General features: G+C 44.4%; 2 protein-coding genes and 1 long non-coding RNA gene across 13 annotated transcripts; 2 read left to right on the top strand and 1 right to left on the bottom strand.

Moving 5' to 3' along the window:
* Window positions 1-14,313: 14,313 nt before the first annotated feature.
* On the bottom strand, window positions 14,314-17,597 carry LOC118879911. The gene is made up of 3 exons (XR_005016177.1): window positions 17,466-17,597; window positions 15,125-15,604; window positions 14,314-14,627 (listed from the first exon to the last, which is right to left on the bottom strand). It is a non-coding gene; the product is annotated as an uncharacterized LOC118879911 (long non-coding RNA).
* A 15,941-nt stretch (window positions 17,598-33,538) lies between these two features.
* On the top strand, window positions 33,539-53,428 carry DDX59 (DEAD-box helicase 59). Of its 5 annotated transcripts, none has more exons than XM_036835390.1 (8): window positions 33,539-33,708; window positions 34,865-35,682; window positions 36,765-36,932; window positions 39,826-39,915; window positions 46,949-47,200; window positions 48,436-48,588; window positions 49,104-49,232; window positions 52,924-53,423. In XM_036835390.1, exons 2-8 carry the CDS (start codon window positions 34,876-34,878, stop codon window positions 53,185-53,187), a joined length of 1,863 nt encoding a protein of 620 aa, XP_036691285.1. In that variant the 5' UTR covers window positions 33,539-33,708; window positions 34,865-34,875; the 3' UTR covers window positions 53,188-53,423. The 5 variants fall into 5 exon arrangements, with proteins under 5 accessions (XP_036691285.1, XP_036691294.1, XP_036691275.1 ...); XM_036835399.1 differs by lacking the exon at window positions 33,539-33,708 and adding an exon at window positions 34,021-34,139; XM_036835380.1 differs by lacking the exon at window positions 33,539-33,708 and adding an exon at window positions 34,114-34,658 and having other exon boundaries at window positions 52,924-53,428.
* A 15,307-nt stretch (window positions 53,429-68,735) lies between these two features.
* KIF14 (kinesin family member 14) lies at window positions 68,736-120,601 on the top strand. Of its 7 annotated transcripts, none has more exons than XR_005017498.1 (34): window positions 68,767-68,815; window positions 69,345-69,517; window positions 70,210-70,340; window positions 71,700-71,793; window positions 71,992-73,189; window positions 74,796-75,050; window positions 75,552-75,639; window positions 79,284-79,382; window positions 80,394-80,446; window positions 81,730-81,760; window positions 82,182-82,289; window positions 83,746-83,862; window positions 84,559-84,674; window positions 85,911-86,083; window positions 87,057-87,204; window positions 87,499-87,562; window positions 88,151-88,335; window positions 91,322-91,424; window positions 92,356-92,516; window positions 94,854-95,001; window positions 95,764-95,916; window positions 97,202-97,328; window positions 99,311-99,404; window positions 99,932-100,064; window positions 102,808-102,908; window positions 106,640-106,734; window positions 109,327-109,551; window positions 109,726-109,907; window positions 112,385-112,543; window positions 113,150-113,272; window positions 117,268-117,342; window positions 118,157-118,295; window positions 118,658-119,146; window positions 120,275-120,601. XR_005017498.1 is itself a non-coding variant. In XM_036834193.1 (34 exons), exons 5-34 carry the CDS (start codon window positions 72,105-72,107, stop codon window positions 119,038-119,040), a joined length of 4,824 nt encoding a protein of 1,607 aa, XP_036690088.1. In that variant the 5' UTR covers window positions 68,767-68,815; window positions 69,345-69,517; window positions 70,210-70,340; window positions 71,700-71,793; window positions 71,992-72,104; the 3' UTR covers window positions 119,041-120,601. The 7 variants fall into 7 exon arrangements, 6 of the variants coding, with proteins under 6 accessions (XP_036690075.1, XP_036690088.1, XP_036690041.1 ...); XM_036834193.1 differs by having other exon boundaries at window positions 71,992-72,522; window positions 72,622-73,189; window positions 118,658-120,601; XM_036834146.1 differs by having other exon boundaries at window positions 118,658-120,601.
* The last annotated feature ends 22,624 nt before the right edge of the window (window positions 120,602-143,225 follow it).

Here is a 143,225-nt window from a genome sequence, read left to right as displayed (position 1 = left end):
GTTGGGAAATGCCTTCATTAGAAATACAGTTTAGTCATTCTGGCCTTTTGGAAGTGGTTGTAAAATGACTGATCCTCGTGTTTTGGTTTGTGTTGGGATGTTTCAGAGCTGGGCGGTCCAGAAGATAATTTAGGGGCAATAAGGGCTAGCAGAAAGCTCCCAGGAGGTGGGAAAGCACTGAATTATCAGCACCGTTAACACGACCAACGAACACTCCCGAGAATCTACTGCAGGCTAAGTCTGGAGGCATAAGACCAAAACAGACAAACAAATAATCATGACGTAAACACTGCCCTCATGGAGTTTCTAATGAGGTGTGGGGCATAAATATAAACGTAGATGACAACGTATAAAGTAATAAGGCTACGTGTACGGTGAGCACAGTTTTCAAATGAAATTTGGGTGGTGTGGACTAAGGGTACTTATGGGGGTGGAACCTCTTATTTTACTGCCAATCAGCAGATGGAGCTCAGAAGAAGGGGTGATTCTTAAGCACCTGGGCTGATTGGTTAGACCTTGTGGAGGAGGCGTGGCTTGAAGGGAAGCCTTCAAAGAACATTGGAGCATAGACAGGCAGAAAGGAGGTAAGGAAGGCATAACAACAAAACAGGAGATGGCATGGGTGTGGGACTTCTGCGTAATGTTAGTTGGAATAGAGGGAATAAGTCATTAAGAAATAAACTTGGGGGCTTCCCTGGTGGTGCAGTGGTTAAGAATCCACCTGCCAAGGCATGGGACACGGGTTCGAGCCCCGGTCCGGGAAGATTCCACATGCCGCGGGGCAACTAAGCCCGTGAGCCACAACTACTGAGCCCATGCGCCACAACTACTGAAGCCCATGTGCCTAGAGCCCGTGCTCTGCAATGAGAAGCCCACACACCACAACGAAGAGTAGTCCCCGCTCACTGCAACTAGAGAAAGCCTGCGTGCAGCAAGGAAGACCCAATGCAGCCAAAAATAAACAAATAAAACAACTAAATTTAAAAGTAAGAAACTTGAAGAGCATGTAAGGGCCAGGTGGTAGAGGGCTTTGAATGCCAGCTAAGGACATACGAGTTTACAGGTAGCGAATGGGCTGAACTTGGGTGGATGCAATTAGGAAGTGATTTTACTTACCACCACTTGCTGAAAACATACTCCAAATAGGATTTCTCTTCTTCACCCCTTGAGTGACTATTTGAGCAAGGTCCAGAGTTTTCAGGGCAAACTTAGGGCTTTGACTAAATATAAACAAACATGCCAGTCCCTCATCCGGTCAGAGCTCCTCTCTTGCCCTCCGCTCAGGCCAGACCTCTGGTTTGGGAGCCAGCAATGGGTGGGCGTCTGGTCTGTCCGTGCTCTATATCCCCCCCCCACCACGGCTCTTGGCTTCTTTAGGGTTGGAGACAGTGGCAGGTAAGGGATTAGAGGGAAAGTGGCAAAGTCTATTTCTCACATCTGGTGATGTTTGTAATTCTCGTTTGGCCACCTAATGTGTGGCGGGCATCCAAATGCTGGCTCTTTCACACAGCATGTAGCGAGGTCTTTGGAAGTCCCATCGGATGTCCTGTTACACACTGTTCCTGGCCTTTATCACCTCCATCCCCTTGTGGATCACCCACAGTATCCCTCTGTAGGGATCTAGGCAGATGGTTCTCTTGGATGGGGTTCTTCCAAGATCATCCTTTCCCAGCTACTCTCTGTGGTACTCACTTTGTCCACTGGAAACATTGCACATCCTTGCTCCAGAATTGGATGATGCTCCCCGGAACAGCAGACTATTCCCACTGCTGCCTTTTCTTCCTGCCCTGACACCATGGGCAACTCCAGCTCAGCTCCCCATCCGATGAATTTTCCAGGGGAGAGTTAGGCACTAGTCCCTACCTTAATCCTGTATGACCCAATTTCCTGGGGGCATTTTCTCCCCCAAATGTTATGTTTCCACATTAGTAGCAAAACATCCGGCTGGAAAGTGAGATTCCAATCTCCCCTCTTGTAGATAGCGCCAATCTCTATAAATGGGTCAATTGGGATCCCTTCTTTTGGTTTGGAGGTGGGAGGGGAAGCAAAACTACAAGACTTTCTACTCACATTTGAGTTCCCTTACTACCAAGAATCTCACTGATGAATCTCTTCTGTTATAAAGGTTGGAAATGGGGGATGGTATTGATTATTGATGGATCCGTTTGGTCACCTCTTAGTTAGTCCTGCAGGGATGTGTCTAGTCTCTTTCTTAAATATGGGTGCATTGTCACCCGTTGTCCAAGCCTTGCGGCTTTCACTGAAGTATTGAGACAAAATCTCCTCCCACATCCTGTGACATGGGAAGTGGGAGTCCAAGGAGGAGGAAGACATGAGGAAAGGGAACACATTTAAATTTTCTTCATTATGATTTGCCTAGGACTCTAGTGGTCTGTCTGTGAGCTTCTGCAAACCGTCCTAAATGATACCATTGGCTTGTTGGCTTGTTGCGCTGTGGCTGCCTGAACTGAACCTGAGTGAGCTCTCACAGGCCCTAAAGATTGCAGTTTTGTCTCTTTGCCTCATTGGTATCATATGTCCAGCCACGCGAGTCCATCTACCTCTTTCCTGCTTCCCATTAAGAATCGTTCTGATGCTTTATTTTCGAGCAGTTGCTATCTAATATTCTTTCAAGCTGAGCTTAAATGAATATTTATGCACCTAAATGTGGGTATTATTTTCTCTCCCAAGTTATGTTCCTTAAAGTAAATCCGTTTTCAGCCACGAATGCCTGTATCCCATCTCCAAAATGAGTTTTCAGTACATTCCTCTTTGATGTGTGCTCTCCACGCAAATTATGGCATGCATTTGAGGTGTCATGTGGGAAAACTTGGGGTTTATGATTTTTTAATTTTTAAAAATGTTTTGAACATTATAGCAGTAGCCCATGCTTCTAATAACAAGTGCAATAACATGGAACGAACATATATAAAAGACAGCTAATTGTCTCCTCTTTTTCTACCTCTGTCCCAATGCCATCCATTCACTGCTGCTACCCTGAGATAACCAACGTCAGTATTTTGTTAACACATATACAAATATATATTTAGATATGCTGGGGGTTTATCTGTTATCATACTTTATACAGTTCCAGATTTTCCAAGATTCAGTACTGAATCCCAACTTTCTTTTAAGTACCCTCAGCCCATGCAGCCCAACTTACTTTTTTTTAATCTGACAGTTTATCATAGATTTCTCTGCAAGTTAGTAGATCTATGTCTATAACAATGTTTTCTAATTTCTTCATACATAATATCCCTCACACACATTATTTTACATAGAAGAGTTTATTCCGTGTATACTAGAGTACGTTCACTTTGCTTAGTCTTTCCATATTATTTATTTATCTGCATCCTCTCCTTCTCTCCTCTCCTGCTCCCCTATCCCTCTGACCACCCCTTTCTCCTCCAGGGAATTTGTGCAAACAAGATGATGCATATTTTTCTGTGTTTTTCTCCAGACATATAACTATACATAGATATGTAGATTTTAAACCATTATTTGCTTTGCAAAAATGAGATTATATTATATACTCTGCTTTCATACCTTAGTTTTCTCTTGCAATAATGTCTCATCCAAATCCCTTTATGTCAACTGGCAGAATGCTAAGGCATTCTTCTTCATGGCTGAATAATATTTCACAGTGTGAATGAATGTAACATATTCAGCCATTCCTCTCTCAGTGGACATGCACTTTGTTTCAAATCTTTTTCACTATGAATGACCACATGCAGGATCTTCATTGAGGCATGCAGGAGCTTTTGTTGCGGCACACGGGCTTCTCTCTAATTTTGGCATGCAGGTTTTCTCTTCTCTAGTTGTGGTGTGCCGGTTCCAGAGCGGGTGGGCTCTGTAGTTTGCGACACACGGGCTCTAGTTGGGGTGCACGAGCTCAGTAGTTGTGGCACGTGGGCTTAGCTGCCCCATGGCATGTGGGATCTTAGTTCCCTGACCAGGGATTGAACCCACGTCCCCTGCATTGTAAGGTGGATTCTTTACCACTGGACCACTAGGGAAGTCCCCTATTTCTGAGTTCTTTATTCTAAACCATTGAACTACGTGTCTTTCCCTCTTCCAAATCCACACTCTCTTAGTCACTGTAGCTAGATTACAAGCCTTACTATCAGGTAGAGTGATTCGTCCCCTTTTATTCTTATTTGTCAAGATAGTTTAGCTATTCTAGGACCTGTTCCATGTAAATTTTAGCATAAGCTTGCCTATGTCTTAAAAAATCTTTGCTGGGAAATGCAAATCAAAACTGCAATGAGGTATCACCTCACTCCTGTTAGAATGGGCATCATCAGAAAATCTACAAACAACAAATGCTGGAGAGGGTGTGGAGAAAAGGGAACCCTCTTGCACTGTTGGTGGGAATGTAAATTGATACAGCCACTATGGAGAACAATATGGAGGTTCCTTAAAAAACTAAAAATAGAATTACCATATGACCCAGCAATCCCACTACTGGGCATATACCCAGAGAAAACCGTAATTCAAAAAGACACATGCACTCGAATGTTCATTGCAGCACTATTTACAATAGCCAGGTCATGGAAGCAACCTAAATGCCCATCAACAGACGAATGGATAAAGAAGTTGTGGTACATATATACAATGGAATATTACTCAGCCATAAAAAGGAACGAAATTGAGTCATTTGTTGAGACATGGATGGATCTAGAGACTGTCATACAGAGTGAAGTAAGTCAGAAAGAGAAAAACAAATATCGTATATTAATGCATGTATGCGGAACCTAGAAAAATGGTACAGATGAGCCAGTTTGCAGGGCAGAAGTTGAGACACAAATGTAGAGAATGGTCATATGGACACCAAGGGGGGAAAACTGCGGTGAGGTGGGGATGGTGGTGTGCTGAATTGGGCAATTGGGATTGACATGTATACACTGATGTGTATAAAACTGATGCCTAATAAGAACCTGCAGTATAAAAAAAACAAACAAAACAACTAATACTAAACTTTCATTGGGTTATTTGTATGGAAATATGTTAATATAAATGTTTCAGACATTACATGAAATTTCTAAAAATCTTATATTTGTATTTGTATGGAAATATGTATGGAAATATGTTAATATAAATGTTTCAGACATTACATGAAATTTCTAAAAATCTTATATTTGTATTTGTATGGAAATATGTATGGAAATATGTTAATATAAATATTTCAGACATTACATGAAATTTCTAAAAATCTTATATGTTCTGGTATAATGTTATAAGTAATAATCCTAGTTATTACCTTAAAATGTATATCTCAGAAATAACTAATTTTCTTGTCAACTGCATTATTATGAACTTTCATCAAATCTTTAACTGTGGTCATTTTTAAGTCTTTTGTCATTTACAGACAGTTCTGGGTGTACTCTGATGATTTTGCAAATATGTTCCTATAAAAGGGTTTCATCTTCAAGAAATTCATGGAAAAGACTCTGACAAGTACAGGTTTCTGGTAACTGACTGTACTGCTGAACTGAATGAATAAGCATTTTCAGAACTCTAATGAAAAACTGATGAACTCATAAAAGTGCTAACAAAAGATCAAGATGAAAAAAAAAATTAATTACATGGGACTGAGTGAACTGATGAGGATGAGTATAATTTTTGTGACTTTCTGTCTGAATTTAAAAAAAAAAAAAAAAAATCCCACAAGGACTCAGAGGCAAAGAATATACAAATCAATTTTCACTGCAAAGTAAAGGAGCTGTTACAGTGGAAAAAAAAAAAAAAAAAATCTTTGCTGGGATTTTGATAGGAACTGCATTGAAGCTACAGGTTGATTTGGGGAGAATTGACATCTTTACTCTTTGGTCTCCTAGTCCATGAACACAGAATGTCACTTTATTTATTTAGGTCTTCTTTTATTTCATCAACATTTTACAATTTTCAGTGTACAGATCATCTACATGTTTTGTTAAATATATACCTAACTATTTCATTTTCTTTGGGGTGATTGTAAATGGTATTGTGTTTTAAATTTCTTTTCCACATGTTCATTGTTAGTATGTGGAGATACCCTGGGTTTTGTGCGTTGATCTCTTATCCTATGATCCTGCTGAACTCAGTTCTAGGGTTTGTTTGTTTGTTGCAGATTCCTTGGGATTTTCTATGTACACAATCGTGTTATCTGCAAATAGGGATAATTTTATTTCTTCCATTCCAGATGATATGCTTTTTATTTTATTCTTGCCCTAGAGCAGCGACTAGACTTTCCAGTACTACGTTGAATAATAAAATAGTAATAAAAGGGGACATCCTTGTCTTGTTCCCAATATTAAGGAGAAAGCATTTGGTCTTTCACCATTAAGTGACATTTTAGCCATAGGATTTTGTAGATTCTTTGTGAAGATGAGGTAATTCCTCTCTATTCCTATCTTGTTGTTGTTGTTGTTTTTTAATCATGAACGGGTGTTGGATTTTTTCAAATGCCTTTTCTTTGTTAATTGATATGATCATTATGATCCTATGATTTTTCTTCTTTAGTCTGTTGATATAGTGGTTACATTGATGGATTTTCAAATGTTGAAACAGGCTTACATACCCAGAGTAAATCCCACTTGGTCATGGTGGATATTTTTTTTTAAATACTATGTTGGAATCAATTTGCTAATATTTTGTCAGAATTTTTGTATCTAAGTTCAAGAGAGATACTTGTCTGCAGTTTTCTTTTGTTTTACTGTCTTTGTCTGATTTTATATCAAAGTAATACTGGCTTCCTAACACATGAGTCAGGAAATATTCCTTCTGTTTCTATTTTCTCGAAAAGACTAGGTAAAACTGGTATTAATTCTTCTTTAAATGTTTGATGATCTCTCCAGTGAAGACATCTGCGACTGGATTTCTTTTAGGGAATTTTAAATTACAAAATCAGTTTTTTAATGGCTGTAGAATGATTTAGTTTCTCTATTTCATCTTGATTGAATTTTGGTAGTTGGTGGTTTTTAAGAAATTTGTCCATTTCTTTTAAGTTGTCAAACTTATGAACATAAAGCTGTTCATGGGATTCCTTGAAGGATTTACAGTAGCATCCCTGATATTCTGTTTTGTGTCAGCTCTCTTTACTTTTGTCAGTCTTGCTAGAGATGATCAATTTTAGTGATTTTTTTTTAAGAACCAGCTTTTTTTCATTGATTTTCTATGTTTTTCTATTTCCAATTTCATTAATTTTTGTTCTTTTTTTCTAAAGTCTCCTTCTACTTGCTGGGGCCTTATTTTGTTTCTCTCTTTTTAGTTTCTTGAGGTAGGCACTTAGATGACTGGTTTAAGACCTTTGCTTGCTTCTAATGTGAGTGTTTGATGCTATAAATTTCCCTCTCAGCACTGCTTTAGCTGCATCACACATATTTTGATATGTTTTATTTTTACTTTCCATTATTTATATTTTTTAAAAATTTCCATTGAGATTTTCTCTTTGACCCATGGGTTCTTTAGAATCATGTTGCTTGATTTCCCCATGTGCAGAGGAACGAAGACCTCTGGCCAACAGCCATCCAACTTGCTGGTCGTATGAGTGACCCATCTTGGGTGCAGATTCTGCAGCCCCAGGTAAGTCTTTAAGTGACTGTAGCCCTGGCCCACACCGTGAGTTCATCTTTGTAGCCTCCTAGCTAAGCCACTCTTGATCCACAAAAACTGTGGGAGATGATTAGTATTGCTTCAAGCCCCTAAGTTCTGGGGTAATTTGTTATCTATCATGGATAATTAATACAATATAAGCTCTGTTCAGATTAATTTGTTATTTTAGCTCACTTTCTCAAGTTTTTTCCTCAACTGGTGGTTTGTCTACGATATATTCTCTGAATCCTTGTATATTTACAAGTATCTTTCATTCAAACTGATGGGTAAGTGATAATTCATCTGGGTATAGAATTCTTGGATTTCAATCCTTTTCTCTTAGTACTTTGCAAAGTTTGCTCCACTGTCTTTTAACCTCCAGAACTGAAGATAAATCACACGCCTGTCTGATTCTCTTTCTTTATAGTTTGCTCATTTATTTTTCTGGAAACTCATAAGATTTTATCTTTATGTTGAAGTTCAAAAATTTTACTCATATATGCCTAGATATGGTTCTCGTTAATTATGCCTGGAACTTAGCCGTTTGAAGTTGCAGACTCTGGTCTTTCTTCAACGCAAGAATATTTTCTTCTGTTTTTATCTCTTCTCCACCTGCTCCTTGCCCTTCTTCTAGAATCTATCTTCCAAGGTCTATCTTCCAAATCTCTTATCTTTATGTTTTTGTTTCTTTATGCAGTTTCTATCTCTTTGTACTTTTGCTCTGTCATTTGAGATTTTATTCCATTGAATTTTCCAGGCCTCTAATTTGAGTCTCAGCAATGGCCCTCATTTTATTAAAATTTTAGTCAGAAAATAAAGGTTTGATTTATCTAGAGAGCCTCTTTTATGCTGCACATAGATCTCCTTCGTGTTCTTATTAGTTTTTTCTTACTGTTTTTCTTACAAGTTGTTGTCTGTCTCTTCCAGTGGCTCTATTTCCTAAAGGACTTAATCTGATAGTTTGATTTGCTCCTTCTCTTTCTGGTTGTGGAATTCCTGGGAGAAGCTTAAGTATCAATAGTCCAGGGAGGATGGAAGGACAATGGTCTCTGATTGTCTGATGGCATAGCAGCAGACAGGTCCTCAGGAAGGAAACCCTTTTGCTCCCTGATCTCCTTTAATTCTCCTGGCCTCGGTTTGGTTCTTCTCCAGCTCTTTGGGGTCAACAAGAATATGCCCATGTACAAGGGGCAGAAATCAACCTGCTGGCAGGCCAACTATCATGGCACAATCAGGGGGTCTGTCTATTAGACATCACTGTTTTTAGTTCTTCACATCAGTTCTATCCTACCCTGCCCCCCAACCCCCGCCCTGCCCAGAGTGAAGAAGGCATCACACAGGTCTGTGATTCCCACCCCTCTTGCCTACTGAGTGGCCCCAGCAGAAGGAGTTGGAATGCAGTTGGAGTTGGAAGCAGAGGGAATGTGAGAGACAGTAAGCTGCCATCTTCCCCTTGCGTAAATTTGAAATTAATTATTTTTTCACATTCATTCAGATCATCTTTCATGCTAAGTGGATAGTGCACTTTTGTGAGTCATCTAAATATAAAAACATACTTGGAACTAAAATTCCAAGAACATTTTATAGACTCCTTACAGAACTCCAGCCAACCAAATGATTTTTGTTCAGACTCTCCAATGTGAATGTTTATATGTAGACATCAAGCATGAGAAATGTCAGACCTGGCATAAAAACGGAACAAACGGCAGAATCTATGGTTTTAGAAAGGAACAGTTATTTGATCTCTGTGCAAACCTCAGCATATTTCTTCTCTCTCTTTTTTTTATCCTCTGGAAAGCTATAATTTGAATTTAAGAGCAGTAGTTAGGAGCAAAATGCTAATCAAAATCAGAAAACCATACATTAAGCCCTCTCATGAGTGAGGCACTATGTAAAGCAGAACCCAGCACCCGTTTCTGAAGACTCGAAGCACTTTTTCCGACCCCAGCATCAGCCCCTCATTGTCCCAAATTTCTTCTTGCTGATCCCAGGATTTCCCCAGATGGCTCCCTTTCTTGGCTACCAACAGTCTGATTTCTCTTCCAGAAATCCCTTTCTCCAAGGTTAGCCTCAAAGGGGGCTACTCCTGCCATTTTTGAAGCCAGACACGAGCCTTTTCATTTGAAGGGTTTTCACTGCTCCACATTATTGAGAAACAGGGAATTAAAAGTAAACAAATGTTGGAAAAGTTACAGAAGTTTAAGAACTTACCAAAAGTTATCTTAAATACGTGTCCTTAGGCCGCAGTAAAATGTAGCTGAGGCTGGGATGCCTCATCCAGCGTCTTTCTTTGGTTGCTCACATAGAGAGTTGTAAGTGCCAGCCTTGCGGGGCTTCCCCCTTCTGTTTCTATCACTCTTATTCCTCTGGCTACAGCTCAGGGAGACTTCCTTTCCCAGGCCCCCACCCTGAGCCCCTCTCCTTTTCTATCAGGATCGGATATTCTGATGATCTTATTGGAGTAGAACTTTGGGTGCCCTAGTAATTCAACCAAATGCCTACAGGCATTTGAAGTGGGTCATTTATATCTCCAGAGCAGTTCTGTGTCTATAACCTTCATACAGGACATGTCACTAAATTATTCTTTAACAAGTATCACAGATGGAGGGAATTATAAAGCAATTATGAAGTCAGTGTTCTTAGTTTTCAGTAACAATCAGGCTCACGTGTAATTCACAGCTCCAAATCTAAGTGGGGTAATGTAAGTTGGAGAAGAGGTTCAAAGCAAATTCAAATGATTAAGGACTTCCCTGGTGGTGCAGTGGTTAAGAATCCATCTGCCAAGGTAGGGGGCACGGGTTCGAGCCCTGGTCCAGGAAGATCCCACATGCCGCGGAGCAACTAAGCCCATGTGCCACAACTACTGAGCCTGCGCTCTAGAGCCCGTGAGCCACAACTACTGAGCCTGCGTGCCACAACTACTGAAGCCCACACGCCACAACTACTGAAGCCCACATGCCACAACTACTGAAGTCCACGCGCCTAGAGCCTGTGCTCCGCAACAAGAGAAGCCACCACAATGAGAAGCCCGCGCACCACAACAAAGAGTAGCCCGTGCTTGCCACAACTAGAGAAAGCCCAGGCGCAGCAACGAAGACCCAATGCAGCCAAAAATAAATAAATATATTTTTAAAAATTAGAAAGAAAATTCAAATGATTACTAAAGGTCTGGAAAATAAGAATATACTAAGAAGATATATAGTTTATCAACCTTGGTACTATTAACACTGGAGGATAATTCTTTGGAGGGCTGTGTGCATGTGTGTTTGTGTGTGTCCATGTGTGTCTCTGTGTGTGTGTGTGTGTGTGTGTGTAGAACCATCCTGTGCACTGTAGGGTGTTTAGGGCATCCCTGCCCTCTACCCACTAGAGGCCAGTAGCATTTGCCCTCCAGTTGTGACAAACAAAAAAGTCTGCAGACATTGCCAAATGTCCCCTGGGGATAAAATCACCCCGGTTGAGAATGACTGGGTTAAAGGAGTTAAGATATTCAGCACAGGGGGAGAGATAAATTAGGAGTTTGGGATTAACATGTATATATAGAATAGATAAACAACAAGGACCTACTGTATAGCACAGGGAACTATATTCAATATCTTATAATAACCTATAACGGAAAAGAATCTGAAAAAGACTATATATGTATATATACAATTGAATATATATACAATTGGCAATATATATATATACATCTATATATAAAACGGAATCACTTTGCTGCATACCTGAAACCAACATAACATTGTAAATTAACTCTACTTCCATTTAAAAATGGTTTTTAAAAAATAAATCATAAAAAAAGATATTCAGCACAAAGCAGAGCTTTTAATACAGGGTTCAAATACATGAAGGGGCCTCACACTGATGACAGTCAGTAGCTTTCTAATTCCACTGAGGACAGGAATTTCAACCCAACGGATTTGGATAAAACATAGTTGATTAACTTCTTGTGAGGCTTGTTACATAACTACATGGGTTACTAAAAAGGACTGGAATTCCCTCCTCTGCCCATCTTTTTAAAAAAATTTATTTATTTATTTATTTATTTAGGCTGCGTTGGGTCTTAGTTGCTGCCCGCGGGCTTTCTCTAGTTGCGGTGACCGGGGCCACTCTTCGTTGCAGTACAAGGGCTTCTCTTTGCAGTGGCTTCTCTTGTTGGGGAGCACAGGCTCTAGGCGTGAGGGATTCAGTAGTTGTGGCACGTGGGCTCAGTAGTTGTGGCTCGCGGGCTGTAGAGCACAGGCTCAGTAGTTGTGGCGCCCGGGCTTAGTTGCTCCGCGGCATGTGGGACCTTCCTGGACCAGGGATCGAACCCGTGTCCCCTGCACTGGCAGGTGGATTCTTAACCACTGTGCCACCAGGGAAGTCCCTGCCCATCTTTAAGATGAGATAAGCCCTTTGTTTCTAAGGTAACTCTGATGCGGTAGTTTGTTAGCGGAGAAGATGTGATAGAACACCTTTCCATTCCCCTCTGCCGGCATCCCTTGATCTGCCACAAGGCAGGAGCCTTGCAGGGTTGGCGTACCTGCTACCAGCACCACCCTGTCGATCAAACGGGCCTTTGCCAAACAGACAATGTGAAGTATGAGTGTTGTTATTATTTTGACCTTATTAGGAAGAATAGAGGAATCCATAAAAGTGTCCTTCAGTGTTTTCTTTTGAAGATACATCTTAAAGGACTTGGAAGAAGTCTATCAGTTTGAAGTTCCATTGGGTATTATCTTACCCTGAATTATTTATTCACTGTAAATGGTAAGAAGTATTGTTGGCGTCTTTTAAGAACCACAGGGTGAGAACAAGAGGTCTGTGTAAAAGGAGAGTTTGACTTCCTAGAAAAGAAGCTGTTAGAAAGAGGAAGGAATGGCTTGATGCCTTTTAAACTTATTTATATTCCCACCTCGTTCCAGAAAGATTTAAGGCTGAATTCTTAATAATGAATGAATTTTTAAGCTCTTAAATCTACAGTAATATTCATTACTGAGCAATGTGTGACAAAGAATTCTTGCAGCCTGTGATCAGACTAGGGCTTCAGATTCTGGCAGGACAGTGCAGAACAACGACGCTTTGTATATCTCTGCTATATAATAGCTCATTCATGCAAATAGATGAACTAGTCAGATATTTTACTTGGTTTTTAATTATCTTATTTAATTAATTATTTTAATTGTTTATTATGTAATTTTCCATTTAGGAGAGTTAGGAATAATCTCAAATGTATCAGTTAGGATTTTTTTCTATTGCAAGTTACAGAAAACCCACTACAAACTGGTGTAAGGAGGAAACCAAAACAGGGATGGAGAAGAGGATTTCCTGGATCTCGTGGCTAAGAAGCCCCAGCGGAGAGCAGACGCGAAACGTGGCTGGATCCTGGGCTAAAAAAAAAAGTTCTTTTATTGTCATGCTCAACATGGCGAGATGGCAGCAGAATGAAAGGAACCTGCTTTTCTAGTAGCTGGAATGAGCCACGTGCCAATCCCGACCCAGTCACGCTTGTCTAGGGACTGTGGGGTTCTGAGAGGTTTGGCTAGCTCACAAGTCACCCCCAGACTCCCCCTCAACCAGACGGGCCGAGAGGAAGACTAGACTCCCAAACAAAACCCGGAATTGTGACTGGAGTTGGACTGAACAGGTGTTAGTCAGCCAAGAACAAATGTCTTTCACACACGTTCCTTGTATTTGAATATTTCAGTGAAACTCTCAGTTTAGGACGGTTACGCTGCAGTTTGTGATTCCTGCTCATCTGGTGTGAAACTCCTCGGATTCAAGCTTTGTTCAGCAGTCAAAGTGGAGTCACAGTGGCCAGTGTCAACTGCCAGGCTCGTTGTCCTAAAGCGTCGGGTGCAGGACTGAGTGCATCCATATGGTGAGTTAAGACCATTCCTCTAGATGAGGACTTTGTTTTTTGTTTGTTTAATTTTTATTTTTATTGTATATTGAAGCATAGGTGATTAACAATGTTGTGTTAGTAAGACAAATATATGATATCGATATGCGGAATCTAAAAAGAAAAATGCTACAAATGAACTTATTTACAACACAGGAACAGACTTAGAGAATGAATTTAAGGACTTGCCTGGTAACGTCATGGAAACCTTCGCTGGCACAGAGTAACTGCTGGAGACGAGAGGCCCTGGGGCAGCACCTGCCCACCTCCAGGCAGACCCCCCGGAGTCAGACACCGAAGGCTCTCGGCTGGAGGACCCGACCTGACACCGCTGAACGTCCAGGCGCTGCCCGAGGCCCTGTCCCAGCCGAGGGCGAGTCCCGCTCACAGGTGGCCTGAAACCATCACCAACCAGGGACCCTGCTGGTGCTGAGCCGCCTCCTGCCGGACTTCTCCTTGGCGAGGTCGGTACCCCTTCTCTGTTTTCCCTCCTCTTGCTAAGCTGTGCTGTGTGCTCATCATGTGCACTAAATCCTGTGACTCCTGAACTGAATACTGGCTCCGTTCTGTGTGTCTCCACTCCCGTGATCCTTACGCAGCCTCACCGCTGCGCCTGGTGACAAAACCAGGACACGCTGTCATTATGCTATGTGGTCGCATAGCTTCTATTTAATATTTATTTATTTATTTTTGGCTGTGTTGGGTCTTCGTCTCTGTGCAAAGGCTTTCTCCAGTTGCGGCGAGCGGGAGCCACTCTTCGTCGTGGTGCGCGGGCCTCTCACTATCGCGGCCTCTCTTGTTGCGGAGCACAGGCTCCAGACGCGCAGGCTCAGTAGTTGTGGCTCATGGGCCCAGCTGCTCTGCGGCATGTGGGATCTTCCCAGACCAGGGCTCGAACCCGTGTCCCCTACATTGGCAGGCAGATTCTCAACCACTGCGCCACCAGGGAAGCCCCATAGCTTCTATTTAGAGTTATCATGGCAGAGATGCCAAGAGCCCCCCACGCTGCCTTCTTCCCTCCTTCCAGAGTAGGGAAAGTTTTACCCCGGCACCTGGGTCCCCAGACACACACTACCTCTCCCAGCTCCCTGACAGCAGGTGCAGCCACGTGGCAACGCTCCAGCCAATGAGATGTGAGTACAAGTGATGTGTACAGTTGCTAGGTCTTGTCCTAAAAGTGAGTGTGGGTTAGGCTACTCTTTTCTAATAATATACATACATATTTTAATATAATATACATGTAATTTATTATATATAATTTATACTTCATTATTTATTATATTTTAAAAAATATGTAAACCTGTATTACCAACATTTCAAAGAGCAAGCAATGTTTACCCTGGGGAAGAGAAAACTTAAGAGAGTGGTTTTAAAACCATTTTTAGGGACTTCCCTGGTGGTCCAGTGGTTAAGACTTCGCCTTCCAACGCAGGGGCTGTGGGTTCGATCCCACACCCCCTGCACTGGGGGAGCTAAGCTCCCGCATGCCTTGTGGCCAAAAACCCAAAACATAAAACAGAAGCAATATTGTAACAAATTCAATAAAGACTTTAAAAATGGTCCACGTCAAAACCAAAAACTCTTAAAAAAAATAAAAATAAAATAAAACCGTTTTTAAAGATTTTAGCATATGTTCTTGCTTTCTAACCACTGAAATAAATTTTTCACCTCAACAGAGCATCACGGCATCTCAGGAAGAGCCCCCAGCTGCTAGCCTTGGCTGCTCCAAGAAGCTGATATTGTCCAACAGGATGGCTGTCGCCTCACATTCCCTAGACTCCAGGTAGGAATCACTGACTCGGGGTGGGGAGGAGAACACCGTCTCTAAGACTCGAAGTGCTGTCCTGGGAAATGGGGCAGACTGGTTCCTGGTGAGACGACAGTGAAGCTTCATAAAATGTGGCTGAGATTTCCTGCCATTGGAGGTGTTTATAGAGAGTGAATGGTTACCTACCAGGGATGCCGTCGAAGGACCTCACACCTTGCCTTTCCACCTCCACTTGGACTTCACCTTAATTTGAAAAGTGACCCCGTGGCGTATGGCCCTGGGAGACCAGGAGACGGTCTGGCTGCTTTGGGGTCAAAACCGCACCAAAGGGCTTCACTGGTTGATTTGAAATATTTGGTCTTCTAAACTCTCGTTCATTCCTATTAAGACATACAGAAAAAAAAAAATTCCAAAGACAAAACAAACAAGAAATCAGAAGATCACCATCTTCGCCAGGCCTGTTCCATCCCCCTTGACCAGCATATCACTTGCAATCGACTCTGAAGAATCAAATGTGTAAGGACCAGGGAGCTCAGTACACTCATGAAGTCGGTGATATTTGATTTCTGAGTTTTCCCTTTTTTTTTTTTTTTTGTACAATCGCCCCATTTCCAGGGACTTTTAGAAAAATCATCACCTTCAAGCTGTAGATGTTTCGCTGACTCCCGCCCTTGCGAAACAAGCTCATGAACTCAGCAAAGCCTGAGAATCTGTGACTGATGAGGTTTAATGTGCTGACTTGTAAAGGGTGTGAGCTCTGGACAAGACAGTTGAACTAAAAGGTACACCTCTTTAATTACAGGATTTACGCCAAAAAATGTCAAAGACAGTGGGTGGGGTTCGTGATCCTGTCTTTGCCTTTAGTAGAGAAAGCCTTCCTGGCAGCTCTTGAATTTTTTTTTTTTTTAACGACCAGTTTGTTTAAGTTAAGAGCCAAATAAGGGTCACGCGTTACATTCAGTTTGTATGTCTCTTCTAAGCCGTGGGTTCCTCCTCTGTTTCAGTCAGGCTCACTTTCTTTCTTTTCCTTGAAATGTATTTGTTATTTTTTCCTGTAAGTTTTTCCACAGTCTGGATCTTGCTAATTGCATGCCACTGATGTTGTTTAAAAGTCTCCTCTGTCTCTTATATTTTCTGTAAATTCATACATCTAGAGGCTCAATCAGATTTAGGTTCAATTTTTTTGGCGTGAATACTGTGTAAGTGGTTTTGCGTACTTCCATCGGGAAGCACGGAATATCTGTCTGTTTCCGTGAGGCTGGGATTGTTCAGAGGCCTCAGGCCCTGCCAGGCTGACTCATAACACTATAAAGTTCTGTCCATTTTTCACCTAATGCTTTTAGCAGCCGTTGGTGATCTTTGCTTACACCCGCTGTTTCATTGGAGGCTGCAGCCCTGTGATATTCTGGATCTATGAGGCTTGCTTTGCTTCTTAGCTGGAATCTCTCTACAAAGGGAAACCATTTCATCAACTAATGGTTACCCTCAGGTACAGTTTGTACAGGAAGGCCAGACAAGCGTTTGATTCTTTCTTTTTATTTATAAGTTGTTAGAATGATAGGTTGGTTCCTAAAAGAAAAATATGACTATTTCTTCTACTCACAAAACTTCTGAGGCCAGATGTGTGGGATTTTCTGTCCCATTAAGCAATTCTGACACTAACTACCCAAAGTTAGTGCAGACGGGTTAGGGGCACAGTCCCACAAGACCATCCCCAACTTGAGATGCTAGTTGCAAATCCCGGGCACCTGTACTTCTGACCAACCAGCTATAAATCGGAGATCCCCACAACCCTCTCCTCAGCTTGATCATTTGTTCACAGAAGTTAGGAAAGCACTTACCATCACCCATTTATTATAAAGGATACAACTCAGGAACAGCCAAAGGGACAAGATGCACAGGTGTGGGGGGAGGGGTGGAGTATCCACGCCCACCACTCCCAGCACTTTGACGTGTTCACCAACCCAGATGCTCTCCAAAACCTGTTGTTTAGGGTTTTTACGGAGGCTTCACTTCTTAGGCGCAACCGATTAAATCATTGGCCATTGGTGATTAAGCCCATCTCCAGCCACTCGCCCCTCCCTCGAGGTCAGTGGGTGGGGCTGAAAGGTCTGACCCTCTAATCACCCCAGTCTCCCCTCAGTCCCATCCTTAGGGTCTTTTCTAAGTCACCTCATTAACATAAACTCAGGTGTGGTTGAAAGAGGCTAGATATAAATAAGCCAAGAGGCCTCATTTTACCCGATCACTCAAGAAATTCCAAGTGTTTGAGGAGCTCTGTGCCAGGAAGCCAGTGTAGACACCAAAGACATATTTCTTATTATTTCACAGTTCCCTGGCATCCTCCGTGGGTGACTCATGATTCCTTCTTTTCTTCTTTTTTTTTTGTCATTATGAAATCTATCTACATAAAAGATAAACATAAGAAAGGCTAAGTAAAATGATTTATTACATTCATTTTCCAATTTTTTACATTGTGAAAGGAAATCAATTCCACATCCTACTGTGTAACATATTTAAGCTACTACGGTGTCTTAATCTGTTCCAGATGCTCTAACAAAATACCATAGACGGTTGTTCTGTAAACAAAAGAAATTTATTTCTCATAATTCTGGAGGCTGGGAAGTCCAAGATCAACACCGTGCCAGCAATTCGGTGTCTGGCGCGGGTCCAGTTCCTCATTCATAGACGGTGCCTTCTCACCGTGTCCTCACACGATGGAAGGGGAGAGGAAGCTCTGTGGGGTCCCTTTTATGAGAACACTAATCCCATTCACGAGGGCTCCACCTTTATGACCTAAGCATCTCCCCAAAGTCTCACCTCCTAAGACTATCATGTTGGGAGTTAAGATTTCAACAGATGAATTTTGGGAGGACACAAACATTCAGATTATAGCATATGGTTTTTTTTAAAGTAATTGAAAGGTAAACTAAATACTGATTTTTTTACTCACAAGGTGAAAATTATAATTATACACATACAAATTGATACTTGGCTACTTATAGAAAGCAAGTGAGGTAAAGTTGCAGCAGCCATATTCATAGTGAAATTTTATTTGACTTAGGAAAGGTAGCATCTTCACGTTTCTCAAAGTTGAATCCTAATCCAGACACATTTGTAATGCTTTTTAGGAATAATCCAAGTGGCACACTTATCTAAATCTATTACCTTTCAGAGAAACAAGCTAACCAAGCTCGTGGTGCAAGCTTTTGTACGACCCACTCTTATAAAAAGGAGATACTGGGACTTCCCTAGTGGTGCAGTGGATAAGAATCCACCTGCCAATGCAGGGGACACGGGTTCAATCTCTGCTCCGGGAAGATCCCACATGCCGTGGAGCAACTAAGCCCGTGTGCCACAACTACTGAGCCTGCGCTCTAGAGCCCACAAGCCACAACTACTGAGCCCGCGCTCTAGAGCCTGCGAGCCGCAACTACTGAGCCCTCGTGCCACAACTACTGAAGCCCACATGCCTAGAGCCCGTGCTCCGCAACAAGAGAAGCCACCACAGTGAGAAGCCCCAATGAGGCAACGAAGAGTAGCCCCCGCTCGCCGCAACTAGAGAAAGCCCGTACGCAGCAACGAAGACCCAACGCAGCCAAAAATAAATAAATAAATAAAAAGGAGATACTCTAGGTGTAGGAACAAGAATGTTTAAGGTGGAGAATATTAGGGGCCAGGAACTCCCTTTGGTTGTTATTTTACCCAATGAGAATCTGCAAACAGCTCCTGTTAGCAGCTCTCTCTACTCTGAGAGCCACCAATTACCTTAAACTGGAAAACAAATTCTTATCGTTTAGTTGGTAACTTGGTAGATTATTACATCCTTGTAAATCATTCAAATATTTTTGATGTGCCAAGGCCTACAAAGGTGTTGGTGACAAAAAGGGGACAATTCAGGGTCTCTACCCTCAAGGAATTACAGCAGGTGAGGCAGACAGGAGACAGGCAGGCAATCTTAGCAAAGGGCTCTGATAAAGCCTCAGTGTGATTCTTTTTCCTCCAAAATAAGTATTACATAATAATCCTGAGTGGAAACGTGTTATCTTGTATTTGACAGCATTTCTCCGACGCCCCACCCGCTGGTCTTTTGCTTAAGCAAAGTCTCCAAGGGGTACACACACAACTGCATCCTCGGCTCTTGACACAAATCTGGGCTGTTATGTAGCAAACACTTCTGACAGCGGGTTCTAGCCCAGCTGTGGGTCTGCCTGCATCACCATATAAGGGCTTTCCCTTTTCCACCTTAGAATTCAGGGGCAGGTCACAACTGCAAAGATGTAAACGTTTACGTAAGTGGTCACTGAAAACCAGCGTTGGTTTCCAAGCTTTTTTCCATTTTTCTTTTTAAGCTCCAGACCCAGTATTTAAATGAAATCACCCCTTGGTAGAAAACTGAAGGCTGCTACCCACATTCCCATTTTCCAGGCGTGTCTGCAGAACTCCGGCTGTTTTTCAGAACACTGACTTCAAGGATAAAAATTCAAACATAAGCAAAAACCTTAAACTTGAAATTTCTTGCAAAGGCTTATGTTCATGCTCTTTAAGAACATATATCTTCTTGCTTCACATAATAATAATAATAATAATAATTTCTATTTTATAGTGCTTTTAACTTTCGGAAGTGTTTTTCTATGAATTATAGCAGATTTTGTGGTCTGGTCCCCCCCCCCTTTTAATGTAGTTATTTCTAATTTCATGGCCTATGTCTAAGAAGAAAATTTGATATTATTACCTATTCATGGATTTTTCTCACTGTTTAAGCAATGTAGCCTTTTGACTAAGTAGATCTCTTTTAAGCAAGTATGACTTGAAAGTTATTTTCCTTAAGCCCAGATATCACCTGATACTGATTGATCCACCCACCTGCAAAAAAGAATTAATCAACATATTAACATATGCTATAATAAAGAGAAAATCTCCAATTCTTTAAAATACTTTTATATAATCTTTCAGACTATTTATAATCTATTTTAACACAGTCATTTTAATTCCCACAGTATATTATTATACTGTCAAATTGAAATTTAAGATTTTTCTTTTTTTTCTTTTTTTTTGCAAAACACTGTTGCTTGTATTTATCACTGTGAAGGGATTACCACCAAATGCTAACTGGTCATGGGGTAAGGGAAAGATGTGCTAAAGTGGATTAAAGTATTAAACCCAATTTGTGAAACCACACTGAATGTATTACCATCACAAATTAAGATTTTTAAAGGGCAGAGGTTCTTGGGATGTAGCAAACAATGAAAAGTCAAAAATGGAAAGGCATTCAGCCTGGAATGAATCACCACACAAGATGAGAAAAGTAGAAACACCCACCAGATTTCATTATTTGATGGAAAAAAAAAAAAAAAACACGTTCCTCTATTTTACAATAGAGGACAATTAGAAGATGTAGGAATGGCTTGGGAGAATGGAGCAGTTTTCTTCTGAAGACAGTTATTTAACTTAAGAATGGTCTTAAACCCAAGAACTTCTATACTTAATTCTAAGAAGTTACCTCGCTGAGACAAACCATTTAAACGAATAACTTTCTTTTTTCAACTTTCTTTTTTCTTGACTAGAAATGCTTGTTCACTGCAGGGGATACAGATGAACAAAAAGATAAAAACCAACATAAGCTCACCCTCCAGGAAGAGCTACTATTAACACTTTAGAAAGCTTTCTTGAGATTCACATACCGTACAATTCACCCATTTTAAGTGTATAATTAAATATTTTAAAATATATGTACTGGGTTGTACAACCATCACCACAATATAATTTTAGAACATTCCATTACCCCAAAAAGAAACCCATTAGCCATCACTTCCCATTTTTCCCTACCACACAGCACCCCCTACTCAGCCTTAGACAACCACTGATCTGCTTCCTGTCTCTGTAAATTTGCTTATTCTGGACCTTTCATATAAGTGGAATCACAATATGTGGTCTTTTGTGACTGACCTCTTTCACTTAGCTTAATGTTTCCAAGATTCATCCAAATTGTAGCATGTATCAGTACTTAATTTTTTATTGCTGAATAATATTTCAATGTATGGATATGCCACTTTTTAAAAATCCATTTATGATGCACATTGGATTGTTTCCACGTTCTGATTGTCGGGAATAATGCTGCTATGAATATTCCCGTACAAGTTTTTGTTTGAACACCTGTTTTTGAGTCTCTTGGAGTGTAGGAGTAGAATTTCTGGGTTACATGGTGACCCTATGCTTAACATTTTGAGCAACTGCTAGACTGTTTTCCAGAATGGCTGTGTACCACTTTACACTCCCATCAACAATGTAAGAAGGTTCCAGTTTCTCCATATAACACTTTTTATTGTCTGTCATTTTTCTCTTTTAAATAGCAATCCTAGTTGGTGTGAAGTGGTATCTCCTCGTGGTTTTGATTTGTATTTCCCGAATAAATAATGGTATTGAGCATTTTTTTCTTACGTTTATTGGTCATTTGTATATCTTCTATGGAGAAATGTCTATTCAAACTGTTTGCCCTTTTAAAAATTGGGTTACTTTCCTTTTTATTGTTGGGAGTCAGACTTCTTTATATACTCTGGATATAAGGCTCTTATCAGATACATGAATTACAAATCATTTCTCCCAATCTGTGAGCTGTCTTTTCACTTTCTTGACATCATTTCTAGCACAAAAGTTTTAAACTGATCTATTTTTTTCTTTTGTCCCTTGTGCTTTTGGTGTCATATCTAAGAAGGTTTTGCCTAACCCAAGGTCATGAAGATGACTCCTGTTTTCTTCTAGGAGTTTTAAAATCTTAGCTCTTACATTTGAGTCTATCCATTTTGAGTGAATTTTTGTGTATGGTGTGAGGCAGGGACCCACTTTCATTTTTTGCATGTGGATATCTGGTCCCACAACCATTTGCTGAAAAGACTATTCTTTCCCCTATTGAATTTTCTTGGCACCCTTATTGAAAAACAGTTGACCATAAATGTAAGGATTTATTTCTGGACTTTCAATTTTATTCCACTGATCTAAATGTCTACTATTAATATTTGCCATGACTCCTCCCTCTTTTTTTCTGGGTATTTATTAATATTTTTCAAAATAATTGGACCATACTAAATACAGTTTTTAATCTTTTTTTTTTTTTACAGAAATCACTAACATCCTCTCATGTCATTAAATATTCAACATAACTTTTAATGGCTGCCTTTTATTCCATTGTACAGATATATACAATATTAATTTAATTCCCTTTTGGTGAATATTTAGGCTGCTCCCACAACAACATTATCATCAAATGAGGTAATAAAAAAATACGCCCAAAATATACCTTATGTGTATCAGTAATTAGTTTATAAGGAAAAAACCTAGAGTGGGAATTGCTATGTAAGAATATTTTTAAGTCCTTGATACATACAAGAGCTTAAGCGTCCCTCAGTATAGACAGAGGTTACTGTTGTGAAATCTTGACTAATTCTGAATTCACATTTTATCATAGACTTACACAAAGAGGGACATCTCAAAACTAATAGTTTTTGATAGCTTGACTTAAAGTCAAGTAACCAACTCTTCCCCATGTCTTAAAAATCTCAGTTTAATGTTATTTTCTTCTCCTATATGAAGTACTGATTTGTTTTGCTGCACTAGGTAAACTGTCACTGAAAGTGAATATTTCAAATGAAGCAGTTGAACGAAACCACCAAGGTTTGTGGCAGGTGTGCTGAAGTTAACCCCACAGTACAAAATCGAAGTTGGATACGATGGGAAAGGAAGACAGAAGATGGCACACATGTTGGGAGAAAATAGAGAAATTAATAGACTAGTGGTCCCAGTGTGGTTGAAAAATGATCACGGCAGGGAAAGCTGGGAGGAAGGAAGATTATTGCCAGATAAAAGAATACCTGAATTGCTGCTCTCAATTTGTCCACTGCTGAGAAATTTAGAGTTGCCTTGGAAAAACTTAAGATCTCTTGAGGGGACTTAGCTGGTGGTCCAGTGGTTAAGAACCTGCCTGCCAATGCAGGGGACGCAGGTTCGATCTCTGGTCCGGGAAGATCCGACATGCCGCAGAGCCACTAAGCCTGTGCGCCACAACTACTGAGCCCACATGCCGCAAGTACTTAAGTCCGTGCGCCCTGGAGCCCGTGTGCCACAACTACTGAGCCTGCATGCTGCAACTACTGAAGCTTGCGCACCTAGAGCCCATGCTCTGCAACAAGAGAAGCCACAATGAGAAGCCCGCGCACTGTGACGAAGAGTAGCTCCTGCTCGCTGCAACTAGAGAAAGCCCGCGCGCAGCAATGAAGACTCAACACAGGCAAAAAATAAATAAATATTTAAAAAAGCAAAAAAAAAGATCTCTTGAGAATATAATGTCCCAGAAACAGGCCTAATCTTGAAAGGGACAGTCCACGCAGCATCTTTCCCTCTGGAAAATGGACCCACACTGGCAGCGGTTTCTAAGTGTTCCAACAGGCATGGCTCTTGTATGACGTCTTCAGAGTATACCAGCTTTGCAGTGTTTAATCTAATGAAAACTGTATGTACCTCCCTTCGCTAAGGTCTACATATGCAGACTTTATAGTGTAGGGGAGCAAAATTTCCACCCCAAAATGTCTCTTTGGGATATGGATTATTTTGAGCTGAAAACAATCAAGGCCAAAAGACGCAGGGAGAAACTCTGACCTTCCCCCAGCTGCCTAAAAGAATTTCGATAGAGGGCCTGTTCCCAAATTAGAGCTATCGCCAGAGATCTCTGCAAAGAACACGGGCCGGGTGTGGTGGGGAAGTCGGCAGGGGCTGGAGGCCAGAGTCCACTCTGTCCCATTGTGTCTGCCGGGCTCAGCAAACACTTGCTCACCAAGCATTTGCTTTTCCATCTCCATGTAAATTGCCTTCCACCCCTTTGAGGTCCCAAACAACTACCCCCAACTTCCTCTTTTGTCTTTAGTTGAAGACGGTATTTAAGGTGAGGGTTTTGGCCGTTTGGGGGAGTTACTCAGTTTTTGTGGGTCTCTCCCATGAAGACATGTTATGAAATTTTGCGTGATTTTCTCCTGTTAATGTTTCATGTCAATTTAATTCTTAGACCAGCCAGAAGAACCTAGAAGGGTAGAGGGAAATTTCTTTCTCCCTGACAATCGCTCAGTACCAGTCTATTTTTTCTAACCATCCAATGACTTTGTAAGTTCAAGTTTGTTTTTTTTAAGATTTTTTTTTTTTTGATGTGGACCATTTTTAAAGTCTTTATTGAATTTGTCACAATACTGCTTCTGTTTTATGTTTTGGTTTTTTTGGCTGCTGGGCATGTGGGATCTTAGCTCCCTGACCAGGGATCGAACCTGCACCCCCTGCATTGGAAGGCAAAGTCTTAACCAAAGGACCAGCAGGGAAGTCCCATAAGTTCAAGTTTTAGGATGAAGTTTTAGATTTGTAACACACACCTAGTTTCAACTAGACACCTCCTAATTTGGCATCCCAGAAGCCTCACCGCCAAGAATTATGTAGTTCTGTGAATACATCTGTGCCAGGAGTTTGGGCAGAAGGAATAATATGATTACCAAGATCATTAACTCTATGATGTGTTCAAGATTAGTAGGAAGACGTTTCTAAAATTATTAACAATAAAATATTTATCATGCTATTGTGTGTATTAAATTCATCTCTATAAAAGCTTTAATCTTCCTGCTCTGCTCTGTGGTTAGAATAAAGCAACTCAAGTGTCAACCATGGTTCCTTTTTCACCCTCCACATCCAGTCAACCAGGGAGAGCTAGTAACTCTACTTCTTATGCATCTCTTGATTCCGTCCACTCCTCTGTATCCTGATGGCCTCTACCTGAGTTCGGGCCACCGTCTGCTCTAGCCTGAATTACTACCTCAGCTTCCTCCCTCAGTTTTACCCTCAACAATCTTTTCTCCACATTGCAGCATGAGTGAGAAATAAACCATTGTTGTTGTTGTGTGCCACTGAAACTTGGGGTCACTTGTTACTGCAGCATAACTTGGCCTAAGCAGATGATACCTAACTTCTTTCAGTTCCTTGGATGTGCCATACTCTCACTTTGGGCCTTTCCCTCCTCCTCTTTTTCCTGTTTCAATTGTCCCAATTTATCTTTGGCCTTTCAGATCTCAGCTTAGATGTCATTTCCTCTGGAAGGCCTTCTCTTTTTCCCCATGTCTGGTTTGTGTTCCCATCCTACACACTCCTCTGACATTCTGTATGTCCCCTGTCACAGCACTTACTGTGTAATTATCGCCCCACCTCTACTGTAAGACAGACTATGTCTTTCTTGTTCATCACTGTATTCCTACGCTTGCCATGTGGTAGATGCCAGAAATCCCTTGAATGAGTAAATCAATTTTTAGATGAAGATTTTGTCATAGCGTTTATCAGGAAAAGTCACCGAAGGCAGAAAGTAGTTGAGTCCAAGTTGTGGTCTGATTCATTGTGATGATACAAGTGAAAAAAATATCCATGGCAGCCAAATGCTATCAACCTGTGCTTTCCTGTCTTCCCCTCGATGTAAGTTATATGGGTTTCCAAGCCTCCCATACTAAAAGAATAAGGAGTAATATATATATTTATAACTGAATCACTTTGCTGTACACCTGAAACTAACACATTGTAAATCAACTATACCCCAATTAAAAAAAAAAAAAGGAGCAGCTATAAACAAATAGGTGTGAGACTGAAGGTCCCCGGAATCAAAGAACGATAGGCATTGTTATTTCTGTACATGTCTGAACAGCGCATGAGGATAACATACAGGTCAGCTCACATTCTTGCAGCATTTCCGGTTCTAAGACCCAGCCTAAGGCAAACTCTTAGCATGGTTATGCAGGATGTACGCATTCCACAACTCTTGTCTAACTGAGTCACCCTGGATAGTTTCCTGTCCCTCCCTGCCATAAAGCATAATGCACAAGAACAAAGCAGTCATCATACCATCTGTGATTCCCATGTAAACTACCACAGGTAAGGCTTTCCGTGGTCTCACAATTAAAAGACCAGCTGAAAACCATGTCGGTGAAGACTTTTTGTGCAGAAAGCAGGAGTCGCAGCTTAGGTTAATTAGACTGTGCTCTGGTGAGACCTAAGAGGAAATCTGACTCTGAGCTCTTTACTAAAGAGCATACGGTGGGGTAGAGCCACATGTGAGGCCTGAGTGGTTCTGATGTTGACTTATTAACTCCAAAAGATGAAGGGCTTGATCTTTAATAGTAGGCTTCATGTAGCATGCCTAACTCACATGCAGAAATGAGTTAACTCACTAGGCTATACATTAAGAATGAAGCATCCCACATGTAAAAATTGCCTAGTTTTTGAAAAAGAAAAAACAGAAGAAAAAGACTGACTAGTTTTCTGAAAGTCAGAGTAAGAATAGGCATGTATACAGCAAGGGTCCAAATCTTCTATGAGAAAACTGAAGAGAGTCAGGCAGGGCAGGGTTATGCAACACGTATTAGCTTGAACTATTTCTGAGGTTTCCAAAGGATTAGAAAGTGCTGGGAATGCTAGAAAGGATGGTTAGAACCAGGTCCCTTGATTGAAAGTTAAGGGGACATGGTTTTAGGCCCAACGTAAAGAAGAACTTGTGAATGGAGTCTAATGGATTTAGGAGACAGACCTGAGCTTCAGTTCCTGCTCTTCCACTACTACCTGTGTGACCTTGGGCAACTTGCTTAATTACCTGTTTCTTCATTAGTGCAATTCGGATAAAATACCTACTTTATAAGATTGTACTGAGAATTAAACATGATAATGTTTGTAAAATGCTTTGCACAATGCTGGCTAATGAAATGGTAATTATAATCAAGCAGAGATCTCCAATGAAGAACTGGGCTTCCCTGTAAGGTAAGAAGTTCACTGCCTTTAAACGTACTTAATAAGTCAATTGGTCATGTGCGGTGAAACAGTTCCTCCTGTCTAGGTATGGAGAGTGGCAGGGACTATAATTGGACTCTGGTGAATGCATTCAAATCTAAGATTCTAAGACATACTGATGCTTCAATTTCTTTGTACACGCTGATTCTAAAATAAAATGGCCCCCAAATACACAAAACTAAAATTGCTGGAACTACAGGGAAAAATGGACAGATCCACCATTTTAATAAGAGATTGACTGACCTATGTTATCTATTAATGGGTGATAGATAGGCACACTGATAGGCAAATCTGAACATGAACGTTAGTAAAGATGTAAAAAGTCTGAACTACCAAGCTTGATTTATTTAATACATATCCCTGCACCTATCTACCTGCTGGTGAAATCAACATTCTTCTTTAGTTTAGACTATTTCTAAAAATTGACCATGGACCAGCTCATACAGCAAGCCTCAAGGATCTTTGATTCTCTGGCCACAATGCAACAAATATATATGTACAAAACATAAATATATTTTGAATTAAAAAGTCCTTAAATAACTCATGGTTTAAAGAAGAAATAATAATGGACATTTTAAAATACCAGAACTGAATAAAAATACTATGTATCAAAACATGTAGGTTGCAGAAAAAGCAGTAATTTGAGGAAAACTTATAGCCTTAGATGCTTACATTAGAAAAATAGAAAGATTAAAGATGAATATGCTAAACTCATTAACTGAAAAATAGAATAATATGAAGACAGTAGTAGAGAGAGAAAAAACATAAATCAGTGAAACGGAAAACAAACTTGCAGTAAAGAGGATCAACAAGGTCAAAAGTTGATTCTTGGAAAATGTACAATGAGACAAACTTTCTGGTGAGATGGATTAAGAAAAATAATGAGAGAAAGATCAAGTCAGTATTAATGAAAAAGAGACATAATATTATATATAAAACACACTTTAAAAAGATAAAATGAAGAACTTTCTGAAAGTAAATATGAAACAGTTGATGAGAACATTAAAACATATAACTTAGCAACACTGACCCAAGAATTCCTTAAGAAAGGCTGAATAGTTCTATGACTGTGAAAAACAATAAATCTAAAGGTAAAAATCTTTCTACCCACACACAAAAAACTCGAGACCCAGATAATTTATAGGGAGTTCTGCCAAACTTTCACCAGACAGGTCATTTCAATATTATATAATTTATTCCAGAGAATAATGGAGGAAAAAAAAGAAGTATTCCCCAATTCATTCTTTGATGCCTGTAAAACCATGGATAGTGTGAGAAAGGAAAATTACAGGTAAATTTTACTTATAAACATAAACTTAAAAATCCTAAACAAAATGTTAACATAAAATATCAGATATATAAAATATATTATGGCCAAATTAGGCTTATTTCAGGAATGCAAAGGTGTTTAACATTTGAAAAACCTTTAAATTATAAATATAATTCTTCATATTGCTAGATAAGGGGGAAATGCTTTTGCTGATCTCAACAGATTAAAAAAGAGAGGAAAAAAGCATTTGATAAAATCCAATACTCTTTCATGGTGAAACTTTTAGCAAATTCAGAATGAAACAGAACTTCCTTAACTCGATAAAGGGTATTTGAAAAACCTGCAACACACATCATTCCTAATGAGGAAACATGTGAATTAAAGTATTTTAAAACCAGGAACTAGACAAGAATGTCTGCTATCATCACATGTATTCAACCCTGTGCTGGAGATGGTAGCCAGCATGATAAGGTAAGAGAAAGAAAAGGAAAGGAAAAACAAAACTGTCATTACTTAAGATGTGACCCTCTAAATAGAAAACTAAAAATAATCTACATATTATTGGAAATATGAAGAGCATTTAGTAAGGTGGCTAAAATATCAATATACGAAAATCAATTTCATTTTTATAAACCAGCAAATAATTCAAAAACATAAGTTTAAGGACTTCCCTGGTGGCGCAGTGGTTGAGAATCTGCCTGCCAATGCAGGGGACAGGGGTTTGATCCCTGGTCCGGGAAGATCCCACATGCCGCAGAGCAACTAAGCCATGCGCCAGAACTACTGAGCCTGCGCTCTAGGGCCCGTGTGCCACAACTACTGAGTCCATGTGCCACAACTACTGAAGTCCGCAGGCCTAGAGCCCATGCTCTGCAATGAGAAGCCACCACAATGAGAACTAAGAGTAGCCTCCGCTCGTCACAACTAGAGAAAGCCCGCACGCAGCAACAAAGACCCAACGCAGCCAAAAAAATAAACAAATAAATAAAAAGTCACCAAAAAGTCTTATTAAAAAAACCCAAAAACATAAGTTTAAGAAACCATTTATGATAATAACATAAACTGTAATGAATCTAGAATAAATCTGACCAAAGATGAGCAAGTATCTCTAGAGAAAATTAGATATTCTATAGAAATCATTAAAGAAAACCTAAATAACTAGAGATATATAGCAAAGTATTACTATAGGAATTTCAATCCTCCCCCCAAATTGACCTACAGAGTTAATGCATTTCCAATCATAATCACATCAGGACTTTTTTGTGGAAATTGACAAGTTGATCCTAAAATGTATATGCAAGAAAAAAGGGCCAAGAATAGCCAAGACAATCCTGAAGCAAACTTGCTCAACCGGACGGCAAAATGTACAAAGCTACAGTAATTAAGGCAGAAGGGTACTGGCACAGGGACAGAAAACTAGGAAGAGAATAGTGAGTCCAGAAACAGACGTTCACACTTTGGAGCCTTGATATATGACCAGAGATAGTACCGCAGGTCACTGGAGAAAGGATTCTAGTCAATGTATGGTGTTTGGACAATTGGCTGGCTATCTGGAAAACAGGAAAGGAAAGGAAATGGATCCCTATTTCACACCAGACAAAACCCAATTCCATATGGATTAATGATTTAAATGTAGAAGGCAAAACTTTAAAAGTTTCCCCCAAAATTCTAAGAAATACCTTTCAGATAGCAGGGTAGACAAGGATTTTTTTTTTCTCTTTGATAGACTTTATTTTCTAGAGCAGCTTTAGGTTCACAGCAAAACTGAGAAGGTACAGAGATGCCCCATTTACCTGCTGCCCCTACACAGGCCCAGGCCCCCCGTTATCAACGCCCCCCCCACCAGATGGCATGTTTGCTTCAACGAACCTTCAGACATGCATCATCGTCACCCAGAGGCCATGGTTCACATTAGGGTTCACTCCAGTTGTTGTACATTCCACGGGTTTGGACAAAGGTATAATGACATGTGTACCCCATGACAGTGTCACACAGAATAGTTTCTCTGCCCTAAGTATTCCCTGCGCTTTGCCCATTCATCCCTCCCTCCCCTCAACCCCTGGCAAGACCAGGACTTTTTTAAGACATCAAAGTTTGCTAACTACAAAGGAAAGGACAGACATATTTAACTACGCTAAACTTAATATTTATCTAAAGATAGTATAGAAACAAAGAAAGTGAAAAGATCTTGGACTGGACCTTGGCCTGGTGGTGCCGGGTATCGCTCTAAATCAGCGGTCCCCAACCTTTTTGGCACCAGGGACCGGTTGCGTGGAAGACAATTTTTCCACGGACGGGGGTTGGCGGGGGGAGTGGGGAGATATGGTTCAGGCGGTAACACCAGCCATGCGGAGCTGCAGATGCCGCTTCGCTCGCTCACCCGCCGCTCACCTCCTGCTGTGTGGCCCAGGGGTTGGGGACCCCTGGTCTGAATGACATTACTGGAACAACTGATGAAATTTCAATGTGGACTGTATATTAGACATTAGTATCATATCAATGCTAAACTACCTACATTTGAAAATTGTTCTGTGCCAACATATGGAAACATCATTTTCAGAGGTGCACGCTGCAACTTACTCTCAAATGGTTCAGCAAAAATAATTTATATATTGTCTCTCTTACACACAAATATAGCAGACTGTGAATCTATGTGAAGGGTAAACAGGAGTTCATTGTATTAGTCCTGAAACTTTTCTGTAAGTTTGATATTTTTTTTTCAAAATAAGTCAAAATTTTAAAAAATATTTGAAAACACATGCTATAAACAGGGAGAAAATATTTGCAACACATACTATTGACAGAAGATTGGTATCCAGAATATTTTTTAAAATAAAAACGCTTAGAAGAGGAAAAGAAACATGAACAATCAGCACATGAAAAAATGTTCGACATTATCAGTAATTAGAGAATGCAAATTAAGACCATAATCTTGTACCAACTTACTCTCAGTAGACTAGCAAAAGTTAAGAAGTTTGACCAAAACAATGATTGGAAAGAATGTGGAATAACAGGAAAGGGCTGATCCGTGCTCGTGGCAGTATAGATTGGTACCAGCACTTTGAAAACATTTTGGCATCATCGTGTAAAGCTGCATACCCCATCCCTCTGACCCAGTCCTGCTACTCCTAGGTTCAAATGGGACAAGTTCAAGAGGTGTGCACAGGAAGGCCCTTGCCAGCCTTGTATCACCGGGGCAGGCTCAGGTTTTGTCCGGCATGAGCTTATGTAATTGGAGATAAATCACAACAAATTGCAAATGTGACAAAACCCAGGAAAGTACCATATTAGTTTTTAAATTAACTGTCTCACACACCTCTATACCCTTTTCCTTCATTCTTTTGGCTGCATATGCTTAATCCCCTCTTTATATGACAATGATTTCCATAATATCATTTTCCATAGAGAAAATGAGAAGATTGCCCTTCTTCTAACATAGTTTACTGAACATTTTTTATTATTAATATTTGGGATGTAGAAAACATGTGTCTTCACATCCAGACAGACTCACTGTAGTTCCGTTATAGGGCTGTGACCTACAAACTCAGGGAATCTGACAAATTTTAGTGTGATTCTCATCATTAAAGAAAACATGTAAAGTGCATTTATAAACATATAAGCATGACTACAATCCTGACAGGAGAGAACTTCCAGGTCAGAACTGGATCCTCCACTTACAATTTTACACATCTGAGTTTTTTCAGATTAGCTTCCAGCTCCCTACATTTCAAACTAGGTTTCTGCCCCAACACACACATACGTCAGGTGCTGGATGCTGTGAGACATTCCTATTCTGATATGACCAACTGTTCATGCACCTTCCTACCCTGGGGCGAAAAGCAAGAGCCTGACATTAAAGACTGCAAACCTCACACATACTCTCCACTGAACTCAAACGCATCCCTGATGCAACCCACCTTGGCTCAACCCCAAATGCCTGCAGCCATGCATCACCCAAGCTGAAAAGGGCTGAAGGAAGGGGGCGCGGGAATGTAAAGAGAAAGTGGTCCTCTTCCATCGTGGTTTAAATGTCTTCCTTCTGTAGATTTTACAAAAACATATGACCACGGGAACACACTGCCAAGACTCCTCTTTCGGGTCGATGGGAGAGACCCATGGGAGGGGCCCTGAAACTCCAATTTCATTAGCTTCATGGTCAGTTTGCCTCCAATAATAACAAAATACTGGAGACAAGTGTCCACAGAAAAATGGATAAACAACTGGACATAAACGACTTCACAGAAACGCAATGTTACAGCAGTGAAAATAAATGTTCTACAGCTTGCTTACACTTAACAACTTGGGTGAATCAAACAAACGTTCAACGATAAAAGCAAATCCCACAAGACTGTGTATCATTTGTATAAAGCTCAAAAAGAGAAAAGTCAAATAATATATCCTTTGGGAATGCCTCCACATATAATAAAACGACTAAGAATGTCAAGGAGAGACAAAGTTCAGGACAGTGGTGGTCGAGGGAAGAAGCAAGAGGTAGAACCCGGGAAGCCCCCGTATATATGCTCCACGTGGATAATGTGGAGGCACAGACTTCCGTTTTCTCAGTGTGCTTTAAAACTTACATATTTGCCCAACATGTGATTTCGTGTGCATCCAGTATTAACCTGAAAGTGCTGAAGTCCTGGAGCCCCGCGTCCCTCCTTCCGGTCCCGCGCTTTCCCCATCACTTCACTGCCAGCGGCTCGGGACCAGCTCCAGCGAAGTGCGACCCCCTGGGACCCACCCGGCACGTGACTGTGTGACTGTCCCCGCCGTCGGGTGGGGCGGGTGGAAAGGTCCTGAGTATCTCACGTGCACACTAAACCTGCTCCGTTAATTCCAGTTATTCGCCGACTAGAAGCAGATCAGGGTTTGAGGCCCACGGGGTCTCACCCGCTCCCCGCAACACCCCCCCTACCCCCGCCTCCAAGCTTGCCGACCACCCACTCCCACCCCCGTCCCCGCCCCTTTCCCGGCGCCTTGACTCTTTTCCTCCAGCCCCGCCCTCTCGATTACGCGAATTTTTCCAAGAGGATCCCCACGCCTGCCTCTCCCCACGGAACCCGCCCGCTCCAGCCAGTCTCCGGGATTTACAACCGGCCGGAAGCCGGGAAGGGGGCATGGAAAACGCGCGGAACCGCCCCTCCCTTCCGGCCTCTCCATCGGGCCCCGCCTCCCGCGGCGGCCCCGCCTTCCCTGCGCGCCGCGGCGCTTCCCAAAAGCCGGAGAAGTGGATCTTGCGCTCCGCACGGTCCCCCAGCTGCAGGGTGGCCGCGTGGCCCGGGCTCATCGGCCGGAAGCCCGGCCCAGCGCCTCAAGGGGGAGCCGCCCCGAGAGGGAGCGGACGCAGCCGCAGCCGCGCGGGTGAGCGTGCCCCCGGCCCCGCGGCTCGGGCCTGCCTCCCGTCCTACTCCTCTCGTGCGGGACCCGGGCGCCGAGCCGCGGGGGCGGGACGGGCCCTGCGCAGTCCCCTCCCCCTCGCTGTCACCCCCCCTTCTGGCCTCGTGCCCATGGCAGCGCCGTGACGTCACGCGCCTCTGCGTGCGGAGCCGCGGGGGGGGCGACGCACGAGGGGGTTGACGTCGGGGGGAGGGACGATGCCTTGGGGCTGACGTCGCGGGGGGAGAGGGGCGACGCCCAGGGGGAGGGGAGGGGCGTTGGGGCGAACGGGAGCCGCGCGTCTGCAGCCCCGCCCGCTCCGCCTCTGTTCCGTCGCGAGGACCTGCGTTCCGAGCTCCTCCCTCTCGAGTGCAGCCGCCCCTCCCCCACCCCCTTGACCTTTTCGGAGACTTGAGGTTGTAACTCTAGACCTTCACTTGCAATTTCGTTGGAATTTTTCTGGAAAAATGGAATCTGGCAATGTATCCTAAGAATTTTTGTTTTGAGAAAAATGTTTCTTAGCATATTTGGCAGCAGATTAGGTTAAAAGCCTGTTTACCAAACGCTGTCATTTTGCGAAAACCTGTTTTGTTGTAAATGGGAAGCGCTGTGGTTGGAGGGTTACACACGCTGAGAAGGTGTGAGCTTCAAGTCCCTCAGCCTCCAGGTGCTGAGTCCCCCGTGAGAACTGAACGCACGCAGGATACAACGTAACAGAACACGCGGGTGTACTTCGTGCTCAGCTCTGACCTTGGAACCTAGTAACTACTGCACACGTGTTACTAGTGATGCTTGTGCCTTGTTTTAAAGACTCCAGTTGTGAAGTAGACCTTTTTCTTTTTGTGTTTTCGTTTGTGAACGTGTAACAGAAGGGTTTACCCCAGAATTTCTGTGAAGTCTGGTATGTCAAAGTGCAAGGCAGTCCACAGACAGAGGTCAGTGGTGTGGAGCCGTGTGCAGTGTATGCAGACAGGACTGTCTTCACCCGGGGGACTTGGGCGGGGGCGGAAGGGAAGCTTGATGGGAGCACTGCCTTCTTTGTTCTTTTGAGACAAAAGCCGGGGACACGATGAACTTAGGGTTCTGTATCTGTGACTTTATTGAGGGTAGAATAAATCTCAGTGTATAATTTCTTTCACAGAATATTGAAGGATGTTCGTTCCAAGATCCCTGAAAGTCAAGCGGAATGCTAACGATGATGGTAGAAGTTGTGCAGCCAAGAAAGTCAAACCAGAGGCAGAAGACCCCCAGCTGGGTGCAGACGGGGATGGTCCAGCCGATGCCTCGGGTACCAAAGAAGCTGCACTAGTGGCGCATCACGGCGCCCAGCCGTGCCCTCTCCCTGGGCCTGCCAGCCAGGTGCCTGAGGGGGGTCTGGCTGGACCCGAGCGGCGGGCACAGGACACCGATCTCCTCGAAGAGCCGGTGAAGTCCTTCTCCAAAACCCAGCGCCAGGCCGAGCCCGGGGAGCCGGTGTGCGTGGTATGCGGGCGGTACGGAGAGTACATCTGCAATGAGACGGATGAAGACGTGTGTAGCCTGGAGTGTAAAGCGAAACACCTTCTGCAGGTTAGGGGAGCGGAGGGGCAGTTAGCGCCGGGCGGTCCCCAGAAAGCGGGTTCTGAGCCAGTGGCTCCACGTCCTGCTTCGTACGTCTACACCGAGCACGCCTTCATCTCGAACCTTCGGGAGGACCAGATTGAAAACCTCAGACGGCAGCTGGGAATCGTGGTTCAAGGGCCAGGCGTCCCCCGGCCCATCATTGACTTTGAGCATTGCGGCTTCCCTGAGGCCTTAAACCTCAACCTGAAGACCTCGGGCTACGAGGTCCCCACCCCCATCCAGATGCAGATGGTCCCCGTGGGGCTTCTGGGTCGAGACGTGCTGGCCAGCGCGGACACGGGCTCTGGGAAGACGGCCGCCTTCCTGCTTCCCGTCATCATGCGATCTCTGTTTCAGGTAAGGTAGAGCTCGCCTGTAGGAGCCTCAAGAACAGTCAAGGTGTTTACCAAGTGTCATCTTCAACTACATTAAAATTGCAAACTGAGACCAAGTACTTAGACCTTTAGTCACTGGGACTACATTTTATTGTATTGAACCAGTGTCTTCATTGAAGGTCTAAAAAATTGCTTTCCTTACAAAGTGTTGTCTTTTTAACAAATTTTCTATTCAAGGAACAGGCTTTGGGTTTGGGGCGAAAATCCTGCTGACCAGGTGAGCTGTGATTTTTGTGTCAATCTAGCCTGCTTTGATTTTGTGTTTTGAAAAACCTGATACCAAAGTCAGAACACTATTGTAGAGTTTCAAAATATACCACTAAGCATGATCTGCGTTTCATCTTAAAATGATACCACCTTGCCTTACTCGTTGGTTTATAAGCACTCCTGCACATAATTAGTTTAACAGACGTTTTGAGTAATTATTTGCCAAGTACTAGAGAGTTTGTGAGGTTTGGAAGATGGCAAGGGGGAAAGGAGTGAGAAATGTAGGCGAAGGGAAAAGAGATAGAGGAAATTTTGGAACGCGAAAGCGTAGTAGAAGATAATGTGAGAAAAAAATAAAAGACTAGATTTTCAAAATATAGATGAAACTCACTGGAAGACCAAAATAGAATATTTGTATACCAGTATACCAGTAAGGTCTCTGGACAGAGAAAGAAGTAAATCTACAAGAGTGCTGAGGGGAAATCGAGGGTAGGATGCCAGGCTTCACCCAGATCTTCAGGGCAACCAGCAGGTTTCTCTTCCTAGGAGGCTGGCTGGAGGTCGCATGGTTCAGTCGATGGGAAGCCAAGCTTCAGTTTTCCCGCCTTGATTGAGGCAGACGCCTCTCCCTGGTCCTGATTGTGGTCTCTCATTGTCTGTCTGTGTTATCTGAGAAATGGGTGCAATTTATGCTGGTTTTGGAGGAGAATTCTGCAGCTGAGCAGAAGGCCGGTGGGCTGATGGGACCACTTTCAAAGGAAAGCGCTCCTGGGGCTGCCTCGAGGCTCGCGTCCACAGCAGCAGAGCTCATTGCTGGTGTGTTTCACGTCTTTGCAGAGCAAGATGCCATCCGCGCTCGTCCTCACGCCCACGCGGGAGCTGGCCGTCCAGATAGAGCGCCAGGCCAAGGAACTGATGAGCGGCCTGCCCCACATGAGGACCGCGCTCCTGGTGGGGGGCCTGCCCGCCCCCCCGCAGCTCCATCGCTTGCGCCAGCGCGTTCAGGTGGGCTCCCTGGACCGAACGCCTTCGCAGAGGACCTAAGCAATGCAGGAACTAAGGGTTTTTGCCCCCTGAGGAACTTCAGAGTGTGATTTTAGGTGGCCTTTAAAGTCTTGCCACGTGAGCCTTAATTTTAAAGTTCGTTTTCTGTGGGGAAGGACAGGAGCACAGGTTAGGGAGGTGCCTTTTGTTTTCCCAACGCTGTCGGATGTTCTCACAGCCATGACCACCTTTAATCATTGCGTTTGCTCTGGGAGGTGGGGTGGCGTACCCCCTCTTTCACGGTTGAGAAGATGAATCTCCGAAAGGTGGGCCTTATCTCAGGATCGTGGCTGATACACTTTAGAGTGTGATTCCTACAAGCAGGGACATTGTCCTTCATCATCACAATCCAGTTATAGACTCAGGAAATTCACGCTGGTCCGCTGGGATGCACTAACATTGGTGTCACGGCCTCCGACCCCACTCAGGTTTTACTAGTTGTCCCATCAGCTTTTTTTCATCAAGTTCAGAGTCTTTCGTTGCTTGTAGCTCTCATGTCTCTCTCAGTGTCTTCAGTTTGGAACCGATCTTTCCTTTTTTCTCAGGACCTTGGCACTTTTTAAGGATTATAAGCCGCTTACTTGGAAGAACAGCCCTCAACTGATTAGATTCAAGTTACGTGTCTTGAATTTAGTTCTTTAACAGAACATCACAGAAGAGATGCTTTTCTTTTCATTATATCCTTTTAGATGGCACACAGTTTCAATTTGTCCTTTTACTGGTGCTTTTATCTGTCGAGTTAAAACTGTAGAGTTTGTGTGTACTCTTTGTGTTGAATAAGTATTTTAAGGGGAGTACTCTCAGGTTGTGAATTTATTGAGCTTCACCAAACTTTCCACTTACTTACTTTTTTATATCAGTACGGACTCATGGTTCCCTGATTTTTTTACAGGGTTATAATCTGTTTGACCAGTGGAAGCACCTTCCAGTCGGTTTCTGTGTCCTTTTATCATATCCTTGTCATTCTTTGACTACTTTCTTACTTTCCATCTAAAGAAGATGTTCCGTACTTACCTCGTTCTTTCCTGGCCTCAGCCCTGGAACTCTCTCCACGGAGCCCTGGCTCCTTTGGTGTGGAGACTAGTATTCAGAAACTGAGACCTGGGCTGTACCGGGGCTCCTTGCTGTTGAACTGTCATTGCTTCTGGGACCTCAGCCTACCCGAGACCATGAGTTCATGTTGATACTTCCAGTTGTCATTCATCACAAGGTTCCTTTTACGTTTTCTGTTTCCATGTTGGTAACTCTGACGATGAGAAACCTGCCATCCCTTATCCTTTACGTAGTTATTTATCTGCCCCATCCCCCGGCATGTCGCCAGTGTCCCTCCCTCACAGCGATGCCTTCCTCCCTGGACTCTGCCCTGCACGGCCTCACCCCTCCTTGCCCAGCTGCCTCTCCCCCTGCCACCTGGGCCAGGCCTCACAGACTCCTGCCCTTTGGGAGGAAAAGCAACCGAAGCGTCTGTGTGCTCGGCAGAGGTGTCTTTCAAGAGTAAGGACAAGACGAAGACCTACTCAGATAAACAAAACCGAGCGAGTGTATCGCCAGTGGACCATCTAAAGGAACTTCTGGAGGAAGCCTTTCTGCAGATAAAGAAGATTCCAGAGAGGAAGGTGGGGGGGACGGTGGAAGGAAGCTGGTGCAAAGTCGGCAGTACGTGTGTGGGCGAAGCTAAACAAACACAGGCCGAGCGAACAGTGACCAGGAACAAGCCGTGGTTTCCAAAAAATGGGGTGAATACCTTCCCACAGCGTGTAAGGACAGGCGAGATGCGATCGCGGTAAAGCATCGCCCTAGATCTTTCAAGAACAAGCTAAAAGTGTCGATTCACTTTATATTAAGTTATAAATTTGTTGACATTCAAGGCGAAGCACTCAAAGAATGAAAAAAGAGTTGATAACTTCCAAACCATCAGAGTGGAAAATGGAAGAGAAGGAGTGAACTCAAGTCAAAGTAATTAAAATTGACTTGATATTTGTGGATGTCTGAAGTACCCACGCCAAACCCTGTGTTCTGGGGATACAGACCTTTTATCATCCGCGGCAATGTTACCACTGTGCGGGTGTGGACCGGAAAAGTGGGTACAACTGAACATAGGAGGTCATTTGTAACTCCACCAGAGTTATCCCGGCACTGTCTCATTTAATCCTCACGATAGTTTTTAGCGTTTCCATCTTACGACGGGAGAACAGAGACTCACACCATTATTAAATGCTGGAGCCACGATTCCTGCTGAAGTTTGACTAAAGAGTCCCTACTTTTAACCACAACTTCAGCTAATATATTATAAAACTTTTGAGACCCTTGAGTGACCTTAGAGTTCGTTGTACCCAGCCTCGTAATTTAAAAGTGAAATAGCAGGCCCAGAGAGGGCAAGGGATTTGCACTTGTTCACGGAGCCAAATAGCGGTGGGCGTGCTCGTAAGGCCCTCCCGGCGTGGCCCCTGCCAGGTTCTCAGGCCTCAGCCGCCTTCTCCCCCCTCCACCCACGTCAGCCTCCCTGCCTCCGAGCCTCAGCGGTCACGATGCCCTTCCCTCTCCCTGGACCTGCCCGTCTTGCTCACTCCCACTACTCCTGTGGGTGTTGGCTTGTGTTTTAGCAGCACTGAGTACGTCCCTCCATTTATCACGTCCTGTCCTGATCCTCGTGAGCACGTGTTTGCTCCCTTTCTTCCTTAGTGTCATGACTTTCACGAGAGCAGAGACCAAGTCTGACTTACTCATCATCGAGTTCCGAGCGCTTATACCAGAGTCTGGCATGCTTTGGCCACTCAGTAAGTGTAGAATGAAGGAAGACGTGAGTGAACGAACGTGATCGAACTTTCTAATTTGCCTTTCCTCTTTTGTTCAGGTTATCATAGCAACTCCTGGGCGACTTCTGGATATAATAAAGCAGAGCGCTGTAGAACTTGGCGGTATAAAAATTGTAGTAGTGGATGAAGTAAGTAGTGGTGTTTAAAAACAGAGTTTTATATAATCTGGGAAAAGCGCATTATAGTTATATAATTGCATTGTGTATTCAGGCATTTTCTCTCCCAAAAGAAAACAATTCAGGGATTTTTGTTTAATTGGCAGTAGTGGTTCTTAAGCTGGTTCCTGTGTAGCACTGCAGCTAAACTAAAATTAAACCACCACTGTCTTGTCCTAATCGATTGGAAATGTAAACTTAACAGGTATACTGTATTCTCAAGTGTTAAGTTTTTTAAAACATGCTGGGTGTCATTTGTCTACAAAAAAAAGAAAGAAATCAGTGGCAAATAACTCTCAGTGGGAAGTTTGGAAGTAGCTAATGATGCTTAGTTGGAGGAGCTTTTTTATTTTTTTCTATGTGGACACAGGTGTCTGTGGTTGTGATTTTCTGTGTTGCATAGAGCAAATAGGCATTTTTATACTTTGGGCTTGCTTAATAAGAAGTAAATGTGTTATTATTTGATGATGACCCATCACGTGCCAGCCAGACGGGGCACGGCCGTCCTGCCTGCATGCTCGTCCCTCTGGCTGTGACGGGGCAGAGGCCTGGGGTTACCCAGCAGTGATCAGCGCTGACCAGTGACAGCAACCTGGCCTGCGTCTGTGGCGCCAGGGAGTAGCCTCGGGACAGCAGAGGGTGTGGCCGCCACACAGCCAAGACCCAGAAGACGGGGGTTTGAGCCTTTACTGCGCCTGCTGTGAGACCTTGGGCAAGTCATTTCATTTTCCAGAGTCGTGGCAAGGAAGAGTAGTGGTTGTGAAAACGTCTCCCACTGAAAAGTCCCGTATAAATGCACAATAATATCCAGTCCTTTAGAAAGTGCTGCTAAGTCAGCGTTTAGTCCTGGCCCGGCCTTTGGGGGACCTGCTCTGTGGCGTTGGAGTGTCATCCTTACTGCCACCCTGAACGTGTGGCTGGGTTTCCCCTGTGGATAAGCCCTTGTCCTTAGGTTTCCCCTCCCCGTCTTACGAGCCTGAGGATGGTCCTTGTAGAGAATTTATTCATGCCCCCTTCTCTTCAGAGCATTTTCGTTTTCTTACGTTAACAAGGTTTCTGGGGCACCCCAGGGCTGCGCTCAAGGTGGTGGTGCAGGAGGGGTCTTGTCCGGCAGAAGCGCCCCGATGCCCAGCTCCTCGGTGTCTGGGGACGTGGCTCCTGTGTGGTCAGGGCAGAGGAGCTGGGCAGCAGCGTAATCGGTCACATACTGAAACTGAAGTCGGCACAGAGGTGCTCTCTGGGTGCAGGGGACGAGCCCTGGGTGAGATGGGTGGCGTCACAAAGAAGCTTTAGACACCCTCCAAGCCTACAAGGTGCCCTGTTCACAGAAGCAGGCGAAGGTCTGAATTTGTCCCGAGAGCCGAGGTTTGCCTTCCCCCGATGCAAGCTGTCAGTAGGACCGGGTGATGTGCTCAGGGTTCAGGAGGAGAAACGAGAGGGTCAGTACGTTGGCTTCTCAGAGGCCATGGGACTTGACCTGGGCCTCGGAAGAGGGAAAAGGATTTAGAAGGTCAGAGGGTGCGTCCGGTGTCCCAGGTGAAGAGACTGAGGCGAGCAGCCTCGGTCGGGTCGGGCAGTGCACGTGCGCGGGGCCGGCGGGAGAGACGGGCCGGCCTGGGGGTCCCGCGTGAGAAGTAGCAGGAGGTGAAGCCGGTGGCTGGCGGGGCGGGTTGCAGAGGACCCGGAAGGGAGGACGCAGGGGAGTTTGGCTGTGACCTGGGGGCGGTGAGGCTTAGATCACAGGGCGGGTGTGCCACGTGGGCAGTGGTGGTTTACGGGGTCTGCTGTTCCATGCGGGGGAGTTAGAGGAGGAAGAAGAAAGCCAGCCAGCAGCCCAGACGAGGGGGGAGGGTCGGGGACGGGGTGGAGGCAGGCGTCGGGGTTCGCCTGAGGGTCACAGTGAATCACTTACGGGACATGTGATGACTGGACACGCGGGAGGACGAAGGTGGGTGGAGACGCGCCTTGATTTAGGGCCCACGGGGACGGGCTGGGGCCTGGTGGTCACACTCGAGTTGGTTTTGGAGATGTTGAATTCCATGTGGGTGCTGGTGAAGGGGCAGGTACCAGACCACGCGTGAGAGTCCACGGGATGTGCTGGCTTCTCTAAGGAGGAAGTTGAGAGAGACGTGCAGTGTGCTGAGGCTCTGCCTTGTGCAGCTGAAGACAAGTCAGTGAACAGAGAGGTGGTCGAGAGCCCAGAGGGAACTGGGAACAAATGACGTCCCTGGGAAGAGGGGCCAGTGTTGGGGGGCGGGGGGAGGGGGCCGGACACAGGGATGGTCAGGCCGGAAGTCTAAAACAATCCTTTAGGATTAGGAAAATCTGCTGTCACCCTCCGCGTCACCCGTGTCCCGAGGACTCTCTCCCATCCCATCCGCCTGCTCTTCCTTTATTCCGTGTCCGTGACTCAGAACCTTCCCTCTGGAGCCGCCCCGCAGACCTCAGGCCCCCTCGCCTCTGCTCCGGGGACCCGTGTGCAGACCGTCCTTCTCCTGCAGTGCGTTCCCTGCTCCACCCCAGTGACCAGGCGCTCTGTTTGCCGTGTCCCCAGTGGCTGAGATGGAGAACCAGACCTCGTGCTTGGATGTTCTGGTTCCGTGGGTCTGGGGTGGAGTCCGGGAATATTTGCACTGCTTACCTTTAGGGAGGCTTGGGGCATACGGACCATCCTAACTGCCTGACGTACAGTCAGTGCTTATTCCGTGCTGAGAATAATGAATGCTTATCTATCTATCAAATCCATTTTAGGGCTTTTCTCGTGCTAGCCTCTGTTCTTGGTTGTGAGGATGTGATGGAAAGCGAGGTGAGCTGTGACACAGGCGTGTACACAAGGTGACAGGACAGAGGCGCCCGAGGAGGGGGGGCCCCTCAGGCGGGGGGAGCCCTCTGGGGTGCCCTCTAGGCTGAGCGCTGAGGAGCAGGAGCTACCACGCAGAGATCCATCTGGCGGAAGGGCTCCAAGCGGGAGAAGGGCCGCCGGCCACAGGAGGACAGGTGAGGACAAGTGGCGAGTGGGCAGGTCCCGGGGAGGGAGACGGGGTTGCAGGGGGGGCGAGGGGAGGCCGGAGGCCGGGCCGGGCCGGGCGCCATCCTGAGCGTGATGGGCGCCATGCTGGCGTGATGGGGGGGCTCGGGAGGGCTTGGGCCGAGGAGCAGCACCTGTGACGTGACGCGTTCTCGGGCATCTGTCTGGTTGCCTGAGGTGAGCGGGTTCTGGTCGGCCGAGGCGGGAGTCAGGGGTCCGCACAGACGTCAGCGGAGTCTGCGGGGCTGTTGATGGATCGGAGGTGGGGTGGTGATGATGAGAGACGAAACGGAGGTGCCGGACGGTGCCGTCTCCAAGATGCGTGCTGGAGTAGGACTGGGTCTGGCGGTGGGAGAGACGGTCTGTTTTGAACATGTTAAGTTCCAGGGGCCTTGAGGTCCAGCTGGGGCCACGGAGTGGGCAGTGAGTCTCCACCACTTGAGTCCAGGGAGGCGGTTACGGCCCCGAATGAGGTTTGGGGCGTCTTTGATGTGTCCGTGGTGCTCAGAGCCCTGGAACTTGTTGAGCTTCCTGGAGAGAGAGCGTGGGTTGAGATGGAGGGGGCCTGGGACGCAGCCCACGGGCTCATTGACGTACAGAAATTGTCTGAAAAGGGAGAGCCAGGGAGGGAAGGAAGACCAGGGTTTGAGGGAGGGCTGGTCAGGATGTGCCGTGCTGTCATTTAACTGTATCGTGTTTCAAGGATATGAATATAGTAAGTTTCCCTTCTGGACCATCAATTCTGGAAAGGTAGGGTCTCCTCCCACGTCCTCACCGTCGAGCACACAGCATTGAGCTTGGTGTTCATGACGTAGGTTTGGAGCCAGTGGTCCCCGGTCCACACCCCAGCTCCACCACGTCATAGGGCACTGTGTCATGTGCCTCAGTTTCCACATCTGTAAAGCGGGGTCACGATGGTGCCCACCTCCCACCATGCTCCCTTGAAAGGTGCCCAGCGTCCAGTAAATGCCCATCGAATGGGGACTGTCTGCCACCGTTGGCTACGAGTTAAGGTTTGCTGAGTGGAGTGAATGTTTAGCCTGGGGACCCTCAGGAGTGAAGTTCTGGTGGCAGAGATGGAAGTCGGATTGTCTGGGATTAAGGACATCGCGAGCAACGATGAAATGCAGGCAACACCAAGAGCAGTTCCCAGAAAATTAGGCCAAGTTTGCTGTTTATTTAGGGGACACCTACGTTCACCTCTTACCTTATTAATGCTTACTCTGTATCCAAGTGCTGTCTCCCCCCGGGGACTCTGAGATTTTCAGAGTAGCCTTGTGTTAATTGTGAGTGGCTCTAATATTCGAATCACCTTAAATTTAAGTAGTGCTTGTAATTCTAAGAGATTTTTAAAAGTACATGTTCCCCCATATTTTAATCTGTTAACATCCCTCTAAGGTAGGTAGGAAATAGATTTATAAGTGGAAACTGAGGTGTAGAAAGAGTAAGATTTTCCCAAGGTCTGATTGATAATGGCTTTCAAAAAATACAGTTTAGACGGGAACCAGTCATGAATACTGTTTAGGTAGGGGCGTGTGTGTGTGTGATGTGTGTGTGTGTGTGTGTGTAAACGAAACAGAACTTTCATGAAACAATACTTACCCTTGTGACATGTGATTTCTCTGTTCTCATATTTTTTATTCTATCCTATTTTGTGGTTTTAAAAAATGCTATTCATGGCCCATTCTGCAGTTTGAATAACAACTGTATTCTATGAGTAATCCACGTACATTAAAGAGAAGTTAGAAACAGGAGGAAAAACACCCATATTCCCATTGAAATAACCATAAATAACCATAGTCATTGTATTTCTTTTTCATTTTCTCCTGGCCTTGAGAATTCAGACATTGTTCTGTAGACACTGGGAAACTTTAAAGGATTTTAAGCCTGAGTGTATTATAATCAGACTCATATTCTCCACGTGGAGAATAGCCTTTAAGCAAGAAGGCTGGTTCCCAGGAGGGAGGGGAGGGCTTGAGCCAGGGTAGTGGCTGTAGGAAGGGGGAGGAGGGTTTCCAAACATAGTTAGGAAATGGAAAGTAAGTGAAGCAGTGGTGGTGTCTGGGTAGTGGGATGATGGGTGAGTTTAGTTTTCTCTACTTTGTTTTGTTTACCAGGTTTTCTACAGTGAGCATGTTATTACTTCTAGTATTTAATAAATAGTAATAATAATTGCATCTTAAAAAGAGTTAGACGAAGACTTAAAAATGGCGGTTGAATGTGGCACCTGGGGAGTGATTGATGAACTGAAGGAGCCGGTGAGGGGGACGGAGGTGAGCCCTGGACCGGACAGTGGGGGGAGGGCGGGGAGGCGGAGGAGGGAGACCGCAGGGCTGGAGGACTCTTCCAGGAAGTTTGGGTGAGAAGAGAAACTGAAGGAATTTATTTCTCATGGTCTTATTTTTTCTGAACCAGGAGAAGCAAGGCCATCTACTGAGATGAATGGGACTTAGTGGGATTACTGAGGAAGGTGGGGATGTTTGCAGACACACTGTGGGTGTGTGTTCTCTCTGTCTGCCAGTTAATTGAAACACTGAGAAGGGCCATGCTGGTACTTTATATACTTTATCTCATTAATTCTCATTACAGCCCCAGGAGGTAGTTACTATTATCATTTCCATTTATAAAGGGAAAAAACTAAGGCTTAAAGTTCTTCATTAACTTGCTTGAGGTCTTAGGTAGAGCCAGGATCAAACCCAGACCATCATGATAATTTCATATTTTTTAAATGTCATAGAGTGAATAATATTAAAACAAGTGATCAAGCTTCAGTCTAACTGATAGCACATTAGTGGACACTAAAACAATTCAATGTCTTATTTTCCAAAATTATAGACACCCAGATTATATTTGAAAATCAAGATAGCCTGAACTTTTCTTTATTTTAAAATTAAAAACTTAAAAAAATTTTTTTCTGTTTTTCTCAGCAATACATTTATTGTTTTTATTTTTTTTAATGTTTATTTATTTTTGGCTGCGTTGGGTCTTAGTTGCGGCACGCGGGATCTTTTGTTGTAGCGCACAGGCTTCTCTCTAGTTGTGGCACACAGGCTCCAGAGCACGTGGGCTCTGTAGTTGTGGTTCACGGACTCAGTAGTTGCGGCACACAGGCCCCCGCGGCATTTGGGATCTTAGTTCCCAGAGCAGGGATTGAACCCTCGTTCCCTGCATTGGAAGGCGGATTCTTAACCACTGGACCACCAGGGAAGTCCCTCATTGTTTTTAAAAACCAGCAATGCAGAGGTATATGCAGAAGTGAAAACCCCCAGATTAAATTTTTTTTGTTTATTTGAAACCATATTTTATTATAAATATATGTTCATGGTTAAAAAAAAAAAAATCCAGGAACTTCCCTGGTGGTCCAGTGGTTAAGACTCTGTGCTTCAAATGCAGGGGGCGCAGGTTCAATCCCTGGTTGGGGAACTGGGATCCCACGTGCTGCACGGTGTGGCCAAAAAAAAAGATCAAACTTTGCAAAAAGCTATAAAATGAAGAATAAAATTGTTCCCCCCAGCTCACAAGTCTTCTCCCCAGAGTTAGCAATTAACTTTCCTGAGTATACACACAAATGGTCTCATGTTATACATAGTGTTCTCTATTTTGCTTCTTTCCTCCTAGCAGGGATAAAGAGCTTTCTGGTCATTTTTCATGGTAGCACCGTGTTATATGGTATGGATCTACCATAATTTACTTACCAAGTCTCCTGTTGGATATTTAGGCTGTATATGGTGGGGTTTTTTGGCCACTATTACTAATGCCATAATAAAAATCTTTGTATATCATTATAAACATAGTTACACAATATGTAGTTTTATATAAATACATTTTTTTCCCAGTTAATCCTTTGGCTTTTGACATTGTGGTGTATTTTTCCGTGTAAAGAGTTTTAAATTTTTTACGTTCTTAATTGTATCCGTTTTTTTTCTAGGGTGGCCCTGAGTTTTCATGTAGGACTAACTTTACAGTGATTTTGTTTAGGCTGATACCATGTTAAAGATGGGCTTTCAACAGCAAGTGCTTGATGTTTTGGAAAACGTGCCTCATGACTGTCAGACCCTTTTGGCTTCAGCCACGATTCCAACCAGCATAGAGCAGCTCGCAAGCCAGCTTCTGCGCGACCCCGTGAGAATCATCGCCGGGGAGAAGAACCTGCCCTGCTCCAACGTGCGCCAGATTGTGTTGTGGGTGGAAGAACCAGCCAAAAAGAAGAAACTGTTTGAAATCTTGAATGTGAGTGGTAAAGCCGGCAGCCCTGCTTTGTAGATTGCACTTGCATTTTTCACAGCTTTTTGTTTTTTTGGTTTTTTTGGCCACACGGCTTGTGGGATCTTAGTTCCCCGACCAGGGATTGAACCCGGGCCTTCCGCAGTGAAAGCGTGGAGTCCTAACCACTGGACCGCCAGGGAAGTCTCCACAGTTCTTTTTTTTTTTTTTTTTAATAAATTTATTTATTATTTTATTTATTGATTTTTGGCTGCATTGGGTCTTCGTTGCTGTGCGCAGGCTTTCTCTAGTTGCGGCGAGCAGGGGCTACTCTTTGTTGCGGTGCGCGAGCTTCTCATTGCGGTGGCTTCTCTTGTTGGAGCACGGGCCCTAGGTGCATGGGCTTCAGTAGTTGTGGCACGCGGGCTCAGTAGTTGTGGCTCGCAGGCTCTAGAGTGCAGGCTCAGTAGTTGTGGCGCATGGGCTTAGTTGCTCTGCGGCATGTGGGATCTTCCCGGACCAGGGCTCGAACCCGTGTCCCCTGCCTTGGCAGGTGGATTCTTAACCACTGGGCCACCAGAGAAGCCATCTCCACAGTTCTTGAGAGAGTGCTTTTTAGATGCAGCTTCAGGGGAACCTGCTGTAGATGTTTAATAATAAATTGCTTTGCTTACTTCAGAATTCTGTAGGGTTCAAATAAATTTTTATTTGTGAAAACATGCAGTATAGACGCAAGGTTGGTGTTTTTCCCATTATTATAGAAAGATATTTAAATATCAAGGTTATTCCCAAAGAATATTTTTTTTGTTTCAAAAATTTTTAGTAGTTTTATATGTAAGGTAAAGACAAGTTCTTTCTTGACTGTTCTGTCCTTGAGAAATAGAATTTTTTTAACAGTAACTGGTTTAAGGAGAAATTTGTTAAGTGGGTGGTAGGTACAAGCGTAGTTGTTAAAAATACAGTATTAAGTTAAATATGGTTTATTTTGACTTACGAACAATTTTGGAAATTTTAAATTGCACTTCAAATCATTTCTGCAGTTTTAATGAGGTGATGCAGAAGTGTGAAGGACGTACGCTGTTTGCCTTCTGTTTGTGCATATTTTAAAGAAAACACTCATTTTAACAGAATGTGCCTTTTTTCCTTCTTAGCAGTGTTGGTAAACCCATTGATAACCAGCTTATACTAATGCTCTCAGAAAAACGTCCCATTGTAAATTACGTTATAGGAATAATTTTAAATATGTGTTTTTAATGTTTCAGGATAAGAAACTCTTTAAGCCTCCAGTGTTAGTATTTGTGGACTGCAAACTAGGAGCAGATCTGTTGAGTGAGGCCGTTCAGAAAATCACAGGTCTGAAAAGCACCTCTGTGCACTCGGAAAAGTCACAGCCGGAAAGGAAAAACATACTGAAGGTGACACCCAGCGTTCTGTTTTCTTCTCTTTCCTTTAAATCTGTTTTGCCTCATTTTCAAGAGATACCATATTACCTGCTGCTTTTTAAAGCAGACCTTTTTTTTTAAATGACCCTGAGAACTTCAGGCAAGCAGCGGTGTGAAGTTAATTGTTCCTCTTACTCGGGCTTCTGTGTTTTGGGAGCAATAAGCCTGTCCCCTAGGGATTGTCTACTAAATAGATTAATCATTCAGAATCTGCCATTTCTGAAATCAGATCACTTTGGACTGAGGCATAGAGTAGTTCACCTTTGGAAAAGGTTTGCCTGAATAAATTAATAGAAAAAATTCTGCGTTGGGGTCGGAAGGCCTTTAAGCTACATATGTCTCTCAGGTGTACTAAGACCTCTACTTACTGCGAAGGTATTGCAACAACAGTGTTGAAGAAAGTGTTGAGAAAAGAAAGGATAATCTGAATGACGGAAAACCACTCAAGATAAATCCTCAATAATGAATTTTGTTGCTGTTTCGGAAAGGGTTTACTTGAAGGAGACTATGAAGTCGTCGTGAGCACGGGGGTCCTAGGAAGAGGCCTGGACCTGGTCAGCGTCAAGCTGGTTGTCAATTTCGACATGCCTTCCAGCATGGATGAGTACGTGCATCAGGTAAAGAGATTTTACGTGTTACCACCGTTTTGCTCATGAATTTTCTTATGCAAGGCATTGTCGTTATAATGGTAAGTTAAAGCACGACGTAAAACTGCATGTGCTTTTGCTTTTAAAATATATAAACTAAATTACGTTTTTCAAAACTATATGGATGCCTAGAATGCATTAAAAATTAGTTGGAAATAAAAAACTAAAATGGGGCTTCCCTGGTGGCGCAGTGGTTGAGAATCCGCCTGCCAATGCAGGGGACACGGGTTCGAGCCCTGGTCTGGGAAGATCCCACATGCCGCGAAGCAACTAGGCCCGTGAGCCACAACTACTGAGCCTGCGCGTCTGGAGCCTGTGCTCCGCAACAAGAGAGGCCGCGATAGTGAGAGGCCCACGCGCACTGCGATGAAGAGTGGCCCCCGCTTGCCGCAACTAGAGAAAGCCTTCGCACAGAAACGAAGACCCAACACAGCCATAAATAAAAATGAATAAAAATAAATAAAAATAAAGGAATTCCTTTAAAAAAAAAAAAACTAAAATGTTTATTAAAAAAATTTAAGTGATTAGCTTTTGGTGTAGTTTAATTTTCTTTATATTTTTTGTTTTCTTCAGTGAGCATATTAAATGGCTTTTATAAGCAGAAAAAGAGGGCTTTGTTTAAAAAGGTTGTTTTAAGTTGCTGCATCTGGCCAAAATAAAATCGATCCGCTGAAGTGTTTGTTTTTTTAGGAATCATGTCTTCGTCTCCTCTTCATACCCTTATTCGCTCTAGACTTTCACCTTTCAGAGTTTGGTTCCTTTCCTTTGCTGCCAGAGATAACAGCAGCTCTTCTTTCTCGCAGAAATAAAGCCTCTCTGAGCGCCACGTTATCTCACTGACCGCTACCTGTCTTCCTTCTCTGGCATCACTTACAGACTCTTCAAGTAAAGCCTTTCTCTGATGTTCTTAGAATCACCTCTGAATGTCACATTTACTGGGGTCGCCCACTGAAATGCCTGTAGCGCCCTTACTGAGTTGTTGCTTTATTTTTCGTAAGACTTAATAATCTAGCAGTCTGCTCTCTCTCTCCCTCCTCGCTCGCTCTCTTTTCCTTTCTAAGCTCTTTAAATGTTTTTACTTGTTGAGTCTGGCTTGTTCTATTTTCGTGGCTGCATGGGAATGTATTATATGGATGTCCTGTAGTTTATTTAACAAGTCCTTCACTGCTGGACAATCAGATGTTTCCAGTGTTTTGTTATTAAATAATGCTGCAGTGAATACCTGTGTATACACAGCGCCCTGGGCCTCTCCTGCAAGTACATCTGTAAGAGAAATTCCTAGTGGGAGAACTGCTGGGTTAAATGATATGGGTATTTAAAATTATAGTCAGTATTCCCACGTGTCTGATGTTTAATTTCAGGGGTGGTAAGCTTCTGGAGAAATAATTTTGTATCGTTAACATCAGCTATCTTTGGCCGGGCTGCGTGGCTTGTGGGATCTTAGTTCCCCAACCAGGGATTGAACCCAGGCCCACAGCAGTGAAAGCGCCAAGTCCTAACCACTGGACCGCCAGGGAACTTCCTAGCTATCTTTTAGAATTTGGAGACCGTTGCAGTTAATTTTTAACTGCTTTTTATCTCAATATAACATATCTAGTATAAATTACATCTCAGGTGTAATCCACATGCTGTACAATTTGCCAATTTAAAGTGTACAATTCATTGGTTTTTAGTATATTCATAGGGTGGTGCAGCCACCTGTGTAATTGATTTTAGAAAATTTTCATTGCCCCCGAAAGAAACCCCTTGCCCCCCAGCCGTCACCCCAGTTCCTCATCACACGTGCACACACCCTCATTCTCAGGCAACCACAACTGTACTCTCAGTAGATCTATGTCTTCTGGACATTTCATGTAAATGGAATCATACAGTATGCGGTCTTTTGTGACTTGCTTCTTTCACTTAGCGTAATGTTTTCAAGGTCCACACGTTGTTGTAGTATCTTATTGACAGATAATATCCCCTTGTAAGGATACACCATATTTGTCCATCCATTCATTGGTTGCTAGACTTTTAGGTGGTTTCCACTTTCTGACTACTATGAGTAATGCTGTGAACACCCAGGGCCATGTTTTTGTGTGGACATATGTTTTCAGTTCTGTTGGACATACACGTAGGAATGGAATTGCTGGGTCCATGTTGAACATCTTGGGGAACCACCAGACTGTTTTTCCATGTAGCTTCATAGTTTACGTTCCCCCCAGTAAAGTATAAGGGTTCCATTTTCTCCACATCCTCATCATTTACATTATCTTTTTTTTTATTATAGCCAGCTTCATGGATATGAAGTGTTTTTTTTTTTTTTTAAAGATTTATTTATTGATTCATTCATTGATTGATTGCTATGTTAGGTCTTCGTTTCTGTGCGAGGGCTTTCTCTAGTTGCGGCAAGTGGGGGCCACTCTTCATCGCAGTGCGCGGGCCTCTCATCATCGTGGCCTCTCTTGTTGCGGAGCACAGGCTCCAGACGCGCAGGCTCAGTAATTGTGGTTCACGGGCCCAGTTGCTCCGCGGCATGTGGGATCTTCCCAGACCGGGGCTCGAACCTGTGTCCCCTGCATTAGCAGGCAGATTCTCAACCACTGCACCACCAGGGAAGCCCTGAAGTGTTTTTGATTTACCTTTCCTTAATGACTAATGATGTTGCACATCATTTCATGTACTCATTGGCCATTTGTATACCTTTGGAGGAATGTCTGCTTACATCCTTTGCTTTTAAATTGGGTTGTCCTTTTGAGTTGTAAAGTTCTTAATATGTTCTAGAGACCCTTATCAGAAACATGATTTGCAGATATTTTCTCCCATTCTGTGAGTTGCAGCTATTAATTTTTAGTTTTATTGAAACAACTCAGTAAGGTAAATAAATCAGGTAGAAACAAAAACATACTGAAAAACAGCATCTCCACCTTATTTCTCCCCAGTCTCATTCTCTGCAGGCCATCCCTTTCAGCTTTTTTAGAGGTTTCTTCTTTTACAACGTTAAAAATGTTCTGTATGTTGGCAGTAACTATCTATTCATTTAGATAATCTGAGTATACTTTAAGTTCTACATTTCAATTAAGGAGCAGAAATTGACCATGATTGTGTATTTCCCTCCCTTCTGAAGAGTTTCTCAGTATATTTGGAGACACGTTTTGTTCCTTCTCACGGGTCTCCACAAATTTGTGTCTGTTTACTCTGTCAAAATGAGAAATAACTTTATGCAAAAATGGACTTGCTTCAGTCTCACATTTCAAGGCACTTAAGTACTATAAAGGAGATACAGTCCTTTTGCTCTTAATGCAATAGCTTTCAAAAAGTTTCTACCTTAACCCACCCACAATAAGAAATATCTTTGTCTCATTACCCCCTACACATACATACAAACATGCACACACACACACACACATATGCACACACGTGCATAACTGAAACACAAGTTTCACAAACAATACTCACTTTTATTATTTTTATTTTCTTATTTGGGTTGTTTCTTTAACACTATGCTAGTGGCAGCCCACTAAATTGATTTCACAAGTATATTGAGGCGAACTCAAAAAATGCTCTCTGAACAAATGTTCACCTTAGTGAAGCTTCTGTGAATACTAGTCTTCATTTTCTTTCAAGAGACATTAAGATTCTATGTGAACATTTTGAAAACGTCCTTTGCATCTCATTTCAGGTTGGAAGAGTGGGGAGATTAGGTCAAAATGGAACGGCGATTACTTTCATCAATAACAACTCGAAAAGACTCTTCTGGGATATTGCAAAACGAGTGAAACCCACAGGGTCCCTTCTCCCCCCACAGCTGTTAAATTCCCCTTACCTTCATGACCAGAAGAGAAAGGAACAGCAGAAGGATAAACATACGCAGAATGATCTGGTTACGGGGGCTAATCTCATGGACATTATTAGAAAACATGATAAAAGTAATTCTCAAAAATGATTTGTTATACCACGTTGAATAATTTTTATTGCATATTGTCAGTGAAATTTCTGTACATTATTCCTGTATGGTTTGATGAATTTGACATGCACATGAAACAAAAAGTTAACATGATGTAAAAAGTTTTAATAGACTATCAAATTTATACAGCAATATTGTATTTATTTTCCTTTTTAATTTTCATAAATTAAAAACAAAGTGAATTACTAAATGAAATAAAAATTTCTTCTCTCTGGAAAAAGTCCTTTTTTTTTTTTTTTTTCAATAAATATTCCTCGTAGCTATCATCAGAACCAGAGACCCACACAGCCCGACTCAGATGGTGATTCTTCTGTTTTATATCCACTGTGCTGCATGCACGTTGGCACCTGGATTATTGTTGAATCAGTGAATATTAGGAGAAAAGTAAATGATTAAAAATGGAAGAAATGGTCAGTGCTCCTTTTGAAAGAAATGTTAAATATCTATTTTCTCCGTTTTCCTTTCGGCTGGATAAACATAAATTTATTTTACATCTGATGTGGGCTGCTCATCAAATTATGTTGAGTTATGTGAATGTTGCATTGCAATATATAGTTTTATGTTAACGCCACTTTGCTGATTCAGTTGATTTATTTAAAAAATAAATTTAAAAAATGTATTAGGGCTTCCCTGGTGGCGCAGTGGTTGAGAATCTGCCTGCCAGTGCAGGGGACACGGGTTCGAGCCCTGGTCTGGGAAGATCCCACATGCTGCGGAGCAACTGGGCCCGTGAGCCACAACTACTGAGCCTGCGCGTCTGGAGCCTGTGCTCCGCAACGGGAGGGGCCGCGAGAGTGAGAGGCCCGCGCACCGCGATGAAGAGTAGCCCCCGCTCGCCGCAACTAGAGAAAGCCCTCGCACAGAAACGAAGACCCAACACAGCCAAAAATAAATACATATAAATAAATAAATAAATTTTGAAAAAAAAAATGTATTAGTGTGCTCCACACATCTTTCCTGAGCTCACACTATGTTCTGGACATCTGTTCAGTGCTCAGGACACAAGTGGACATTGTGCCTGCCCTCAGAGCGTACAGACTGCATAATAAACCACCTTTAAAGTCTGGGTAATTTAACAAAACCAAGATGTATTTCTCACTTACGGCAGGGCTGGCAGCTCTCCTCTGGGTCTGAGTTCTTCCATCTCTTGGTGGCACCGGCTTAAACACATGGCCTCCAGGGTTGGCCTGAGAAACACAGGCAGGTGCTGGCCTGTCTGGGCTCAGGCTTCCAAACCTCTCAGCTGATGATTTTAAACACTGGGAGGAAGGATGGGCATTTTGCTTTGATACAGCAATACTTTCATTTCTTTAAAAACCATTAGTATTGGTTTAGCTGGGTTAGTTAGGTGGTATGTGACGTAAATGTTGACACTTAAACAAGCATTATATCCTCAGCATCCTCCCCAGGGGTGAGGGACCAACGTGGGTAATTAAACCCTAGTGTTTGTGGTCTCCACCCAATGGGAACAGTGGGGTCAGAGTCTCCCCAGGGTGCGTGAACCCTCAGGACTCCCTCTCGCCCCATTTCTGTCTGCCAACTGTTGAGCGGTATTCCAGGGGACCAGGCTGCGGCACCCTTCAGGCCCAGGGCACTGTCAGAGGTGCAGCGAACACAAGGCTGTGCGTGTACCAGGCGCTGTCAGCGTGTTGGTAATACTCACCAAGGAAAGGGCAGCTTTTCACGAGACTCAGACGTGTTTATAGATAAAAGCGGTATGACCAGAAAAGCAAGAAAGCTTTGCAAATCAGCATTTAAGCAAAAAACAAATACTGTCCGGGCTGTAACATCACCTCCCTGGTCAGCTTAACGCGCGGGCACCCTGGTTTCTGCTCCCACCGCTGGTCACACGACCCTGCGTCTGTGTTCACCTTCTTCCAGCCACGCGGGCCGCGTGCTCTCAGTTCCAGGTTTTGCATTGCGCGGGGCATGTGGACCACGCTCTTGGAGACTCACTTCTCAAGGCAACAGGTGGAGGAGACAGCGGTGGGGAGGGAGCCCTGACTCACAGGCTTGTGATGTGGACCAGACATCAGCGCTGTGCAGAGCACGGCGGGTAGAGGGAAGAGGGAAGGCACCAGCGCCCTGCTCTTCTTCCTCCTCCCCCGCCACCCCCCACCCCTCTTTCTGGTCCTTCCTGCTTCTCCATATCTCAGCCTCTCACTCCTTGAGATCTTGGCAAACCTTCCACCTCTCCCATCTCCCCTCCTGTTGGGTGGCTGCAAGGCAGTGGTTTCCTCCCTTAATATATCAATAATTTACAGACCAGAAATTAAAACTTGTTTTCATTGGTCCCAGTGTTGCTAATATTTTTTTCCCAATTAAAGATGTTATTTTTTAAAAAAGCTACCGTCTCTCATTTCATGAAAGAAAGAATGTGAGATCTAGAGCAAGAAGAACACACTCTCTGAATGAGAGCCCCTTCTTCCCAAGAAGGGAGAGATGGCAACCTTACACCAATGAGCCATATGATAAAATTTTAAGTAATAGATGTTTGTGATGAATTACTATACAGTTTGAAATTTTAATTAGCTGAAAGAACTAGTCATGTATGCTCTCAGACATTTGTTTTGCTCTTCTGCTAATTGTGTTACATGACAGAGGTACAGAATTCACTTTTTAATTGCTTTATTGCCAGATGGAAGCAGACATCTTTTGTGTGTCAAACACCTTACTGAAATTATAAGCGGCTTTTAGACTCTGCAGTATGCAGTGCCATTTTATAAGATACTTTCAATGGCATTCTATTCATGTTGTTAATACCAAGCACATTTTTCAAATCAGAATTTTTTTCCCAAAAGCCCAAGTTTGTGTGTGTGTGTGGTTTCATAACATCTTTACTAAGAACATTGCCACATACTTAAACTGTGACTCACACTGATGAATTTAATAAATCTAAGTTGGCTCCATGAACTGTCATATTTTCTGATAAAACAATACTATTTTCCGTTGGCAGGCTGAGTATTATTCGGGTTGTGCCCTTCTTTGGAATTAATATCAGCACAGCCCTTATTGCCTTGTTATATTTTCCGCTTAACACAGTCAACACAAATTTCGCTCCATAAACTAGGTAGGTATCCAGAGGTGACAGGTCATTCAAGGTGACTTTCCTGGCAGCCACATGTAAACCGACTCCAGACAGATAGGACTCTTTCGGTGTCTCCCAGGCGCACTCAGAGTGACCCCAGAGGCACTAGGCCCACAGTGTGAAAACCAACCAATGATAATTAAGGAAACACACTTCTCTTGTTCTGCTGTGGATGGGAGGACCTATGTTATAATGGCACATGTGGTGTTATTGGACAGAATTACAAATAAAGTCAGTATAAGACAAATGTTTACTTTTTGGGTGTGTTGACAGTCACTTGTAAAATGTTTACGAACAGTGATTTTAAATTCTGAATTTTAGCTTTCCAAAAAATTTGCATATCCTTCTTTTTCTCACTTCATCTCAGAAAGATGAAAACTGGGCCTTTTGCAAATTTTTTTCATTAGAGGAAATTAATTCCATCTCTAATCTTTAGCTTTTCTCATCTGTAAGATGAGAAAAGGATTGCTTTAAACTTCTCTGAGGTCTTCCCAAATCTACATGTTCTGTGCTTCCTGCTTTTAAATCTCTCCCTGTCTGGAATACGCTTCAGAATCTCACAGGGTGGAGGAGTCTGGAGGAAACTAGTTAGGCCAGGAATTGATCATTATTGAAGCCAGTGCTGGGGGCGTGAAAATTCATTATTATTTGGTCTACAACTGATGTGTCTGAAATACTATATTCCATAAGAAAAGCATATATATATGTATGTATATAATCTGCAATCCTATCCTTTTATTTGTGCCCTGGTTATAGATCTTCAATTCTCCACTGAGCCTTTGGCTCAAGTTGGACCCATCTAGAGCCAAACTGACCACCTTCCTTGCAAAAAGCCAGTTTCCCTCTTTCCAATTTCCCTGTTGCCTGTGTGCGCAAGCTGCTCCCATCCACAGAGAACAGACTTGTGGTTGCCAAGGGGGCAGGGGTGGGGGAGGGATGGACCGGGAGTTTGGGGTCAGCAGATGCAAACTATTACATATAGAATGGATGGACAACAGGTCCTACTGTAGAGCATATGGAACTATATTCAATAACCTGGGGTAAACCATATTGGAAAAGAATATAAAAAAGAACATATATATAACTGAGTCACTTTGCTGTACAACAGAAATTAACACAGCATTGTAACTCAATGATACTTCAATTAAAAAGAAAGATCAGGGGGCTTCCCTGGTGGCGCAGTGGTTGAGAGTCTGCCTGCCAATGCAGGGGACACGGGTTCGAGCCCTGGTCTGGGAAGATCCCACATGCCACGGAGCAGCTGGGCCCGTGAGCCACAACTACTGAGCCTGCGCGTCTGGAGCCTGTGCTCCGCAACAAGAGAGGCCGCGACAGTGAGAGGCCCGCGCACTGCGATGAAGAGCGGTCCCCGCACCGCGATGAAGAGTGGCCCCCACTTGCCGTAACTAGAGAAAGCCCTCGCACGAACCAAAGACCCAACACAGCCAAAAAAAATAAATAAATAAATTAAAAAAAAAAAAAAAAAAAAAAAAAGAAAGATCAGGGAGTCATCATCAGCCCATTTCTCTCCCTAGTCTCCGTTATCAGCTTAGTCACCAAGTCCTTCTGGTTTTCGTTCAAGATGTCCACGTTCTTACGCTGCTACGGAAGCCCGGGACTCCATCACCTCAACTCAAATTCTACTAGCTGCTTCCAAACTGGCTTGTTAATTCTAGGACCGCTGTCACTCAGGATCTCTCCAATCCAGAGCAGGAGAATATTTTTAGAGGATAATTTCACTACTTCTCTGATGTTTCCTTGCTCAGAAAACTTGGGCACGCTTTTGACAGCGACAGCCAGCCTGAGTCCTTCTGGCCGGAGTCCGGATCGCTCCTCCACCTGAGTGCACGGTCCAGCGTTCTCCCCACTGCTCCCCAGCCCAAACCATCTGTGCTCTGCACTGGGACAGCACCGAACATCACAGCCTGGAGATGAAACGGGGACCCGTCACGGTAGCTACAATTAGCAGCCGGCCGTCAGCAACTGATGTGCCACTGGTAGTGCTGTCCGTCTCCCAGCACAAGCGAAGGAAAGCCAAGAATCTGCTAACAGAAGGGCAACTTAATTAGGGAGGGAATGTTTTCGCATTTTTTCCCTTGAATGCTAGTGATATTTTCATTGGGATTACAGACAACTGTAAATGCTTGGAATCAGGAAATAATAAGAAAGTGAATTCTGAAACCAGGGCAGCATTTTAGAACTGACAAAGCTGCTATGATTTGAGTTAGGCAACTGAGTGCATTTAATTAAATGTGGTGCTTTGTGGGGAGGAAATTAAGATGTTTGTAAACAATTGTTACGATTTTTGAGATGTTTTGCACAGAGTAGTTTATGACTTTTATGAATGCAAAAATATAAAAGATGCAGAAAATTTGTAACTGAAAGTAGCATCTTACATATGTGTGTGTGTGCATGCGCACACACACACACACACACACACGGAAGGTACCTTTGGAAGAATAGTAAGAAGGGAAATGTGTAGCCTATGAGGAGAGAGCTGGGAGATTTTCACCATATGTCCTTTTAATATAATGCACAGGGTTTCCTTGGCGGTCCAGTGGTTAAGACTCCACAATTCCACTGCAGGGGGCATGGGTTCAGTCCCTGGTGGGGGAACTAAGATCCCACATGCCACGCTGTGCAGCCAAAAAAAAAAAAAAGCACAATATGGGAAAATAATCTGAAAAAGAGTGGATATAGGTATATGTATAACTGCTTCACTTTGCTGTACAGCAGAAAGTAACACAACATTGTAAATCAACTATACTCCAATAAAAAATTTTTTAAAGAGAATACAAACTACTAGATATAAAATAAGTTACAAGGAAGTAATGTACAGCAAATGGAATATAGCCAATATTTTATAGTAACTTTGTATGGAGTATAATCTATAAAATATCGAATCACTATGTTGTACACCTGAAACTGTTGATAATATAATGTTGTAAGTTAACTATACTTGAATTAAAAAAAAATAGTGTTCAAAAAAATAAATAAGATAATGCACAGATTTCATATTTATTTATGGGTAAATGGTTACTAAATTTCCTTTTAATTCTTTCAGATTTGGGGGTGGAGGGGAAGTGTGGAGTTTGTGTGTTTGTAAGTAGCAGACATGGCTGCTGTGGTTAAACATGGAACAGGTTTGGGCGGGACGGGAGGTGGTTAAAGTTGAGTGCAGGGCACTGAGTGGGGCAGAGCATCAGCCCAGGGCCCCCAGACCGGCAGGCAGCCCCACTGGGTCAAAATCTGTGCTGACGGATCGTTAAAGCTGGGGTGGGGTAGCGGGAGGCACCTTCAGGGAGTTGGGGGGGGGACAGTGCAGAGAAAGGGAACCCCCCCTCCACTGCCTAGTTTATTTCTCAAGGAAAAACCTCTCCCCTCCTAGAAATGGAAGCAGAAATGAAACTTTAGCTGGAGCCGAGGGTGGCAGCAGGGCAGGGAGACTGGCATTGAGAGAAAACTCCGTCTGTGAATGTGGAATCCATCTCCCCTCTTTCTGCCTCCAAGGTGCAGGGCCGGGAGAGAAAGGGGCACAGCCCGGAGGGTCCAGACCAGGCGCCCACACTCAGACTGGCGCCCACCACCCTGGCAAGGCAGGCCCCTGTGCCATCCTGATGACCCCGTGCTGGGTACCTGTCACACAAAGGGAGAATTGAGTTCATGGTGTCCTCAGGTAAGAAGGTGAGTTTACAGCTGAGCCAGTGAGGAAGGAGTATCAGTTGCCACATTCCAGGAATGGGCCAGATTACTAAAGATTCAAACAGTTTAGGGAAACGGGCAGAAACGAGGCTAATGAAATTCAGTCTCGAAAAGCTGGAAGGTCAGCCATTCAAGCAGAATCCATAATACATTTAAATGGAGCCTTAACAGGGAGAACTGCTGAAAATAATAAGGAAAGAGCCCGAGGGCAAAATAATATCATCCAGAGTCTAGCTGCCAACGGGATTTCCTTCCAGAGCAGCCAAGGCGCTGGGGGCTCTCCATAAAGGCACCTCTCACGCCTCATTTAGAATCTGGGGGGCAACCCTGGGCTTGCAGCTACTCAGAACAGGGCTTAACACAAGGCAGAGTCTTGTGCTAAAAGGGGAACAGGAGAAACGAGAGGGAAGGCTGGCCTGCAGCTCAGGAGCCTGCATTTTCACCCTCTTCCCGAGCTGAGCACAGAACCTTTACCCTTTAGCTCGGGTGTCGTGAGTTTCTGAGAGGGGTTCCCCCAATTCTTTTCATGATTTTGTCCTCACTCTTTTGCTGACTTGGTTCTTCTCTCTGTTGTGTGTTTTTGCAGCAGAGCTTCGAAATCGATTGCAGGGAGAGAGCTGGGGATTTGAACCAAGAAAAAGGAAATGGAATGATTTTGAAATTAGCATTAATTGAGCAGAGTCAGGTACCTATGAGCTGTGAGCAAGCTATCGATACAAATTCATGAAATCTGAAACAGCCTCAAACTACAGACCTGCCGGGAGCAGGACCAACAAAAGCCCAGACAGATGAGGTGAGAGACAATGGAGTGTGCGGCCGGAGATCGGAGCTGTGGAACTCTGTCCCCTTCGTCCAGCTAGAATGCCATTACCCTGTGATTGACGAAATGCATCTTGAACCCACATCCTAAGACCCTGCTCTGTTATTCCTATATGCAATGAGAGATAGAGAGAGAGAGAGAGAGAGAGAGAGAGAGAGAGGGAGAAGGAGAGATAGGGAGAAGCCCTACACCTGCACTGTCCAATATTATGGGTCTTAGGCACTTAAAATGTGGTTGGTCCTGGAAGTGTAAGATACACACTTGGGTTCTGAATAAAGAACATAAAATCTCTTATTAATAATTCTTATGTTGTCCATCGACAGATGAATGGATAAGGAAGATGTGGTACATATACATATATATACACAATGGAATATTACTCAACCATAAAAAAGAATGAAATTTTGCCCTTTGCAGCAACATGGATGGACTTGGAGGGCATTATGCTAAGTCAGACAGAGAAAGACAAATAGTGTATACTATCACTTATATGTGGAATCTAAAAAATACAACAAACTAGTGAATATAACAAAAAAGAAACAGACGCCACAGATACAGAGAACAAACGAGTGGTTACCAGTGGAGAGAGGGAAGGGGCAGGGGCAAGGGGATTAAGAGGTCAAACTACTATGTAGAAAATAAATAAGCTACAAGGATGTATTGGACAGCACAGGGGATGTAGCCAATATTTTATAGCAACAATAAATGGAGGGTGATCTTTAAAAACTGTGAATCACTATGTTGTACACCTGAAATGTATATAATACAGTAAATCAACTATACCTCAGTTTAATAAATTTATGTTGATTATGTATTGAAATGATATTTCTGATATGTTGGGTTACATAAAATACATTATTAAAATGAATTAACCTTTTCCTTTCCTTTTCTTAATATGGCTACTATAGGATTTAAAGTTCTCACGTGGCTGACATATTGGACAGCCCTCCTCTAGACTTTCAAATAGTGGAACAGATTCCCAGGGCTGCAGTTTGCACTCCCCCTTGTTAAATTCCGGAGACCGGGTGCAAACTCATCAGCCAGAAGTTTGTTTTCACTTTCTTTTCTCAGGAAAATGATCTCAAACTGCTCAGGCCTGATTGTTGTCAGTTGGAGTGGACGTTTGGGGCCAATGAACAGTTGTGGTACAGAAATTTAATTAATAATATTGAAGACATGCAGCTGGGAGAAATAAAGGACACAGTGGAGAAGACTAATTCTGTGGGCATTATTTCATATCATTTCATACGAATTAAACCCATAAAGTGCACACAAACCTTCACCATGGCTTGGGGGAAACCCTGTTGTCACGGAGGACCGAAAATGCCATCATTATTCCTCTCTGTGCTGCAGGGAACTGGGAAACATTAATCCAAGCAGAGCGCTACACTCTCTGTCGAGCCCCAGACCATCAGATCCGAAAAAAAAAAAAAAATGCAGGACTCTTTCTGATGGCGGATTTCTTTTTTTTCCTGAGTGAGTCAGAGAACAGACTGTGGTTTAAACCAAAAAAAAAAAAAAAAAAAAAAACACAGAAAAAAAAATGAAGCCTTCTGCAAACGGGTAAAGGCATGTGGACGGGTGTGAAATGATTCATGAAGCTGTGAGACTGACCAGTCGCCTTTTCTCCCACTGAAAAGCCTGGCATGATGTATAATTCTTGCCATCCAGGTGGCCTCTTATTTGACAGCTGCCCTTTGAAAACCACAGGTAAGAGAAGCAGTCACTCGGCACAACCTTTTTTATGCTGTGTTTTAAATGAGAAAACCCATTTATACGAACACACGCTGAAAAGGGGTTATAAAAACAGCTAAATTTGTATCAGTTTAGATAATTCTAGATACTCCTGGTATCACAATTTAACAATAACAGCTATGCGATTCTAAACTATTTTGGGCTTAAGATGGACCACTGAGTGATTTATACACATTCAACATCCTTCCTGAGACCATCTTTTTAAATTTGTTGAAAGTTAAGTGACACAAAACCTTTCGTTCTCCACTTTGGAAAAATAGCTCCAATTCTACTTGGAAGAGTCAGCACCATTTTTAACAGGATGTCAAAAATGACCTTGGGCCATGTTGGCAAAGCGCAGAGGGGAGAAGACACCTGATTGAAGGTCAAATTTGGCCTGTTTTTTAAAAAAATGTTCTTCCTAAGTGAGCCCCAGAGCTCCCTTTATGTAGAAATAGGTTACCCGGTAGACTTTGGGGTTGACAACGGTTCTAAATCTTACTAATCTCCTCTGGAATGAAACCAGCAGGATTCAAAGAGAAAAGAGCGGCTGGACTAATCCCTGAGTTCTTTTTGTATTAAAAAAAAGAAGGATTACTCACTTAATGTCATTGTTTCTTTTAAAATTCCTGGCAGTGTTGCCAAATGTATTTAGCTTATGAAACTGATCGTAAAGCTTTTCATCAGCCTCATCAAAACATACAAGCCTGCTATATGCCTGCTTCCAAGACTGTTGGTCTAACATGCACTAGAATTTAGAAAGAAAATAGAAAATATGACAGATTTCAAACTACCCTTATGTTTGTTTAACTCTTGTGCTTATCACAGTGCCACAGAAATGTGAGAATTAGAAACAATCTTAGTAAAAACAACAGGTCAGGGTAATGATGCAGGGCACCAGCAATGGCGCCCCATTTCCTGAGTTCTGAACTTGGCTCTGTGACTTAATAGGCTAATAAGATCAGGCAAGTTATTTAACAACTTGGAAACTCAGTTTACCTCATCTGTAAAACAGCAATAATCACAATAATAGTAACTGCCTTACAGGGTTATGGAAATTAAATGAGATAATGTACACATCTTACATAAAGAAGAGACTCAGGAATTGCTGGTTTATTGGATAATTTAACCCAGTCATTGAGTTTCACAGGTGAGGAAACTGCACACGTAGACCCCACCTCAGTTCCCTCCACTGAGCCTCGACGGAGCTCAGCTCTGATCACTTCTCTTCCACTTCCCATCTGGGCTTTAAAATTTATCCCCAGAGTCCTGTTTGGTTACAGATCCCAAAATGCAGCCAGATACAAACACCTACACACCCAGAAAATAATCCTCATTTTAATAATTTAAAAATTATGAAATTGGGTAAATTGTAATAGATTTGTATCCTAAGAGACCATTAATTAGCATGAGTTAATAATTTTTCTTTAAATCTTAACATAATAGAAGGCTTCAGATGGGCTTGCTTTACTTCTGAACACTTTCTACATGTTTTCTTTTGGTTTGTCTCCCTCTGGTGGATTAAAAAAATACTTCCTTTCATTTTCAGAATAACCATGGATTTTTTGGAACAGGTTTTGCTCAAGTTAAGAGTTTGTCTGTTGTCAGCCTGGTTCATGTTGTGGAACTTCTAGAAAACTATCTTTCCTGGATGGGACTCTCTGCAGAGGCTCAGATTCAGGGAGGGCACCTGCTCCCTGACACTAAGAAGCTCATGCAAAGACACAGAGGTGTATTCAGAGAATGACGTGTGGTTTGAATGGCTGAGAATAAAGTACAAGGGATTAGGGGTGAAGGGCAATGGTAAGAGATGAAGTAGAAGGTTGAGCAGGGACCAAATCATTGGGCTTTTAAAGTTATGTTTGAATTTTATTTTGTAGGTAATGGGAGTTGCATTAGTTAGGATGAGGCTGCAAAAACAGGAAACCCAAATAAGTAGCTTTTAAAACAAAAGGGTTATTTCTGTCTGTGTAAAAGAAGTCAGGAAGTAGGCAGTCCAGGGTTTGATATAGAGCTCCCTGTTATCAGGGATCCAGGCTCCTTCCAAAAAGTCCTACTCCATCCCTAGGGTGTGGCCTTTGTCCTCATTGTTCAAAATAGCTGCCAGAGCTCCAGCCGTCACTTGCATTTATCCAATTGGACATCTACATTGGCACTTCAATCTCAACTTTCCCAGAAAATACGCTGATTCCTACCCCCAAACCAGTTCTTCTGTTTTGTTCTTTAGCTTCCCATTTCACTAGAGGAAAGAGCAGTGAAATGAGGCTGTGAGGGAGGTGCAGGAGACTCTGAAGCTGAGGAGAGAGAGTTCAGAAAACAGCAGAAGAGTGATTTACAGGGGAGCAGTGACCAGTCATCTAAATGCTGCACAGAGCTCAAGTTGCACGTGCTCTGCAGGTTGACTTTTATTAGAGGTGCCAGTGAGGCTGGTGACCTTGGTGATGATGTGTCTGCACTTGTTTTGCAGAGCAGAGCCCTGTTCAGTGTTGAAGCTCGTGGCAGCCCTGACCAATGTGGCCTCCATCACATGAACCCAGTGTGCGGATCCCCCCCGCCACCCAACACCTACTCATCCCCCCGTAAGGTAACCTAGACGTGAAGAGATAGAACAGAAGCCAGAGGCTTCCAAGAGGAGGGCTGGGGGCATCTTTTAAAAATTTCTTTTTCATATGAGAGAGATGCTGAAGGCAGAGGGAAGTCGGGGATGTGCTGCAGGGAGGTCCCTGGGGAGATGTGGAAGCTGCATCCAGGATACAGGTGTGGCACTGGCCCTAAGGAGCAGGAAGGACACCTGTTTCTCTGAGGCCAGACCTAAACAAGGGCTTAAATGAAGAAAAGTTTGCAGCTGGTGGCAAATGAGGTCACAAACTAAGACAAAAATATTACCAGTAGAGCTACCTTAGATGATGAAAGCCACAGTTGGTTCTTAGTTCTCATTTATGGAGGCCTTTCGTTCCATGCAATGTGTGTGCAATTTTCAATTTTCATACACATTTTTTGGGCTCGTGGCTTGTGGGATCTTAGTTCTCTGACCAGGGATCGAACCTGAGCCCATGGCAGTGAAAGCACCGGGTCCTAACCACTGGACCACCAGGGAATTCCCCACATTATTTTAATTCTCACAAATATCTAAGTTAACTATATACAGTCAAAACACATATCAATTGAAATTTACATGCAATAATGTGTCGCATGTTTCACATGGTTTCACGTGCATTATCTAGTTTGATTTTTCTAGCTATTGTTGACGATATCCCCTCATTTTACAGGTCAAGAAGCCAAGGGTCAGAGAGGTAAAGTAATCTGAGTGGCAAGCAGATTGTATGACTTTAGATTCCCAAAGGAGGCGTTATTTTAATGAGTCAAATCTGAAAACAGGTTTGAACTACAGGGCATTTTAAACAGCTGCTGTGTCACCAGTAAGGAAGCATTCCCTCTGCCTGAACTGGAGGGCAGAGCTCTGACACCACCAGTGTCGTGTGGGTGTTGGAAGGGCTGCACGTCCTCAAAGTCGGGCAGCAGGCCAGGACTAGAGGCCCCGAGATTTCATTTCATTTCATTTCATTTGAGATGAAATGAGATTCCTTCAGGATGCTCGCCTTGGAATCTTGTGTGACTGAATCTGAACTTTCTACACTTTTTCTTATTTTTTTAGTTCAATAGTATTTTATTTCTTTAAATTGTAGTTGATTTACAATATCATGTTAGTTTCAGGTGTATAGATTCCTTTTTCTTGTCTTCCATCAAAAAGCATAGACGATCTGAAGTTCTAAAAAATTTTAATCATATTAAAGCAAAATGGAGATTAGTTCTGCTCTCCCTCGGAGATCATTTGTCACTGCTTTCTCCTGATTTTTAATAGACTCCAGTGGGTCCAGTACAAAAGGACTCACTGTTTCATCTTGTGGTTATTTCTAGGGATTAAATCATAATCCTCAGCCTTCATAAAGTAAGATGTGTCATTACAGAGAGCCTGTAAATGCACGATCGCGGTTTGTCAACACTGGCTAGGGCTCTGCAGCATTTTGGAGAGCGGTTTTAGGTGATGCAATTTAGTAGCTTACGTTTATGAAGCATAATCCTGTGCCCGGCTCAATGCTAAGCACTTTGCATGCACTATCGAATTTAATCCTCATGACAGCTCTTTAGGGTAGGTGGCATTAACATCTGCAATTCCCAGATGAGGAAGCTGAGGTCCCCAGAAGTGACTTTCCCTGCTGGTCAGCTGTGGGCAGGATCTGAAGAGAGAAGCACCATGTCAGTGTAATATATAAAAGACCCAAATCCCTCTTGTGTAACCCGGAGGTGGCTCACAGGTGGCCCTTGATTCTGTGGAGTATTATTCCTGTGGTTGGAATTGAATCGGGAGCTTTGTACAGAGCAAGAAGAAGAGGGAAGTGTGGCTAGCGACCTGTGAAGGTCCTCTGCGCCAGGCACTGGGGAGACAGGGTGACATAGACGAGGCCCCTCTCCATCTTGGGTTCACAGCCTGGGGCGGTGTCTGGTCTTTAGGTCACACACTGTCTGCTTCTAGTTAATTCGTAATTGTAACTTTAACGACACTTAATTGTTGTAATAGAATTTATAATTTTTTTCCCTCATTTTTAACCATTTAAAGCATTCTCTCATGGTTGGCCATTGAGAGCTTTTCCAGTTTGGGGCCTACAAACTTTTTGGATGCCACTGAAATATTTTCTAAGAATAAAGTTTTGTAGTGCAGTAACTAGGTCAAAGAATATGAATCTCTTCACGGTTCTTTCAATACATTATCATATTGCTTTCTAGAGGGGTTTGATATTTACTCAACAAATATGTATTAAGTGTCTTTTATATATTGGGCCTTACTCTAAGCAGTAGGGATACACTGTGAATGGGTGTGATCCTTGCCCTCAAGAAGCTTACCAGCTGCTGTCACTAGAAATGTGTACTCTTAATTCTGATGCAAAATCACTAGCACCAAAATTAAAAAACATTTTCTTCACTTGTACCTCTTTTTTTTTTTACACTTGCATTTAATGGCTGGGTTTTACATTGTATTTTTATCTGAATCATTTTTGTGTGTATATGAATTCTTTATTGCGTGAAGTCCCTTTGCCCATTTTTACATTTTATTTTCTTCTTCTATTTATAAACTTATTTGCCTTATAACATTGAAAGAGATCTTTACATCTTGTCACACTTAATGTATTTTTCTAGTTAGTTTACTACATTTTATTTTTGTTATTTTGAACTATACGCAAGTTTAAAATTTTTATGTAGTTGTCAGTCTTCCTTTGCCATATCTTCTTTTGCTTCTAGACTTGATCATTTCCCCATAGATCTGATAAGTACAATATTCTTTTTTTCTGATAGTTGCTCTATAACTTAATTTTAATAAATTTTAGCATGATTTTTAAAGTGAGCTTTAGAATGAGTACTTCATCATCCACTCAATTTTTCTATATAGTTGGGAGTCCATTTCGGTTTCTCTATCCTACTGAATACATTTCCATTATCTGCACTTTTTGCTGTTTAAAAAATATAGTTGCTTTATATTTGCTGGACTAGAGTCCCTCTCACAGATCTGGTTATTTTTCAGCATGATGTTTTTTTATTGTTTTTTCATGCTTCAAAATCTTACTGTAATATTTATAGAAAGTAAGTTATATCTCACGACGTGGGCTTTGGAATTCTAGTTACACCGCCTCCTAGTTGTCTGATTTTTCACAAGTTTAACTCTAAACCTCAGTCCCTCATCTGTAAACTGGGGAATCATATTAATATTTACCTCGTAAGATATTCAGGATTAACTGAAAAAAGTCCACGTAAGACATTTAGCGCACTTCCCATCACCAGGCTTTGCACAGGAAATCCTAGAAAAGGGTGAATGATTCTGGTTCACTTGGGGGCAAACAGCCATTTCTGCACCGAGAAGTCCTGCTGTGAGGCGGACGGACTGCGCTCACCTTGCACCGAGGCTGGACAAGCGCGCCGCGGCCCGCTTCCTAGTCCAAGCCCACCCGAGGGCGCCCCGGCCGCCCAGAGCCCGCGCCCGCTGCGCGGCTATGGCCGCGCCCAGCTCCTTGCGCGCAGCCCGGAGGGCGGGCCCGTTGCCTAGGAGATGCGAGCTCGGATCCGCGCTACGGGGCGCGCACTTCCGGGAGGACGTGCTTGCGCGGCCCGGCAGCCAATCAGAGGGCGGGGCGCGCGTTCAAACCGCTGGCCGGCGGCGGAGGCGTGAGCGGCGCGGGAAGGCCTGGGGCCTGCGAGGTGGGGTCTGCGAGGTAGGGGTTGCGGCCTGGGGGCGGCGCGTCAGTGCGGGCAGCGGCGGGGGTGGGGGTGGCCGAGCGGCTCGGGAGTCCGGGCGGTGCAGGGGTCGCCCAAGGGGACGGGGCGGGTGTCCCCCAGGAGGGACAGGGGCGGGACCGGGCCTCGCCCTCCGCGCCACTGCCCCCGCCAGGGCCGCCTTCGGGGCGCGTCGCAGTCCCGGTCCCGGCGTGACCGCTGAGAACCGGTCCCGGGGTCTGGGCCCCTCTTCCCGCCGTCTCACAGCGACCCCTCCCCGTTCCCCCCCCGCAAAACAAAGAGCGATCTCGCTCCGTGTAAGTAGCAGCAGGTTTTCAGCTGCGGTTGAAGGTCCGCAATCTCTTTTTGCCTTTGTATTTGCTTCCGTAACAGGAAGATTCTCTGCTTTTAGTTAAAAGGTGACGGGAGATGCTTAGGTCTTGGCGAAGTTTCCGGTAATGATTGTTAGTGATTTAGAACTTTCAAAGGCTTACTTGAAAATGAACCTCTGTTATTTTGTTCCTCCAGAGCCGTAATCTCTGGGGTCGACTTTAAAAATACAACAGCCAGTTGCTGGATTAGCAGGAAGAGTCTATGTGGGAGCAGCAGAGAACTGCAGCCCAGGGCGAGCTCGCTGGAGCAGAAAGGGTAAACCAGCCCAGAGCAGAGGAGAGGCGCTTGTCTGTCCCGGCACCTCCCAGGTAGTGTGGGCTCCGTGAGACCACCCATGGAGTCACAGGAATGTTTTGTTTCATATAAAAGTTATATTTGTGCTATACTGTAGCCTATGAAGTGTGCAATAGTATTGTGTCTAAAAAAACAGTGTATATACCTTCATTTAAAACACTTTAATGGTAAAAATGCTAACCATCATCAGAGCCTTCAGTGCGTCCTATTAGTAACCTCAAAGACCGCTGATCACAGATCACCATAACAAGTAGGGGGCTAATGAAAAAGTTTGAAATATTGTGAGAATTACCAAAACGTGACGCAGACATGAAGTGAGCCGATGCAGTTGGGAAAATGGCTCTGACTTGCTGATGCAGGGTTGCCACAAACCTTTAGTTTGTAAAAAGCGCAGTATCTGTATGGGGCAGCCAAGAGCCTAAGACAGGTCTGCCTGTGTGAAGAGGAGGGAATTGAACGACAGTGCGGGTGGTGATCACCTCCTACTGGCTGAGCTGCGCATTTTCTCATTGGCTGGGCGGTTGCTATAGGCGACGAGGAAACCTTTCTTCCTCTTCGCTCTGGGATGTGAAATAGCTTCTTCCTGCAGAGTCTGTAAAACACGGCAAGGGATAAGGCGTGAGAGCTGCTCTTTAGATCTCCCAGTTCTATTTTAAATGAGGTTTCCTTTATTTACTTTCACAATGAAATATGTGTCAATGATCAGGTGTCATCTTACAAGTTCGAATCAGGCATGCAAACGTAAAGACTTGTTTACATCAGTATAACCGGTTTGATTCAGCGTTGACCAGAAGCCAGACCTCTTAGCTGTCACCGCAGTTCTCTTTTCCCTTAAACGTGAGTGCTGGATCGCTGCTGTTGACACACAGTTACATACGTTCCTGTCCACTTTGTTGTCTAACTGCTAGAGGGCAGGCTGTCTACTTAACTAATCTTGCATAATTCTTCTCAGCACAAGCAATCAGTTTACAGCACTTATCATGTTTATTGTCTCTGCTGCTTATTTGGGAATAATCTGTCTGTGACACCTCCCAAACTCATCTCTCTGAGGCATTCTTGCATGTAACGTGCATTCAGCAGGTGCAGAAATGCTTCACTCCGGTCTTTAACTTTGGTGCTGGAGTGTCCCCGTTAGTCCCCCTCCCTGCTCCCCAAGCTGGGGGTACTTTAAAAAAAAAATCTCTGCTGACATGTTCTCTTTTCTAACATTTACCATCTAAACCGTTTTTAAGTGTACATCCTTAAATATATTCATATTGTTGTGTGGTCATCACTACCATCCGTCCCCATAAGTCTTGTCATCTCGTAAATCTGAAACTCTATACCTATTAAGCATTAACTCTCTGTTATCCCCTCCCCCAGATCCTGGCAACTTTCTGTCTTTATGATTTTAACTACTCTATGTACTTGATATAAGTGATGCCATATGTTATTTGTCTTTTTGTGACTGGCTTATTTCACTTAGCATAATGTCCTCGAGGTTCATCCATATTGTAGCATATTGCAGAATTTCTTTACTTTTAAAAGATGAATAATATTCCATTGTATGAATATACCACATTTTGGTAAGCCATTCATTGGTCAGTGGACACTTGGGTTGCTTCCCCATTTTAGCTATTGTGGATAATGCTGCTATGAACATGAGCATAAACATATCTCTTCGAGACCCTGCTTTCATTTCTTTTGGGTATATACCCAGAAGTGGAATTGCTAGGTCATGTGGTAATTTTAATTTTTTGAGGACTGTCCATAGTGTTTTTCATAGTGGCTGTACCATTTTGCATCAACAGTACACAAGGGTACCAGTTTCTTCACATCCTTGTCAACACTTTTTTTTTTTTTTTTGATAGTAGCCATTCTAATGAGCTAGTGATGTGGCATCTCATTACAGTTTTGATTTGCTTTTCCCTAATGATTAGTGATGTTGAGCATCTTTTTATGTGCTTGTTGGCCATTCTTATGTCTTTGACATGTGCTTTTTTTTTTTCTTTTTTCTTTTTTTGGCTGTGCCACACAGCATGCGGGATCTTCGTTCCCTGACCAGGGATCGAACCCGTGCCCCCTGCAGTGGAAGTGCGAAGTCTTAACCACTGGACCACCAGGGAAGCCCCCGACATGTGCTTTTTACTTTTTACATCTTTAAAGTCACCTGGCACATTTGGCCTGATATAAGTGTTATCTGTGCATTCCTTCTAGACTAAGGAAATGAAAACAGGGGCCTTGTCTTTGAAAATCCATAGTATCCATCAGAGGGCCTGGCACCTCATGGGAGCTCAGCTGAGTAATGATTGTAAGTAATGACTGTAAGCTCTTTGAGGTCAGAGGTTTGTCTGAAGCAGCTTGGGAACAATATCTGAGCTGGAGATCATGACCTACTCTGATGTATTGCTCTGAGCAGTTACTTTCACCATGGAAGGTTCTCATGTTTTTACAGCCTATTCGTAGTCTGTGCCATCTAAATCTTATTTATTTATTTATTTAATTTTAGCAGATAAGTTTGAAAACTGATGCATAAGGAATGGCCGGAAGTTAAATGAACGTCCAGAGAAGAGCTTAAAGTTTCTTCAGCAACATCCTTTCTAAAAATAACTTGCTGCCACAATGTCAGTTTACACTGCACATAGTAGAAATGACAGCAATATCCTTGGTATCCCTTCTTCCCCAAAGAGTTCATCGCTGCCTGTCCTCCCCCACAGTAGCAGGCTGAAGCTGCATTCAAAGTCGGATACGTCGGAATGTGAAAATGATGATCCGCTATTGATATCTGCAAGTAAAACCAGAGACATAAATAGCACTTATGTTATCTCTGCCTGTAAAAAAACGGAAGATACACCCCTTCCCCCTAACCCTGTGGGTAGGTTGACACTTCAGAGGAGAGTGACAAGGAGCAAAGAATCCTCTCTGCTTGGTCGTGAGTTGGGAGACACAACTGCGAAAACAACAGAAACACGTCTTGCGTTACAACGTCGGGCTAAGACAGATTCTGTGGAAAAGTGGAAAGCAGCGCAGAATGTGGGAGGTAAAGGAGAAAACAATTGTGCTTCGCCAGAAACTAGTATAAATGTAAAGACTGTAAATAATGATAGAAACTTTCTTGTCACACCTTCTGTACCTTTAGCTGCAGACCCAAAAGACCCTGAAGTGAAGGCTGGTGGAAAATACAAAGAAACGCTTTCTGCTGTCAGTGGGGCAGACGAAAATGTTGCCCTTAAGTCCCTAAGTGATAGACCACCCGCTGGTTCCCAGAGTCAGACTGAAGCTGTTAGATCAGGACGCTTGGCAACAAAACCTATTCAGAGCAAGTTGGATATCAGAGTGTCAGGAACAGGAAGCTTACATCACAGAAGTGCTGGGAAGGATGGTGCGAAACTTGCACCTAAATTTGAAAGCTTAGAGAAAAGAACACCTTCAAAGTGTGTTACAGAGCACAGATCGACACCAAAGCGTGGCATTCCTCAGTTTAAGAGCCCAGCTGCGTCAGTTCTGAAAAACAGGATGCCTACCCTTCAAGTGAAACAAAGGCCGAAAAGTTCTCTTCTCGCAAATAAAAGGGAACGGTCACGAGAAAATCCATTCCTTCTTGAGGAAGAACCTGCACTTCGGAGAACCTCTACAGAAACAGACCCCCTAAAAGTGGAAAACAGTCAAGTGACGGTGGCAGTCAGAGTCAGGCCTTTCAGCACGCGGTACGTTCCCCTTTCTGTCTAAGGCCAGGCTGGTGGCGTGGAGCGTGTCCAGTTCCTCTCTGCCTTTGGGAAGTCAGCGTGTTCATGCATCTTCAAACTGGCTGGTGATTCTTTTACATAGACAGAACTTCTTGGTTCAGTTGTAGTATGTGGATTATTTTTGATGATTGGCTGTAAAATTAAAAAATCGAAATCACCGTATTTTGCAAACGTAAGTTTCTCTGGATATACTGCTTTTTAAAAGTCTGAATGACTTCAGTCTAATGCAGTCTGCTTTCAAATCTGTAATGTACGGTGGGATCTCTACCTTTCCCTTGGAAAGAGCCACAACAGGTCACTCGTTCCCCAAAGAGGTCCTTCCCAAACCCTTTCCAGAGTGGTGGTCACCCCCTCATCATCTCTGCTACGTGGTGGTTATACGCTCACTCATTTATTACATTTGATTTTGATGGCAAAAAAAAATCTCTCCCCAAAAGTGCTTGTGGGTGAGACACTCACAGATTGCGGGTTGCGCTGAAAAAGACGACCCGCCCAGTGTGAATGTGGCATCTGGTTATCTTTACATACTTGGAGAGATGACTGTGAAGACTTCACAGAGTCAGTAGTTTTTAACTCTGTTGTGGACCTAAGTGAGTTAGAGAAGGGTATGGTGACCCTGCAATGCAGACAGACCTCTGATTTGAACCTAAACGGCCAGCAGTTAAGGCAAGTTCCACAGGGCTGTGAGCCTTTTAGCTGAAAATGTGGGGTCAGTGATAAGGGGAGAGAACTCAGTACCAAAGAGCCTCAAGACTGTGCGGGGAAGAGGGGCAGAAGGGACAAGCCCAGGATGGGTGGCTGCCCTGGAGAGGATGGAGCGAGGGACCACGTGCTGATTCCAGACTCAGCAGGCGCGCCTGTAGCAGGGCCGCGGTGGAGGATGAGGGAGGTGGTTTCCGCAGTAGTTTCTGATCTAAAGCAGAGATGGGGGCAGAAGGAGAGATCTGGGGCCAGACAAGGACTGATAATGTTTTTCTGCAGCTCTAGAGCCAGTGAAAGGTTTCCTACTAAGTCTTAGATGGAAGAAGGATGGACCTAAAGAGATAGTTTAAAGGAGGAGGGACCTGTGGATTCATAGAAACGTAACTAGTAGCCCAAAGACGCTTATGGTTCACACTTGTATCTAACTGAGTTTGTTGAAATTGTGTTTCTTACCAGCTTTATATAGATTTGTGCCTCCAAAATTTCTTTATAATATATTCAAACAAGTTTCCAGGTTTGAACTGCAGAGACAGGTAGATTATAGTAGGCAGGATGAGAAAAGGGAGGGCTTAAGAGAAAAAGGAAAAAGATGGAAAATCCTGTAAAAGTAGGGGGCATTCTTCCAGACAAGCAATCTGGAGCTCCATTTTCCCTTTGAGCAGTGGCACTGGAGCTGCAGGAAATAGATTTTGGAAACCCACTATTATTACGTGTGCTGGTCTGCATTTTCCACGTAAAACTGAAGAATCATCTTGCCCTGGAGGAATGTTGTATTTAACTAGTTTGAGGTCCTTATTATATTCTGTGGGAATAATACTCAGAATAATTATAGTAACGATATTTTTCTCTGTGCTTCTTTTTAAAGAGAGAAGAGTGAAGAAACATCCCAGGTGGTCTTCCTGAACGGGGAAGAAATAGCTGTGGAACATCCCAGCATGAGACAGGTGTACAGTTTTGTTTACGATCTTTCCTTCTGGTCCGTTGATGAGTGTCACCCCCGCTTCGCGAGCCAGACGGCCGTGTACGAGGCACTGGCAGCCCCGCTCCTGGAACAGGCCTTCGAAGGCTTCAACACCTGTCTCTTTGCTTATGGTCAGACTGGCTCTGGAAAGTCCTATACGTAAGTTGTATCATAAATCCGATTATCCAGAAATGTTTGCATTTTTTGTGAGAAGCAGCATAGTTTGATAGAATATCGTTTTGCAACTGCACAGCTGTGGGCTCAAATCCCACCATTTTTTACATACTCGTTCTGCAGACTTGGGCAAGTTACTTTGTCTCTGGGTTTCTGTTTATGCGTGAGATATTGTTTCGTTGGCCCCATTTTACTATAAACTCTTTCTTGTGTAAACCGAAGCCCAGAGAGGTTAATTGGAAGTATTGTTGTGAGAATTACAAGCAAGTCATCTGATCAACGGTATGGTAATAATACCTGTCCTAGAAGGAAATACTCAAATTTTAATAGTAGCTAACACTTATTAACTTTTTACTATATTCCAGGCCCTGTGCTAAAGGCTCTGAATTAGATAGTTCTTATTTATTCCCATTTTACAGAAGAGGAAATTGAGGTTTACTTTCTCCCCAAAGAACTTAAAAACCCTATTTATAATGTATTTTCCAGGATGATGGGATTTAGTGAAGAACCAGGAATAATTCCAAGATTCTGTGACGGTCTTTTTGCTGAAATAGCCAAAAAACAAACCCAAGAGGTATGTTCTCATAGTATCCGTAAGCCTTCTTATTAGACTAGAAAACGGTCAAATCAAGTTAAAGTCAGAGTCGTGGCCACTAAGGAACTACTCAGCAGAAGATGTTGTAATTTCTGGTCGCTCTCCTTTAGGACAGTGGTATGGGGGACGGGGGCTCCAGACGCAGAGGCGGTTCCTCCTGGTGGACAGGGATGGAGGGTCCTCTCTTCCGCCTTCTTTGCCCAATCACCTCCTTGGGTGCGGGGTGCACGTGGCCTGGTAGTTACGCCCCGTCGTGCGTGTCTGTAGCGGGGCGGCGGCACGGCCTTCCCTAAGGACGGCAGGCGTCAGCATTAGGACGGCAGCAGTAAGAGAGAGAGGAGTGACCTGCAGATTCAGCCCGGAGTGGAGGTCACAGCCTCACTCGTGCCCCGCACTGCCCCAGCGCTGGGTGCCTACGCCCTCTCACCTGGTCCTAGTGTGGCCAGCTGTTTGCCGGGCAGCCTGTTAGACCAGTTTTTCCGAAACTTGCTTGAGGATAAGAGCCCCTAGGAATGTGTGTGGGGGTGTACTTGCTGAAAAGCTTCTGGAGATTCTGATTCAGTTGGTTTAGAGGGTAGCCTGGGAGTTTATAATTTTCATACTTTTCCTCTAGTGATTCTTATGATAAGGGGACTTGGGAAAATATTGTGCTGTACTTGGGAGCACGGAGTCGAAAGACCCGGTACCTGTAGTGAAGAGAGTGTGATGGAGAAATGGGCCAGTACACAGTCGAGTAGTCAGTGAGATGCTAAGTAAAGTGAAGTAAATACTCGGTTAGGATGAGAGCGGCGGCTATGGGGACATGTAAGCTGGGGGCACGGGGTCCTTGGAGGAGGCGTGGCCCGTGGGTTAGGCCCCTCTGTTTAGCATCTGTTTCGTTTAAAGGTGGTGGAAGCCAGGGAGGGAGAGCAGGTGAAGGCGAGGGGTCTCTGGAGTGATCCTGGGTCTGGGGTGCTCCGGTTGTGGGGAACGACTTTGTCAGGGAGAGGAACACATGAGCCGGTTAAGCGCGTGGACTTTGGAGATGGCTTGAGCTGGAGCCCAGGTTCCCTCCCTTTGCTGGAAGTGTGACCTCGAGCAATGTGCTTAGCTCCTCTGGTGCTTCGGCACCGAGACCGGGGATGAGGGGGATGCTCTCCTAGGTTTGCTGTGAGTGTGAAGTGTGTTCGTCTGGGTGGAAGGCTTTGAACAGTGCCCGGCACATAGGGAGCCCAGCAAAGGGACTGCGGTTTTGTCCGTTTGGGATTATTCAGGGTGGTGGAAGATAACAGCATGTGGGTGGGGGTCACGGAGGGGGGTATAGCCACAGACGCCAGGCGCCTCGAAGGAGCAGGGAAGGTATGCTCCTCTGCGACGTGACCGCCCGCCTTTCGCAGCTCCCCTCCCGCGGCATGTTCCTCTCCAAGGGCCCCTGGAAGCCCCGTAACACAGTACACTGTTTTATATATAATAGACATTAATGCATGTTTGTTAAATTCTGAGCCCCAATACCTGTATCCACAGCCTTGTAAATAACCTGTAATGCATGGGTTCACCTGTACCGGATCTCTACCCAGAAGTGCTTTGTTCCTCTCCCGGGACGCTAACTGTATCCTTCTGTCTGTGTTACTCAAGTGCTGTGTGGCATCTCCAATTAGACTGTGAGTTCTCTGAGGAAGAAGCCTGTCCAGTTCACCTCAGGTTCTCCCACAGCACCTAGAAGAGTGCTGTGTGCCTGGTAGGCCCAATAAATATTTGGTGAATTGAACCTACATCTCTTTGATCTCCCTTGAAGCTTCTAGTTTCGTTAGTGCTGGGTGCTTGCTGACTCACTTTGGGCCTGTGGGTGAAATTTATTTCTCTAACAAGGAAACATGCCCTAACTCAAAAAAGCTACATGGAAGCAAATTTTCCCTTTTTGGCCTTTATACCTTGTCTTTCAGAGTCAAAAGGAGGAGAAACTCAGCTCTGCTGAGTCTGGTGATTGTTTTTTGCCGCAATCAGGAAGAAAAGCTCTGATTTAAGATCCTCATTTAGCAGATCAAGTGTTCGCCCACAGGGTCCAGCCCGCTGCGTTCCTCATGCCTCACATCCTTTTCTCCTCCTTCCCCAGCCTCTCTGGCACCTGCATCTCCCCCTTCTGATTGGCCGTTTTATTTAGGGTCGTGATTTCTCATTTTGGTTCTTAATTTTCTATTGCTCTGTCTTATCTGTTGGAGGATATGTTATGTTTCTCTGAGATGGAAACTCGTGGGCGAGAACCTTGCCATATACTTCTGTATATCCTTCTCATATAGTCCAAAGCCATGCACATACTAAGGTGAATTGAATTAGGTGAATTTCCTAGAAGTTAGTAAGAAACGCAACGACTTTTGTTGTTGAAATTAGAAATTTTCCTATATTGAGATAAAATTCACATAACATAAAATTGACCATCTTAAAATATAAAATTCAGTGGCATTTAGTACATTTATAATGTTGTGCAACCACCACCTCTATCTGGGTCTAAAAAAATTTTCATCACCCTCAGAGGAGACCATCCATGTACCATTAAGTAGTTACAACCCATTTCCCTCCCCTCAGCCCCTACTTTCTGCCTCTGTGGCTTTACCTATTCTAGACGCTTCCTGTAAATGGAATGTCATGCAGCATGAGGTTCATCAGTGTTACAGCATGTATTGACACTTCATTCCTTTTTATGGCTGAGTAATATGCCGTTGCATATATGTGCCACATCTTCTTTATCAGTTGATGGGCATTTAGGCTGTTTCCATCTTTTGGCTTTTGTAATACTGTTGCTATTACAATACACAGTTGTACAGTTGTGTACAGTTTTTATTTGAGTAATTTAAAAAAATATTTATTTATTTATTTGGCTATGTCGGGTCTTAGTTGCGGCACGCGGGATCTTTCCTTGCGGCGCGTGGACTCTCTCTTGTGGCGTGCGGGCTTCTCTCTCGGTGTGGCGTGTGGGCTCCAGAGCGCCCAGGCTCAGTAGTTGCGGCGTTGGCTTAGCTGCCCCGTGGCAACTAAGTGGGATCTTAGTGGGATCTTAGTTCCCTGACCAGGGATCGAACCCATGTCCCCTGCATAGGAAGGCGGATTTTTAACCACTGGACCACCAGGGAAGTCCCTATTTGAGTAATTTTTAATTTGAATTTATTTGTAATTCTTTTGAGTAGATAGGAGTGAAATTGCTGGGTTATACAGTAATTCTGTGCTTAACCTTTTGAGGAACTGCCCACTGTTTTCCACGACATTTGCAGCATTTAACATTCCCAGCAGCAACACTGGAGGGTTCCGATTTCTCCACATCCTCATCAGCATTTGTTGTTTACCGTTTCCTTGATTACAGCCATCCTAGTGGGTGTGAAGTGGTTTCTTACTGTGGCTTTGATTTGCATTTCCCTACTGACTTGTGATGTTGGACACCTTTCCATGTGCTTGTTGACTGTTTGTGTATCTTTTTTGGAGAAATGTCTGTTCAGTCCTTTGCCTATTTTTTAATTGGTTGTTTGTCTTTCTGTTGTTGAATTGTAAGAGTTCTTTATATATTCTGGTTACTAGACTGTTATCAGATATGATTTGTAAAAAATGCAAGAACTTTTCAAATAAATTGTATGCTGTGTTTCTGTTCCTGCTAGGTCAGCTATCACCTTGAAATGAGCTTCTTTGAAGTATATAATGAAAAAATTCACGACCTTCTGGTTTGTAAAGGTGAAAATGGGCAGAGAAAGCAAACAGTAAGATTTAAAAACTTATTTGTTTTTAATTTCTGTTTTTACTGATGCATATAATTATATTAGTTCTCAAGATGCATATAATTATATTAGTTCTCAAGATGATATATAGCTTAATTACTAAAATGCATATGTTGAGATCTACAGTCTAACTACATTGCTATTTACTAAATAAGCTGAACATTATTGTTAGTGGACATTAAACTAGTTATTAACTGTAACCTCATTTTACTTAAGCAAGTATTATGTAAAAGTTAAAGATAAAACATTCCAAGATTTAGTTGGACCACTATGTCAAATACCAAATTCCTAAAGTCTGCAAAGCCAAAAAAGAATAAAAGTTTTAAAAACTGTATTGTTATTGTAGAATATGTATTTCACTCGATTATTTAGCAAATTGATATCTTATAGCTAATATTTTCTGTGAAGTAGAAAGTTTCACAAAGGCATAAACTTTTTAAACAACTGCTATTAGAATTAAAAATATTTGACTTTGAAAAGGGCTGTGGAGAGCGAGAAGCTAAAATCTGAAGAGGTCACTTGACTTGCTCAAGGTCATGCAGTTTGCTTTTGGCAACATCAAGAGACTCATACAAAACTTGGCATTTCCTTCTATGTCTTCTACGTGTTTTTAAATTTCTGCTCACAAAGTTTAAAATGTATAACGTAAAACGGAAAAAAATGTTAACTGTCTGAAATTTATTGCATGTATTTTAGAAAGCTATTTAAAAGAATATAAACAATAGCTATGGCAGGACTTAGGAATAAAAAACTAGTAAGATATTTGATGTTATGGTATATTGTCAAATACTGTGCAGATGTGAACAGTTTGTGGTCTTGAGGCAGTTTCCTAGTGCCTTACAGATGTGTTTCTGTGAGGACCTTTATATTTATTTGCGGGTAGAGACAAATCTCTTTACCGTAGACTCGAAATATAGAAAAAAAGGTCATTTGAAATTCTCTTTCATGTGAAGTATTTGCCTTGCTGTTAATGTGGCTCATGTTTGCCCACAGCTGAGAGTGCGGGAGCACCCGGCCTCCGGCCCCTACGTCGAGGGCCTGTCCACGTGAGTGTGTGCGGCCAGGGCCCGTGACCGCCGAGCTCTCAGCGGCCTCCCCAGCCGTGAAGCGCTGCCTCACTTAGTCTTCTCCCCTTAATGTTATCCTGTTAAATGTTCCTCCTCTTTCCAAATAGAGTGTTAGCTGCTTGTTGTTATGTTTGTTTATATCTCTCACGGCACCTGTGAAGTGCCTTGCGTAGAGCATTAATTATACTGTGTATGAAATATTTGACCTTCCTCCCTTTCCCCCGCTAACCCATTAAGTTAAGCCTTCCCTCTCGAGCCGCTTTTTTTATCTGTTACTTTAAGCTGAGGAGGCGAGAAGGTGCTGAGCTCAATGTTTAGAGTTAGAAATATGCTGAGAGTCATTTATTTGGCTTTCAACTCCAAATGCTTTCTTTATATATATGTGTATATATATATATATATACACTTTAAAAAAAATTTGTTTATTTTACTTATTTATTTTTGGCTGCGTTGGGTCTGTTGCTGCACGCGGGCTTTCTCTAATTGTGGCGAGCGGGGGCTACTCTTCGTTGCGGTGCCCGGGCTTCTCATTGCGGTGGCCTCTCTTGTTGCGGAGCACAGGCTCTAGGAGCAGCAGGCTTCAGTAGTTGCTGCACGTGGGCTTCAGAAGTTGCGGCATGGGGACTCAGTAGTTGTGGCGCACGGGCTTAGTTGCTTCGCGGCATGTGGGATCTTCCCGGACCAGGGCTCGAACCCGTGTGCCCTGCATTGGCAGGCAGATTCTTAACCATTGCGCCACCAGGGAAGTCCCAAATGCTTTCTTAAAGGAAAAGAAAAGTGGCTAGAAAAAATTCAACTCCACTTAGTAAATCTGGGATTGTGCTGAGACCCATACACACCTGCACTACCACACCCATATATATGTGTACCTATACATATACCTGTACCTCTACCTACGCCTAACCACACGCATATATACAGGTACCTATACCTATGCCTTTGCCTATACATATGGGTTAAAGTTTATCTTTTGGTCTCACGACTTAGACTTGGATAGTACAATGTTAAGATGCTAAGGTGCTTCATTATATTAAGAAAAATCATACTTCTTAAAATTTGTTAAAATGAAAACTATTTTATTATCTACCTTTTAGAATGGAGAAAATGAAAGATTCTGTAAGAATCAGTGTAATAATATCTATGGATTATTCCACTGTGGTACTCATGGAGTAATTATGTGGTTGAAAGGTGGCTGATGTTTTATAAGCACAGGAGTGTGATCATGAGTAAAACTGATTTTGTCCTTTGCTTTTGTGAAATAGGAATGTTGTCAGCTCTTACTCTGATATCCAGGTAAGGTCCGTTGTAATTGAGTTTCTCTCCACTAGGTAGAAAGATCAGAGTCATAAATATTCATAAGAATATTTCCCCTTTCTGGCTGTTTGCATAAATAAAAGGTTAATTTATAAGGAACTGTAAACTTTAAGCAAAAGAATTACTCTTATAAACTAAAAATTTAAATCGATCATCATGTCAGTTTAGAGTTATAGAAATAGCCTTTTAAAGGTATTATTTCCTCATTCAAATTTCTGTGACAGAAAAAAAAATAGACAATGGGAATGCAAATTCTTAAATCAGCATGTATTAGTATTTTTATTTTATAAACTGATTATAAATATGTGTATATATGTGCTTACTTTACTTTGTTGTTCTTTACTTTGCTCCAGTGAGTCCCTGTCTGCAGACCTGACCTCCTTCTCTCCTTTCTCACTAGATTTGGCTGGAACTGGGAAATAAGAGGAAGGCAACTGCGGCCACTGGCATGAATGATAAAAGCTCCCGCTCTCACTCAGTGTTCACCCTGGTGATGACCCAGACCAAGGTACTGTGTTGTTGATTAATTTCTTAGGTTAGATAGTCACTATATTCAAGTTTCATGTTTTCCTTATTTTCTTCTTTATTTTTTAATTTTTATCATCTTCATTGGAGTATAATTGCTTTACAATGTTGTGTTAGTTTCTGCTGTATAACAAAGTGAATCAGCTATACGTATACATATATCCCCATATCCCCTCCCTCTTGCGTCTCCCTCCCTCTCACCCTCCCTAACCCACCCCTCTAGGTGGTCACAAAACACCGAGCTGATCTCCCGGTGCTATGCGGCTGCTTCCCACTAGCTATCTATTTTACATTTGGTAGTGTATATATGTCCATGCCACTCTCTTACCTCTTTAAATCAAAGGTAAAAGTCCAATCATTTAAATATATAACATAATTGGATTTTAGGACATATACACAGTAACGCTGAGTGACTTCTGGCATATACAGGAGTATGTTTTTCTCACTTTTAAAAATCAATAACGTGATTATTAACTTATCATGATATTGATATTGTCATATCAATACATGGTAATATATTATCAATAATACGTGATAATTGTACAGTATTTGAAAAAACATATCAGAAAGTAAAAGATTTTAAATAATTCAGCCGTAGGGTTCCACTGCTCAAACGAAACCCCTCTAAAGAGTTTGGTATATAATCTTTCATTTGTTTTACAGTCATGTAAACAAATTTACAAAATCTGCAACAATTTTATACTATTAAAATTACTTGCAAAATATTATTATTCACAGCTACATAATTTTCCTTTGACTGTTAAAATTCCTCAAAGTTTTCTCTGCTGTTGGACATTTATGTTGCTTTTTTTTATTTTTTTTTTTTAAAGTATTTATTTATTTATTTATGACTGTGTTGGGTGGGTCTTCGTTTCTGTGCGAGGGCTTTCTCTAGTTGTGGCAAGTGGGGGCCACTCTTCATCGCAGTGCGCGGGCCTCTCACTATCGCGGCCTCTCCCGTTGTGGAGCACAGGCTCCAGACGCGCAGGCTCAGTAATTGTGGCTCACGGGCCTAGTTGCTCCGTGGCATGTGGGATCTTCCCAGACCAGGGCTCGAACCCGTGTCCCCTGCATTGGCAGGCAGATTCTCAACCACTGCGCCACCAGGGAAGCCCCTATGTTGCTTTTAAATGCTTTGCTACTTCAGGGCTGGGATGAACAGCACCTTTGTACATTAAGCCTTTTTTCTATCTGTGGCCGTTTCCTTAATATAATTGCGTAGTTATGGGTTTAGCCCTTTAAAGTCATTCCTTTTATTTTGCGTAGTCTGAGCACTGCTCAATATGTTCTTATAAATTGTCACAGATTCAAGAAGGGATAGCTTCAAAAATAAGTGAGTGGTTTGTAATCTTGTCTTAACTTTCCGTTTTGCAGACTTACATTGATGGCAAGTCGTAAAAGAACTTATGAAGTGTTATTTTAATGTCCTTTTGTCCCAGACAGAATTTGTGGAAGGAGAAGAGCTGGATCACAGAATTCGGAGCCGCATAAGCCTGGTGGACCTGGCGGGCAGTGAGCGCTGTTCCGAGACCCAGCCGAGCGGGGAGCGGCTGAAGGTAAGGGTGAGCCCCCATGCTGGGAGCGCAGGCCTGGGCACTGTTTTTAGGAGATGACTGGCTAAGCACGCAATCTTTTTTTTTTTTTTTTTATAAATTTATTTATTTATTTTTGGCTGTGTTGGGTCTTTGTTGCTGTGCGTGGGCTTTCTCTAGTTGCGGCGAGTGGGGGCCACTCTTTGTTGCGGTGCACGGGCTTCTCATTGCAGTGGCTTCTCTTGTTGCGGAGCACGGGCTCTGGAGCACAGGCTCAGTAGTTGGGGCTCGCAGGCTCAGTAGTTGTGGCTCTCAGGCTCTAGAGCGCAGGCTCAGTAGTTGTGGCTCACGGGCTCAGTTGTTCCGCAGCATGTGGGATCTTCCCGGACCAGGGCTTGAACCTGTGTCCCCTGCACCGGCAGGCGGTATTCCTAACCACTGTGCCACCGGGGAAGTCCCTAAGCATGTAGTCTTAACCAAGAATAACCTCTCTGTCCATGCACTTTATAGACTGTGTTGCTGAGACTTAAAGAGGAACCCGTAGTTCTTGGTTATGATTGCTTCTCAGAGTCAATTAGTAAATTTTGAGTCTGAAGAAAGTTGGTAGTTTATGGAAGAAAGTATTTCCTCAGTAATTATATGAAGGAAGAAATATATTTTGTGAAATACATTTATTGCTGAGCAGTTCCTTTCAATTAAAATGTTTGATCTTGTCCCCAGGAAGGCGTGAGTATTAACAAGTCCCTGCTGACCCTGGGAAAGGTCATATCCGCGCTCTCCGAGCAGGCCAGCGGGAGGAGAACATTCATTCCTTACCGCGAGTCTGTCCTCACATGGCAAGTAGCTTTTGGAGTATAAGGAATTGTACAAAATAGAGTGAGTACTGTGGGGGAAAAGGGCATAGACTGACTTCATGTGACTCTGGGACAGAGCAGTGGTGAGCGGTACGGATTCCAGAGCCAGGCTACCTGGACTTGAGCTCAGCTGTGCTTCCTACAAACTGTGTGACTTTGGGCACATCACTTAATAGTCCTCAAGCCTGTTTCCTCATCTGTAAAATGGGGATAATATCAATACCTGTCTTTTAGGGTTGTGATGAGGGTTAAATGATGAATGAACTATTATTAGTGCCTGATGTTTGAGCATATATGGTATCACCAAACACATTACTATGTGTGTGAAATGAAGTTTAGCACACACTGGCTGGCGTGTAAGTGTTCAAAAAGTATTTTCATTAATGAACATGTATTTAACTTCAGATGTATTACATTCAGATTACATCTGTGTTGATTTAATACCCAATTCTGATATGGACTGCATCACTGTTGACAGCAGTGTATCGTTATGTTTGACTTATTATAATTGCCACCTCAAAACCTGTAAGGGAACAATCTGATTTTTTTAATGCCTTTTGAAAATTAAGAATAACTTTTGAAAGTTAGGAATAATTTACTCTGCATTCATAAATATAGAGTTTTTAGTCTCGATCTTTTTCCTTCTAAAACAAGGCTTTTGCATATAATAGAAAACAAAATTTGTGTTTATATGTTCATCCATCATTTTCTGCACTTTTGAGCAGCTGCTTTGAAGGGCTCTGGTGACCCTGGAAATACAAGGGTGACCAGACACACGGTCCCGCCCCTGAAGTAGCTCAGAGTCTAGTATGGGGAGAGGGATTTTACTAAATATTGGAGAGTTAACCATATTTTAAAATCTTTGCACAGACTATCACTTCACAAAACAATATAAAAAGTGTGAGACGAGGGACTTTCCCTGGCAGTCCAGTGGTTAGGACTCGGTGCTCTCACTGCGGAGGGCCTGGGTTCAATCCCTGGTCGGGGAACTAAAATTCCACAAGCTGCACGGCCAAAATAAATAAATAAAAAGTGTGAGATGAAATAAAGTGCTCAGAGATCTAAAAGTAGCTACAAATACCAAAAAATTCTAACTGGTGTTTGAGTGAGGAGCATAATACTGCATTACATATCCCGTTAGTCTGCGTTGTGCTCTCCAGGTAGTTGTCATGAGGTCGCTGTAGAAGCAAAGTCGAATTGTGACTGTTTTCCTTGAAGGCTGCTGAAGGAAAGTCTGAGCGGAAATTCCAAAACGTCGATGATCGCCACAGTCAGCCCGGCGGCCAGCAGCGTGGAGGAGACCCTGAGCACGCTGAGATACGCCACCCAGGCCCGGATGATAGTCAACGCCGCCAGGGTCAACGAGGACGTGAGCGCCAAGTTGATCAGAGGTCAACAGTTCCCTACAGACTTAAAGATTATCTTGCAAGAGTTTAGTCTCAAATACTCATTTCAGCGATGAAAATATGCAGTTTAAGGCAGTTAAAGCTTTTTCTCTCATATCTGTGTAATAGCTCCTAGTCATCATTCCACACTGATGAGGAAGGCAGATGGAAGGACGGCGGGAAAGAGAATAATGGGGAACAATCAGAAAAAGCTGGGAAGTGGGGTGGGTGAAGGGGAAAGAGCCAGCGTAGGAAACCCTCTGTGGACTGAGTCGTGCGCCTGTGCAGCACAGGGACAATAATGTCCTTTACTTTTCCTCTTGTGGCCTTTCCGCCGTTGTCTGTCTCTCATCTCTGCTTCCGCTTAGTTCATTGACCCAAAGGCTGTTTGATCCTGGGTTTCTAGCACGGGCCTCCCTTCGTCAACGCCGAGTCCTCCTTCTCTTGCTCACCTGCTCAGGGATCTTGCGGAAGGCGAATAGATCCCTCAGAGGTGTGGGCCAGAGGAGGATGGATTTGCCGTCTCGTGCTCCATCTTTCCCTGTTTGGATCCCCTCTCGTTTACAAATGGGACCATTTTCATTAAAAATAAGTATTCTGAATTCCAGCTTGGGAAATCTGTCATCTTTATCTAACACGTCTTTATGAGTATGGTTTGCCTGGGGCAGTCCTGGTTCATGGCTGTCATCCCAGTGTGATGAATGGTGCCCCCGGTCCTTCTCAAAGGTGTCCCGCCTTGGACGACACATTACGTGGCCATACTGCTTATGAGGGAGGGAGATTCATTAATAGGGGAGCAGTTTTTCAGGTAAAGGTTAGGTAGAGATTTGTAGGTAATTAAAGTAAAATTTCTGCAAGTATTCTGTTTTACTTAGTATTTAAAACTTCAAATAAAATAGAAGATTGGAGGGTTATGTCTAGTGTGGGAATTACTATATATCAAATGTTATTAATCATGCATCTTTCTACAAATATTTAGACTTGAAAGCAGAAATTGAAAAGTTAAAAGCTGCTCAAAGAAACAGTCAGAACATTGACCCTGAGCGATATAGGCTCTGTCGGCAAGAAATAACATCCTTGAGAATGAAGCTGTATCAGCAGGAGAGAGACATGGCAGAAATGCAGAGGTGGGCTCTGGTCACTACCTTAGATGCTGTGGGTATTGCCTGGAATCACTGCACTGGCCTGGGGCGAGATGTGGGAGAGGGGGAAGGGGATGGAGGTGGGGACGGGAGGCTGAGGAGGTACCGGAGTCTGCCTTTATCCCTGCCTTCCCTGTGAATAGAGCAGCTTATCCCCAGACCATTACGTTTTAAATATTCCTAAGTGGTTTCCTAATCTCGATTGATTGTCTCTTGATTCTCAGTCTTATAAATCTGGATATTTTTAACTCTTTTAAACTCTTGTTTGTCTTTGGTAAGAATGTGGAAAGAAAAACTTGAACAAGCTGAAAAAAGAAAACTTCAAGTAACAAAGGAGTTACAGGTATCGTTTCAACTCCCTAAACTGATTTGAAAATTTGCAAAGAAATATGGCAGTAAATATACAGATGTGATTTCTCAAATTCCAGGCCAAGGAATTTGTTTTATCCTGTAGGAAGTGGGAAATCCTTGAAAGTGTCTGACCAGGGAATTGACATTTTGAGAATTAGTTCAGAAATACTTTGGTGTAGGGTGTGAGCAGGACTGAAAGCAAGAGGAGCTGTTGGCAGGGTGGTCAGAAGGCTGCCTCTGGTTCAGGCGGGAGGTGCTACGGGTCTGAACCAAGGTGACGGCAGTGGAGACGCCGCGGCAGGGCCTGACCTGCTGTAGACGTCGGTGGGTGAGATCCGGCACACCTGGTGATGCTGGGTTGAGCCATGAGTGGGCTGAGGATGGTGTCAGGACACAGAGGGTCAGCGTCTCCCTGGGATTCTAAGAAGTATGGTGGTCACATTTACGGGGAAGTCGCGACGAGAGGGTCTAAGGGACCGTTAATTAACTGAGTCCCACATACCGTGACTTTAATGTTTTAGGTGGATCTAACAGTTTCATGCTTGTGATTAAAGTTAATTTTTTTTCTGACTTCTACTAGAAAGCAGGAATTACATTTCAAATGGACAACCACTTGCCAAACCTGGTCAATCTCAATGAAGACCCTCAGCTGTCGGAGATACTGTTATATATGATAAAAGAGGGAACAACTACAGTCGGAAAGTATAAACCCAACTCGAGCCATGACATTCAGTTGTCGGGGGTGCTGATCGCCGACGAGCACTGGTGCGCCCCTCCCCAGTGGTTTTCCGGGTCTTGATGACTTGCGGTTTCCTTCACATGAGGCATTCTCTCACACTGATTCTTTGGTATTAGTCTTCGAATGCATCTTTTAGCCAGGAAAAACGGACAATCTGAGTGTTTTGTAGGGATGGCAGGTCAGTTACTCTCAATATGAGATATGATGTAGTATCGCTCTATCAGAAGTTATCCCTCAGCCAATAGATCTAAACTTCTATCCATCATCTGTGGCAGGATTTTTGATTGGATTGACAAATTTTAAAATTTGTTCATATGAATTGAATGATACTGTATGTGTTGTTAGGGTGATAGTATATGTAAACTGTTGTAGCTCCACAGTATGTTTTCATGATTTATCCATGTTGATGCTCTCTCATTTTTCCGCTGTAAAGTATCCTGTTGTATGAGTTTACCTGTCTACTTGGTTGGTAGACGTTTGGGTGGTTTCTTATGTTTTGCTCCCACAGTACTGCTGTGAGCGCTCTTGGATGTGTCTCCTGGTACCAACGGGCAGAGCTTCTCTGGAGCAAGTTTCAAAAACTGAGTTAGGACCCTCGGGGCAGCCGCTAGGAACCTGGGCGGCCAGGCCTTTCCGTTTGCCCCGCTGTGCTGTGTGGGTCTGATGATCTTTCTATTACCCTATAATGATGATTTTAAAGTTTGGGAATCACTCTTAAGTTGTGTGTCTAGGAGCAGAGATACCAGGCTGTAGAATCTGTGCATATGCACCTTTACGAGGTAATCTCAGATTGTTTTCCGGAATGATTGTCAATTCTGCTGCCGTTGGCACTGAGGCACGTGTTGCCCCACATCCTTGCCAAGCCTTGGTACCGTCAGGGGGATGTGAAATGGCATCTCGCGGGGGATTCGTTTTGCATTTCCTTGACTAATCATATTCATCTATTCTTTGGCCATTTTTGTTTGCTCTTCGGTAACTTGCCTGTTCATGTCTTTTGTCCATTTTTCGATTGTATTGGTTTTTTTTCATAATTTGTAGGAGTTTTTTTATATATTTTGGTGGCCCAGCTTTTGTGAGTTTCATGTGTTGTAAATATCTTTTTTTCCAGTGTGTGGCTCATCGTCTCACTCTCTTATGGTGCCTTTTGATGGATTAAAGTTCTCAGTTAGCATAGTACATACGTCAGTCTTTTCCGTTATGGTTGTCAATTTTTGTGTCTTGTTTAAGAAATCATTTCTACACTGAGGTCATAGAGACAGTCACCTAAATGTTTTGAAATTTTGCCTTCACATTTAAGTCCTTAAGTCGTATGGAATTTTTTGTTTGGTGTGAAGTAGGGATCTGAATTCATTTATTTTCCACGTGAATAACCAATTCTACCAGTACCATATATTAAATAACATGTGACTTTTTTTGTGATCTGCAGTGTTCATACAAAAAATTTCCAAAAATACAGAGTGTGTTTTCTCACTAATATTGCACAGCCTAGGTACTTGAGCTCCACAACATCTTTGTACCCGGCGTGGCACGGCTCCTTGGTCCTCAGATCCGCTTGCTCTTCTGTTAATTAACCATTTTCTATAACAGATAAATCCAGAATTATTTACACTTGTAGCAAAGATACAGAACATGCCCCCAAAGAGTTGAGAGTCCAGGGGGACCAGGAAGTCCCCCACTCGCCTGGCACTTGGTGTTTCCCCTTTTAGTACACAGATAGGTGTTTGTCTCACTGTCTGGACCGTGAACTTCATGAGAGCAGGTTTCGTGTCTGTCTTCCCTGCTGACATACCTGGCACGTGGGGCTCAGTGGACAAAGGAGCCCCAGTACCCATCCGTGTATATTAACATTAGGTGGGTCTTAGCTACTTAGTGCTTAAAAGTAAAGAAAGAGAAGGAAAGTTCACCTCTAGCTTTGAGCCCTAAAGAGAAGCTGCTTAGAGGGCTCTGGCCTTGACGAGTGATGGAGATAAGGGAGAGGGTGTCTTATGTTGACGGAACGATTCAGGTAAAGGAGAGAGGCTGATGTTAAGGCAAATCCAGGTGGGGTTCTTATGGGAAATAGCGGTGGATCAGGGGGTTGGTGGTTGAAGCCAGGTGGGGGTGGGAGGGGGCAGAATGCTAAGGCCAAGGGCTTTTGACGGCAGAGCCGATAGAACTGGGAGAGAGGAGGTGTCCAAACAAGCAGGCCTTGTTTAAACCTTTGCAGGGTTGGGATGCTAGGCTGGCAGGAGGGTGAGCCGTACTTCCCGAGTCCTCTTCTCTAGGTGCTCAAGTCCAACTACCATTCTTTACCTCTCGGAGCCTTGTCTGGAGCTAGAGGTTTTGTTTGGGGCTCAGCTTTTGCTACAGTGTTCTCTTTCTTTCTGTCCAGTTAATCCAAAGATAACTGGATTTTGGAGTTTCTTTCCTATTTTCTGAATAAAAAGACTCAAAACCATATATAGCATTTATAGCTGATTTTCAACAGTATGATCTTATCGCCAGAGTTCAGTTAGTTAGATGTCCAAGGAGTGTGCTTTTATCTCCGTGCTTTTCCTTCCTCTGTATTACCCCTCTTTTCATGGGAGGAAAATGTTGTTTGTCCCATTATTAAAACTCATAAATAAAACCAGAAAGTTAGAAAAGTAAAACATCAAAACACTTAAAACTCTTCCATTCATAAATAAACCACTGTCAGTATTTTAGTGTATTTTCCTTTAATGTTTGTGTTTTTTTTTTTTCCATTTCTGGGGAAGAGGAGTTGGTATTTTTTTTTAAGTAGTTTTAATCAAAATACATACGATGAAAATTTTTCCCACCACTGGAGGATAGAATTGCTAGAGAAGCCAGGCTTTTTCACCAAACCTTCAAAATCTAATTGAAGGAAAATGAGAGAGTTCTAAGTTATTATGGTCACAAATTGATATGAACCTTAACACTACGGGAGTAACCCAAGGAGGATTATCTGTATTGCCTCTTTCTTACCTGTTAGTCTGTCCTGTGATTGTAACGGTGTGCATCCTGTCTTCACAGCACTGTCAGCAATTTTGATGGGACAGTGAGTATCATCCCAGCTGGGGAAGCAAAGACATATGTAAATGGAAGACTTATTTTGGAACCCACGGTATTACATCATGTAAGTTGGCTGCTGCTAAGATGTGAGAAATTGTTTGACTTTGGGCACGTGATTTAGTTTTTTTGAGCCCGGTTCTCTCCTCTGTAAGATCAGTAGTGAACGGGATGAAGGACTTTCTGAAGATGTGAGAAATTGTTTGACTTTGGGCAAGTGATTTAGTTTTTTGAGCCCTGTTCTCTCCTCTGTAAGATCAGTAGTGAACGGGATGAAGGACTTTCTGGTTCTTACATTCTCTTATTTCACGAATCGCCTGCCTTTGCGCAGAGACCGCAGTTCTGTTATGGTGGGTGGACCAGCCCCCAAGGAGCTATCCACCAGCAGCATCGTTATGTGTCCTGGGAAGAGCTGGGCTTTGGAATCAGGCCAGACAGCGTCGAAGCCCTGGCCCTGCCACTTGCCATATGACCTTTGAAAAGTTATTAAGCTCTCGGGGTGATTGCATGTCACCCGTGTCAGGACACTTTTGAGAGCACTTTAATAATTATATTAGGAGAACAGGCATGAACTATTCTGTTGCAGGCAAAGCGAGACATATGGTCACTTGGTAGTATATATCCTGTCTTTCAGGAGGGGTAAGGGAGAAGTAGGTGAAAGAATTCATGCGTAGCTCTTACTACAGTGTCTGCAGACAGTGAGCTCGGTGTGCGCTTATCACTGTTACTGTTAAGCTCTGTGCTCTGTTAGTTTCCTCATTCCTAAAACTGGGATAATAACATGCATAGTTGTGGGACGTCAGTGAGATGGTGTATGTGTAGAGTGTCGGATGCAGTTCTTGGCCTGTAGGAAGCATTTCATAAATGTTAGCTGCTGTGAGTTTTATGTTTATCATTAGTGATACTATACTGTATTGAATTGTTGAACATAAGGATTTGTCCCACGGAATTTTTTGGTTCAGACTCACCTCAAGGAGTAAATTTTTTGTGTGCTTTAGGGTGATCGGGTGATTCTTGGCGGCGATCATTATTTTAGATTTAATCATCCAGTAGAAGTCCAGAAAGGGGAAAGACCGCCCAGTAGAGATACTCTTGTGAGTGAGGGTCCAAGAGACTTTGAATTTGCAAAAAATGACTTGCTCACGGCACAGAGATTACAGTAAGTATTTTTGTTGGTATGAAACAGTAAGTATACGGGAGAGGGCTATGGAGAGCCTTAATCAGGTTGTCCTGACTGCACTCGTTAACTCTTTGGGTGCTGATTTCTAGTGACATGATCTTTCCTCTTCTGTGTGCGTTCACTCAACAAACAAACTTAGCTCCTACACTGGAGGAATTCGTCTTCTCATGGGGCTGACGGACAGACAGACAGAGTGCCCTGACAGAGCCCTGCACCGTGTGGAGCTCCTGGGGTGACTCCTGCCCCGACCAGGGGTCAGCGAAGGTCTCGTGAGAAGATGTCCCCTGGGAGGGAGTCGGCCAGGGGAAGCCTGGGGAGTGGACCCTTATTTACTTTTCTTCTTTTGCCCCAGTTTTAGCTGAGGCAATATTGTAGGAGTTCTGATTTAAGCAGGATCCCTGTAAAATAAATGGCAAGTAACACAGAAATAAAACGCTAAAGCATTTGGACTTCATCTTAAAGGTTATGGGGTCATAAGAGAATTTAAGGAGACATGAGACAGACATGATGGGGATCACATTTGCAGAATGGTGACTGTGGCCCAGGTCTGGAGGGTGGAGGGCGGTGCAGCCGGGTCCCGGGCTGCAGTGCAGTGGAGGCTGGGGGGTGAGACGGGCATCTCGGGGTCGCGGGGAGAGAAATATCCGCACAGAGGAGGGAGGCCGGGGGGCTGGGAAGGATGACCGGGGTGGACCACGCGAACCCTGCTTTGTCGCCTTTTCAAAAGTCTGAGCTTGCTTTGCCCTCTTTTGTTTTTTTTTTTTAAAGTTGTGGTACAACATGCATAGCATAAAATTCACCTTTTTAGCCATTTTTAAGTGCGCAGTTCAGTGGTGTTAAGTACATTCACAGTGTTGTGCAGCCTCAACCATATTCTGTCTCCAGAACTTTCTCATCACCCAGCTGGGCCTCTGTACCCACTAAGCAATGGCTACCCCCTCCCCCCAGGCCCTGGTAGCCATTAGGTACTCTTTCTTTTGACATTCTTATTCTAATTCAGTAAAATTGGGTACGGAAATTTTATGCAGTACAATTGTTAAAGCGTTGAGTTTTGTTGAGAAGAAAGAAGCTTTTAGTTTTCTGTAATCACCAATCCTTTTCCCCCCATACAGTGAAAGATAATTTAATATTTTGACTTCTCAAAATGTCTAAGTGTTACCTGAAAACTGGGTTCACCTCTTGGTGGGTGTCGAGCCAAAAGACACAGCCAGGCCAAAGATCAGGAGAAGGAAGGACTTATTACTTGCAGCAAGTAAGGAAAACATGGGGAACTTTCCCAAAGCCGTGCTTTCCCAACAGTAAGACTGGGGAGGTTTTAAGCTAAGGGTACGTGCGTGTTCATGAAGGGGCCTGAGCAGGGGAGAAGTCAGCATAGAATCAGGGCAAAGATCGACAGAGTCCAGGCTTCAGTTGACTGAAGTCCCGGGGATCACAGAAGGTCACCATCTCCATCCCTGAGTTTCCCGTTGGCCTGGTGGCTGAGTTTCAGGCTAGTCTTCACCGCTGACTCAGAACCTCGAGACTTCACAACTGGTGTCTTATCTTTGCTGTTGTTGCTTCTCTTGCCTGATAACAGCTGTTCTTTTGTTCCCTCGAGATCATTGATTTCTGAGACCTGTTCAAGGGCAAGCCCTGTGTCCAGGCTCAGATCACAAGATGACTCAGGCCAAACATGGCTTCTCTTCTGTCAAGAAAGCCCCGCCTGGTTCTCTGTCTCTGGGGGACCCCCCACCCTGTCTGCTTACAAAATTATTATAGATGATTGGAAAAATATGGTACAGTCTCTGCTTTATCAGCTCATGTATCATGCTTTTAGAGGCATTTCAATATATTCCTAATCTATGACCTAAACATGAATTGAAAGATAATGATATGAAATAATTTTTGCCCTAACCATTGTTAAACATAAAATGCCCATGTTTTGTGTTTACTACAATGTTAACTATAATATTTACTGCAGCGTTCACTGTAACATAATTTTTATGTTATAAATATATATTTTATATTTTTATGTAAGTTAAAACATTTTTATATAACTTAAGCATTAGAAAAACATAGTTGCTTAAATATCGAGCATCTGCAATAGTAATTAAGTTAGAAATAAGCAAATTTTCATCCTTTTATGTTTTCTTTGTGTAAACAATTCTAGAGCTAATAAACATTTCAGAATGCTATTGACAGAATGTCAGAAATGAAGTTTTGAGATTTGAACTTTTGTTTAATTTAAAACATCTTAATATGATTAAGAACTATTACAGCATGTGAAGAATTCTTGACAGAGTACCCTGTAACTACTGAATATTTTGCTACTTGTAGACTTGAAGCAGAAATAAAGGAGGCGCAGTTGAAAGCAAAGGAAGAAATGATGCAGGGAATCCAGATCGTGAAAGAAATGGCTCGGCAAGAGCTTTCCTCTCAGAAAGCTGCGTACGAAAGCAAAATAAAAGGCCTGGAGGCAGAACTGGTAAGGGGCAGAACTGTTTTCTTTCTCTTCCCGTGCATGCCATGTAAACTTATGTTTCTAGCGGGGCCCTGGGGGAGCGTCAGAGGGGAGATCAAGGCTGCTACGGGGGGAGGAGAAGCAGAGAGGCTCTGTCCCCCCGCCCTCAGGCCATGGCTCTCCTGTTTGCTGGCAGTCCTGCTTCCCAGAAGCCCATCTGGAGGGCAGCGCTCTGAAGGGTTTGGCTAGTGATGGTTATTTTCAGTTGGGTTAGTCAACCTGGATGGGGTGGAGAAGCACTGGGGCACCTTTTCTATCTGTGAGTCAATTTCTTGTGCATTTATTTATTTATTTTTTATTATTTTTTTTAAAGAAGAACTTTTTTTTTTTTTTTAATTTTATTTATTTATTTATTTTTGGCTGTGTTGGGTCTTCGTTTCTGTGCGAGGGCTTTCTCTAGTTGCGGCAAGTGGGGGCCACTCTTCATCGCGGTGCACGGGCCTCTCATTATCGTGGCCTCTCTTGTTGCGGAGCACGGGCTCCAGATGCGCAGGCTCAGTAATTGTGGCTCACGGGCCCAGTTGCTCCGCGGCATGTGGGATCTTCCCAGACCAGGGCTCGAACCCGTGTCCCCTGCATTGGCAGGCGGATTCTCAACCACTGCACCACCAGGGAAGCCCTTGTGCATTGATTTTTAAAAAGGGACTTTTGTACCTTTTTGGTATCATTTTTGAAGAACTGCTCTGTATCTTTGCCCTATTTATTTTTTATTATTGTCCTTTAAAGAAAGAAGAATGTCAAAGAAAGAAGATACAGGAAATAAATAACCAAAAGGCTAATTACAAAATTGAGGAACTAGAAAAGGCAAAGCAGCGTTTTGAACAGGAAATATATGTCAACAAAAAGCGGTTAGAAATGGAGACTTTGGCTACAAAACAGGTAATTTCATTTTATAGCTAGTCTGAGCTATCTTGAGGAAAAGCTGGATTTTTCTTTTTTTTTAAAGAGCTTATGGTCTCTTGATGGGCGATGGCCAAATCCAGGTCTGCAGGTGAGAAGGGTCTTCCTGCCTGAAAGCCTCTGTCCTCACGATGTGCTCACACATTATCACACAGATCTTTTCAAAGGGACAGAGCTGTTGTTTCCAGCGAGTTCCAGTCGAGTGTTCTCTTTCCCTGCGTCCAGAGCGACCCTGTGGTCAGTCATGCCAAACGATGTAAGGAGTGAGGTGATATTAGGGCATGGTATATAGAAGGAGGCACGGCTCAGCTCTTGGACCGGTTACATCTCGGTGCCAGGGTAGAGAGAGCAGCAAGCAGGCCGTGTGCCCACGTGAGTCCTCAGGGAACTACCTCAGCCTTGGGCGCTCAGGCACTGACTTCCCTCACCTCTCTGAGCACAGAGGCATCTTCCAAGGGCAGCTCACGGTGGCTCTCCAGGTGCTGGACCAGCAGCCTCAGCACCACCTGGTGGACGTGCAGCTCTCGGTCCATCCAGAACTGCCGATCACATCCTCTGCGGTGGGGCCGGAGTCCCTTCTAACCAGCCCCGGAGGGGGGCCCTGAATCCTGAAGGGAGAGCCCCTGCTTTCGTCTCTGCTGCGACTTCTTATATCTTCAAGTTTTACTCTCAAATGGCAGTTTTCCTTCTTTCCTTCTTTTCTTCCTCAGTTTATGGTGGGGTTGGGCGTAGAGGAAGATACTCGCAGTAACCCCAGAGTACCGGAACTATAAAGTGGTGAGAATACATATATTAGCCGATTCTAGAGCACGGAGGGGCTAGTGAGCCACCCCAGAGAGTTTTAAAAGAAAAACAGACGTGTTTACATCTTGAAAATAATTATCATTAGTGGGCTAGTATAAGGCTTATTTGCGTCAAGTGAGGTTTTTAGGTGTATTTTTAATTTAACGTTTTAATTTAGTCAACAAATTCTTGAGTAGTGTTTTTCCTTTTTTTTTTTTTTTTTTCCTGAAGGTTTTTATGCTGCTATCAACGGGGAGGAAAAGATTAATCTATGTTATCAAAAATTCCTAATGATTTTGTTGTGGGGAAAAAAATCATTTTATAAAGATACTTTATAAATCATGTTTTAAAAGCCTTTATGCTTAATAATACACGTACTGTGAAATGAGAATTATGTAGTGCATTACCATTGTCAGTCTGGTTTTATGATTTCTCTTTGCACGTTCTCGTGTACAACTCCACGTGAATGAATATCAATTAGGCTTTAGAAGACCACAGGATCCGCCATGCAAGAATTCTGGAAGCTTTAGAAACCGAGAAACAAAGGATTGCTAAGGAAGTACAAATTCTACAGCAAAATCAGAGTAATAGGGATAAAACTTTCACAAGTGAGTATAGGACGATTTTAGCAGGTATTTTCTAAAGTTATGTATGTTATTTCATACAATTAGTAAAATGTTAATTATCTTTGTATATTCAAAATTTTTTTTCTGGATGTTGCTGACTTCTCTGGATCTAGATAAATTTGTATGAATGATTATTTTTAGGATATTCACTTTTTAGAATATTTAGTTATATAAGCAAATAGTAAACAGAATTCCAAGTATTATTTTAATGTGTATTATGCTTTTTAAAATGTCTTACTCTAATCCTTAATTCTTATTTTATAAGAATTATTAATCTGAGTTGTGCTTAATCATTGCATACTTCGTTTTCTTTCTCACTTGAAAGTTGTTATTTGTTTGTACATTTCTACATTCCTGTGTAGAGCACAGCATTTTTTCCCAAATATTTATTTATTTATTTGGCCGTGCCGGGCGGCTTGTGCCATCTTAGTTCCCGACCAGGGATCAAACCCAGGCCCCGGCAGTGAAAGCACAGTGTCCTAACCACTGGACCGCCAGGTAATTCCCCAAACACAGGATGTTTAATGTAAACTTTCTTTTTTTAATTATAGAAAGTTTCAAATAAACTATGAAAGCAGAGAGATTACTACAGTAAACTCTTCCATACTTATCATCCATCTTCAACAATTACCCACACATGTTCAGTTTTGTTCCAGCCGTGCTCAATCCCCCTGCCCCCCTGGACTATTCTGAAGCAAATCCCAGACATCCTATCACTTGATCTGTAAATACTTCACTATGTATCTCCAAGTTAGATAAGAACTCTCTTTTCTCTCTTTCTCTGTCACTCTTTGAAGCATAACTCTGATATTATTATTACACCTAAAAATATTAATAATTTCTTACACATCAAATATCTAGTCCCTATTCAAATTTTGTGGACTATTTCATAATTTTTAAAATATATTCGGTTTGTTTGAATCAGGATACAAATGTGGTCCACACCCCCCTGTGTTTGCTAGATGTGCCTTTTAAGTCTCTTTTAATCTGTCAGCTGGCTCTTCCTTCCTCTCTCTCTGTCCCCTTGTAATTCATGTATTGAAGAAGCCAGGTTGTCTCCCTGTAGAGTTTCGCAGATTCTGGCTTTGCTGACTGTATGTCCAGGCTGTTGCTTAGCTGGTTCCTGTGCCTCCACATACCCTGCAAAGCACCCGTCATCCAGGTTCAGTGTTTTAGCAAGAATACTTGGTAGTTGTGCCGTATACTTTCTATAACTTCTGTTTTTAAATTACCTTGAAACTGTTACATCTGTTGTGAGAGATAAGAACATTGTATTAATACACGTTTTTATTCCTCTTAGGTCCTAAAACAGTACCATGCAATGAATACTTGATTTTTTTTATCCACATGAACAATGAATTTCACTCTTCCAAAAAAATGTTTTTAATGGAATGCTGGTTATAAGTTTGACTGAACAATATAGAAAATGTTTATGATAAAATCTTAAATTTGAATTAGGAACGTGGAATTGTGGACTGAAAGTGTTTTTATGTCCTGATATATCTCTGTTTCTGTCTATATCTATCTATCTATTTTTGAAATTTCAGGCAAAATAAAAAAGGACTGTGGTTCTATTTAAGTTAAGGCTGTAGTATACTTTACCTAATACTTTAATAAATTAGAAGTTAGGAAAAAAAGAAATTAGAAAAAAAAAAATCTTTAAAAATATTAGAAGGAAAAGCAGCATCTTTAGCATTTCCTTGTTTACAAAACCCGTATCCTCTCTCTATGAACTTCAGTTTTCTTCCGTGCCTCCACAGGTGAAAGACCTCATTTTGTATGAAGAATATTTTATTTCACCAGTGAGGCTTGAAGAAAAGTTACTGAGTTATCACCTTCACCTTCTGTGATGCATCGTTAAAACCATTCGTTTGAAGTCAGTTTTTTTTCAGGACGTGTTGTGCCTGGTGGTGTGTTAGTGCTCACATACGTGTTCTGAATCTTCTCCGTGTGCTCTCTGCTAGTTCAGCCCAGTTGGAGCTCCATGAAACTCTCCGTGATGATTCAGGAAGCCAATACCATCAGCAACAAGTTAAAAAAGAATTATGTTTTTGGCAGGTGAGTGATTATCTTATTTGTAAAGTAATTCGTTGTTTTAAACTAGTCACACTTCACGCTTCATGTGATTTTTTTCTGTTTTAGTTTCTCTAAGGACGTGGTATCCTACATGCCTGTCCAGGAGCAAGCGGGTGTCATAATCCCCAGGGGCACTTCCAGATTCCCCTCTCAGAGCTCACTCTGGAGTGAAAAAGGCTTTCAGCAATTAACATACTCGTATATTTTATAAACAGAATAATTTTAGATGTTTTAGGAATTCACTGATTTTCTTTTGAGTTGAGAATTTATAAGTATTCCACATTTTAAAAGGAATATACAATATTAGAACTTTTAAGAAATTATTATATAAGAAGTTATTTTAATATAGTATATACTAGACATGATTATTAGTATAACAAAAATACTTAACTATGGAGAGATTTAACCAGTGGTCTGAATTTTTATGGGAGTCATTCTAATTCGGAAAACTCTATCTAGGTTATGTATGTTTTAGGAGAAGCATTTTTTTTCTTTGGTTTTTCTTTCAGACATGTTGTATCAGATAAAGGAAGTAGTTCTGACACTTGCATTCAGGTTCGTAACCTGCAACTAGGGGTCTCAGCTGTCTGGAGTCTGGAAAAGTTTGAGTCTAAGCTTGCGGCAATGAAAGAACTTTACGAGGTTTGGAATATTATTAAAATCTCTATAAACTTTTTGAAATAAAAATATTATATGTAAAAACTTACAGGATTCTGCCAGATTATAGCCTTAATGCTTGAATTGTGTAATGGAAAAATGAAAATAAACTAAATAGTTAACTCAATCTAGAAAAGAATAAACCTAAACCAAAGGAGAGCAAATGAAGGAATCATTAAAAATAAAAGTAATAATTGACAAATTAGAATTTATAAATTCAAGCTTTGGCTCCTTGAAAAGATGAACATGTGATTTTAGGAATGGACATAGCATTTAAATAAAGATCTCAAGCATTTTAAAATTATATTACATTTTTATGTAAATAAGTTTAATAAGTAAGCTAATAAGTTTAATAATTTTCTAGAAAGTAAAGATTTTTCTAGAAAAAGAGAAATTATGAAAGTTGGTTTAATAGGTGAATAACCAAGCAATAAATTGAAAAGTTTGTCAATGAACTAGCCTGGAAAAAAAAATTGGTAAAAAAAAAAAAGATGCTGATCCCAGTCAATTTCATAGGTAAGCACTTTTGAACCTCCAAAAAACAGACAAATCCTGTTACATTTAAACTATTCTAGAAGGTAGCAAAGAATAGAAAGTGTCGCAGTTATGATGCTAGAATAACTGATTACAATCAAAACAAACAAAACCCACAGAAACTGAAAAGATGATTCAAAAGAGAATTACAAACCAATCTTAATATGAACACAGCTATAAAAATCCTGAAAGAAATGTTAGTAAGTCAAACCCAAGGTTGTATTTAGAGAATACTTATACCATGATTAAGTAGGGTTAATTCCAGGAATGGAATGCAAGGTATATTCACAATAGAAAATACAGAAAGGCTGAAGGGAATCATACAAAAGCACTGACAGTTTGCCTCTAAATGACGGGTTTGCAAGTGGTTAAAATTGTTTTCTTTGTGTTTATATGTATTAATAATTTCCAGATTTTCTACAGTGAATGTGAATTGCTTGTGTAATTAGAAAAACAAAAAACTGTATTGAGGTCATTTGATAATTCTTGCCTTGACATATACATTAAAATCTGATGGGTGAGTTACCTTACATTCGTACTTTCAACTGTTTGTTGCAATATTCTTTACTTATTTTTCCATTTAGTTATACTATTCCTGAATCAATCTCTATATTTATTTTGCTAGCACTTTAATTGGTATTGCTTTAAATATTTAAATTAAAATATAGATTATTATCATGATCAATATATTCAACCAGGAAGTGATTGAATCTTTTTTTTATTAGAAATAATTCATAATAATTTATTCCACAGTTAATATTGACCAGATATTGCTTTAAGCATTTTATAGTTATTGGTTAATGTATTCATTTCCAAAAATACTGATTCATTAAATTAATATTTTGTGTCAAAGCTAATTCAAATTTGTCTCTTTGTTTTTTTATTTTTTATTTTTATTTTTTTACCATCTTTACTGGAGTATAATTGCTTTACAATGGTGTGTTAGTTTCTGCTTTATAACAAAGTGAATCAGCTATACATATACATATATCCCCATATCTCTTCCCTCTTGCATCTCCCTCCCTCCCACCCTCCCTCTCCCACCCCTCTAGGTGGTCACAAAGCACCAAGCTGATCTCCCTGTGCTATGCGGCTGCTTCCCATTAGCTATTTTACGTTTGGTAGTGTATTTATGTCCATGCCACTCTCTCACTTTGTCACAGCTTACCCTTCCCCCTCCCCGTGTCCTCAAGTCCATTCTCTAGTAGGTCTGCGTCTTTATTCCCATCCTGCCCCTAGGTTCTTCATGACCATTTTTTTTTTAAGATTCCATATATATGTGTTAGCATATGGTATTTGTTTTTCTCTTTCTGACTTACTTCACTCTGTATGACAGACTCTAGGTCCATCCACCTCACTACAAATAACTCAATTTCGTTTCTTTTTATGGCTGAGTAATATTCCATTGTACGTATGTGCCACATCTTCTTTATCCATTCATCTGTCGATGGACACTTAGGTTGCTTCCATGTCCTGGCTATTGTAAATAGAGCTGCAATGAACATTTTGGTACATGATTCTTTTTGAATTATGGTTTTCTCAGAGTATATGCCCAGTAGTGGGATTGCTGGGTCATATGGTAGTTCTATTTTTAGTTTTTTAAGGAACCTCCATGCTGTTCTCCATAGTGGCTGTATCAGTTTACACTCCCACCAACAGTGCAAGAGGGTTCCCTTTTCTCCACACCCTCTCCAGCATTTATTGTGTCTAGATTTTTTGATGATGGCCATTCTGACCGGTGTGAGGTGACACCTCATTGTAGTTTTGATTTGCATTTCTCCAATAATCAGTGATGTTTAGCATCCCATCCTTTCATGTGTTTGTTGGCAATCTGTATATCTTCTTTGGAGAAGTGTCTATTTAGGTCCCCTTAATGTTGTCAGATTATTCTTTTATTTTTCTCCTGAGGATGCTATCGTTTTTGTTTTCTCTCTGTTTTCTAAACCACGTTTATTATTTCTGAATTATTTAATGATTTCTGTTGCTTTTATTAGTAGATCTCTTTTAGTATAATTCCAAGTGTCATGTGATTTTTAAAAATGTTATCAGGAATGCGATTTTTTTACTTTTAACATTATCTAGATAATCTATAATTTTGCGAATTTTATAAATGCAACAAAGGAAACGTTTTTCCCTTAGTTGCTAAACATTTTTAACCCATAATTACTAGAAACTATATATTTAATTTTCTTAGAGCCACTGTAGTAACAAGGGTGAAGATGTCTTTTGCGACCCTGAAGATGAATGGGAACCCGACATCACAAATGTTCCAGTGTCTTCATTTTCCAGAAGGAGGTGAGGACGTTTGTGTTGCTGGCTTTCTTCCTTCTCAAAAGAACTATCTGTTGTCATGGTGGATATCTGGGAAGGGAACCCAGTATGTCACTGATCAAATTACAGCACCTAGGGCATTAGAATGTTTATATTCAGTTAGAGTACGAAGAAATATCCTCAGCATTTTACCATATAAGTTTTAAGAACAACTTAGACTGGCATAAATCTCATTTCCTATAAAGATGAACAGTGTTTATTACTTTACCCTTTCTCAAAAACCTGGCATAGTCTATGACATTTGATTGTAAGCTGTAGAGTTTGGAATGCCGTTAAGTCAGTCTGAGCGCCTCAGAGCACTAAGTCACGGTGCTCGAGGCCTCCTGTGCGTGGCGCGTGTTGCGTGTTGACTGAGACGCGCAGGACCCACCGTCAGTGGCTGCTGCTGCTGCACGCCCCGCTGCTTAGGTTATAGCGAGGCGCGTGCTGCAGCAGGAAGGCCTTCGTCCTGGCCCTCGGTTAGCCCCTTGCTTCGGTTTTTGAGCAGGACTGCTGGCTGCCGTGTCCTGAGGATACGAGGATAAGTACAGAATACTCCCTGCCCTCCGAGACCTGGCGTGGAGGAGAGCTGGGGTGGGGAGGTTGATGAAGACCTGAGCCGAGGCTGGGCAGGGGCTGCGGAGGAGGGGAGGTCTGCGGGCATCCGCGAGGCAGGACCGCGGGCCTCGGTGGCTGGTGTGGGGCGACAGTGATGCGGGGCTGCAGGCGGGTCCTGGCCGAGCGACTAGGGGAGGGTGGCGTTCCCTGAGGTGGACGGTACGGAGACTGTTTTGGACGCGGTGAGTTTGAGGTTCCTGGGGGTCATCCAGGTGTACACTGAGGTCTAAGACTTTGTAGAAGGGATTCGGGAATTTTCAGGATGTAAAGGTCAGTGGCGTTTCATCCAGCAGAAGCATCACCATAGACAGAACATGTACTGGATGCATGCTGAGCAGAGTCTCATTTACCGCAGAACTGCTGCTGTCCTTACCCCCATTTTACAGGCGAAGTAACTAAGGATTTAAAGAGATAAGGATCTTGTCCAGAGTCACCCAGCCTCTCTGCGGCAGAGGGAAGAACAGCGAGTTTCTGGTTAAATGTAGTTTCAACTTCATCGCCTTCAGCGCAGCTCAGAGTCCGTTTGGGTTCTAAACCTTTTTAGGCCTCTCTTGGTTTTGACCATGCTTATTTTAAACTCATTTGTATAAACTCTCCTCAAAGAGGTGGAACTACTTAATTACCTGTGACTTTTGCTTTATTTCCTGCATTCTAGCTGCTAAGCTAGAGTAAGAAATAGCCAAGAGGTCGCGTTCACGTTATATGTTATGTACGTGGCAGCTCGTATCTCAAGCCGAAGGAAACACAGAGCGTGTGCTTTAAACAGACTCAGGGCTCCTTGAGTGCATCCACTGCAGGCTTGTGCTGTGCAGAGTCACAGGTCCCACCAAGTCCTGAGTCCTCGTGCTGGCCCCATGTGGCCGGGCGCCCAGGGCAGGACGTCTCCAGGCTTCAGTTTTCTCATCTGTGAGCTGGAGACAGGTCAGGGTCATCCGTGAGGAGCAGCTGCTTCTCCGGTGACCACTGTGGTCTCTGATACGGGACCGATGACGGTGATGATGCAGGGTTGCTGTGAGGGTTTGAGATCCAACCTTGTCCGTGGCTGTTCTGTGAATGGCAGTTCTTGTTATCGGGCACCTAATATGTATTGAATAACATGAAATCTTGGGATACAGAGAGGATATGATTTCTGATCCAATTCCAATGAAAAGATAAGTGATATCTTCAGGTGATTTGTCCTGAGGACGTCAAAACAGAGGTGGGCTTTGGCACTAAAATGAGCAAACTCGTCCTGGAGTGGAATTGGGCAGATGGGGCCTGGGACACTTGCACCAGCCCAGAGTGGCACAAGCCTCCCAGAATTCAAACCAGCCCTACAGATTCATGAGAGTGTGGTTTATAAATTCCTTTAGATTTAAAAAGTACTGATTTCTTATTGTTTTATTATAAACAAGTATAAGTTTTGTGTACTTAGACGTGTGGATCAAATATGAGCATTAAGAATTAACATTAAAATTTTATCCTATTGAAGGTTAATAATTTACATCTTAAATCCCGCTGACTTTTAGGTTAATAATTAGGGAATCAACAGAAACTTAAATTGTTACTGAAAAATCAAAACAACATTTTCTGAGATTTCGAAATCAGGTGTTTTCATTTGGCAGAGATGTTTTTGAAAACTTTTATAATTTAAAAGTATCATTTTTTAAAAAACATGGATTGCTCTTGGTCAGAATCCTTGTGTATGAAGTTTCAGCCTTGCAAGAATGTTTATGACAGAATTGCAGACTCTGAGAATGCCTGAAGGTAATGGACTCTTAATTATGGAGCTTCTAGGCAATGATGTGCCACGCTTTTTCTGTGGTGAAATAGACCGGTTTGGTGGCGTATAAATTTTGATATGTGCTGTTGACAGTTAAAAGTAAAATTTCCCCTGATGTTAAGTAAAAATTCTTTGAAAGGAATGTGACAAGCATTTTTTAATTTGAGTTTAAACATTGTTTAACTACAGTTGTGTTGAAAGAATAAGTTTTCCTAGTTCAGACTTGATGGGATAATGTACGCTTTTCTTTCGCTACTAAGTAAAAAAACTGTAACCTGTGAGAATTGATATTTTCTCTCCCTGTTGTCAGTCATAATTCTGTGTTTCTCTCGTAGGAATTCATGGGGAAATTTTATGTTTGAAACATTTAGGCGACTACAGATAGAATGCTTTTGTTTAACCATCTTTTCAACAAATAGCGTTTTTCTGTGAGTGGCCACCAGTATAGAGGGTCCTGTTAAGGAGAAGACGTCAGAGGTCCCGCTGGACTGAGGTCTGGGGCCACAGCCTGACACACGGGGGCTGGAGCTGGGGTTTGGGAAGTTGGTCCATATGGGTGGTGATACGGAAGCAGGGGGAGGCGTGAGTGCAGGGGAGAGGCGGCAGGAAGAGCCGCTGAAGGTCCAGTCGTGGGGTCCCGCCTGCCTTGTGCCGCTGCTGCGCTTCCCGGTGCTGTGCTCTTCGCCCTGTGCAGCACATGTTTACTTGAATTTATTCACCGGGACCATTTCCCTGCTTGAAACCCTTCCCAGGATAACTTGCTCAGGATCAGTCCACGCTCCCTTAGCTGGCATCCGAGGTCGGCCCCGGGCTCACTCTGGGGGCCCTCCCGGCTCTGGGGCCGAGTCCTTCCCCCCGAGCGCCTCTGCAGCCCTCCGTGCCCTCATGACTTCCTGTGGACCGTAAGCTCCATGAGCCCAGAAGCCCTGTTTGCTGTGTCTTAACCACAGTATCCAGAGCCTGTGAATAGTAGGCCAGCTGCCCCTCGAACAGCACGGGTTTTCAGTAGTAAACACGGCAGGATTGGGGTTGGCTGAGCCTGCGGAGGTGGAGGAACCGCGTGTGCCGAGGGCTGACTGTGCGCCCCTGATCCCCGCCTCGTTCGCGGGTCAGCTGTGCATTTGTTCTATTCAGCTAATGAACTGTAGGGTTAGACTAGTACCTGAAAATAGTAAATTCCTGTTCGGTGAACCAAATTAATTTAACCCTTGATGAAAAGATTTCCGTGGAAAACATTCTCGTGGACGTCCCTTCTCTTTGGAGAATTTAAAGCTGTGTCCTTCGCGTTTTCCCATGTGGAGTGTAGCCGCTAACCTCATGGTTTCTGTTTTTCCAGGAGCAGGAGCCTGATGAAGAACAGGAGGGTTTCCGGCTGTCTGCACGGCATAGAGGACCACGCGGCCCAGGATTTGCATTCTTCACACTCGTCAGGTACTTTTTTCATCAGACTTTGTTCTTTACTGAGAATAGCACCAAGTCTTGTCTCTGCCACTATCTTGTTTCCTGTTCTTGTGCAAATCATTTCATCTCCTGGAAGCTTCCATTTCCTCTGTAAACAGGGCGGACCGGAGACCCCTCCCACTTCTGAAACTCTGTGCTCTGTGATGTATTCCAAGCCTTTAGTTGAGTGACTAGTTCAAATGTGGAAGTCGCGTGTTTGTTCAAAAACGTATGAGGATATTGTTTTCTTCTAAGTGAAAAAAGGCAAAGTGTAGAAGATTATGTATTACAGGATGTCGTATGTGTGAGGAGGAGAAAAAAGATGTATACAAACATGCTTATAAATGAATATGCTCTCCCTGAAAGCGCTGGTTGCCCAGGGCATTTGGGGGATGGGACGGGACAGGAAGGAAGACGTCCTTTTCACAGCATATCCTTCGTTTTCTTCTGGATTTTATATAATATGCATGATTTGTCTAAAGCTACTTTAATTTTTAAAAGTTTAAAAGAAAAAGTTATAGGAATTATTCCACTGAATAATTATTTTATGCCAATATTGACTATGTTAATTTTCATAAGAAGAGGGGATACACTGTAATTTATATGTGTAAGTACCTGTAATAATTAAAATTACTGCCTGGTAGCAACAGACTACTGCACAGCAACAGAAAAGAACCACTGATTCGTACAACAACCCAGATGAATCCCAAAACACTATGTTGAGTGAAAGAAACTAGATGATAACGAGTACATTCCATATGATTCTGTTTATAGGAAGTTCAAAAATAGGCAAAACTAATCTGTCATGAGAGAAGCCGAGTAGTTCAGGTAGAATGGTGGGTCATGAGGGAGCCTGCTGGAAAGCGGTGGTGGGCGCGTTGCATGTGTTGATCTGAGCGGGGGTCGCGCGGGGTACACGTATGTAAAGACAAGCTGTACGCTTAAGACGTGCACACCTTACACTTTACAGAATGTCACTTGTGCCTGAGTAAATGGAGTTTTACAATTACTCTGTAATGTAATAGTCTATTTCGATAAAGGTGTCAGTGGAATATGAGTAGCCATGAAAGAAATTGTATCTCATCTTGCCTTTAAAATATAGACACTAGGGTTTCTTTTTTTTTAATCATAAAATTACCTTTTAGGAAGATAATTATTATCCTACTACTTGTTTAGTATAGACTTGATGTTTACCAGAAAAATAAAAGGTTCTGTATCTGTGGTAGCAACTTATTTATTCAGTATTATTTGAGAGTAAGATGTTTTACAAAGGTACCTTTTCCAGATAACTAAACCTGTTTCGAGGGTTTTTTTTTTTTTTTTTTTTAATTGAAGTATAGTTGATTTACAACATTGTGTTAGTTTCAGGTGTTCAAGGGTCATTTTTTAAGGGCCCTTTTTTAAAAATTAAGATACAAGGGGAAGTCAGACATATAAGAGGTCTTTGCTTGTTTGCAGTTTTCAGAGAGGGAGCTGGAAACCCACGTGTGCATTTAGTGCAGACCTGCCCGGGGGGCTGCGAGGTCGGGGAGGACAGGCCTGCCAGCTTCGGAAAGTCGAGCCAGTGTCTGAACCTCTCGCCTTAGGGGCCTTATGTCGAAACCAGATTTTTACAAGTCTTTCTGACTCGCTGATGCTGGACTTGGGGATGCATTCATAGCGGTGCCTCACTAAGCAGGCGTCACGTGGTTGGCTGTCCGTGGTGACGGGAGGGGCGTCGCTGTCCCCGTCACCCTGCAGTGACAGAGCTCTGGGCTGGCAGCCCTTTTCTCTTCCCAAATCAAGCTCCTGTCTCGGCTCTCGAATCTTAATAGTCCCCACCTGGTGCCTGTATTTTACTCTGCTTTTTAGTTTGCTGTTTCTGATGGCTTAGGGAGTAGAGCAGAAAACGAATCGTGCATATTAAATGAGAACCCTACTCACGTGTTAGCATTCCGGGATAAAGTTATTTCCAGAGGCGCCAAATGAGCTCTTACAAGTTTTTCCGTTTACCTCTGGTTTGGACGGTGCTTCGAAAATTATGCTGAGAGCCTGTCTCCCCAAGATGTGATAGATGAACTGTAGACAGCTGTTTGGCTTTCACCTCTTTTGGTTGTAGGATACCTAGAGCAGGGGCTGTTACGGGAAGAGCTGCCGAGAGATCTTCCTTCTAATGTCGTTTGCTCTATTACTGCCTGCTTTTCCAGCTTATAAATTAATTAAGCTTATTTTACTTATATTTAATGTGTTTATATTATTTTATTTTATGCAACTGCCATTGTTTTCAGCAATTCACAGTTCCTTAGGTGTTACCAAAAAGTAAATAAAGAAGGAGGTTAAGCCAATGGTTACGTGGGATATTTGGATTCCCTGTAATCTGTGTCTGTAGCTGCTCAGCTATGGATGGATGCTGTTGAGAGGTTGATGGATTCTTCTGTGGAATTGTGTTTTCCGCTTGGTGTATGGAAATAAGGGTGTCTTGAAACAGGAATAGCCTACTTGGAATGTGTGACCAGTGTTCTGTAGCCGCTTGCACTGATGGGTTTGTTTGCCAGTACTGTCCCTGGAAACGAGGCTTAAGGCGGCTGTTTTCTGTCGACACAGGCTTCGTGGGGAAATCAAGCCCCGCGTACCCAGGCTCAGCAGAATCCTTTCTTCCCGGGGTTTGCAAGGAATTGATTGGCTCATCATTAGAGCTTCTTGGACAGAGTGATGACGAAGAAAACACTGTGGCGGACAACTTGATTAGTAATTTCCTTAAAATCCACGACGGGGTACTTGCCGTGTCCAGAGCTCATGAAGACCAGGACGAGGACAGTCCGAGTAACTGTAAGCAGCCCCTGCCCGCCCGCGCACGAGGACCGTGCTCCCCTGCTCTGTTTTGCGCGGCTTTGCCACCTCTGTCGTGCGGTGTCCGGCGTTACAGTGTCTTCACGCGGATCAGACGTGAGCCCTCGTGCTTGGGGACCACTTCTTCTCATCACTTTTCTTCTTCTTTCGAAGTGTTCTCTGCTGGAGCAGTCCAGTCGCTCGCTGTGCAGGCGGCGAGCGCCTTCGAGCGGCTCGTGGTGCTGACGAGACACTGGCTGAGCGGCGTCCCCCCCGGGGCCGGCGCGGGGGCTCCGCCGGCCGAGCTGAGACGGGAAGTGAGGCAGCTGGGAGGCTGCTTGCGGTTGTTTCTGCAGGTAAAGTGATCTCGGGTTTTCGCTGGGAGAGCTCATCTGTTCAGCAAGTGCTTATCGACTCTCTCCTGTTCGCGTCTTGCCCAAAATCGACCCTTAGGATTTCCAGAAGCCCTTTCTGTGTTGAAATCCCAAGACTGTGGATGTTGGATGATTGATTGATGGCACCGAGACTTCCCAGGGCTTTCTGCGCGCCGGGCACTACAAATGTTAACTCCTTCAGTCCTCACCGCAGCCCCGGACGTGGGCACTGGTGTTGTCACCCTTTTATCAGTGAGGAAGTGGAGGCCAGGGAGGGTGTGTCCACTGTTCACAACTAGTAGGTCGTAGACTTGGGCCCAGGTCGCCGCGGGCCCAGCGTGTGCTCCTGCCCCCCCCGGGCCGCACTGCCCTCCACAGGGGCTGCCGGGAAGGGGGTCGGGGTCTCGCTCTGGTTACAGGTGGGGCTTCAGCGCGGGGTGAGTTAGTCACAGGCCTGCTGGCACAGGGGCAAGGAAAGTAATCTTGTTTCCCTGTTTACCTGAAGTCAGATAAGATGAGGCTTGGCTGTAGGAAGAGGTAAGGTGAAAGCTTCCTTTCTCTCATAAAATCTGGAGGCGGGCTTGGTGGCTGCCTCGGGACCCCGGTTCCTTCCGTGCAGCTCTCGGCTGGGCCCCGAGCGTGGCCCCAGGCTCTGTGTCTACCGCGTCCAGGGCTCCAGGGAGGGTCAGCGCACGGGATGGAAGAAGGGGCCTTCTTTTAAGGAGGTTTCTGGGAAGTGCATTTTTATTCTGGCAGCCGTGTGACCAGGGAGCCCTGGAGGAGGAGGACATGGGGGCTGATGCTGGAGAGACCCCGTATCTGCTGATGCCCGGACCTCCTCCGAGAGACTCCGCACGTACGAGGGGGCCAAGGCAGAAACCCAGAGGGACAGGCTTTGTAGCAAAGTGTTCTAGATACTTGGACAGATCCTGTAGTGCCTCCCAAGACGTTCCAGCCCTCCTGCTCTAGTGGATGCTTAGTTGCGCCAGATGCCTCCTGGGAGGCTCTCTTTATTGACTGACTGAACTTACTGGTCCAGCGTTGGAACTAGACGTCTGCTTTCCATTGTCCATTATTCTCCCCTAGGAGGTCTTTGTGGGGCTCCCCGAGACCTGGCCACACGTTCCTCCTATTAGCTCCTCTGATAATAACCCTGTACGTTACCCGTTATGCCGTTTAATGCATCGTGTCGGTGTGGGCAGTGAGCTCTCAGCAGGTGGACGGAATGTGGTGTCCTTTCTCACGAGGGCTCATTGTGTGATCGATGCTCGGTTGGGTCCTTGTTATTGAATTAATTATAAACTGACATTGATTGAAGGGTCACTTTGGATATAGGTCACGAGGAAACAGAGTGACCATCATAAGGAGGGTGGGCTGCAGACCGGTGGGGACCGGGGGCAGGGGCAGGAGGGCTCGGACAGCACAGGCCCTGAGAGTGCGGGCCGCAGGGTCACCCCCGGTCGCCTGGGCTCCAGCCGTGTGGACGCGGGAGGGCTGGGTGACTCGGTCGGCCTCAGATTCTGGAGGTGGTGCAGGATAGGAAAAACCAAACCCAACCCACCGCTGGCGTTTGGAAGTCCAGTGTGTGAACTGGGGCTGGATTAGGTGTGCGTGTGTCCTTGCACAGACTTTGTGACTCTCCTGTCCCCCACCTAGAAAGTGAAGCAGCAGTGCCGACCTGGCAAGGCTGGTGGGACGGTCAGTCAGTGGGCTGGTGTCCCAAGAAAGGACCGCAGAGGAGCTGGGGTGGAGCGTTCTCCCGTCTCTTCCGTCTCGAGGAAGAGCACTTTGACCGTAACTTAGGGCTGTGGCCTGTTGCCCTGTGAGAAATGCTTTCCATAAGGAATCAGGACGGAGAGGACAGGTGACCTGGAGGGAGGTCAGCTGAGCTCAGGAGACGCTGAAGTTCGGCTGGCAAAACTGGATTTAGGAACTAGACTCTGCTCAAGTGTAGCTTGAGCGTCCTTACCTTGCAGTGATGCAGGTAGCACATTCCAGGAGGCAGACCCGGGAGGGGTGCCTGAGCCGCCCTCCCCGCTCCTCTGGGGGACGTGGGGGAGCCTTTCACTTGCAGGGTTTCAGGTCTTCCCTCCCCCTTCCCTTCCCCTCCCTCTCCTTTGCCCTCCCCACCCCCCATAGTAGGAAGTGTCCTGGTTACCCATCCGTCAGTCGGCCCCGGCACAGGGAGCGCTCGGCCGCCGTCTCACGTGTCACTGCTGCCTGCTTGCCTTCCGTCTCCTATTAGTGCAGAAGCTCTCTGAGGACAGCCTGTATCCTAGTCGTGTCATCACCGTCAGAAGCTATGGGATCGCACGTTGTCTGGTTCCGATCAGACTTTGATGAAGCACGGTCACTGTATCGATGAATGCAGAATCCATTTTCTTCAGACTGGTCTTCTTGTTCTTACCTCCTCTGGTAATCTCATGTATCCGATACCCTGGTCCATTTTTATCTTACAGGGATGCTCTTCAGATATTTCATCAATGGTGAAAGAGGCTCAAAAGCAAGTGATCCAGATTGTACACCAAGCCGTCAAGTATGTGGGGCAGTTAGCAGCTCTTAGCGGGGACCAGCTGCGCTCCCTGGAGAGCAGCGACTGCGGGGCTGCCCGCCTGCAGGTAACCCGGCAGCGTTCGTGGTGGAAGGCTTCATCTCAGGGCACGGCAGAGGCTTCTGATAGTGGTGTCACTAAGCAGGAGAAGTGTCTGATTTTCAAAGCGGCACATACTTTACTAGTTTAGCAGGAGATTGGAAGCTGTTACAGTCTCAGTGGTTCAATGTACCTGATGATTTGGGATCCTCACCGTGCCTTCCGGATCTTTGGCTTGATGGTAGCCGTCTGCTCTGGAGGGTGGGTGCTCAGCCAGCCAACGTGTGAAGAATGTAATTACGTTTGCATGTAATTCTAGGAGACGTGTATTTGCTTGCTTTAATTATTCATGCTACTGAAAACACAATATTGTATTAAAACGTTCTAGCAACACGGTGTCCTCTCTAAGAGGGTAAACATTCTTTAATGTATAATATGTGGAATACAAAATTACAGACTGGCTAATTTTTTTTCCTTATGCACCGTTAGTTCTTATTCTAACTTTTGTTGAATTAATCAACTTGGAATGTATTACAGTCCTTAAAATAAGCAGAAAATATAACTTAATTATTTGGTAATTTAAAAAGAATATAGAACTTGAATTTGCCAGTTAACACTTAAAAACTTTTTCTAGGATGACTTCATGGGTGCTATTTGTGATGGTGTAGGCTTGGGAATGGAGAGTCTCCTAGATTCTGGACTGGAAAAAGCAAAAGAACTTGAGCGTGAACTCCGAAGGCAGAGTCCCCAAGATGAGGTAAGACGAACAAGGGAATGTCCTGTATAGTACCAGCCAGTATGTAAAGTTGGTTTTTAAAAATAGTTTAACTCAGTCAGTGATTGAGATTTTTATAAATTTATGTATTTTAGCTTGTGTGGGATTGTTTTTTACTGAAGAGGCTGTTGACGTCATCACTCATGGTGACATTTCCCAAGTTACACCTGAGTCACTGCAGCCCCTTTTGTGACTAGTGCTTTGCGGGTCCTGCCACGGCTGCGGCTGGTGCCCGCCGGGATTCAGCCTGGGGATAAACTCTGAGCGGACGGAGTGTGTCAGCGACCCCTAGTGGCCACTTTCCGCTTCTCTTTTTCTTCCTCGTCTTTGTTCAGGACTCTGCTCTTCCACTTGAGAATGGAAACTACCATTTATCGATCCACTGTCTTGAACAAGGGGAGCTCACATCAGTTGTCTCGTATCAAGATATAGGACCAAGGGAGATGTGGGTGGCCTCCTGGGACAGGCCTGCCCCTACCTCTTCCAGCTGATTCATGTCAGAGCACAAAGCCAGTGCTGGCTCGCGGGGGGGCTGTGAGGACAGGCTGGATCTCGCCACTGGAGGACCTGCGTGTGTGACCCGGCTCCGTCACCTTCCAGCAGTTGTTTACCGAGTCACTCGGTGTCCTGACCCTGTTTCTTCACCTGTCATGTGTGATAACACCTGTGGCACAGGTTGTGAGCCGTTTACTTATTAAATAACTCCCGGTAGCAGGTACTGGACCAGGTGTTTACACGGAGTAGAGGCGACCCTCACTCACCACCTTGCGGGGGGCGGCGATTACTGCCGGTCCCATGGCTTCACTGAACCGGGGCACCTGGTCGCCCTGAGTCGGGGTCTTACGTTCTACCTGCTTGACTCCCACAGTCAGCCTGCCACGTGGAACTCACTGATCACGCACCAGTCTTCTCTGTCGAGAGTTTGTATTAGTGAGTCGGGGATTCGGAAGGTAAAAGTTCAAACCTTGCGACAGTGGCTTTCAGGTTGGTCTGTTCTAGAATCTTGTTGTAACACCTGTTGTTAGAACCACATCTGAAGGAGCTCCCCGGGGACGCTCGGGGGTTCCTGAGGTCACCCACGTGGGTGAAGATTTACGTACGTGTTGGTGATCTGGGAAAGGCAGTTGCGTGGAGGACTGTCGGCTCCCACCCCTCTGGGTGGTTGTTTACAGGAAGGCGGGGAAAGTGAGAGTTCTTTTTTCCTTTTAGGGAAACCTTTGCATTGGTGTATTTCTAGCTCCCTTAGCTGAGGGGAAGCTTCTCGTGTGAGCCGGAGGGTCTCCCCGTCCTTCCGTCAGGTGATGAGGCTTTATCTCTGCCCAGAGCAGCTCAGAGCTGGGAGACACTGAACGCTGAGTTGCTTCCCCAGGTCCTGGGTAGCCTTGAGCAGCCGCCTGAGCCTCGGTTGTACCATTTACAATGTGAGGACGCACAACGCTCACTTCCTAAAGCTGCTCTGAGTATCCTACGAGAGTAAGAACAGCGCACAGGAAATCCTAACTGTAGACACTCTGCTTGCACTTTCCTGTCTCACTTTGTGTCTTGTTTTGTTTTTAAAATAAACACATTCCAGAGGAGCTCACATTGCCACTGACTCAAGGTCTGTGGGTCTAATTGTGTCCAGGGGACATGAAGCTGATTTGGGTTCCTTGATGCGGCTCTGCAGGCAGGGCGCTCCGCCAGCGCAACTGACGCCGGAGCCTGGCTGTGCCCTGCAGCAGTGGCGGCGACATTCATCACTAACACTTTACTTATCACTGTTTGCAAAGTAGAATTTCTGCTGGCAAGGAGTGCAGAAGGGTGCAGAGTAAGTTAATGAACAGTGCAGGTGGAATAGTGCGTGTGGGTGTGTTTAACGGGTGGTGAAGCAGGTGCAGGTGTTGGCGCTGGTTTTTTTTTTTAATGAATACTTTTTTTTTTGAATTGTATTTTATTTATTTTTGTATACAGCAGGTTCTTATTAGTTATCCATTTTATACATATTAGTGTATACATGTCAATCCCAATCTCCCAATTCATCCCACCACCACCCCACACCCCCGCGGCTTTCCCCCCTTGGTGTCCATACGTTTGTTCTCTACATCTGTGTCTCTATTTCTGCCCTGCAAACCGGTTCATCTGTACCATTTTTCTAGATGTCACATATATGCGTTAATATACGATATTTGTTTTTCTCTTTCCGACTGACTTCACTCTGTATGACAGTCTCTAGGTCCATCCACGTCTCTACAAATGACCCAATTTCGTTCCTTTTTATGGCTGAGTAATATTCCATTGTATATATGTGCCACATCTTCTGTATCCATTCGTCTGTCGATGGGGGCGCTGGTCTTGCTTTGAGGAGATAAACGGCTAAAGGGTCAGGCCCCTCGTCACAGAATTGATGGGATCTGCATTTCCATGTGGACCTCTGCTCCCACCCCATCCTCTCCTTTCCTTTCTGCAGAAGGCCACAGCTGTGTGCTCATGGCGGGGGTTTAGTTTATCGTATTCTTAAAAGTTAAACTCATAAGAACCTACAGAAGGAGAACAAAATATCTGAAGAAATACAAAATAGGCTCAGGCATAAGGCATTGGAGTTATATTGTCAAGCTGGAGTCAAGGCGGAAAAAACAGAATTTGGGTGGTCTTTTTTTTACCACGGAGAGGAAATTTGGGTTAGACCCAGGGAAGGGCTCTGTGGGAAAAGCCAGTTACGTGCTTCAGCAGCTCGCGTGGCGGAAATGCTGCAGGGTGCGCCTCCAGGACAGAACCAAGCAGCACAAGCAACAGCTTAGAATGGGGGGGAAGGGGGAAGGGGGGAGGGGGGGAGGGGGGGTCCCACCCGGGTTCTGACCTAGGCCTCGGGGTCTGGTTCCGTGTTGTAAAGCGAGGACAGGTGCGTCTGCAGCACGGGGCTGTGGTGGAGAATCAACTGAGCATCAAGTAGTAAAGCACGTGAAAGTGAACTGGCTCAGACAGACAAAGATACGTGCTGTGTGAGCTCGTGTGTGTGTAGAATCTAGAAAGCCCGAGCTCACTGAAACAGAGGTCGGGGGTGGGGGGAGTGGGCCGGGGGGCAGGAGGTGCAGACTTGCAGCTGTAAGGTAAACGAGTCCGGGGCTGTGACGTGCACGGTGATGGTTGACAGTACTGTGGTGTATGTTTGAACGCGGCCGAGAGAATAGATCCCGAAAGTTCTCAAGAAACAAAATCGTGTAACTGTGTGAGGCGACAGATATTAACTAGACTTGCAGTGATCATTTTACAGCACATACAGGTACTGAATCACGCTGTACACCTGGAACTAATACAGTGTCGTATTATCTCAGTTTATCTCAGTGAGACTGGTGAATGCATATAAAGTTCTGAGAGTGTAATATTTTTCTGGACACATTAGTTATCTACCCCCTTCCAAAGGAAGTTTTGGAAATTTCTTTTCTATAAATATTTAAGTAGACAAATGCTGTTACTATAGCAAATATCAGAGGGTATCCACATTTAATGTAGAATCTGTGTGTGATTTCTTTTTTTTTTTTAAATTTTAATTAATTAATTAATTAATTTATGGCTGTATTGGGTCTTCGTTTCTGTGCGAGGGCTTTCTCTAGTTGTGGCAAGCGGGGGCCACTCTTCATCGCGACGCGCGGGCCTCTCACCATCGCGGCCTCTCTTGTTGGGGAGCACAGGCTCCAGATGGGCAGGCTCAGTAATTGTGGCTCACTGGTCCAGTTGCTCTGCGGCATGTGGGATCTTCCCAGACCAGGGCTCGAACCCGTGTCCCCTGCACTGGCAGGCAGATTCTCAACCACTGCGCCACCAGGGAAGCCCCTGTGTTTGATTTCTTTAGAAAGAAATTCCACTTATATGATTTAGACACTCCAGTCTCGTGACTACTAGACGAGAACTCTTTTCCCTGGCAGATCCCATGGAGTTCCAGGGTTTTTATACTTCTAAATAGTTATTTGTATAACAAAATATTTTAACTTTCTCTATAGGTTACCAAACAGATGAAAGCTAATGCCATAGGATTGATTGAATCCCTTGAAAACCTCTTTGCTGAGTGGAAAACAGTAAGAAAAGCATTAAATTGTTTTTAGGTTTAATTTTGTTTAGTGTACTTCATTTGGTTCCAGCATGGATGTGTTTATTTCAGTTTCTGTCTTTAGCCAATGACTCCTCTGTGCACATTTAGTAGAAGCAGGTACAGTAGCTCTCAAGCTTCTTCCTCTTGGCGTCCTAGCTTACTAGGTTTAGCGACGGATAAAATAGTTGACAGAAATTGAGTAGTAGTCATGTATTTTATCTGTTTCTTCCTGCTACTGGCTTAGTAACTGTCAGCTTCTGCTTGAATAGTCAGCATAGGCTAAAAAATTGTGTTTAATAATCAATATGCTCAAAGATTTTAAAATACAGGCAAATTAGATAAATTATTTTATTCTCATGTCACAGGTAAATAGAAAAATATTATAAGCTAAGTATATAATCAGTGTGTTACAAAGGAGAGAAATTTTTGTGGCTTGAAAATGTTTGTTTAAATAAAATAAATGGGAGATATAAAGTTGAACTCTTAAAAATTAAATAAATTTATCTTTTATGATATTGGATAATAAATGGTAGGTACTGCTGTTTTATTTCATTCTCATGTAATAGGATATTGGACTTTGATTTTAAATTATTTTAAAAATTTTATTTCTTTTGAAAACAATACCTGTGAATATTGTATTGTGGTCTTGCTTGTATCAGTAGAAGTGAAGCACTGGTAAGGAAATTAAACTCATTGTCTTTCTTGAAGATAAAATTTTGGCAATTAAAATCATTTTGAATAAGCCTTACTGCCATGTAACCCATTGTATATTTTTTAAACTATGAACTTTATCTACACAGAAAAGCTTCAGAACTCAAGTACAAGAAGAAAATTCTGGATACCAAGATTTGAAGAAGATGCTTAATTTTGCCCCAGAATTCTTGAAGTTAAAACATTGCTTAGAGCAAACTATTCAAATTATTATTTCTGCGCTGAGAGGTATATACTGCAAATGGGATTTACGGTTAATCAGAATTTGACAGTTTGAGGAGTCTCAGACATCTTCTCGTTTCTAGCCTGATTCATTCACTGGGGCCTGCTCAACGCTCCTTCACTGACATTAATTACCTGTAGGAACTTGTGGGATTGAATTCCCACTTAACATCTGTAAGTTCCTCTGCCTCAGTTACTAGATCCTAAGAGGCAGGTTGCTTACTTAGCAGATAAACTGAATAATCTTAAGTGATTTGAAATTGCCTCGCGGGGTCACTTTGGCTTAAAGGACGTCTCGAGTCCATCACAGCACTCACTACGTGGTGAGGAACGCCGAGGGTGACCGCCTTTCCCTTCTCCTTGCACAGGGCGCCGCGGCCACGTAGCACTCCTCCAGGACTGTGTCCAGAGTCTCTGCAGCTCGGCCAGGGGTCTCCACGGCGACCGAGCCTGCCACAGGGAGCTGGAATCTCGAGCCACCTCACTCCTCTTGGGTTTTGAATTTGAAGAAAGACCTGGTTTGTTGGGACCCTGGGAAGCTTGTGATCGGGATCTCAGAGCAGCAGGACGAGAGCAGCGTGAGCCAGACAGGCCCGGCCCCCGGAGGACCCGAGGTGTACCCAAGCGGGTGTATGAGCTCCCGGGCCCGGCCCCGGAGGGCTCAGAGCAGGGCGCGCTGCCCACCCAGGAGGGCGCTGGTCGGGGGTCTCCCGCCGCTGGAGAGCAGAGCGACCGCTTCACAGACCTCTAGTCTGTGGGTGGCCTCCTGTTGGGCGTGGACATATACACGCAGTGGATCCTGATTTCACATGCCTGCGTGTGCACCCAGAAGTTTCCCAGCAGACCGTTTAAAACAGGTATTTACCATGTTGGAACTTTGTGGCAATAGGATGGAATTAGGAGCTCAAAGCCAAGTGAGCGGCCCTTCCTCTGGTTTTCCGTCGCCTTGAATTGTAAGTGTTCATCTTTGACGCTGGCGTGCAGTCTCTGGTTGGCTCACTAGCCTGTCGGTAAAGGGTTTTTGTGCTGATTGTGGTGATTATAAGTTATTTTCCTGTGAGTGGAAACTTTTGTGCCTGTATCTGTGCTCCCCTGCAAATAGCAACGATGAGTTTTATGGTGAAACTGCTAAAACAAGTCTAACCAGAGCAGCTTAACTTGCACTGGTAAATATAAAGCTCTTTTCTTGAAGGATTAAATGGCTGCTATTTTGAATAGTGTGTTCAGGACACAGTTTCCTGTTTTTTTCCAAATTATAAGTAGCTTCCTAAGTATAGTATAGTTTCTATTAACAGTGCGGCTTGCAGGCATATTAGTTACTTCATTATCTGTTGGGGGTCATATTAGGGGCTGTGCGAGTATCATTTACAACCAATTAAATACTGCCAGAAGCACACTTGACGGTTGGATGAGGTTGGGAGACCAGAGGCTGGGTCTCATCTTGATAATCCTTGTTTGATAAACGAGCAATGAGAGTTTGTACATGATTTGATGAAGATTAAAGATGCTTACTGTATCTCACAGCTTAAAAAACCCTTTATCTACAATCAGGTAATAAAGATGATATTGTACTTCAGGCATCTTCCATTAAGGAAATAGTTTGACATTTTTGACGGCAGAAATGTATGTAAATTGAAGAGATACACAGTGACCTTGCTTGGGTGATGTCAAGCATTTCTTGGAGAAGAATTATTTTAACTAACCTGGTCCTTCCCTCTGCCCTTTTCACTCGCAGACACACTGCGTGCCTGGCACGGCTGCTGGGAGCCAGCTGTTGGTGCCAGGGCTGAGTGTGATGATTTTCTCATTAGGCGGAGCTTGTTCTGACACAGTGACCAGTATTTATTTACGGTATTAATGAACCGTGTGTTTTCAGGTGCTTTAAAATGGTGCAGTGTAACAAATGTGCTTTTGTTTTCTTTTTTCTTTTATTTTTGGCATTTGAGCTTGTATTCTTTCTGAGGTTCCATATGTATTTGTCATAGCTGATGCTCTACCAAGTGGCACTTTGATATGAAGTTTTACGAAGAGTAGGTGTACGGACAAGGATCCTCTTTGAAGATCTTCTTAAAGTATTAGTTTGGTGGGTTTTATCTTAATTTTCAGTATTTAATCTTTACTTTTGCTTTCTAAACTCATGACTTCATTGGTCAGAAACCATTTTTTTATTGTCTTTGTAAAATTTTGTATATACATATATTTATACTCTGGCTTGTTACACGATATTTGAACCAAGGGTGGAAAATACATTTGCTATTAGAATCATGTGTGCTAACAAGACACATTATAATAAAGGAAATGCCTTCAACAGGTCTCGCCTCTTGATCTCAGTTCTCGCTCCTGTTTGTAAAGTTAGTGTCTGTCATCCTTTCCCATCACCAGTCACAAGACCATTGTCATTGTGCCTACAAAGTCGCCCCCTGGGGGCACCTGCCACGTGTAGACGGTCACCGTTTCAGAGACAGTCTCACTCCTCGCCTGCCTTCCCCACGCCTCCGTCACCCGGCCGGACGCTGGCTTCACTGCCCTTCCTCCATGGAGCCGCCCGTCGGCCCCTTCCTCTCCATCCCTGAGGGCGAAGCTCGGCCAGGAGGCCGCTCGTGACCCACGTCACTCCCCGGGCCCCCTGCTCCGTTGTGCCCAGCGCCCACGTCCAGGAGACTCTTCTTCAGCCTCTGAGCTTATCTCCTCGAGTCCTCCTCCCCAAGAACAAGCGATGCCCAGATACGGCGTGTGGTGTTTAGTCCTATAAACACCTCCCAGTGTGCCACCCGCTCCGGGCCGCCCAGGGGGCCCACGCGTCCAGCCTCCGGGCTTTGGCCAACTCGGAAAGCATCCCTCCTTCTCTCCACCTCGTCTAGTCCTGCCCGTCTCTCAGATTCTGGAAGTCTCTCAGCCATATTAACTGAACGCTGGTGACGTGACGGGCGGGGCCCTGTGACGCTGAGGAGACAGCAGCAGAGGACCTTCAGGAGGAGGACGACAGGTCACCGCAGCGGTGACACGGTGTGGCCGGTGCCCCGACGCGATGGGCAGGAGGCTCCCCACCCGAAGGCTGAGACGAGCAAGGTCGGACGCGGGACGGGGGGGCAGCAGAGGGAACTGCATGTGCAAACCTGCAGGACGGTGGGGTTGGGGCGCAGCCATTGGGGCTGGGCTGATGCGGGGGGCTGAGCGGGGGGCTAGGCCGGGAGCGTCCTCACAAGGACATCAGGAGAGGCCTGGCCCCTTAGCAAGGCCCTTGCGTGGTTTTAAGCTGGGAGGTGATCTCAAATTTGGATTCTAGGAGCATCCCTCTGTGTGGGGGGTAGAGCATGGGTTGGAACGGCTGGGAGGTGGTCTCCAGGACGCCTGGACCAGGGTCACGGATGCAGCTGGAGACAGTGAGTGGGTCCTAGAAAAGTTCGGGGGGGAAAACGGACCAGACTTGGTGACCTGGCGAAGGGAGGACCAGGGAACAGAGGGAAAAGCCTGCTGTCCAGACGTTCGGCCTGAGCAGCCAGGTGGGGTGGGTACCATTGACCGGGGTAGGAAACTCCAGAGGAGGGTGCGTGGGGAGGTGGGCTCGTGCACCACAGCTGCTGTGACAGGTACCACAGCCGGCAGCTGAAACAGCGGGAACTTAGTGTCTCCCAGTCTGGCGGCCAGGGTCCAAGTTCAGGTGTCAGCGGAGTTGCTTCCTCCTGAGGCTGAGAGGGAGGATCTGGTCCAGGCGCCCTGCGCCCCCCTCCCCTCCCCAGGCTTGTGCATGTCTGTCTCCAAATTTCTCCCTTTTATCAGGATAACAGTCATATTGGATTGGGGCCTCCCTTAATCCTCTCACTTTTAACTTGATTATCTCTGTAGGGACCCTCTCTCCAAATAGGGTCACATTCTCAGGTGCTGGAGGTTAGGATTTCAGCATATAAATCGGGGGGTGGGGGACACAGCCCAACCCCTAAGAGGAGCTGTAATGAACTTAGATTTCGATCTGTTGATCTGAGTTCTCTGGACACATCCAAGGCGTGGTGTCCAATAGGAAGTTGAAAATATGAGTCTGAAGCGTGAGAGGGTTTATGGGTCTTTTATATTTTCATGCTGTGGTGTGTCTTTCCCTTTTTCATATAAACCTCATCGCTCCAATCAGTAGGTATGTTGCCTGATGGGAGTTTAGTGAATCATTTAATTCTTACAGTGGCTTTATCATGTAAACATAAGCACTCAGCCCCATTTTACAGAAGAATGAACAAAAAATTTTGAGAATTTGAACTATTTGTCCAAAATCACATAGGGAGAAATAATTAGAATTAGGCCTCAGATACAAGTTTATAAACTCCAAATATCACACTTCTTTGTAAATCTCAGTAGATGGAGGGGTAGAGGGAGGAAGAGAGGCTTGGATGATGAATAGAAGGAAGAGTGGATGGTTGGATGGATGGATGGATGGATGGACGGACGGACGGACAAGTGGATGGATGGATGGATGGATGGGTGGATGGGTGGGTGAGTGGGTGGGTTGGATGGATGGATGGGTGTGTGGATGGACAAGTGGATGGATGGGTGGGTGGGTGGGTGGATGGATGGATGGACAAGTGGATGGATGGGTGAGTGGGTGGGTGGATGTGTGGGTGGATGGGTGGGTGGATGGATGGATGGACGGACAAGTGGATGGGTGGGTGGATGGATGGACAAGTGGATGGATGGGTGAGTGGGTGGGTGGATGGATGGATGGATGGGTGGATGGGTGGGTGGATGGATGGATGGGTGGATGGGTGGGTGGATGGATGGATGGATGGATGGACAAGTGGATGGACGGGTGGATGGATGGATGGATGGATGGGTGGGTGGGTGGATGGATGGGTGGGTGGGTGGATGGATGGATGGATGGATGGATGGGTGGATGGAAGGGTGGGTGGGTGGATGGGTGGATGGGTGGGTGGGTGGATGGATGGGTGGGTGGGTGGGTGGGTGGATGGATGGATGGACGGACAAGTGGATGGGTGGGTGGATGGATGGACAAGTGGATGGATGGGTGAGTGGGTGGGTGGGTGGATGGATGGATGGATGGGTGGATGGGTGGGTGGATGGATGGGTGGATGGGTGGGTGGATGGATGGATGGATGGATGGATGGATGGATGGACAATTTGATGGACAGGTGGATGGATGGATGGATGGATGGATGGATGGATGGGTGGGTGGGTGGGTAGATGGATGGGTGGATGGGTGGGTGGATGGATGGATGGGTGGGTGGGTGGGTGGGTGGATGGGTGGATGGGTGGATGGATGGATAATGACAAGAGCTCACGTTTGTTGAGAATTTACTGTGGGCAGTTCCTAAACTAAAGCAGTGTACATGCAGCTGCCCATGTAATCATCAGACAGCTCTACAAAGGAGATGCTGTTGTTTTCCTTACAAGCCAAGATGAAGGAAGTGAGGCTTGGGGTGGGGGGGTGATTCTCCTGGGGTTATAGGTTTAGGAAGTGGGTGGAGCCTAGGTTAGAACCCAGGCCTGTTTCAGGATTTTTAGTCTCTCTGCTAATTAATGCAGTTCTCTGAGAGTGTACGTGCCACTGCAACATTCAGATCCTCCCTGGTTTCGTTTGAGTCTATAATTAGTCAGTACGCATTTTTTTAAGACTGTAGGTGGGCAGGATGACAGCCACCGCTGTGGGAAGCCCCTTCCTCTCTTTGCCCCTCTGAGAGCTGTCTTGCTGCCATTCTGGGTGCCATCATGAGGATCATAAACTTTAAGGCATTCACGTTTTAAATGTCTTCTCATTTTTTATCCGCCCTAGCTGTGACATTCTCCCTGGCAAGCTCAGTTTTTTTCAAATCAACTTTTTAATTGAAGCATGACAAATACATAAAATGCACAAATCACGGGTCCTACAAGAATTTTCACTATGTGAAGACATCAGTGTAGCCACGACCTAGGTAAAGGAGCAGAATATTACAAACACCCAGTGGCCCTCCTCATTCCCGCTCCTGTCATTGCCCCTGAAAGGTGACCCCCTGCCCGACTTGTAACACCATCGTTAGTTGTGCCTGTTTGAGCCTCACACAGGTGGTGTTACACCTGTGAGTTCCTTAGTGTCTGACTTCTGCTCAGTGTTACGTTTGTGACTAGAAGCCGTTCATCCATTTTCACTGCTGTATAGTATTCCCCTGTGTGACCATATCACAACTTAACATATGTGTGGGTAAGTTGCAAGCTGACCACCCACCCCCTCCCACCCGTCTGCCATACCCTTGGGCCTATAACCTTTCAGTGCCTTCCCCCTGCCATGGCTTTGGCTGTCTGACTGGCTTTGGCTAAGAGGACATTAGCAGGAGTGATACACAGTCTTGGAAAAGAACTTTGAAGTTGGGGCTTAGTAGCTCTTGTGCTGCCGCTGTCACGAGACAGGCACATGCAGGCTGGTCCTAGGAGAAGGATGAGAGGCGCGTGAAGCAGAGGCTCCGACCCCCAGGATGCAGCCTAGACCAGCTCATAGATTCATAAGCTAAAAGCAAGTGCTGGTGCTGATGCCATAGAGGCTGTGCGGGCGCCGTGCTCAGCTGACATTGCATTCCTCTGTGCCTCATGCTGTATCTCGTTGATAGACATCTTATTCCCTGGCTTTGGTTATTACAATAATGGTGACACGGACATTCTTTTTTTTTTTTATATTTATTTTATTCATTTATTTGGTTGCGCCGGGTTCTTAGTTGTGGCTTGAGGGCTCCTTAGTTGTGGCATGTGCACTCTTAGTTGCGGCATGCATGTGGGACCTAGTTTCCTGACCAGGGATCGAACCCGGGTCCCCTGCATTGGGAGTACGGAGTCTCAACCACTGCGCCACCAGGGAAGTCCCAGACATGAACATTCTTGAACCTGTCTTTTGGTGCACACATCTACAGTTTCCCGAATGGCTCAATATTTTAAAATTGAGGACTTCCCTGGTGGCGCAGTGGTTAAGAATCCACCTGCCAAGGCAGGGGACACGGGTTTGAACCCTAGTCCAGGAAGATCCCACATGCCGCGGAGCAACTAAGGCCGTGCGCCACAACTACTGGGCCTGTGCTCTAGAGCCCGCGAGCCACAACTACTGAGCCTGTACACCTAGAGCCTGTGCTCCACAACAAGAGAAGCCACCGCAATGAGAAGCCCATGCACTGCAATGAAGAGTAGCCCCCGCTCGCCGCAACTAGAGAAAGCCCGCGCGCAGCAGCAAAGACCCAAGGCAGCCAAAAATAAATAAATAAAATAAATAAATATAAATAAAAATTGAAAAGAAGGAAGGTCCTCATGCAATTTCCTTGAACAATTCTGTTATGAAAATATACTATATTCCCCCAAGTAAAAGTAGCATCCGTGTGCCTTTGGTTTCATTCAAGCCTCTAGAAAGATGAATGTTAATTGCAGACACACAGACAATCCCAACAGAGGTGGTTAAGCATCGGCTCCTTACCTGTGTGTGCGGCTGCCCGCTCTCCTGCAGACGGGAGGCCTGGTGAGGCTGGTGGGAACAGGGTCCCCTGGAGTCCAAGTGGGGCTCCTCTTAGCCCCTTACAGGCTCCACCAAGCCCGCCTGGACTTGTGCTCTCCGGGGGGTGCCCTTGTTGGGGCCGTCCAGCTCCCGTGCGGTCCCCTGACGAGCCTCCAACTCTCCCTCCTCCTGGGAGCGGGGGCCTCCCCGAAGCATCGCTCTTATAGATCCGCAGGGCGAGCTGCGGCCCCGTCATCTATTAGTGTAATACACCATCAGGGCGAGGCGCACGAGAGGGCCCAGCTGGTCCATCTGTGAATTGTGGGATCCAGGAGCTCAGGTCAAGAGCGTAACGCAGATTTCAGGTTGGATTGATGTGGCTGTGAGTGGTATTTTATGATACAAAGTTTACCTCTGATTTAGAAAGTAATTTAATGTGGGTGACAGCTCAGGTTCAGGCTGAGAGGTGGCCGCAGTAGATATCCATACCTCTTGGAAGATGTATTTCAGGAATAAATTACTGTTCTTGATACTTTTATTTCATTTTGCAATATGTCATCAGGGGCGCCAGAAAATTGGCCTGCGAGGAAAGTTTTGCACATAAAGCAAAATGGGCTCATTCTGCTGCTCGCCAGGTAAATAAATGTGGGGTGAGCGTGGCCTCTGGAAGGCTCCATCCGTCGCCATCTGTTTTGGGTGGCTGGAGCTGCGTCCTCAGAGGGCCTTGCTCTTGACCTCGTGTTTAGATAACAAAGCAGCGGTTGCAATGCACAAATTGTTAACAGTTTCTATAAGACTTTGGACTTCAGGAGAACTGTCATGTTTAGGCAGAGGAACAGGGTACAGGAAGTCCAACAACACGAACCAATAAGTGGTTCAAATAAATCAGGACCCAAATCAGGGGATGTGTAGCTACCTCTGTTGCTCAGGAGAGAAGAGGCTCTGTTCTGTCCCATGGATGTCCCCGAACAGCTTCTGACTAGACACGGAAAGAATTTTCTGGTGGCTCTCAAAAAGAGTCGTCCACAATGATCAGTATTTAGTACATACTCATCCATTATCTCACATAGTTCTCACAACAGCCTTATGAGTTAGGCTATTATTATCATATCTATCTTAAAGTTGAGAAAAGGAAAGCACAGAAAGGTTGAGTGACTTGCCCAAGGTCACACAGCTGGTAAATGATGAACACAAGTGATCTGGATGCAGCCATTCTGCTCTTCACCACTGAGAGAGGCTCAACCGGGGCTGCACGTCAGCATCACCTGGGGACCTTTTAAAAGATATTAACCCCTGAGCCCTGACTCCCAGAGATTTTGATTTAATTGGTATGGAGTGGGGACGTCTGTAAATGTTTTTTAAAAAAAATTTTTATGGAGGTATAGTTGATGTACAATATTATGTAAGTTATAGGTGTACAGTATAGTGATTCACAATTTTAAAGGTTATACTCTATTTACAGTTATTATAAAATATCAACTATATTCCCCATGTTGTACACTGTATCCTTGTAGCTTATTTTATACATAATAGTTTGTACCTCTTACTCCCCTACCCCTATATTGTCCCCACCTTCCCTCTCCCCACTGGTAACCACTAGTTTGTTCTCGTATCTGTGACTCTGCTTCTTTTTTGTTACAGTCACTGGTTTGTTGCATTTTTTAGATTCCACATGTAAGTGGTATCATACAGTGTTTGTCTTTCTCTGATTTATTTCACTTAGCATAATGCCCTCCAAGTCCATCCAAGAATACATTTTTAAAGCTTCGTAGATATTTTCTACTGTGCAGGTAAAGTTAAGAACCACTAATTCAGTGGTTCTTTCAGTAAATGGTCCTTTTTTTCATCACGATATTTTAATGCAACTGCACCAAAAAAGGGCAGAGCTCACTTTTCAATGAGCTCTAGGGACGCAAAGCAGTTAGAGGGCCCTGGGCTAAGGAGGTACCACCTGGGCCACGGGACCCTCATTGGCCCGATGACACCCCGGGTGAAGTTTTCCTGTAGGAGCCTCAGCACCACCGTCGCCGTGGAGACGTCAGGCCAGCGGCCACACAGGCCCTGAGACTCACGGCCCCTTCTTGAAGGAGAAAGGGCTTACTTTTGAACCTCACGCCGGCACTTCCCTGGCAGTCCAGTGGTTAGGACTCGCCGCTTCCATGGCAGGGGGCGCAGGTTTGATCCCTAGTCAGGGAACTAAGATCCCACATGTGCGCAGCCTGGCTGGAAAAGAAATAATAAACCTCACACCAATCTTTTCAGAAAGATTTTAAAAGTTACTCCTTATCTCGAAGGCAGTGGGTACCTTGTTCCAACTGAGATGACATCCGCATTCCTTCCAGTCCTGATGGACGGGTCCTGTGCTCTGTCATCTCAGGCAGCTGGGACAGGCTCTTGGGCTGTGCCACCCCTGTGAGGCTCCCTCCCCTCTGGGGCCCCGCCCATCGGCCCCTGCGCAGGGAATCTTGATGCCACTCCTGGCCTGGCTCTCTCTGGCTGAGGGCTCAAATCTGCACCTCGGGCCAAATGCAAGATGGCATACGACCAGCTCATTCACACATCCACTTGGCATTTGCAAAGAGAATCAGGAAACATCCATTCCTCCGAGGGTTTTCCATTTAGCGCAGAACGAGAATACAAATGGACATCCCAATATTGCACATTCTTCGGAGTCTATTAATGTTTCTGATGTAGTTCAAGCACGTGAAATCATCTGAAACTGACCATGAAACTGTTCAGTGCTAATACAGTTGTAGATGGTTCTGAATAACACTTGATTTTAGCCCAAAGCTTTTGACCCTAATAACATTTAAATGCTGAATGGGACTACAAATTTTATATGTATTATTTTAGAAACTGAAAGCAATAAGCTTTTAAAAATGTGATTGAATAAATCTAAAATGAATCCTAATTTCATAACAGCAAGCTGTTGTTGTACATTTTATATCACAGATCTGTGTATATATTGTATCAGATAAGGACGGGCAGATCTGTGTATATTGTATCAGATAAGGACGGGGCTGTGGAGAAAATCAAATCGATTAAAGGGGGTGGAAAGTGCTGGCGCGGTGGGAGAGGGGTTGTGCTCTCTGCCAGGTGGTTAAGGAAGGCCTCGCTGGGGTGGAGATGTGTGCGCAGAGACCCCAGGACATGCCGAAGCCGAGCAAGTCCCGGGGCAGTGAGGGGCCCTGGGGACTCGAGGTTGGGTGAGCCCAGGCGGGGCGGGAGAGAAGAGTGTGGTCCGTTAGGGGAAGGGCAGGGTTTGCGGAGGAAGGAAGGAAGGAAGGAAGGAGACGGGACGTGGGGAGAGAGCCCCCTGTCCCCGCGCAGCCCCGAGGGGTGGAGAGAGGCCCTTTGGTCTGCTTGCAGGACGGAGAGAGGCCGTGGGAAAGTCACGGTGCCCAGCGCCGGGGCGCTGTCAGCACCAGGAGACGTGTGCTACCGCCACCAGCGCTTGCTTTCCACTGTCCTGCACACGCAGACACACACAGACACACGGACATGCGCACACAGACACACACGCGCGTGCGCACGTGCACACACGCGCAGCTTCCGCTGTGGGTACCCCAACGCATGGCTGCTTACCGGGCGGGTCCCCGCCAAGAGCAGTGGGGCAGCGGGGGCCCAGGGCTGCCCGGCCCACCCCCCGCCCACCCCCTGGGGAGCTCCCGGAGCAGACCTCTGCCCTGCGGCTCGCGGAGGGGCGGGGTCTGCAGACCGGGCACGCGGGCGGGGGAGGGTCTCATCTGTGAGTTTCTGGGCTCCCTCAGCCCGTGGGGCCTCGGATGCTTCCGAATCCCGTTCCAGAGCAGACCGGGGTGGGCGGGGGGACCGTGGAGGGGGTCCTGGCCCCTCGGCTGAGCAGGGCCTCCGGTTCCCTCCGGGAGTGGCCATGGCAGAGGTGGCCGGCGCTTGGGGGGCGGGGGGAGGGGGGAGGCGGGCAGGGTCGTCCTTCTCCTGTGCTCTTTCTGCCCCCATCCCCCCAGCGCGGGGCCGTTGTCTGTCCCCCGAGGGGCGCCCCACGCTCCTTGGCACATGCGGGGCCTCCATCCTCGGGGAAGTGACTGGGGCCGGGCGTGGACTCAGAGGCCTCTGGTCCCCCGGCTCAGGGCGGTGAGACCGCAGGGTCACCACCCGGGCAGAGCCCTCGGCCACGGGGTCTTCATCTGGATTCACAGGCTCGCGGACAGGCTGGAGAGCACAGCTCCCTTCACACGCAACCAATCACCTGTCGGGGCTGGGTACCCAGTGCCCTTCTGGCCCCTGCGCTTTTCCCCCATCATGTCAAGAAGCCTGAATTTCCTGTTGCAAACCCCAGAGGGCAGCGCTTTACCGGGTCCGGGAGAGACAGGAGGGGGACCCAGGGCCTGAGAGCCTGGCGAGGCTGCCCACGGAAGTGACGGGGCCTCTTCTTAGCCTCTCGCCGCCTCTGACAGCGCTGCTCACAGAGGGCCCACCGCACACAGCCCTTAAAGCAGGCAGACCCCGGCTGGTCCTCCTCACGAGGGTCCCATCGACCTCACCTCCTCCTACACGAGAAGGCGGACAGGCCCCGTGGCTGCCACGGGGCAGGGCCGGGACTTGAACCCCGTGCTCCGGTGGGAAGGCCCCGTGCAAGCCTGCCTCGGGGGTGGAGACGCCACGTAGCAGGATTCGGAAGAAATGCTGCGTGGAAGTGACACACAGCTGCCTCCCGGCTACTTCCACCCCCGGGAGTCACTACTCGCTTGTTGCCTGTTTTCACTGCGCTTGAAACGGTGACCGCTTTCTAGGCACGACGGGTCCCGTCCACCCGTCAGGAGCCTTGGGAACGTCAGATGTGAACCAACGTGGACCAAATAAAAAAGAACGATTGTCACCCTTCAAATTTTAAAATTCTAAAACCGCACGGGGTTCAAGCTCCCTCCCAGCAAGTCTGTTTATGACCTGGCATCCATGGGGGACTTCCTCCCTCGGAGTCTGATGGGGGGCGGTCGGGTGGCCGAGGGAGGGGAGCCCTCGGTCTCAGCCTCCCCCCTCGTGTAGTGAACAGCTTGTTAGCTGTTTTCCTGTCTGTCCAGCATCCATGGTGCGTGTGGTGAACTGCTTCCTCCCGGCTCTAGACTGTGTGATTCGGGTGGGGTGGCCCGTTGTAGTGACCACAAGGATGGTCACGTGACCTGTGCCTGCCCAAGGGGTAGCGGGTGGCGGGAGAGAGAAGGAAAGGGCGGAGGCCTGAGGATATCAGATCCGGCTGTGTCTGATCAGGGTTTGCTCCTCTGGACTTTCCAGTTACACGGGGCAATTGTGCTTCCGTCACTCATAACCCAAAGGGCCCTAACAAACATCTGGGGGGCCGGTGGGTGGACGAGGAGGCTCAACGTGACGCACGTGCGTGGCCATCAGGCCGGGCAGAGAGGCGAGCAGCTCCGGAATCGAGCGGCCCGCAGCCCTGCCCCCCGCGCACGGCGCCGCAGCTGGGCTCCATCAGCCTCCGGCGTGGGGCTCCGGCAGTTTGGGGGTCTCTCCTCTGAACTGTCCCCTGATACCTGAGCCGTCATCCCAGGAAGAAGAGGGCTGCGGGCAGAGCAGTGTCTTCCTCGGGTCCGGGACGGTCAGCACGGCGGCCAGGTCAGCGTGGGACAGGAAGGGGACCGCATCTCGTCTCCGGAAAGGGTTTAGGTTGGGGAGCGCTCTGCGGGGGCCGGGGGGGTCCCTTCTGACCTCTAGCGCCCCCCCCTCAGCCCCTGTGGAACCCAGGGCCACACGCAGGCCTTGACCTCTCCAGGCCTGGCTTCCCTATGTCCAGGTCAGCCCGGAGGTGCTGTTGGTCAGAGCCGTGGGGTTGCAGGGCGTCCCCAGCCCCCTAGGCTGATTGGCACGAGTATGGTTTCCACCAGCTCCGGCAGGTGACCAACTGACCGGCACTCGGCTTGTGGGGACGAGATGACCTCCCGGGCTCTGGGAGGACAGAGGAAAGTTTCCATTACCCTGTCTGTTGCAAGATACACCTTAAACTCCTCCCCCTGACGTCTGCTGAGATGCAAACGTGCTCCTTGGCCCTTGGTCTTTGTCCTACAACAGGGCTGGGCCTCCTGCAGCCCATCCTTAGGAGGAATGCTTTTCCACTCACTTGCTTTAGATCACCATAAGGACGTTTTCAGGTTTCTAGGAGTTGCTCCCATCCAGGTCTAAAACCTTGACCACACGCCTCTTGCAAATGCATTGCTACTTTGGCATTGAAGAGTTGTTGAACTTTCATATGTTTTATGCCCATGGCCCGATGCTCAGCAAATACTGCCGGGAAATACATACAAAATGTCAAGTCTAATTAAAGTTCATGTGATATTTCCAAGAAACACTGTCAGTGAGCGAAGCTACCATGTGTCTGGTGACACCTGGATACATTTGGACCTTGGTCTCGTGATCAATTGACTGGGAGAGCCAGAAACACATGAGCCCTTCCCAAAGGTTCATGCCCTATTTTACATATGCTTAGAATTTTCTAGTTTAGCCTCTTTGCCTCCAAAGTATACATGCAATTATCAGAAAGTTCACTGGTTTCTGTAACAGTAACGGTTCATGTTTCTGCCTTTCTTGTTTTGTTTTGTTTTTGCTTTGCATCTCATCACAGAAGGATTTAGAATAAGCACAATGGCGCTTATGAAGTTGACTCAACAGATAGGAGGCTGACGTCTCAGTGACTGGTTTCCTTGCCTTTCTCTTTAGAAGAACTTGAAGTATTGGGGCTGACACTTTTTAATCTACCAGCCCCCAAACATAATCCTGGTAGTAATTGTTGGAAAATGCACACACTGTGACGTAATAGATTTTTTTACTCACTAGGTATTTTCTAAATCCTCACAGCAGGAATGGTCTCCTTTAAAGTTCCTAGTGATTTATGCAAAGAGCCTTGGCTCCTGGATGTCCCTTGAGCCGTAAGCACACGGTCTTATGGAAGCATTTGGGGAAGAGGTCTGGGGAAGAGATCTTTGCAGGGATTTTTGGCACAAAAGAAGCCCTTTACACGAAAGCGCACACAATGGGAACCGGAGAACTCCGGAGGTTTGCCTTTGCCTTTTGGTCTATAAAGCTAACTTCAGAATAGATTTGTGTAGAGGAAAGGCAGGGCCCCAGTTAATGAGGCAGCTTTAGGGTAACCAGTGCTGTTTCCGGTGGAGGCCTGGAGTGCCCGGCCTCTCTTCCCTGACACTTCCCGGCTCCTGAAGTGGTTCTTCAAGAAGTGCCCCCTCCAGCTTCCCAAGTTCAAAAATGGCAGCTCCTCGGCTGGTGCTGGCTTCTGAAGAGAGACGGTGGCCCCAGGCGCTGTGATCACCATGGCGGGAGGGGGGAGGCTCCACAAGTCTCTCTCTAAGTGGCCTCACCTAAGTGCTGGCATTTCCACCATCAGTGACGCCTTTGGGTCAGAACTTAGGCGAAGCCCTAAAGTGAAAAGACTCAGGCATCCAGGACGGGATTGAATCTTGTTTTATCTTATTTGATAGAATCCGAGAGCTTTCTAAGTTGTCACGTGTTGCACAGAAGCGAAGGGTAAATAAGCAGATGCCAAAGTCCAAAGTCTAAGCTTTTCTTCAATTTTGTCCTATTCCGTCTCTATCCTCCCCAAACTTTTTGCTTCTTAATGGCCACCCCTCCCCCCCCTCCCCCACAGCCGCAAGCTTTCAAGTTTCTCTGAGCGCTAGTGTCTGTTGTGCTTGCTCCAGGGACCCGGAACCTGGCTGTGAACCAGCAGAGGCTCCCTCAGCCTCGCACTCGGATCTGGAGAGGCAGGGCGAAGGGGCAAAGGGAAAAAGCAGGTTGGGTCATCAGTCATCAAAGACGGTGTAAGAGAAGGAAGGTGTCGGTAACCTGAGTTTTGGTTCCAGCTCTGCGTCTTTCCGTGTGATCCCGGGCAAACCATTGGTCCTCTTGGCTCCGCAAACTCCACCCTCTTTGTAAGGACCTCTGAGATGGGGCTGTGGAGGCTGCTTGCGGAGACCAGTGCTTGTGAGCTGCAGGGCTGCACGAATCGCCAGGGGTCTCGCTAAAACCAGACTTTCTGAGTTATATTCCGTTGTGTATGTACTATATCTTCTCTATCCATTCCTCTGTTGATGGATACTTAGGTTGCTTCCGTGTCTTCGCTCTTGTGAAGAGTGCTGCTGTGAACACTGGGGTGCATGTAAAAAAGAATGAAATGATGACATTTGCAGCAACATGGATGAACCCAGAGATGATCGTACTAAGTGAAGTAAGTCAGACAAAGGCAAATACCGTGTGATATCACTTATATGTGGAATCTAAAAAATAATACAAATCAACTTATTTACAAAACAAAAGCAGACTCACAGACATAGAAAACAGACTTGTGATTGACAAGGGGGAGGGGGTTGGGGGAGGGATGGAGTGGGAGTTTGGGGTCAGCAGATGTAAACTATTATATACAGAATGGATAAACAACAAGGTCCCACTGTATAGCACAGGGAACTATATTCAGTATCTTGTGATAAACCATAATGTTAAAGAATATAAAAAAAAGAATGCATATATAACTGAATCACTTTTCTGTGCAGCAGAAATTAACACAACATTGTAAATCAACAATATTTCAATAAAAAAATAAAATTAAAAAAATAAATAAAAAGTAAAAAGTAAAAAATAATACAAATGAACTTATTTACAAAACAGAAACAGACTCACAGACATAGAAAACAAACTTATGGTTCCCAAAGGGGAAGGGGGAAGGGGAGGGATAAATTAGGAGTTTGGGATTAAGAGATACACACCACTCTATATAAAATAGATAACAAACAAGGACCTACTGTACAACACAGGGAACTGTACCCAGTGTCTTGTAATAACCTATGATGGGAAAGAATCTGAAGCTGTACACCTGAAACTACCACGATACTGTAAATCAACTATACTTAAATAAAATAAATAGGAAAAAAACCTGACTTTCTGCCCAGCCTGAGAGCTTGGGGCCATCCTCCTCTTGTCCCAAGGAGGCACGAGTTCACCATTTCTACTCGTTAGTTAATGGAGACCTGTTGGAACAGGAGGAGATGTGAATTTTCTTTAAGATCCTCCCTAGATTTCCATAGTCCGTGCCACATTGCTCTGGAAAGTGTGGGTTCCACCCGCTCTGACCCAGAGCAAGAAACACGTGCAGCGCTGGTAACCCCAGGCAGTCAGAGAATCTCCAGGTGTCTTCCTCTCTGACCTTTACTGAATGTTTTAAAAACAAAGTTCCCTGCGTATTTACACTGAGCTTTGGAGGCAAGTGAGAATTTGCAGGGGGCAGAGCCCACGTGGCCTGGGCTGTGTCTGCTTTTTTTTTTTTTTTTTAGTCAAGGACTTCCACCATCTTTATTTTCTGAGACAATATTATTCAAAATTCCCCAGGCACAAAATTATATCATGTTCGGATTCCGTAAATGTTGGCCAAGTTCTATAAGTGAGAGAGTTTAGGGCAAACATCTCTCCTCTGCTTTGACTTGTAATGTGTAGGGGTGTCTAGGTTGATCAGCTAAGATCTGGTCATAGCTGCAGTGCAAATTGGGCTCAGGTGGAGATACAAAGGGTTAGGTGCAACTCTAGTCAGTCTGAAAATACACGAGGCTGAAGTTCAAATGGAAGATCAGCTTATCTATCAACAGCGATCTTGGGCCAGTGAGTTTATTCGACTTAAGAATTATCAGGTCGGGGCTTCCCTGGTGGCGCAGTGGTTGAGAATCTGCCTACCAGTGCAAGGGACATGGGTACGAGCCCTGGTCTGGGAAGATCCCACATGCCGCGGAGCAACTGGGCCCGTGAGCCACAACTACTGAGCCTGCGCGTCTGGAGCCTGTGCTCCACAACAAGAGAGGCCGCAATAGTGAGAGGCCCGCGCACCGCGATGAAGAGTGGCCCCCGCTTGCCACAACTATAGAAAGCCCTCGCACAGAAACGAAGACCCAACACAGCCATAAATAAATAAATAAATAAATTTTTTAAAAAGCCATTAAAAAAAAAAAGAATTATCAGGTCAACTGAAAGAACCTGTTGCTCTCAGGTCAGACGGCAGGCAACTGGTAAGCATAATAGCTGTATAGACTCAGGCTTTTCAACTTGGGAATTACCAAGTACCAATAGAGGGTAGTGATGTGGGGTATTGATTCTGGAGAAAGACTACTAGTTCCATCAGTTCTTCATCATGTGGACTTTGCGAAAATTGCTTAACTTCTCTGTATGTTAGTTTCCTCATCTGTCCCATGGAGATAATAACAGCACTCCCTTAAGAGCATCTTATGAGGATTAAATGAGATAATGTGTTTCAAGTGATTAGCATATGGGCACGTTCGATGAATGTTAGCTATCGCTCTCGTTGCTGTTGCTCTAAGGTCTAACAAATGTAGAACCTACCAACCTTAAAGGCTACAGTTTGTTAACATCTGAGAGTGGTCCCAAGAGCGGCCTGTGTCTGTTTTACCGTATTTAACTCTCACAGCCTTAGTGCCTCAGCCGAAGTTTTGTTATCACCACCTCCGTTCTGCAGATGAGGAAACTGAGGCTGGTGCAGTGCGGGGACGTCCCGGCCGGGGTTAATGCTCGTCGGCTGACCAGGACTGTGCGTCTTCAGCTGCAGGCTCTCAGCAGGTGGCGGGGTGGGTGCAAGGGAATCGGGGTCCTTCTGGAACAGCAGAACTGTTTTCTCCGTTCCTTCCACTGCCAAGCGCTTTTCCTCAGCTGTCCGGGGGTGAGCAGTTTTCCCTCCGCTTTCCTCTGGGCTTCCTGCCCCTTTGGATGGCGCTCCATGTAACAGCGGTCCCTTTTCACCCAGGAGGGGCGGCACCTCGGTGGCAAAGGATGTGCTCCCAATATGTAACTCATCTGTGCGTTCATATCGCACCACAGGGCTTCGGGGACCACGGGGGGCTGTATAAATATGCTGTTCATTTTTCATCAACTTTATCCTCTTTTTTTTTAAAATTTATTTATTTATTTTTGGCTGCGCTGGGTCTTCGTTGCTGCGCGTGGGCTTTCTCTAGTTGCGGCGAGCGGGGGCTGCTCTTCGCTGCGGTGTGTGGACCTCTCATTGCTGTGGCCTCTGTTTCGGAGCACGGGCTCTAGGCATGCGGGCTTCAGTAGCTGTGACTCGCGGGCTCTAGGGCGCGGGCTCAGCAGTTGTGGCGCACGGGCTTAGCTGCTCCGCGGCATGTGGGATCTTCCCGGACCAGGGCTCGAATCAGTGTCCCCTGCGTTGGCAGGCAGGTTCTTAACCACTGCGCCACTAGGGAAGCCCAACTTTATCCTCTTAATGGTCCCCCCGGCAGGTCTCAGTCCATCGAGAGGGGTCAGGTGCCAGAACAGCCACACGACCTCCTCCCTGGGTGAGAGGCCCGGGCCCTCTTCCCCACCTCCACTGCCACGGGGCAGGGTGCGTTGGGCATCCACTCCCTGGAGCTGCTCAGGAAATCCCTACAGCGGACAGTGCTCGGCACAAAAACGTTGTTGAGAGCACGGGGACCCTCACCCACAGGTGAGCAGGGAGACCGGGGGTCTAGCAAATTGAATATTTCGGAGTCAACCTTCTGGAGCTGCTGGAAGTCTTGCTAAACTTATGGCCCCCATGTCGTGCCTTCGTAGAGTATGCTGAATGAAGTACATTTCTCTAAAGATCAGATTTTTTGCATCTGCTTATGAAAATATTATAAAGCTCATTTGTAAAAATGTAAGAAAAATTGAGAACGTAAAGAAAATAAATATCACCCATAGTCCTTACTGCACAGAAATAATAACTGCTCTAAAGTTTTAATTTTAATTTTTTTGGTTCACACACACACAGACACACACACAAGGTTTTAGCAGCATGCTGCATCTTGCTTTTCTCATTTAATATTTTATACTTCATGAATTCTTTCCTGTTTATTAAGTTTTTAATGTAATAAACACACCTAAATTTTATTACTTTAAAAAAAATTTTATTGGAATATAGTTGATTTACAATGTTGTGTTAGTTTCAGGTGTACAGCAAAGTGATTGTTATACATATACATATCTACTCTTTTTTAGATTCCTTTCCCATGTAGGCCACTACAGAGTATTGAGTAGAGTTCCCTGTGCTATACAGTAGGTCCTTATTAGTTATCTATTTTATATATAGTCGTGTGTATATGTCAATCCCAATCTCCCAATTTATCCCTCCCCCTCCTTACACCCTGGTAACCATAAGTTTGTTTTCTACATCTATGGCTCTACTTCTGTTTTGTAATGAGTTCATTTGTGCCCTTTTCTAGATACAAGCGATGTAAGCGATATCATGTGATATTTGTCCTTCTGTGTCTGGCATTAAGCATTTTTTAAAATACGACTTAAGCGTCTTCATACGGAGGTACACAAGCAGGTCTTTCTTCGGTGGTTTAGGCCCCGCAGGCTCATTATCACCCGGAATATTAATTTTCACTGGTGATGTAAAAGGGGTGGGTGAGCTGGCGGAGGATGAAGTGTCAGCAGAACCCAAACAAAAAGCTGAGTGTATTTTAATACATCATTTAATAAACCATTTCTCACACTAACGAGCTTCTTTCCCCCCGATGCAGGAGTAGAATAAAAGTCCTAGTTAATTTAGATTTTTCCTGAGGTTTGAGGATGGCAGGGTCGTTTGAGAGCACCTGGGCGGGAAGAAAGCTATGGTGTTAATAAGACCCCAGTAACGTTCCTTTAACTGCCCCTGTAAATCCACAGAATCTCGCAGCTTCGGTGCCTCGTAGCCTGGTGACAACAGATATGAAAACTCAGACGGGGAGCCGGCTCCGAGGTGTTTCCTTCACCACTTCTCTTCTTATTCCTGCTGAGACAAATCCAGTTCCTGCTTAAAGACCCGCGAACTACATACATTCTTTTTACAAGTACGAATCAGAACAGGGCAGGTCGTAATTGAAAGAAAATAAACCTGCAGTAATTCGTGACACGTGAACACCCAAAAGTCCAGAGGGACCACAGGGCAGACAGAGGTCAGCGTTCTGGGTCGCGGAGGCCACATGCTCTTGGGGCGCCACCCTGACCTGCTGGGAGGCTCCTTTTGGGGGGGAGGGCTTTTGTGGGGTCCCCTCCTGGCACTGAGTTGGTTCTGTCCCAGGCTCCTAGCAGGCGGGGGCTGTGTCTGTGTGATCACTCTGCACAGTCCCTGGACAAAACCACTTACACTGTCACTGATGAAGGTTTTAATCTAATTTATTTCCTGATGAGGCAACATGTTCAGCAGGTTCGAAATCCAAAAGGTACCCAATAACATCCGATTAAAAAGCCTTCTTCCCATCCTGTACCCCAGCCACCCAGATTCGCAGTTTCTTATGGGTCCTTCAGTAGATATTTTATGCATTTATAAGCATATGCATATATTTTTAAATTTTTCTCTTTTTTTTATCAAATAGCGCATTCTATAGACACTCTACTTTGTTCATGTAACATTATCTCGGAAATCATCTTCCAGTCAGTTCACAAAGAGCTTCCTGGTTCCATTTTATGGCTGCATGGAATCTCCTTGTTTGACCCATAACTGAGTTAACAAATCCCTCATTAATTGACGTTTGGGTTGTTTTGATCTTTTGCTACCACAAACGAAGCGTCAATGAATTATGGTGGAATATGTCACTTTGTACGTCTGATGGAATCATACGTGCTTTTTTTTTTTTTTAGTTCGTTTTTTTTTTTTAATTAATTAATTAATTAATTTTATTTTTGGCTGTGTCGGGTCTTCGTTTCTGTGCGAGGGCTTTCTCCAGTTGCGGCGAGCGGGGGCCACTCTTCATCGCAGTGCGTGGGCCTCTCACTACCGCGGCCTCTCTTGTTGCGGAGCACAGGCTCCAGACGCGCAGGCTCAGTAGTTGTGGCTCACGGGCCCAGTTGCTCCGCGGCATGTGGGATCTTCCCAGACCAGGGCTCGAACCCGTGTCCCCTGCATTGGCAGGCAGATTCTCAACCACTGCGCCACCAGGGAAGCCCCATCTTGTATTTTTAAAGAACCAAGAATAGGCAGCAAACATCCCAAACATGGAGATCAGAGTCTATCAGTCCTCTGTCTTTAGCTGCAAAAACAAACAAACAAACAAACACCCCAAAACCTAAAAGCCAAAAAAGCATGAAACAAACAAAAACAAACAAACAAAAAAACTGGAGCATTCTGCTCCCTTTGGTTCCAGCTCCTCCTTTTCCCTCCTCCTTCTCCCCTCACCTGCCTCCTGACCCCTCGTCCTTTTCTCCCGTCAGCACCCAATAGCCAGCCTGAACCACGTGCCTGCAGCGCCAGGCCCAGCATCCCTGCCCTCGGGGCTCCTCCCACCTGTAGGGGTGGGCAAGGCTGTGGATGGGGGTATGGAGTGGACGCCCCCAGGGAGCTGGGCGGGAGGGTGAAGAGGAGGTCAGGACAGCATGGAGATCGGGAAAGCAGGCACCGTTCCCTCCAGGAGGAGAGGGGTGGAAGGGGTGCCCCCAGCCACAAGGAGCACAGAGGCGGTGCAGGGACGGAGCGGACGAGGGGAAGGTGAGCTGGGACAAGATTGTGGGTCTTGAGGGTGTGAAGGGTCAGAAGATGTGTGAGCAGCCTTCAGTAACCAGCACCCTGGTCATCAGCCTCTGTCAACGTCAAGGCGAGACCCTCCATCAGCACAAATATTAGGACTCGCTGAAGGATCAGATGATGGTTGGCATTTTTTAGGAATAAAATATTTTTAAATCAAGGTATGCACATTGGCTTGTTCTAGACATAAAGTCACTGTGCACGTAATAAATTGCATGCAGTATAGAGTAAACATAACATTCATATGTACTGGGAAACCAAAAAATTCATGTGATTCCCTTTATTGTGGTATTCGCTTTACCGTGGTGGTCTGGAACCGAACCCACAATATCTCCGAGGTCTACCCGTATATATGCACATATATGTGTATATATGTGCATAAACATTAAATATATACCCTGCTTTTCTTTACTTAATATATTATCAGCGTTTTCTCATAGAATTCAACATTATTTTACAACATTATTTTTAATGACCGTGTGAATCCACTTGTCTGAATGCACTAGAATTTATGTAACCATTCTTCTAGCATGGGAGACTTGTGTTCTTTCCGATTTTGCACTATTACAGATAATGCTTCAGCAAGCATTTTGGTACACGGATACTTGCAGCTCTGATTATTTCTTTAGGATATAGTCACAGGAATGGGACTACAGTATCCACGGGTATAGAGTTTGTGACAGAATTTGATACTTATGGACAAATGTACTCTCACCATTAGCACAGGAAAGTGCTCAACATAGCCTTACTAACAATGAGTATTCTTTTTTAAAAAGATTTTAGGCCATTTGATAAGTGAAAGATGACACCTTCTTGTGATTTAATTGAATGTTTCAATTATTAGTGAAGTTGAACATTTTTTCCATGCATTAACCACTTATATTGTTTCTTTTGTGAAGAAATTGTTCACACTTTTTGCTCATTTTTCTGTTAAGGCATTAGTGGGTTTTTATTTGTTTCGTTTTGGTTTGTTTGTATTCCAGTTTGTTTAGTAGATTTATGAGTATATTAAACTTCTGTCGTATGTATTGCAAATAGTTTTCAATTTCTGGTTTGCCTTTTAATTTTGTTTATTATATCTTTGAAATACAGTCACTTAAAATTTTATGAGGTCAAAATTGATCATTATTTTATTCCATATTTTCCTTTCCATAAATTTTATGTCTAGAAAATTTTTTCCTATCCTCAGAGTGTATAAATAGTCACCATTATATTTTTCTAGCTCTTGTTAATGCTTTCACTTTAAATTCTTCAATGAATTTGGGGTTTATTTTGCTGTACGAGAAGAGGTAAGAAGAATTTTTCCCCAAATAATTGACCATTAAAAAAATATTATTTGTCACACTCCATCTCCTCCTCATTGATCTGTGATTTTAAAAATAAATATAATAGGGGCTTCCCTGGTGGCCCAGTGGTTAAGAATCCACCTGCTAATGCAGGGGACACGGGTTCGAGCCCTGCTCCGGGAAGATCCCACATGCCGTGGAGCAACAAAGCCCGTGCACCACAACTACTGAGCCTGCGCTCTAGGGCCCGTGAGCCACAGCTACTGAGCCCGTGTGCCTAGAGCCCGTGCTCCACAACAAGAGAAGCCACTGCAATGAGAAGCCCGTGCACCACAACAAAGACCCAACGCAGCCAAAAATAAAATAAATTAAAAAAAAAATATATATAATACACTAATATCTTAAATATTTGAGGGCCCATTTTATAACCATTTTTTCCTGTTCCGGTGATCTATGTATTTATTCTCATGTCATCACCACAGTGTTTTAATTAATATCTTTAAATTGATTTTAATTAGGCAAATCCTCCTTCACTTTTCTTCTCTGCCAAAATTTCCTAACTATTCTCAACTGTCTATTTTCTCAGATAAATGTTAAAATAATTTTGTCAAATGTTAAAGAATGGTATTGTATTTGAATTTCATAAGCCTATGCCTTAATGGAAATACAGTCTTTCTCCATGAAATTTCTCTTCTCGGGTGCATCTTTTTTTTTTTTTTTTTTTCACTTTTTGTAATTTTATTCTTAAGGACCTGGTGAAAGCCTTTTGGGACTTATTTTTTAACCCTGACAACACTGACTCTATGTGGAATCTCCTAAAGTTTTCAGTCCTCATCCATTCACAGATAGATAGTGTTCTCTCTCAACACTAATGCCATTTCTCTTCTTTCATTTCTACTGATAATGAATAGTTGAAAATTTACGACTTCCAAAACAAAGTTTCCGAGGGCTGTTGGGTAACTGATTATAGGGCTGAGGTTTGGAGGTCTGTTCACGGCGGTGTGAATCAATCTCTTGTGAAAATTTCCCTCAAAAGCACACGCAGAAGGGACCTATTCGGCCAGCTCCATGGCTGGCATGGGAGACAGAAAGCAGAAGCCTGAAGTGAATCCAAGAGCGGCCAACAGATTCTGTCCACATGTGACAGGTGGATGGTTGAATGGTGAGGACACTAAAGAGTTTAATGAGGAAACCCCAGGAGGTTTCTGAGGTCAGAGAGAGGCCACATGTTTTGGGATGCCACGGTGTGGTCAGCTGGTGAGTGTGGGCGATGGGATGCCTAACACTCTCCGCTCACTGATGAATTCCTGTTGTTATTCTTGTTTTGGTCCGATTCCTTATTTAAGAATGATCCCCAGGTATATGAATTTGAAAACAGAGAAATTCCAATGGTATAATTTTCTTTAATATTTTTCCTTATTAGTCATCCATTTTATACACATCAGTGTATCCATGTCAATCCCAGTCGCCCAATTCATCCCACCACCAGGCCCACCACCCCGCCGCTTTCCCTGCTTGGCTCGGGTGCATTTCTAATTCGAATCCAACACAAGGAGGCCCCTGAAAGTCACTGGCAGATGACACAGGAACATTAGAGGCAAATAACAGCTCTCTCGGTGACTCATATCGAACAGAACCTATTTCCTTGTCAGAACCATTAG

The sequence above is a fragment of the Balaenoptera musculus genome, chromosome 1 (genome assembly GCF_009873245.2).
Source record: "Balaenoptera musculus isolate JJ_BM4_2016_0621 chromosome 1, mBalMus1.pri.v3, whole genome shotgun sequence".
NCBI lineage: Eukaryota > Metazoa > Chordata > Mammalia > Artiodactyla > Balaenopteridae > Balaenoptera > Balaenoptera musculus.
The sequence above is the reverse complement of the archived record's forward strand: the minus strand, read 5'-3'. Positions and strand labels throughout refer to the sequence as shown.

Coding starts and splice junctions, on each gene's coding strand:
- DDX59 (XM_036835380.1), top strand. CDS start 34,876: ATGTTCGTTCCAAGATCCCTGAAAGTCAAGCGGAATGCTAACGATGAT. Junction 47,201..48,435: donor AACTGTTTGAAATCTTGAAT/GTGAGTGGTAAA, acceptor TTAATGTTTCAG/GATAAGAAACTCTTTAAGCC. Junction 49,233..52,923: donor TGGATGAGTACGTGCATCAG/GTAAAGAGATTT, acceptor ATCTCATTTCAG/GTTGGAAGAGTGGGGAGATT.
- KIF14 (XM_036834180.1), top strand. CDS start 72,105: ATGTCAGTTTACACTGCACATAGTAGAAATGACAGCAATATCCTTGGT. Junction 86,084..87,056: donor GAGCGCCAAGTTGATCAGAG/GTCAACAGTTCC, acceptor ACAAATATTTAG/ACTTGAAAGCAGAAATTGAA. Junction 102,909..106,639: donor TCTTCATTTTCCAGAAGGAG/GTGAGGACGTTT, acceptor CTGTTTTTCCAG/GAGCAGGAGCCTGATGAAGA.